Below are 144,179 nucleotides of genomic sequence, written 5' to 3' on the forward strand. Positions count from 1 at the left end.
TTGACACTAGGTGGTGAAGCAAATGGATTAGTAGTAGTTGAACTTCCAGAACCACCAGACGATCCATAATTTCCAGCAGAGTAAAAACATGCTTTTGGATCATTAAACATAGCTGATTCTTTTTCACTTGCAGCTTGAGTAAGGAAAGCTTGAGTAAGGAAAGCAGTTATTAAGAGATTGTTGAACTTAGAGGCATACTTCCACCATAGAAAGCAGGATCTTGACTTTCCTTGGAGGATTTTTGACACTTAAGATCATATTCACTGGCTTCAATCTTTTGTAAAAATTCAAGTACAGTCAAGTCTTCATTCAAGAAATAGTCATTCTCTTTCAAAACCATAAGGATTGTTGAGTAAGAACTTGGTAGCACACTCTTAATAGTGTCAATTTTATCAGTCTCAGAAATTTTCAGTTTCATTTTGTCCATCTCAGCAATTAAGTGATTGAACCTTGTAGTCATTTCTTCAATTGTTTCTCCCTTCAACAAATTAAAGTTCCGAAATTGAAACTTATGCATCACTTTCTTACTCTCAGCTGTATTTCCCATACTTCTCATACGCAGATGTTGAAATAAAGAAGCACATCTCTTTATGCTACCCACTTGGTGAAAGATATTTTCGGGTAATGCCATAGTAAGAGTAGAATAAGCTTTTATCTCGATCTCTAAAGCTTTCTTCTCTTCTTGTGAATATTGAGAAACAACTTTAGGAGTATACCCAATAGTGTCATCACCAACCATTGGTGCAACATATACCTCATCTAGACAATACCAGCAGTCAAGGTGAACGGAACCCAAGTGAGCACGAAAACGGGGTTCCCATTTAGCAAAATCGCTAAATTTCATCAACCTTGACATTTCGAATGTGAACCTATCTCGGTATCAAGTTGCAACATTTGTTGCATCAACATGTTTTGAGAATCTAGTGCGTACATACCAGACATTTTTGTAAAATTTTGAAACTTTAAGGATTAAAATTAAACTTAGTTAACGAATCTGTAAACAGTGTAACGAACTATGAACAGTAAACAACGAATCAAACCTTAACGAAGTTGAGGTTTATCAGGTAACGAATCAGATTTGAATTAAGTAACGAATCTGATGATTAACGAATTAAAAAGATAACGAATCAGTCAAACCATGAAACAGATGGTCAACGAATCAGTCAAACTAACGAATTCACTAATAAAATCACGAAGTGCAATCTTAACGAACTAGAGGGTTTCCTGTAACGAATCACGAAGAAATCCTTAGCGAATTAGATAACGAACAAGCTACAATTGATAGTGAATCGACCAATAGCGAATCAGGTTGTTACAACCGTTTGTAACAAACTTTGACACCTAATGCCACGTGGCACAGGTTGTTATAACACAAATCCCAAAGCAGACACGTGTCACACGAATCTATTTAACACGAATCAGATTAAGTAGCGAACTGATGAAACGAATCAATGATAACCTTTAGCGAATTGATGAAATATGTTAACGAATCAAGTTCATATTAACGAATCAAACTTGAATATTCATATATTCAAATCTTCAAAGAAGATTTCCAGAAATCTGGAAATGAAGAACATAAATCCAGAAAACTAGATCCGTAATACTATCTCAATTCGTAACCAAATCACACGAATAAACTACCAAATTACTCGCAAATCAATCGCGAATCCAAATCAACAGTACTCGTAACTCAATTCACAAACGACCATAACCAATTTGACCAAAAATCATACCCTATTTCTCGGCCAAACTCAGATCCAAACAAACCAATCCAAAACTCAACCAATATCCAATTCCAATTATCCGAACCTTACCAATACCTTAAAAACCTCAAATCCAATCCAAACATTCCATAATTCAACCAATTCAAGCTCAAATTGAAGCAAATTCAAACTGTATTCCAACTTAAACCAAAAACAACTTAATAATATCTATAATCAGTCAAATCAAGCATAATCAAGAGCATCGAAAGCTCTGATACCACTTGTTTGTTCCTTGATCAATCCTTAATCAATAACCAGATCTCAGATCTGTGTGAATACGGTTAATCCTAATTCGGATCTAGCTCATAGTTACGTTTGATTATATGTTATAGTATATTTTATCAGTATTAGTATGTGTATGTGTGAATAATATTAAGATGAAGATCGAGAGAGAGATTGAACAGAACTTCGTTAATTAACTCTCAAAACTTAACATTAATTGTGAACAGGGTTCACCTATAAATAGAAGATAGGTCTAGTTCGCTAACATTCCCTAGCGAACTAGACACTACTTCGTTACATACAAAAATAGATAAATAACATAACGAATCATCTCCTGATTCGTTAAACATCCTTAACGAATCAGGGAGATCTTAACTTAGAGCTAATTCGCTAAACATCCTTAGCGAACTAGACTCATACATTAGCGAACTAACTTAACAACTTAATATTTTATTACATTAAACAAAACGACAAATACGTTAAAGATAAATACAAAGACTCGAGACGCAAAACCATGCACTAACAACACGTAATTATCAAAGTCCTCGCATGGAAAACATAATAAGTACGGTTGTATGCAATAACTCAAAACTTGGGATGATTTTGGAAAAACGTAAAAAATGCAGTATGATAAGGGCATGGTGGATATGCCGCTGGTACATCCTATATATAAGTACACTTGCCATATTTCCCATTTGTGGCATCCTTCAGGCCATTCAAAGATCGACGTTGTTCCTTTTATTTAAATATGTATATATATAAAAATGGTAAATCTTTTAATAACACCATGTACTAGTTGTTTTCTTTTTATTTTAATTTTCATTTCAGGACGAAATTTCTAAAAGTTGAGAATCCTGTAACATTCGTTAATTTTCAAACCCGAAAATTCGACCCATTTTAAGTTTCCGGTTTTGTTTTTATTTTTATATATATTTTTATAATGTTATTAATTAAACTCAATTTTCGTTTCATGTATTTTATGTGATCATTTCTATGCAATTATATTTTTCACCACCCTTGTAGTATTGAATGCTTATTTAAAACATTGATAATCAAGATAATTCATACTTTTCCGATGCAAATCCTTAGAATTATTCTTGGACTATAATTATTACCATCTTTTTCATATGTTGTTTTTTTAACTAATCAAAAAAACCAATGAAAGTTTTAATTAAGTAAAATTTTATTAAAAGAATTAAACACGTTGAAAACCTTTTAAACCATTTTAATTTTTGTTTTCAATTATATTAAATATGATTAGTTTTCATAAATTTTATAAGACATAACAAGTCTATATTTTCACTATAAAGGAGAAATAATCCTCCATTATTTTCACACCTCAATACACTATTTTCTTAACATTGAAAGAACTAACAACTAAATCTTATGATTTCATGCACTTTATAGTTTTTGTTTTGATTTTATGTTAAATGTTTATAATTTGTTCATCATGATCATTATACTTTTATAATAAAAATCTTATATTTTGGTTTTAAAAATCACTATGATCGTGGATATCCAAGATAAATATTTTGATTTTTTTAAATATTATAATATACCTAATTATTTTGCAAGAACAAATATAAATCTTATCTAAATTTTATGATTTGTTGATCATCATAAACTTATACAGCTTTTCTTTTAAATATGATGATATACACAAAATGGTTTTATTTAATTATTTCTTATAATATAAACTAGTGTACTTGATTTCTCTAAATAATTAATTGACTAAATTAATTATTGTTTATTTTATTTTATTCAACATAAACTAATATCAATAATTTTTTTAAAAGTAATTCATGCAAAACATTTAATTTAATTAATTAGTAAATTAATTAAAAAACGTTTAATCATATATTGTTATTAATCTTGTTATTTAAGCTTATATTAATAAGTTATACTTATTCATCTACAAATAATTCTTCAACTAATAAACATCAAATGATTTATATAAACTTTAATTCATTTTTGTTAAACTTATGTTAATCATAAAACTCTAAGTCCCAATTTGTCGTAACTTCCTTTCCATTTAGACTCGTTAAATTCTAGCATACGTATTTACCTGTTTAGGATAATCCACCGTGATTCTCTGCTTCGTTTGTTCGACTCGTATAAACTATCATTTATCATTTCGAGGTGAGTTTCTCACACTCATTTTTTACGCTTTTACTTTTAGGGTAGCATATATATCCTAACAAAATACTTGGTTTTACTTCGCTTCGTATCAAACTACAATTCGTTATCATGCACTTATGTATTTACTTGCTTACTTGCTCAAAGATTACGTGCTCGTGGTTTCCTTCAAAAGTAGGATTATACGCCCCCCTGCACTCAGGACCTTGTTGTTATGAGTTGAAAATGCCCGATCCGAGTAGATTGTTTGTTACCAATTGGAAAAGACATTTCTTGCGCTATTAATACACTAATTTTAATGTAATTGTATTATTTTAATATTTTTATATCAAGCTTGTGTGAATTCACCAACTATTCAATTAGTTGACTTTATTTTACATGTATGCTACATGTACACTTATTAGAGGATGAATTGGTCAGGACACTAGGATTAGGATATTCAAATAATAGAAAAAGTTGATGTTTGTTTTATTTCCTACCATTGTATTTGTTTACTTGAACACTTGTGTATTTGTGATTTAAATGAATTAATGATAATAATGTCACTTAATAGTGTCCCATGTGTTTTGAGCAATCTTTACGTCACACTTGGGCGTGTCCGCTTAAGTCGAGGTGTTACTATTGAAAATGATGTTGGTGTCAATAATGATATTATTGGTGACAAATACCAAGAAAAACTAAAGCAGGTTTTTGTTGATTCGGAGAAGCCGTTATATGCTGGGTGTGGGAAATATTCTAAGCTTAGTGTTGTGCTGAAACTATTTAACATAAAGGCAAACTTCGGATGGAGCAATAAGAGCTTTACAACTCTATTAGTGTTTTTACATGATGCGCTCATGAATGACAATGAGTTGCCTGTAACAATATACCAAGCTAAAAAATTGGCGTGTCCAATGGGATTGATAGTCGAATTAATAAACGCATGTCGGAATGATTCTATGTTGTTTAGAAAGGAGTATGAAATATTTATAAATGTGTCATATGCGGTCCATCAAGGTAGAAGCAAGGAAGTGACCAAACCGATGATCAATACGGTGACAATTACGAGCCAAGATCTTGCCGCTAACATCGATACATCAATACGATACGATTACGAATACGTTAAATGAACACGGATACGTTAAATACTATTCTTAACATTAAAGGTGGAATATACATTTTGTGTATACAATAAGTTATGGAGAGAATCCGGCATGGTAGTGGTATGAAATAACTTAGGCTCGGATCTGTCATAAATTATGAACATGAGCTGCCTATTTATAGGCCAACAGCTCCCATTCGTTAAGTTGGTCTCCTTCGTTATGCCTCCATAATGAATGGGTAATAAGTTAACGAATAAGCTACCATTCGTAATATTACATAACGAATGGGCCTCCATTCGCTATACAGTCCATAGCGAATGGGCTTATACCTTAACGAATAACTAGAACAGCTCCCATTCGTTAAGTTGGTCTCCTTCGTTATGCCTCCATAATGAATGGGTAATAAGTTAACGAATAAGCTATCATTCGTAATATTACATAACGAATGGGCCTCCATTCGCTATACAGTCCATAGCGAATGGGCTTATACCTTAACGAATAACTAGTTTATAACGAATGGACCTCATTCGCTATACAATCCATAGCAAATGGGCCATTTTACATTAATTAAACAGACTAGACTATCTCTAACTTCTTCGATCGCTACGGACACCAAATCGTGCACTAACAACCGGCTAAATTTGTGTAACGATTCCGACGAAACCAGGTATACCCTAACCGGTAGACGTTAGTTACGTCATATACAATGTCGGGTACACGGGTTACCATGGTAATTATACGAGAATACATGGTTCATTGTATTGATTGTACGTGAATATATAATTCACCGTATTGATTATGCGATCAAACGATCGATAGTTATTGAAACCCGAATGAATCGAGGGTTCAATTATAGACGAGATATATGATATTTAGTGATGTTACGAAGTATTAAAGCTTCGGGATAAGTGGATTATAGCGCAGAAAAAGGATTTCGATTTAATAGTACGTCGGTACGTTAAACGAAACCTTTAATACCAAACCGAGCAAGAGACGATCGATCAAGCCGAAAAATATGCGTAATAACTAATAATATGACGTTTTAAGTTAATAAATGTCATGGTTTAAGTTTTTAAATCGGTTTTATATAATTTTATTTTTAGCCGAAAAACAACCGTTTTGGCCTCGTTTTAAGCCGAATTAAACGTTTAACCGAGAAACGAACTGAACCAGATTATCCAAAACATTATCCAGATCATGGAAATCCAAATGAGTGGACTAGATTGAACAAGTGGGTCCCACCCCACCCATCCAAAAGTTCCGATCGGAACACACACACTCACAAACCAATTTATTTTCTTTTTTCTCATTCAACCAAGTCCAAATCCTCTCAACCTTTCAAACCTTCATACAAAAACCCAAGTCTTTAATCAAGAAACCAAGGTAAAGATCGAGATATAATCATTTTCATAGTTCTTTCTTGAGTTTTCTTTCAAGAAAATGAGGTTTCAAATGAAAAATGGGTGGAAACCCGAGATGAAACCGATTCTTGCATGATCAAGTGATGTATACAAGTTATACAAGGGATCTTGGTCCAAGAAATGAGTTAAACGAGTCAAAAACGAATTTTTACGGTTAAATCTTTGTTTTTAGTATCATAACCGTAACCATGAAAGAAATGGCTTGATCGTGAGTGTAACTTGCTTGGTATTGTGGTATGTTGTTTGTAGATTCTGTATTTAGTGGTAGACAAGGCGGAAAGATGAGTTTGTAGATTGTAGTGGCGGAAAACGAAAGGTATATTCGGTTATGTTCGGTTATGAGTTTTTGGGACAGATTGTTGATGGTTTAGAGTTGGGTCATGAAATTTTACAGGGATGTTCTACACAAGAAAATAAGAGTTCTGTGAATTTTTGGTAATTTTTGGATAAAGGATGAATATTTGGTGAATTTAATGCTCGGTTTTGGCCAAAAATGGTGAAAAATAGCTAAACATCATGAAAAATTCTGGAAAGTTTAAGATAAGCTTTTTATATCATGTATAAGTCACACACAAAATTTGAGGTCCATTAGAGAAGTCTAAGTAGGCTTTTCGGTTTAACGAGTTCTAAGGATTTCTAGCTCGGTTTTGGTAAAAAGGGGATGTAAAAGAAGATTTTCGTTCTGGAAAAATTACAGGGGACTATGTGGATGGCAGGGGACATCCAGGAAAAATTTGGGATTTTTCTAAGATCGTTTGGTATTTACGACATATTTAGTGTTTAAATGGTGTTTAAAAATAGATAAATAAATTTTAAATATAAGAATTAATTCTGGAAATATTTTTATAAAATTACCCACTGTTAAAAAGTGATTTGGGCAAAATTTCAAGATCCGAGAGTAAACGGATAATTAATCGTGCTAATTATCAAACTTTTAAAGTTAAAACGCGTACACCGGTAAAGTTCGCATAAGCGAGCTGACTGGTGTATAAAAACCTTAAAAATGGACTAATTTCATATAATTGAGTTAAACAAGTAAAAATGAATCATCCGAAAATAAGTCGGATGATTTGGGTATTTTTAACCGATTTAACGGTTTCCGGTACGCCAAAGACGGAAACGAGTCCCGCGGCCAATCGGGACGTCTAAACCGAGCTGTAATTACACATTTTAAATCAAATTATCAGACAACCACTATTTTCGGGTCGTGTGTGACCAAACTCATTTTTGAAACATAAAAAAAAACGGATAACAGTGCTAGGCACGCAAAACGAGAAAAACGACTAATAGTAGTTGTGACCTTGGAACTCTAAACGACATCACAATCTGAGTCCGGAGAAGTGTTTCTGGGTTAACCTTGCCCCCAGAACGGGTACAGTGCTGGGTTGACAGTGTCCCCAGGTGTACCGATTGATAAGATTAAAGATTATATAACATTAATTGTATAATAATGATCGTAGGGATCATATTACAGATTGGACGAGTTAACTGATATTGATTGTTGTTACCTACTTGCATGTGCTAAGGTGAGTTTTCACGAGCCCCTTTTATTGAACTGTTTTAAATATTTTTCCTGGGGCGGAAAGCATGTTTTTTATCAAAATGATTAAGTACGTGCTGAACGCATGGAAATGAATGTATTTATATAATGTTTAATGTACGGGAATCGTACGGTAATGTATTGAAATGGTAATTGCTTGAGTTGTTAATATTGTAAGGTCCCGCAACAGTTTCTGGGGTAACAGAGTTCCCAGAGGTTATTGGAAGTATGTTTCTGGGGTAACAGAGTTCCCAGAGGTTATTAAATGTGTTTCTGGGGTAACAGAGTTCCCAGAGGTTATTGGAAGTATGTTTCTGGGGTAACAGAGTTCCCAGAGGTTATTGGAAGTATGTTTCTGGGGTAACAGAGTTCCCAGAGGTTATTGGAAGTATGTTTCTGGGGTAACAGAGTTCCCAGAGGTTATTAAATGTATTTATGGGTTGACAGTGTCCCCAGATAATATTATGTTATGATATGGATTTATCATGGTTTACTAAAATTGTGAAACTCACCAACTATTCGTAGTTGACCCGTTTTCTCACATGTTTTTCAGGTACAACTAAGATAAAGTGATTGATTACGTGCTAAGTGCTTGATGTGTGTAAGTTTTGCGTGCTGGACGTTAGGATACATTATGACAGATAGAATTATGAATCGTATTGTATGAAGTGTGTATCACCTAGACGATAATGAAAGACGAGACAATGTAATTTTGAAGTATATTAATACATTCGATTCTCTTTATAAACAATGTGGTTGATATCAGAGGCGTCTGTAGCATTCCGTTTACGTTTCCGCTACGGTTACGGGGTGTTACAGAACTTGGTATCAGAGCCATTGGTTATAAAAGAATTAGGATGTCTTTAAAAGATACCTAAAATATAACCAGTAGCTCAAGTGTTATAGGATCTGAATATCAACTAATAATTTATAGTGACGAGGTCTGGATGAACTTGGATGGACAAGTGAGTTATTATGGTCCGGAACATAATAACAGACCTGTCCGCACGAGGGAATTCAGGGGAAGTCACGGGGTACATTAATAGGTAAAAATGGCAACATATGTGTACTGTATATAATATTATTTATATGTGCTAATGTGTATATATATATACGTGTGCATATCTTGGGAGTTCATGTATTGGGAAATAAGACCCGGATAAGGAACCGGGGGATGTGATAATAAAAAAAAGTACCGAGGATGCTGAAATTTCTAGAGCATCGGTTGGTGATAAGTCGGACTTATCGGGTTATAGTTATGATGGTACCAAGTCAAATCTCCCGTTTGACATTAACAAGAAATGTCTAGTAACCGTCACTCCCAACCAAAATTTGATAAATCCCATACCCTACCAACATCGGTACCGCCTACTTTAATAACTTCCTATGTTATCCTTACATCCGTTAGATGTTTACACCCATGTAGGCTCGAATAGAATGATCACCTATACACAAAGAAGTGTTGGAATCATTATGGCATAGTTGGTTGCTCGTACGTAGGAGGTATACTGTGTATGCCGGATATACGAATAGACACGGATATTATAACTCCGTGGTACGTAATCGTTTGGTGCTCACGGTGAGCATGTATCGGTTCTGCTGACATGCAAAAGGATATGGAAATCAAGCATATTAAACATTGATCTTTGTTGAGAAAGGTCTATATGTCAGTTGGTGACAAGGGTTATGAAACATATTTAAACGTTAACCGATGTCAGGTTAAGTCCATATGTTATTATATTTGTGGGACATATATACTAGATGCTGGTATGTGTAATATATGTTATAATATTTGGTGTGTATGTGTACCTGTTGTTATGATTGAGCTGGTAACGAGTTATATGGTGAGATTAGTATTGATTACTGCGTACGGGATGAGTACGGCAGAATGACATAAAAAGAGTAACTCCAATGATGGAGATTGATTTGATTCAGATGATTGCTCAAAGATAGCAGATGATGATACCGGATGTCGTATCACAGATCACTGCTAGTGTTGATGCAAATGTGATCGCGGAATTATAGATCAAGCAATCACATGAATATGAATATTTAAATTCTTAGTGTTATTGCTAAGAGTGATAATGTTCCACCGAATAATAATATGACTACAAGTGTTAGTTATAAACTAAACATGAATAGTAGTCGTAATGAATTAGATCCGGTATGAAGGATATGTTTGTTGGTTGTGTTAAAGGGATTATTAATAGTTGACTGATGGTAAAGGATGGAATAGATTAGCGAATGGATAGAAAAGATCGAAATGGTTAAGGATATTGGTAAGAGTCTAGAACATTGTGTAATGAAATATGCTACAGGTATGTTGGTAGATTATGTTGTATCGTGATGGAACACGATGGTACAAATTTATAGTTGGAAAATTATTACTCAAATGATATGGTCAGGATTTAAAATTCTAGTACCGGAGCACTCTTATTCGAGTAATTGAGTTCAGAGATTTGAAACTGAGCTATGAAAGATAGAAATGTTGTGTGCTGATCACTTAGAACGCGCTAATCGTTTAAAGGAATTGTCATGTCTGGTAACATGACTAATTACTCCTGAAACTAAGCAAAGTAAGTGCAATATTGGGGACTAACTCCATCGATAAGGAGTATGGTCAAACCTGTAAAATATACAACCTTTGGAAGGGTTGTGTCGCAAGCCAGCATTGATATATTTGATTCTATGGGAAGGGGAATGAAAGGACGTTAGGTGAAACGTCGAGTGTTAAAGAAGGGAAATGGTAAAGGTATAGTGCAAGATAGACTTGCGAATAAGTAGGTACGTTCTACAACCCAGAATTATACTAAGACTAGTTCTGTTGCGAAAACATGAACCGCATAAAGGGTCCTTCCTTAAATGTGGAAAATATGGTTATCGGCAGGATGAAGAATGTCGGGTGATAGTAGGCCACAGGTGTGGTAGAGATAGACGTAATGTCCCAATTGTAGAACCAATTGAAGCCATGTGAACCGGCAACCCCAACTCATTCGTGTACAACCACTCCGAATCCAACAACTTCAATAACAATCCACCCAAAGAAATCAAATTATGCCAAACAGTTGTATTTGCTATGAATGTGGCAGTACAGAACGTTTCAAGAGAAATTGCCCAAAGTTGAACCAAGGTGTAGTTGGAAGACGAACCTCATGACAAGCATCAACCTCTGATCAAGCAAGGAGCCGTGCTTTTGTGAGTAATACGAATAAAGCACGTCATGATCCAAAGGTGGTATTAAGTATGTTGTAGTTTCAAATCAATAGGCTTCAGTGATACTTTTACGGTCGTCGATAGAAGTTAGTTCCTGCTAACCTCCTACCCTTTGGAAAGATACCGATTAGTGAAACTATAGAACCCTATACTGTAGAATCGCTAACGTAAAGCAAAGAAGTTTTGACGTAATAGTTAGCATGGATTGGCTAACTCAACATGAAGCAGAAATCAAATATGAAAAGAAGATGATTAGAAGTTCTCTTTCGGACGATGAAGCGATTAAATACAGAGAAAAGTGTACGGTATTATGTTGCCACTCAAATCTCATCTTGAGATGTTATAATATTTACGACAAGAAGACGTGGTGTATTTAACAAACGTGATTGCCAAAGTATTTTAAAAGAAAACATATAGAAAATATCCCGGTGGTACACAAATATCCACAAGTTTTCCCAGAAGAACTCCCTGGATTACCGCCAACCCGACAGGTCGAATTCAGAATCGATTTAATGTCTCAAGCTGGTCCTGTTGCTAAAGCACCCTACCGACTTGCACCGTTCGAGATGCAAGAATTATCCAATCAATTACAAGAATTGTTGGATAAGATTTTATACGACCTAGTTAGTCACCGTGGGGCGCACCAGTTTAATTGGGAAATGAAGGATGGAAGTGTTAGGATATGTGTTGGTTAGGGAGAATTGAATAAAGTGACGATCAAGAGTAGGTGCTCACTTCTTCGAAGTGAATGACCTGTTTAACCAACTGCAAGGGACGATTTATTTTTAGAAAGATTGATCTTAAATATAGTTATCACCAAATGAGAGATCCAAGAGGAAGACGATGCAACAACAGTGTTTCGGACTCGCTACGGCCATTATGAATTCTTAGTTATGCCTTTCGGGCTAACAAATGCGCCGGCAGCATTCATGGAACTCATGAACCGAGTCTGTAACTTTATTTTGACGAACTTGTCATAACATTCATTGATGATATTTTAATATATTCGCAACGTAAAGAAGAGCACGAACGACGGATAAGGAAAATTGTGGAAGTGTTAAAGCAAGAGGAGTTGTACGCGAAGTTTTCAAAATGTGATTTTGAATAAAGAATGCATTGTCCCTTGGTCAGGTTGTAAAACAACAAGGATTTCGCATAGAACCAAATAAGATAGAAACCCTTAAAACTGTGCCAAGCGCCGATGTTAAGTCTTCCCGATGGAGACGATGTTTTGTTGCGTATTGTGACGCATCGCGTAAAGGGTTAGAATGCGTGTTGACGCAGTAAATGAAGGTTATAACCTATGCTTCCCGACAGTTAAAAGTACACGAGTAAGATTACCCTACTCACGACTTAGAACTGGGAGCGTTTATCTATGCATTTAAAATGTGGAGACATTGTCTCTACGATACGAAGTGTACCATCTTCACCGATCATAAAAGTTTGCATCACAGATTCGATCAGAAAGAACTAAATATGAGGCAACGAAGATGGGTTGAGTTGTTAAACAATTACGACTGTGACATCCGTTACCACCCGGCAGGGCTAACGTCGTAACCGATGCCTTTAGTAGGAAAGATCGGGTTAAGCCATTGCGAATGAGGGCGTTGGGGATGATAGTCCAGTCGAACTTTTCGGATCTGATTCGAGTCGCTCAACGTGAGGCGTTGAAAGAGGGACAATTGGAAAAGGAGGAACTTTACGGCAATGAGAAGAATTTCGAACAACGCGTGCACGAAATTCTCTACTTCAAAAATCGGATTTGGATCCCGACCCTCCATGACCTTCGTGAATTAATCATTGACGAAGCGCATAGATCGAAATAATCCATACATTCGGGATCGGATTTGACTATTGATGATACAGATCTCTGAAAAGATTTTATTAATGACCGAGAGTGGAGAAAGATATGGTTACGTATGTTGGTGAAAATTTAAGTTATGCAAGAGATGAGACTGCATACCGAAAACCCTTGGAACGCCACAATAACAGAAAAGTCGCCAATGATAGTGGGAATAATTTACATTGGATTTCGGGACACAAATTCCTAAGGTATAGCAAAGGCATGATGTAAATTGGGTAATCGCGGATCGATTAACCAATCCTCACATTTCATCCCAATATATGACAATTACCACAATGAATTCTCGCCCAAATTCATGATGATGAAATGGTAACTCGTCGTGGAGTACCATTTTCAATGATCTCAGATCGAGATAGTCATCCTACTTCCATTATTGAAAGGAGGGGAAGGAAGCATCGAGAGCTGGAGGCTTTCTATGGGTGAAGTAGTTATCACCAATTTGTCAAATTGAAAATGGGCTTCAATCAAGCCATAAGATTTTAATTGATTCGAGAAACAAACAATCGGATTTATAATACTTAAGGTAAGTTGAAAGCAGCGCGAGATTGGCAAAGGATTTATGTCAACATGCAAAGGAAACCATTGTCGCCAGAAAGAGGTGACAAGGTACTTTAAGGTATCACCTTAGAGAGAGGTGATATGAGGTTTGGCAAAACCGAAATTAGCTCCTTAATATATTGGGCCTCATGTGATTATCTCCATGATTGGTCACTTAGTTTATTGATTAAAGTATTCCAGGGGCTAAGTACTATACATGATGTTCTGCCATGTATACGGATTGAAAAGTGCCTAAGCGATGAGGCAACGAAAGTACTAGTAATAGAGGTACTCATAGAAGACAAGTTTGATATCATAACTAATTCCGTAGTGATAGTAGACGGGAAAACTAAACAGTTTGGACATAACAAGCTTTATTAATTAAGATTAAGTGGAATTCACAGCGAGGACCAGATTATACTTGGTAACGCGAGGATGAATTCTGAAGGAAAAACCCCCCCAACTTTCTCTTTAAAGGAGATAGTGGGCGTGTAAAATTTCGGGGACGAAATTTCTTAACGGGGGGAGAATGTAACGATTCCGACGAAACCAGGTATACCCTAACCGGTAGACGTTAGTTACGTCATATACAATGTCGGGTACACGGGTTACCATGGTAATTATACGAGAATACATGGTTCATTGTATTGATTGTACGTGAATATATAATTCACCGTATTGATTATGCGATCAAACGATCGATAGTTATTGAAACCCGAATGAATCGAGGGTTCAATTATAGACGAGATATATGATATTTAGTGATGTTACGAAGTATTAAAGCTTCGGGATAAGTGGATTATAGCGCAGAAAAAGGATTTCGATTTAATAGTACGTCGGTACGTTAAACGAAACCTTTAATACCAAACCGAGCAAGAGACGATCGATCAAGCCGAAAAATATGCGTAATAACTAATAATATGACGTTTTAAGTTAATAAATGTCATGGTTTAAGTTTTTAAATCGGTTTTATATAAATTTTATTTTTAGCCGAAAAACAACCGTTTTGGCCTCGTTTTAAGCCGAATTAAACGTTTAACCGAGAAACGAACTGAACCAAATTATCCAAAACATTATCCAGATCATGGAAATCCAAATAAGTGGACTAGATTGAACAAGTGGGTCCCACCCCACCCATCCAAAAGTTCCGATCGGAACACACACACTCACAAACCAATTCATTTTCTTTTTTCTCATTCAACCAAGTCCAAATCCTCTCAACCTTTCAAACCTTCATACAAAAACCCAAGTCTTTAATCAAGAAACCAAGGTAAAGATCGAGATATAATCATTTTCATAGTTCTTTCTTGAGTTTTCTTTCAAGAAAATGAGGTTTCAAATGAAAAATGGGTGGAAACCCGAGATGAAACCGATTCTTGCATGATCAAGTGATGTATACAAGTTATACAAGGGATCTTGGTCCAAGAAATGAGTTAAACGAGTCAAAAACGAATTTTTACGGTTAAATCTTTGTTTTTAGTATCATAACCGTAACCATGAAAGAAATGGCTTGATCGTGAGTGTAACTTGCTTGGTATTGTGGTATGTTTTTTGTAGATTCTGTATTTAGTGGTAGACAAGGCGGAAAGATGAGTTTGTAGCTTGTAGTGGCGGAAAACGAAAGGTATATTCGGTTATGTTCGGTTATGAGTTTTTGGGACAGATTGTTGATGGTTTAGAGTTGGGTCATGAAATTTTACAGGGATGTTCTACACATGAAAATAAGAGTTCTGTGAATTGTTGGTAATTTTTGGATAAAGGATGAATATTTGGTGAATTTAATGCTCGGTTTTGGCCAAAAATGGTGAAAAATAGCTAAACATCATGAAAAATTCTGGAAAATTTAAGATAAGCTTTTTATATCATGTATAAGTCACACAAAAAATTTGAGGTCCATTAGAGAAGTCTAAGTAGGCTTTTCGGTTAAACGAGTTCTAGGGATTTCTAGCTCGGTTTTGGTAAAAAGGGGATGTAAAAGAAGATTTTGGTTCTGGAAAAATTACAGGGGACTATGTGGATGGCAGGGGACATCCAGGAAAAATTTGGGATTTTTCTAAGATCGTTTGGTATTTACGACATATTTAGTGTTTAAATGGTGTTTAAAAATAGATAAATAAATTTTAAATATAAGAATTAATTCTGGAAATATTTTTATAAAATTACCCACTGTTAAAAAGTGATTTGGGCAAAATTTCAAGATCCGAGAGTAAACGGATAATTAATCGTGCTAATTATCAAACTTTTAAAGTTAAAACGCGTAAACCGGTAAAGTTCGTATAAGCGAGCTGACTGGTGTATAAAAACCATAAAAATGGACTAATTTCATATAATTGAGTTATACAAGTAAAAACGAATCATCCGAAAATAAGTCGGATGATTTGGGTATTTTTAACCGATTTAACGGTTTCCGGTACGCCAAAGACGGAAACGAGTCCCGCGGCCAATCGGGACGTCTAAACCGAGCTGTAATTACACATTTTAAATCAAATTATCAGACAACCACTATTTTCGGGTCGTGTGTGACCAAACTCATTTTTGAAACATAAAAAAAACGGATAACAGTGCTAGGCACGCAAAACGAGAAAAACGACTAATAGTAGTTGTGACCTTGGAACTCTAAACGACATCACAATCTGAGTCCGGAGAAGTGTTTCTGGGTTAACCTTGCCCCCAGAACGGGTACAGTGCTGGGTTGACAGTGTCCTCAGGTGTACCGATTGATAAGATTAAAGATTATATAACATTAATTGTATAATAATGATCGTAGGGATCATATTACAGATTGGACGAGTTAACTGATATTGATTGTTGTTACCTACTTGCATGTGCTAAGGTGAGTTTTCACGAGCCCCTTTTATTGAACTGTTTTAAATATTTTTCCTGGGGCGGAAAGCATGTTTTTTATCAAAATGATTAAGTACGTGCTGAACGCATGGAAATGAATGTATTTATATAATGTTTAATGTACGGGAATCGTACGGTAATGTATTGAAATGGTAATTGCTTGAGTTGTTAATATTGTAAGGTCCCGCAACAGTTTCTGGGGTAACAGAGTTCCCAGAGGTTATTGGAAGTATGTTTCTGGGGTAACAGAGTTCCCAGAGGTTATTAAATGTGTTTCTGGGGTAACAGAGTTCCCAGAGGTTATTGGAAGTATGTTTCTGGGGTAACAGAGTTCCCAGAGGTTATTGGAAGTATGTTTCTGGGGTAACAGAGTTCCCAGAGGTTATTGGAAGTATGTTTCTGGGGTAACAGAGTTCCCAGAGGTTATTAAATGTATTTATGGGTTGACAGTGTCCCCAAATAATATTATGTTATGATATGGATTTATCATGGTTTACTAAAATTGTGAAACTCACCAACTATTCGTAGTTGACCCGTTTTCTCACATGTTTTTCAGGTACAACTAAGATAAAGTGATTGATTACGTGCTAAGTGCTTGATGTGTGTAAGTTTTGCGTGCTGGACGTTAGGATACATTATAACAGATAGAATTATGAATCGTATTGTATGAAGTGTGTATCACCTAGACGATAATGAAAGACGAGACAATGTAATTTTGAAGTATATTAATACATTCGATTCTCTTTATAAACAATGTGGTTGATATCAGAGGCGTCTGTAGCATTCCGTTTATGTTTTCGCTGCGGTTACGGGGTGTTACAATTTGTGTGGTATTTTCCCATAATATCGAGACTGAGACGTTTGTTTTCCAACCCTGATGATGCAAAATTGTTGCGTTGGCATTCCAAATAGTGTAAAGAAGATGGAAAGTTAAGATATTTGGCAGACCCATCTCAATAGAGAAATATTGATTAAAAGTATAAAGACTTTAGTAAAGAGATTAGGAATATATGATTTGGTCTAAGTTTAGATGGTATCAACTCGTCATAGTACTTGGCTGGTTTTGCTATGCATGTACAATAATCCTTCTTGGTTATGCATGAAAATAGAATACATAATGATGTCGTTGTTAATTCAGGGACCCAAACAACACGGTAATGACATTGACATTTATTTGCAACCTCTTATTGATGACATGAAAACACTATGGAGTGAAGGTGTGGATGTTTATGATGCTTAGAAACACTAGAACTTTAACTTGAAAGCCATGATCGTTTGCATAATTAATGATTTTCTAGCGTGTAACCTCTCAGGGTATACTACAAAAGGTAGAAAAGCTTGTCCTGTATGTAAAGAAAAAACAGATTCGATATGGTTTAATAATTGCAAAAAAATGGTGTACACGGGACATTGAAAATTTCTGCCTAAAAAACACCACTTTTGGAGACAAACCAAGGAGTTTAACGAAAAGACCGAGCACTAGGAGGTTAGGAAAGAATTTTATCGTTTTTTAGCAGTTCCAAACATAAAAACCGTGTTGGGAAAGCAACCACGTGTCGAGAATGTGGATGGCCCATGGAAGAAGAGTTCAATTTTTATGGAACTTACCTTACCGGAGATTTTTGAAGGTAAAACATTGCTTAGATATGATGCATATTGAAAAAAAACGTATGCGCTAGTTTGTTGGGTCTATTGTTAAACATTCCGTGGAAAACGAAAGATGGCATTAAGGTGCGTAATGATTTGCAAGAGATGAAAATTCAAAAGAGCTTCAACCTATTGAAAGTGAGGACTCGTTTTATTTGCCACATGTGTGCTACACGATGTCAAAAAAGGGAAAAAACACAGCTTTGTGAATTTTTACATGATATTAAGGTTCCATCATCATACTCTACAAACGTTAAGAAGTTGGTGTCGTTGAAATATTGTAAGCTGCTTGGCATGAAGTCTCATGATTGTCATGTTCTAATGACACATATGATTCTCATTGTAATTCGTAGTTTGTTCCCACCAAACCTCCGAGATACAATCATTCAACTCTGTTTGTTTTTTAACAACATTCACTCAAAGGTCATTGATGTTGAACAATTGGATATATGAGAAAAGGATGTTATTGTTACCCTATGTGAGCTAGAGATGTTTTTTTTCACCATCCTTGTTTGATACAATGGTTCACCTAGTGGTTCATATTGTACGGTAGATCAAGAGTTGTGGCCATGTGTTCCTACATTACATGTACCCCTTTGAAAGGTATATGGGTTTCTTAAAAGGTCATTTAAGAAATCGTAATCGGCCCGAAGGTAGCATCGTTGAAGGTTATACAATTGAAGAGGTGACTGAGTTCTGCACAAGTAATGATCAGTATACCATATTGATTAATACCAATTATCTTTATGATAATATATTAACTAATTTATTAACAGGTCATTTGGAAGGTCCAAAAGTATTCAGCCCACGTCCGGAGTTGCTACACTTGCAAATTTTGTTCTTTTGGAGCATACAACATGTATGACTCCGTATATTGAAGAACACATGAACGTATTACGGTAACATATTTAGGGAAGACAGATATAGAACACGAAAAGCAGCACAACAAAGAGTTTTGTCAGTGGATAATGGATAGAGTGGTGGAAGCTTATGGAAAGCCAAATGTTGATGACACTGTTGAAAGGTTGGTGCTAGATTTTAAAGTAATTTGTTGCCAATGCTATGATATTAACGATTATACGTTTTACACAAGAGATCAAGATACAAAAAGTGCAACGCAAAATAGCGGAATGACACTACTGCCCTCTAGTACCGAATTTGACTAATCGAATTATAATTCAAGATTAAGATTTGCCACAAACTCATATTATGGTGTCATAGAAGAATTTTTGGAGTTAAACTACGGAGAACAACTAATCATACCCTTGTTCAAATGTAATTGGGTCGATAATGGTACTGACGTTAAAGTTGACGCAGATGGATTTACGCTTGTTGACCTTAAAACAGACGGGTATAAATCGGAACCATTCATTCTCGTTGCTCAATACACACAAGTGTTATATGTCAAAGACCCAAGCTTAAAAAAATATCGCATCGTATTGCAAGGAAAACGACGTATTCTTGGAGTTGATTATGTTGTAGACGAGGAAGAGTACGACCAATTTGATGAGATCTCGCCATTTCTGTAAATGTTCAACCTAGAATAGAGTCTAGAACCGAGGGAACAAATAGTAGCATCGATCAAGTGTTTAGTTTATTTATAAGGAGTGTTAAGCTGTAGTTTGTTAATCAAGATAACTATGGTAATTTTTTTTGTTGTAGACGAATAAACTAATAAATTGTTATGTTGTAGACTAATGCAAATACTTAGAAAGTTATGAAATGCAATATTGATTCGTTACGAGCAATACTATAAGACAAAACATAAAAAAGTAAGAGTAATAAACTTATATAATACTATAAACAAATAAAATTGTATTAAAAAAGTTAGGATATCTTCAAATATACAGGTTATTGAAACAAACCATTTAACTTTTTAAAATATTTAATAATAAATGTAATCTTGTCAGTTACTGTTTTTTGCTTGTGCGATTGAATTTGAAATGTCACGTCCAATCAAAATTCATGACACAGATATACATGTAAAATGCATACACACACATACATACATACACACATACATACACACATACATACATACATACATACATACATAAATACATACATACATACGTAAATACACACACACATATACATGCATACATACATACATACATACTTTCATACATACATACATACATACACACATACACACACAAACTTACGTACATACATACATACATACATACATACATACATACATACATACATACATACATACATACATACATACATACATACATACATACATGCATGCATACATACATACAAACATACATATATACATATATACATACATACATATATACATACATACATACATACATGCATACATACATACATACATACATACATATATACATACATACATACATACATATATACATACATACATACATGCACACACATATACATACATACATACTTATATTGACACATGCATACATATATATATACGTACGTACAAACATACATACATACTGATGTGTGAAAATATATATGGAAATATTAAATATGATTCGAAACTAAGCTTTAAAAACTAAAAAACCTAACCTATTCACACAATCAGTAGGTATAATGGTCACGTGTTGCAAAGAAAAAGGAAGTCCAGGTATCGAACTCAAGGACACTAGTGGTGGCTCGGATACTAAACCATAACTAAGTCCTGCCCTAAAAGATTTTTAATTGTTTTTATTTTAAACTAATTTAATTTGCTAGACTACTAAGTGAACTAACTTAACCTAATGAAACTAATTGGAACAGTTAACGAAACTTAACGAGGTTTTAACGAATATGGAATCTGCCAATTCGTGTCAAATGCGATGGCTGGTGGAACCATGCTGGATCTCGCGCCCGCATTGACCGAGCGGGCCCAGTCTGCAACCATTCTTCTCTATGGTTCGTCGGCCATAATCCTATCCCTAACAACGGATTCAGAAAAAGTAGGAGAAAAGGATGTATTACCACCGAAGAAGAACTAGAAGACGGATCGGTACGGCGTCTCTCATACAACTCTATCTCTGGTTCAGGAAATCCTTCAGCTATCGGTGGTCCAAGGGATCGAGTGTGTCGCATACAACTATTAAAATTAACAAAATAAACTAAAATTAGCTAAACTAACTTAACTAACAAGCCAAGCAAAAGAAAAACAAGTAGCAAACAAGGTAGGTCCTAACTCGAGTCGTTCTCAATACGCCTCAAACCGCGTCACCGGCAACGGCGCCAAAAACTTGATGTGTGTCTAATTAGTATTTCTTTTAATGGGACTCGCAACTAAGCTTTAAATTTAAAACAAATATTCCTGATAACACCACACACAACCGGCAAGTGTACCGATCGCAAGTAGCATAGACCTAAGAAGTCCGAGTATCGAACACAAGGGTACGTGAAAACGTCTATGATCACTAAACCATAGATAAGACCTTCCTAAGAATAATATTTTTGCTAAATGATTTTTAATAATTAAACTACTTGACCTAAATTACTTCGACTAAATTAATTAACTGTACTAATGGAACTGACAGACAAAACTTTCCTAAATTGGAAACTTAACTGACTTTGACTAACAATGGAGAAAACGTCTACCTAGGTAAGAATCAAATTTACGATCTAACAAGTTAATGGATTGAATGATCTCACGACACCTGTATGTACAGATGACACAACTAAGGTTCGCTCAAGAAAACTAGATCACCTCTCGGTCTCACTAACAAACCCTAACTACCGTTAATTGAATATTAAAACAAACCGGAAAAATGAGTGCTAAGGTTTTCTAATGTTTACTCTCCTCTCAGACTCACCGACACACGACTCTAATGGAAATGAATACTACATAACCAAGGATAGAGGAACAATTTCTTTTAACACAAACTAGGACAACTAATCGCTTACAAACCCAAACCTGACAAGAATCAAACCCACTTTCGTGGAATCCTAATCTTAACATGCAAAAGCTATGAGAAGACTTTACTTCAAATCACCTCTTGGTCTTGGTCTAAGAAGGTGTTTACCCGCTGAATTATATCAATTAACAATCTCAACAAAACCCTACGGCTGTACCTACCGCAAACAAACTCTAAACACAAAGTAAAGACTTGAACATACAACTATCAATCAAAACCAATTCAATTAATCAAAGTATGAGATTATGAGATAGTATCAATAACATGGCCGCTATTTAACACATCCTAATTCATTATTAAACCAAACTTTCAATAGAAATTCAAGTCATATTAGCCATACAATCCATTCAACTCATCAAAACCGAACAATAATCATCACACCTAGGTAGAACTAAGTAAATTAGTCAAGCATGATTTTTGGAAAGCAACTATAACTCATAATAACCATCATATTTGTGTCATTCGTTAATTTCGGGTCCTATTTGTATTCGTTTGTGTATTCGTTTATGATGTTAACCGACCCGATCCATATCCTGAACATTTCAAATATATAAAATATTGGATTTTATCTTACTAAATCATTCTCACTTGTTCAATTTGAAAAACCCCTTTTACGGATTCGAAAACGCCTTTAAAACGATCAAATTACATCGAAAATGAACTTCTAGGACGCGTAACGAACCACACAAGACGAGCTTGGCCAACCGACCTCACCCTAGACACGCCGCGCTGCGCGGCCAGGGCAGGGGGTCAGGTCACACGGAGCCTAGGGGCCACTGATGCATAAAAACTCATTTTTGTTGTAATTTATCACATGTTTGACCCTCTTAACCAATCAAAATGCTTGGAAATCTCTAAAGAAACCTTATGGATAACCCTAACACCTTATCCTTCCTAAAACCATGCCACACCACTCATTTGAACCTGCTCATACTCATCAAACACTCTCAACCTAAGTTATAAGCTCCAATCTTCAAGTTCTTATTTGTTTGACTTTCAAGAGTCAAACAAGAGTTTCCTTTGTTTTCTACTAACTCCATATGATTCAAGTTTGTTGCAACATATATATAATATACACCCCTTGTTACCTTTGGTAGTTACTTATCCGACCCCGGTTGGTTAAGTTTCAGGCCTCGTAAGGCAAGGCTACATGGAGGACTTTCGTGGTCCTTGTTATATATTTTCCGCATCTAATCGTTTTACTTTGTTATTGCTTACTAGCTTCCGCTCATTTTAGTTTGTTTGTCATATTTAAAAGTTCCATGGTTAAGGGTTCTAAGAATTTAGCCTTGGTTTAACCGTAAATAATTCTAGACCGTAAACCGAACTTTGTTTACTAGTTTTTGTTAAACAGTTGTTTAAACATGCTTTATGTTAGATTTATGTCAGGTCCCCGATTTTTGCTGGATCTTACTCAAATCATGTCATAACTCACACAAATAAATGTGTCGACAAGGGAGTTAATGACGGGTTGCTATATTTAGAAAGATTACTATTTATTAAAGGTGGAATCAATAATAAACAGGGTAGTTGATCAATAATCATAGGTAACTAACACACACAAGATTCACTCAAAAGATTTCCATTCATACAAAGTTACTCATACAAAAGATTAATTGATTTAGGGTTTCTTGTAGGAAAACGGCAGTGGCTCAATTAATATTCTCACGTATTCAGCCGCCTATTTTTCCATGTTTTTTTAGGTGTGCCCTAATTATTCCATTTATAGGCCTGACACCTTTGGACAGCTGTCATTCTTTCTAGAAACCCTAAATGCTAAAACATATTCAAATTACATATTCAGAAATAATCCTAAGTGTAAAACAAGTCTTCCGTGTAGGCTTTGCATCAATTTTGTCTTTCCGAGTATGCTCTGCCATCCTTCATAACTTGGTAACATAGAAGTGTGCTCGGGATCAGTTTCCGGGTAGACTTTACTTGAAGAGTATTTTACCAAGTAAAATACTCACCGGGTAGACTTCAATCTTCTTGACTTTGCCAGACTTTGCCGACAAACCCTTACGAGCAACCTTGTTCTTCAATGGTCCCTTCAACCATTTGCTAGTGAATAGCTTATTAAGCAAAGTGTGCTTGGTAGCACTGTTCCTTGTTTGAGTTGAACCTTGCCCGATGATTCTTAAGATATTCCATCAAGACATCAAGCATACTTGGACCATACTTATTAATGAATACCTTGCCCGGTCTTCCAATCACTTGGCTTCATGAGCTTGGTTAGCCAAAAGCTTACTCGGAAGTGAACTTTACTTGGCTATGAAGAACGGACTTGCTTGATAAAGTGATCCTTGCCCGGACTCGTATAAACTAGTGAACCATGCCCAGTAATACACTAATTTACAAACCCTGCCCGGATATCCACAAAAGAAGACTTCTAGAAGATAACCCTGCCCGATAGACAAAATATCATACCCGGCTAAGTAAAAGCTTGCTCGGAAGTCTAAGGTGTGCCCGGTTCCATACTTAGTCATTTCTGAGGAGGTTGAGAAGATTCCAATCTTCCATCTGATCAGTTTTGCGTCTAATCTTGACTCAACAATCTCCCCCTAGATTGGAACACCTCAGCTGTCCCAAAACACATTTATAGTTACTTATACATGATTAAAAATACATATCAAATTCAAAGTCAAATTACATAAACAAAAACACAATCAAATTACATAATCAAATGCTGTCCGAAGACATTACAAAATAAATCTTAAGCTAAAAACTCTTCATTTTAGCCTGGGGTGCTTGTTTAGGCATGGAAAGTCCAACTTTTCTTGCTCTCTCAAGAACCTTAACAGTTCTGATTGCTTAGCACTTGTAGGCCTTTGCCTTTCTTTATAATCTGAGAGATGCAATGTTGCAATCACATACAATTGCCATAGATTGAATTTTCTGAAGTTATTTTTATAGAAGATCTTCACAATCTCTCAATTTTCCATCATAACATTCAGATGTTCAGTCATGGAGTCATAGAGTACCCCATTTGGCATAACATTGTAGTTGACTGAAAGATTTTTGGCTTTTACTCCAGCCTTGATGAAAGGTTTATCCATCTTCAATTGTATCTGCTTTGTTTTCTCTTGAGAAGTTTCAGACATTTTCCTTTTCTTTGTTAAGTTCTGTTTCGAAATAAAGGATGCTGTCTTGTTGCAGATTGGCTTTTCTTTGGATTTCCCTTTCAATGTCATTTCAGAAAGATCCATCATCTTTCTGGATAATCCCTTGTTCTTTGCTTCTAGAGACTGAGCAGCTTCTTTCTTCTAGTTTATCTGTAGTCCTTTCATTTTCTTGAAGTTGCTCAAATCTCTTTTCTTGTCATGCCTTTTACTGAGTCAAAGGGAATTCCATTTTTCACCAAAAATTTTGGTTTTCCACCATACTTGCTCAAGAACTTTTGAATTTTTATTTCTTGATCCATTTCATCTTCCAGTTTCAAACCTTTCAATTCATTGTCTTGAGCAGTCTTCTCTTTACTCAAAGCCTTTGAAATCTTGTCAATGACAATGTCTAATTTCCCCTTTACCTCTTTCTCTGGTTCTTCTTGCTTAATCAATTTGAGTAGAGAGACTAACACTCCACTTGGAATTTCTGGATCATTTAAGCAAATTTCAATCAGTTCTTGTGGTACTTCCTTCTGATGATCATTCTTCACTTCATCCCTTAACTTTTTCTCATCTTCAGACAGTTTTAACAAGCTTACTTGTTCTTCAAAATCTTTATCAGTCAATGTTTGGCTTAGAAATTGTCTGTCTTGAATTTCTGTCATTCTTTGCACATAGACCCTTTTGGCTTCTACTTCAGCCTCATCAATTTCTAAGATTGTTAACTTTTCTTTTGATGAATTGACACCTGAATTTCATCACCTTCTATAGCAATTTCCTTCCCTTTTAGTTTCTTTCTTTCTTCAAGATGTTTCCTTTCATCTTCTGGAACTTTGTCAGTTTCAGCATCTGAACTATCTTCTTCATAGATTGAGAGCAACTTCAATGAATTCTCCCCCTGATTTAGTGATTTCTCCTCCTTTTTTGGGGCAGCTGAGGTCTTCTCAACCTCATTCATTAGGGTTTGAATTCTTTGTAATATCTTCTTTAGGTCTTCAGAAAGATGATGCTTGTAGGAATTGGAATTGCCTAGAGTTGGAGCCATTTCTGATTTTCTGTTAACAGATGAACACACAATTGTCAGTTAGATATGAAATAATGCATGTAATAATGAGAAGAATAAAAAAAATTAAGAGATAAAGAAAATTTCAATTCAAACCATTGTCTTGAATGATATTGAAACCTACACACAAAGCAAATGTAAGTAATAGGAAGTTTCAAAACTGAAATATATAAAGTCAATCTTTATATTATTTTGCAAACTTTAAGTTCATATTTGCATTAAAAAAATGTGGAGAAACTTCTGTAAAGTTTGCTTTTCTTTGGTATGTCAGATAAAGAGAGAATCTTGAAAAGTGTTTTGTCTTTAAGCTTATAAATTCCTTATCTATTTAAGGAATGGGTTCTTTATCTATTTAAAGGTGAGTCCGAAAATGGTAATGTATGTAAAGATAAAGTTACTTAAAAATAAATTTAAGTAAAATGAAGACAGCTTATTTGAAATACCAGATTTCTTGAGAACTTAATCACAAGATAAATAATCAAGTATAAAATATCAAATAAGCATCCTTGCTAGGAATCAATTAAGATACCCAAATAAATTTCTGAAATATAAATTAAGTAACTCAAACTAGCATAGACCCTATCAAAAACACATTCAATCAAACATACTTTAATGTATAGTATACGCGAGCAACCTTCATAAGATAGTGTGCCCGAACAACCTTCTTTACAAAGTATACCCGAATAAACTTTCATAGAGTAACAAGTGTGCCTGAAATGATATATAGCAGACAGTGTACTCGGAAAGTTAAATTTTGAAATTACCAAGTATATTGAGGGAACAAAAGTGTACCCGGAATATAAAGTGTGCCCGGAAGACAAAGTCTGCTCGAAAAACACTTGAAATTTCAAAGCAATCATAATCACAAATAATACATAGCATGCTCGGAGTGAAATTAAACATAAAACACCTAAGTGTGCTATAGTCTTAAATTTCAAAGAGCTTGCTCGACAATCCTATGTTAGAACTAAGCTTGCTAGGACAATCATATTCAAACATCAGGTATGCTTGGGAACTAATTTAAACAGTTTAGTCTACCCGAGAAACTTCAAATCAATAAATCATACCCGAAAAACATATTCAAACATAAACAGTCAAGCTTGCCCGGAAAGTGACTAAAATAGTAACTCTACCCGAAAAGTATCAAATACTTCAAAGCATGCCCGGAAATAGTAAACTTAGATAAAAACATCTAAGTGTGCTCGGAAAGGTTATAAAGCAGTAAACCTTACCTGAAAATACATATTCAAACATATTCAACTGTTTTGTGCCCGGAAAGGTTTGAGAACATCAAGCCTTACCCGAACTTACATATTCAACCTGTTAAAGGCAAAAATGCAACACTTTTTGACTTAAACCAATTGTCAAAGACATTTGTTAGTTATGTACTATTACAGATCACAGTTTAAGAGCAAATGGTGAATTTAGAGATCAAATTTCAGTTATGTTTCACTTCAAAACAATTTCTTTGGTAAACTGAAAAGATCTCAGGAATAGGATTATATTGACTAAGTAGCTTTCTCAATATTTCATTCTCAGCATTATTATGACTACATAAGACAGGTCAACAGCAGGTCTAGACTTAACATGATTTTCATTTCTTTGGTGATATGATTAATTTTCAATTAAGTTGCAGAAAATTTAATGTATAACACATGTTGTGTTTTGATGCTCCTTATCTATCCTCAAGGCTTATTTGCCTTTCTCCAGATCACCCCAATTTGACTCTGACCCCCTGGTTTTGGTTAAAAACTTTTAATGACAGAACATATTTTTGAAAATTTATAAGATATTTCCTTTCAAATTTACAAACATATATGAGGTTGAACGTTGGACTTACATGCCACGCAAATCGGACTTACAGGCCTTTCATTCAGGATGTTTAAAGGACTTATATTATTGCCTCCACCATTGTAGTTCTGGAATTAACCCTCATGTTTGTATTTTCTTAATTAAATTAGTGAACATTTATCAACTTTTGGTTGATTAAATATTTGAAATTAAAGTAGTTCACAGCTGTTCTTTGTCATTCTTTTAAAGGATGTTTCTTTTTTGGGTAACCAAAAACCAACAGGCTTGTGTATGACTGGATAATCACTTTTCTGCCTATCATTTTAAAAGATTTATCTAGGAACATGCATAGACAGCAATGTAACTCCACATAAATCTTAGCATTTTCTTTATGTTTATATCACCGTAGATTTTACATATCAAGAGAAAGCAACCATACATGTTAATGACTGTACTAAGAGTCCTTTTAGCCTAATAAATCCATATGATTGGCTAAGTAGTCAATGTACTATCATTTCCCATTATATTAAGTTTAATATTCAATCACCCCAATGTCTCTTAATTGGCAGGTAAATGGCTATTCTGTTTGACCACAAGTGGTCAACATGACCAAACATACATTCTGAATATATGTCATTTCAAAGTCAGAGCTATTGACATAGTTTTAAGTGAAGGAATAGAAAACAATTTATAATTGCCCCAAATGCTTTCAGTTTTCTGGTTAATGGCTATCCTTTTAATCTTTGCAGATTACAGGACCAAACACACACAAGTGTATGTCCTTCCAACTGGGCAAATGACATAATTTTCAGCAAAAATAACTTCTTGAGACTTTTCATTGAAAAATCATTCTTTTAAGCTTCTATAAAGCTTGAATTGAATAGTATTATCATATCTCTGTACCACTAACAACTTGCTCATGTTTTGACCAAAACAAGGTGTGTATGCAAAATTTCATTAGAAAATTCATTTTATCATTTAATTTTGACATAAAATTAATTTTGACACAAACAGTTGGAACATATTCAAATCTTAATCATTCTTAACATCATCAAAACAAGCAGACATTTCTAACATTCATAGTCTATCCTATCCTAATAATATCCAGATGATCAAATAACACACATATTCAAGCACTCATAATCAAGTGATTACTCATGACATCAGATAAGCATTTAATTCACATAGACAGATCAAACTACTTATCATAACATCAAATCAGTTAACTGATAAACAAACTTTAGCATCAATGACACATAAAAATCACAGATAATCACTTAAGAAATAATCAGTTAACCTCAAATAAGTAACATATTCAAGACATATTCATTCAACATTCAAAGTATGTGTCCTCTATCAAGAATAATCAATTAGCACATAGAGACACACACTAAGCACATATCCTAAATCAGACCTCATCTGAGTTGATCATACCCAGAGCTTTCAAAAGAAAGTTGAATCTTGTTCTATCAAGTGGCTTGGTGAATAGGTCAGCCAAGTTGTCACTTGTGTCAACTCTCTGCATTTCAATCAAACATTTTTCACTGCAGTCTCTTATGAAGTGCTGTTTGATTTCAATATGCTTAGTCTTTGAATGTTGGATAGGATTCTAAATAGTAAAATATGCAACAGTATTATCTATGAAAATAGGGGTATTAAGAAAATTCAAACCATAATCCAGCATCTGGTTCTGAATCCATAGAACTTGTGCACAGCAAGCAGATGCAGCAATGTATTCAGCTTCAGCAGTTGAGATTGAGACAGTAGTCTGCTTCTTGCATTGCCATGACACTAGCCTTTCACCCAAAAATTGACATCCACCTGAGGTTGACTTCCTGCTCATGTTACAGCCATCATAATCACTGTCTGTGTAGGCAATAAGGTCAAAAGATTGGTTCTATGGATACCAAATTCCTAAGTCTGGTCTACCCTTCAAATATCTAAAAATTCTCTTAACATCATTCATGTGGGAGACTTTTGGACTTGCTTGAAATCTTGCACAGACACATATAGAAAACATGATATCTGGTCTTGAAGCAGTAAGATACATCAGAGACCCAATCTTTGCTCTGTATTCATGTTCATCTACTGGCTCCCCCTTTTTATCAGCTACCATCTTTTCCTTTGTATCCATAGGAGTTGAAGCAGTCTTCAAATCATTGCATTTGAATTTGTCTAGGATGTCCTGCACATACTTAGACTGGTAGATGAAAATCCCATTAGCTTTCGGTTAAACTTGCAATCCAAGAAAGAAGTTCATTTCCCCCATTGAACTCATGCTGTATTTGGATTTCATTACCCCTTCAAACTCCATGCACATTTGTTCATTTGTTGAACCAAAGATGATATCATCAACATAGACTTGTAATAGCAGCAAGTCTGATCCCTTTCTTTTGTAGAAGAGTGTCTTGTCAATGGCTCTTCTTTTGAAACCATTTTCAAGAAGATGATTTAACATCTCATCATACCATGCTCTAGAAGCCTGATGTAGTCCATAAAGGGCTTTATTTAGTTTATACACCCTGTTTGGATATACTGGATCTTCAAAACCTGGTGGTTGAGCAACATACACCTCTTCATCAATCTTTCCATTTAGGAATTCAGACTTTACATCAAGCTGGAACACCTTAATGTTCTTTGAGGCAACATATGCAAGAAAGATCCTGATTGCCTCAAGTCTTGCAACTGGTGCAAAGACTTCCTCAAAGTGTATTCCTTCCTTTTGAAGGCATCCCAATGCCACAAGTCTATCCTTGTTCTTAATCACAATACCCCTCTCATCCCTTTTGTTTCTGAAAACCCATTTTGTGTCAATTACAGATCTGTTCCTTGGCCTATCAACAAGATCCCAAACATGTAGATCTCTGAATTGTGCCAGTTCCTCTTGCATTGCCTCCACCCAACTACTGTCCCTTAGTGCTTGAACAATGTTCTTTGGTTCTATTTGGGATAGAAATCAGGAGTATAAACAGATGTTTGCAGATTCAGAATGACTTCTAGTAACTCTTTCATTTATATCTCCAATGATGTTTTTAGAGGGATGATTCTTTTCAACATAAGGGGTTTGAACTATCATATATGCAGACATATTTGTGTCAAGATTTGATTCATTGAGATCTGGTTCTTCAACGATCAATTCTGTTTCAGCATCATGAAACTCTGGTGCTTCTTCAATGTTCTGTCTTGAGGTAGATGCACCATTGTTTCCAATATTCAAGCTTTCAAACAAATGTTGAAATCTTGCAATCGTCACATCTTCTTCAGTTGTTTGGTTTCTTGGGTTCTCCTCTGTCTGAACTCGATCATTCTCTACTTCTTGATTGTCTTGATTAAGCTCTACTTGATCTTGTTCTTGGTCAACAATGTCATTTGAGATACCCTTGATAAATGTATACTCCTTTACTTTGCTAGCAACCTTCTTCCATAACCCTTCTAAGTCCAATGTTTTCATCTTTTTCTCTTCAAGTACACTGGTCTTGTAGAATGAGTCATCAAAGTCTTCAGTATAAATCTTGAAAGACCTTATCAATTTTTCATGATCAAACAGCCATGCTGCACCATCAACTGTATTGAACTGATTCTCATTAAAGACGATGTCAGATGATTCAATAACACTCATATGGTCTTTCACATATACTCTGTAAGCTTTTGAGTGTGTTGAATATCCAACAAAGAAGCAATCCAAGGACTTCTTTTGAAACTTGTTCAAGTAATCCCTGGTGTTCAGAACAAAACATTTGCATCCAAAGGGCTTGAAAAACTTGATATAAGGCTTCCTATTGTTGAAAATTTCATATGGTGTCTTGTTATGCCTTTTGTTGACAAGTACCCTATTCTGAACATAGCAGGCAGTATTGATGGCTTCAGCCCAAAATGTCACTGGTAAATTTGCATCTGCTATCTTGGTTCTTGCAGCTTCAATAAGTGTTCTGTTTCTTCTCTCTGCAACACCATTTTGTTCAGGAGTTCTAGGAGCTGAGAACTGCTGAAATATTCCCTTTTCTATGCAGAATTCTTCCATGACTCCATTTTGAACTCTGTACCATTTTCACTTCACATTGTTTTAACTTTCTTATTCAGTTTGTTCTCAATCATTGCCACACATCCCTTAATTAACTCTGCAGTCTCATCTTTTGTACTCGAGAAATAAACCCATGTATATCTTGAATAATCATCAATGATCACAAGACAATATCTTTTCTTCCCTATACTTGGCACACTCACCTGACCAAAAAGATCCATGTGTAGTAATTCAAGTACTTGATCAATTGAACTGATGAGTTTTGACTTATGAGTTGACTTGTGCTGTTTGCCCTTTTGACATGAACTGCAATGTTCTTCCAGTTTGAACTCTCTTGTAGGTAAGCCAATGACATGCTCACCCTTAACAAGTTTGTTCATATTCTTCAGATTCATATGACATAGTTTCCTGTGCCACAATTTTGACTCATTTTCAGTGGCTTTGGAAACAAAACATGTACCACCCCTTGAAACAGCTTCCTTCATGTTGAGCTCATATAGGATGCCATTTCTAGGTGCCATCATCATAATCATTTCAGGTGGGATTACAAATTCAGGTTTTAAGATGAAACAATGTGAGTCATCAAAGCCAACTTTGTATCCCTTATCACACATTTATGATATACTTAGCAAATTGTATTGTAACCCTACAACATGAAACACATTATCAAATGAAACTTTTCCATTTGTTAAAATTCCTTTCCCAACTATCTTCCACCATTTTCATCACTTCCAAATGCCACATGACCTTCAAACTTTTCGTCAAAATTAACCAGTGACCTCTTGTCACAAGTCATGTGCCTAGAACATTCACTATCCATGTACCATATGTCATTCAGTGGAGTGGATTGTTCCTGCACAAAAGAAGAAATTTGATTAGTTAGGTGATGAAGTTCAAGTCATTTCAACTTGCAACTCATCAATTTCAATTTCAGTGGCTGCACTAGAAGTGAGTGTTGTTGGTTCAGGATCTTCATGAGTCAACTCAAGGTTATCTGAGTTATCTGAGTTATCTGTTTCATATCTACACTCTCTTGGAGTTTTTACAATTGAGGTTGTGACTAGAGACTCTTCTGATGCATTGTTATATTCTTGGATTACATAATCATTCTTTTCTGAGTATTCTCTTACATCAGTAGTTCTTTCTACTTTAGTCTCAGCCTTAGGTTTCCAAAGAAATCCTTCTGGTTCATATCCATGCTTTAACAAGAACTTCTCATCACCTGTCAGTTCTGTTGATTTCTTTCTTGAAAAGACACCTTTGTTTCTTGTCTTTCTACTGGTAGGTGAACCTTGAGAGCTATCAGACTTGATTGATTGTGTATCTTGTTTGGAGCTGATTCTCAAAGGTTGAAAGTTCTTCTTGACAGCTTTATCATGCTTCTTAGGAGACATACGTTTTCTTACTGATTTAGTCACTTGTTTCTTTGATTTGACTTCAGTTTTCTTCTCACTTCTTGTCTCTTCAGCTGAGTTCAATTCATCTTTCTTTGTGGTTTCCTTTTCACAAATCTTTCCTTTTCCCAGGTATGCTTAATATTTTTGCTTGTATTGAACAAAGTCTTGGTCATACTTTGTTTCATCTGGGACATGAAAAGGTTTGAATTTGAATCTTTCATTCATGAATTTGTGTGGTGACCATATTCATCACACCTTTTGCACCATACCTTTCCTTTGAATCCTTCATGCTCTTTTGGTTTCTTAAAACTTTCACTTGGCTTAGGTGACTTGACTCCAAGAGTCTTCTGAGTCTTTAGACTATCAAAATCAATAGAGAAGGGAACAAACTCCTCAATTTTGATGTCTTGTCTTTCAACTTTGCTTTTAACAAAGACAATTTTCTCCATAATCATAGGTTTCTCATCACTGCTTTCTCTATGCCTTGACTGTCTTTTCTCATGTTCTTCCATGGTTCCACTTCTCCAACATCAAGCACTTCATGACTGGAAAAGATTGGATAAACAGGGAAAAAATTTTCTGCATCAATTTCTTCAGTTACTCTCTTCTTTTTGTTTTATTTTATCCTTTCCAACACAGCCTTGCTTGGTGGCTTGACTGCATTGTAGCTTACCTTTTTCTTTTCACACCTGTCATAAGACACATGCTCTCTTCTTATTTTCTCATTCTATTTCTTCATTCTAGGTGTTACAGGTGGATACATAGGAAGTTTGTCAATAGATTCTGGTTTCTTGTATCTTCCTCCTCTTTCAGCTTCTTTGATATGTTCATATGTGATCTAATCACTCAAATCACTCAAATCACCTTGATTGAGATCATCAGAATCAAAGTCATCCTCAGAGACTTGAACTCCAATTGACTTATCTTCTTTCACTTCTTCTTTCATAACAAATTCACCTTCTTCATTTACTTCAACATTTTTGTACAAATCAACAAAATCTTCTTTATCTTGGAAGACATCTCTGAACTGTTGCAGGTATGCATCTCTTTTCTCTTTATCAACTTTGGGCATAAAATTGTTGTTGAATGGAGGTGGAACTGCTCTGTATTTGTCTTTCTCACTTACTTGGTTTACAATACCACAGATGTTTCCTTTAGAGACCAAGTTCTTAATGAATTCAATTTCAACTTGCAGTTTTGTGTTCTGCACCTTTTCTTCAACTAACATCTTCTTTAGTCCATCTATCTTAGTGATATATCTGGTTTGAGTTCTATAACTGATCATGCAACCATCTTCCAGACTTTTAATCTTTTCTTCACTGATCAGTTCACTAGACTCATACCCATTGATGATACTTTGTTTTCTAAAACACTCACTTTCCAGCTTGCCTACTTTTGTTTTCAATTCATTGATAATTTCATTTAAATTAACAGTAGGAGCAGAGTGTACCTGAGATGATGATCTGACTTCTTTTTCAATCAATGCCATGAAAGCCACATTTGCCCTCTTGATGTCATCTGCAATGTCTTCTTCATGATTACTCCAATCAAAATTACCCTCATGCTGTGAAGTTACAGCCACATTTCCTTGATTTCTAGGTTGATTTTGGTTGGTTGGAACTGAATTGTTTGGAACACTTTGAAGATTCTGATTGTTGTTCCTTTGAAATCCTTGATTCTGTGGCACAACTTGTTGATTATTGTTCATTAGAGGCTGTTGGAAGTTGTTGAAGTTGGGGTTATAATTGTTGGAGTTGTTGTTGTTGAAATTGTTGTTCCTTGAAGTCTGTTGAAAATGTTGATATTGATGCTGCTGATTTCTTGGTTGATTCTAGTATTGGTTCATCTGAAAGTTTCTTGGCATGTTGCATTCTCTGGCAAAGTGACCAAGTTGTTGGCAGTTATAGCAAATGGCTTTAGACTTATCAAAACCAATTCTTTCATTAGGTCCTGATAGAAGAGATCTACCAGTCCTGTTATATAGCCTTTTCCTTCTGAGTGCCAACATAGCTGCTTGCCATTTCAAATCCAGGTCTTCCAAATCATCTGCATCAATTTGCTCCAAATCATCTTGAACAATGCTTGTATGAACCATGTTCTTTGCAACAAAAGCATTATAAGATTCAGTAAACATTGAGAGCAAACCATGATAATCTGATCCATGACTTCCATTGCTACCAATAAAAGGTATATGTCCACTATCCATTGAGGCTGAATCAAGTTCCTCCAAGAGTTGGACATTAAACCTCTGCTGGTTTTGTAAGTTGCTTGAACTACCACCAACAAAAGGTTTAGGTGTATCAACACCATGCTCATTTGGTTCTTCAATGATGGGTATCTGTTGTTGGTTTTTGGTTGACAAGTTTCCCATAGGTGTAATGAGAGTATTGGTTACTTGAAAACATGGCTTCTCTTCTTTGATCATTTCATTCCCAATCATTTCTATCTCTGTAGCCTGAAGGAAGCATACCACATCATCCACATTCAAATCATTGAAATTTGGTTTCTGAAGGATGAACTTTCATGCAGTATACCATTCTTTGGGCATTAAATTGAGCAATTTAGTATTCAGATCAAAATCAGTAATGACATAATCATTTGTCCTCAACTCATTCACAATAGCTAGAAATCGTTCTAGAATTGATTTCAATCTTTCTCCCTCCTTATACTTGAACCTTTCCAACTGTTGCTTCAATCTTTGCTTCTTTATGTTCTTCAGCTCAGTATTCCCCTCATACATCTCAAGAATGGCATCATACATTGCCTTGGCAGTTGTATGATGTGCCACCTTGGTTAAAATTTCCCAAGACAGTTCTAGCTTTATCATAGCTAAGGCCCTGTCATCTATGTTTCTCAATCTTTCTCTTACAACAATGGTTGCATTTGCATTTGCACCTTCATTGTTGTCCCGTGGTCCATTCTTGATTGAATTCCACATATCAACATCATTGTAGCAAACGGCTGCTTCAAAGAGTACTTTCCATTTGGTAAAGTTTTCCTGTCCATATAATCTTAGAATCTTGTTAGTAGACACTTCTTGTTCCTCATATCCAGACATTTTTGAAAGAATCAAAATCAGTTACTTTGTAAAAGCAGAGTTTCAAAATAATCAGATCTGTAACCAGGTTGTTCAGATCTGATGTGTCTGATATGATTAGAGCAAGATTTATAGATAAAGATTAAAGCTTTAATTGAAATAAGGAAGAGAAAACACCAATAGATTGTAGATCTAGAAGAAAAATGAAAAACATAGCTGCTGACGTCACTTTTCAATAGAACAGTTGTCTGCTTACGTCATCTTTCTTCAAATCTTCAATCAGCAACAAGAATCTTAATAAAATAGCAGCAACAAGCTCTGATACCACTTCTCAGGTCCCCGATTTCAGCTGGATCTTACTCAAATCATGTCATAACTCACACAAATAAATGTGTCGACAAGGGAGTTAATGACGGGTTGCGATATTTAGAAAGATTACTGTTTATTAAAGGTGGAATCAATAATAAACAAAGTAGTTGCAATCAGTAATCATAGGTAACTAACACACACAAGATTCACTCAAAAGATTTCCATTCATACAAAGTTACTCATACAAAAGGATAATCGATTTCGGTTTTCTTGTAGGAAAACCGCAGTGGCTCAATTAATATTATCACGTATTCAGCCGCCTATTTTTCCGTTTTTTCAGGTGTGCCCTAACTATTCCTTTTATAGGCCTGAAACCTTTGGACAGCTGTCATTCCTTCTAGAAACCCTAAATGCTAAAACATATTCACATTACATATTCAGAAATAATCCTAAGTGTAAAACAAGTCTTCCGGGTAGGCTTTGCATCAATTTTGTCTTTCCGAGTATGCTCTGCCATCCTTCATAACTTGGTAACATAGAAGTGTGCTCGAGATCAGTTTCCGAGTAGACTTTACTTGAAGAGTATTTTACCAAGTAAAATACTCACCGGGTAGACTTCAATCTTCTTGACTTTGCCCGACAAACCCTTACAAGCAACCTTGTTCTTCAATGGTCCCATCAACCCTTTGCTAGTGAATAGCTTATTAGCAAAGTGTGCTTGGTAGCACTGTTCCTTGTTTGAGTTGAACCTTGCCTGATGATTCTTAAGATATTCCATCAAGACATTAAGCATACTTGGACCATACCTATTAATGAATACCTTGCCCAGTCTTCCAATCACTTGGCTTCATGAGCTTGGTTAGCCAAAAGCTTACTCGGAAGTAAACTTTACTTGGCTATGAAGAACAGACTTGCTTGATAAAGTGATCCTTGCCCGGACTTGCATAAACTTGTGAACCATGCCCGGTAATACACTAATTTACAAACCCTGCCCTGATATCCACTAAAGAAGACTTCAAGAAGATAACCCTGCCCGATAGACAAATTATTGTACCCGGCTAAGTAAAAGCTTGCTCGGAAGTCTAAGGTGTGCCCGGTTCCATACTTAGTCATTTCTGAGGAGGTTGAGAAGATTCCAATCTTCCATCTGATCAGTTTTGGGTCAAATCTTGACTCAACAGTTTAAGTTTCAAAAATCATTATTTTACAAGTTCTTAGATATTGGGCATGTGGAAACCATCTATGAACTTATTATGAGATGGAAACCGAACCAAACCGAACTTTCATTTAAAGACTTTATTGTTAACTTTTTGGTTGTAAAACTTAAGTTTCTTCATTTATAAATTATTATACAAGTTCTTTGATATTTGGGCATGTGGAAACCATCTATGAACTTATTGTGAGATGGAAACCGAACCAAACCGAACTAAACTGATTTTCACTCGCTTAAGACACACAAGTGTGTTTTTAGCTATCAAGACTTGTACAAATCTTTTAAAATACTTTATAAACTGATTTTAATTATCTTCTTAAGTACTTGGAAATGTTGGATCCAACTTGATCTCATAACAAAGTTTGGACCGACAAAACCGAACACTCGTTTAACGGACGGTGTTAGTTCTAAAACAATAGAACTACATACTTGGTTAAGTCTTATTAATTTTATTGAGTTATCTCATAACATCTATTATTTTGGAAAGTTGACTTTGGGTTTGACCAATTATCAAGACCCGAACCAACAACCCGAAACATTCGTTAAAACCCGTTTAGTATCTATATTACAAAGGGACTTGCATTCTCACATTTTTACTCATCTTATTACTTAACATAGGTTGAGTAAATATTAAGGGCTAGATACTTTAGCCCGGTTTCGAGCAAAGTTATATTTTTAAAGGACTATTGTTACAATTTATTAAATATTTACATTTTTAAACCTTAAACTTTAAATGGTTTGCATTTATTATCATTTATTATATTTAAAGACTTCCTAGACGACCATTATAACTCAAGACTTATTTTAATCTAGACTTTGCTCGTTAAACCTCATCCTTCCGTTTAGTCATCATTCTTATCGAATCAAGTTTGTTACTTGAATGTGAGTACTTTCATCCGCCGTTTTCCATGTTCCGTTTTGGGGGTGATATTGCATACTTATTCAAACCAAATGTTTTATACTTGAGTCTTAAACCACAAACTTTATTATATACTTTACTTAAATAAATGCTCGATTTGGTGTTCTTTGCTTTCATGCTTATATGCTTATGTGTTTACCGCTTTTGGTTGGTTGATTCATAAATTCGTGACCTATCTGGTATTCTCTTATAGCACGGCGCCGTTAATGTATTCTTATTAACGATCTCATGAAATCCAAATCTATTTGGTATTCTCTTATAGAAGGTGCCGCTAATGTATTCTTATTAGAGCGACTTCATTTTATCTAAATTATTGCTTTTATTTATTGTTTCGTATACAAGTTGTGGCATTTCTTATTATATACATATTGTTCAAAAACTATGAAATTGCTCACTAACCTTTGTGTTGACAAACTTTATTTTATGCAATGTTACAGGTTTGACTTTTGTTGACTCGAGGACTTGACGAAAAACGTTATCAAGACTTTTAGGATATTAGCAAAACGAACAATATATATTTGTTTAGTTGTATTCGCTTTGTTTCGTATGAACAAGATGTGTTGTTTGTTGATTTTATGAAATAAAATGAGTTGATTAAATATTGTCACTTTAATAGTGTCTTGTGTATTTGTCCAATCACGTTGCACCCCGGCATGTTCCGTCGCTTTCGGTCGGGGTGTGAAAGATTGGTATCAGAGCCACAAACATTAATCTTAAACCGAATGTTTTATACTTGAGTCTTAAACCACAAACTTTATTGTATACTTTACTTAAATAAATGCTCGATTTGGTGTTCTTTGTTTACATGCTTATATGCTTATGTGTTTACCGCTTTTGGTTGTTTAATTCATAAATTCGCGACCTATCTGGTATTCTCTTATAGCACGGTGCCGTTAATGTATTCTTATTAACGACCTCATGAAATCCAAATCTATTTGGTATTCTCTTATAGAAGGTGCCACTAATGTATTCTTATTAGCTACCTCATTTTAACCAAATTATTGCTTTTATTTATTGTTTCGTATACAAGTTGTGGCATTTCTTATTGTATACATATTGTTCAAAAACTATGAAATTACTCACCAACCTTTGTGTTAACAAACTTTATTTTATGCAATGTTACATGTTTGACTTTTGTTGACTCGAGGACTTGACGAAAAACGTTATCAAGACTTTTTCGATATTAGCAGAACGAACAATATATATTTGTTTACTTGTATTCGCTTTGTTTTGTATGAACAAGATGTGTTGTTTGTTGATTTTATGAAATAAAATGAGTTGATTAAATATTGTCACTTTAATGGTGTCTTGTGTATTTGTCCAATCACGTTGCACCCCGGCATGTTCCGCCGCCTTTGTCGGGTGTGACAGATTGGTATCAGAGCCACAAGACTATAGGATAGGTGGTTAGACGTAACGGCCTAGTATAGTCTTTGCTTTAGGGTCCTTATACGTGTTGCCTATACGTGTTTACCCTACTTGATTGTTCATTACACTTATATACTCATTTATCTCATTTATATCGTAAATAAACGTAAACACTCAAGAACATTCTAAGGTATTCATACCTTACTTTTGTTTAATTTTATATTTACACATACATGCACTTTCATAATAATCTAAGGTATCCTTACCTTACCGCAAAAAAAAACATTAGTTTTTATTATGTTTTATGGATCACAAGCTTAACTTGGATCCCATTGTTTCAAATCTCCTTAAAGATTGTCCCATATGAGGCAACCACTTTATGTCGTCGAATGCGAGCGTTCCGGTCGCCATCCTAACTTTCGGTGCTAAAACAATGGAACTAGTGTGGTTCGTGGACTAGTGTTTGACATGACGTTGTATTCCGATTTATTATATTTGTTACAATCGTTATTTGAGTCGAAAACATGAAAAAGACACGGTGGTACGTGCACATGTTTAGACTCCAACAAGGTATTTTTGTAAAAAAGTTTTTAGTGTCGGAATATCAAGTCATGATGGCTATTGTGAGATTTTTCCGCCTTTAAATCTTAAGACATTATTTACAAATTTCAAGGATTTAAACAATTTTTCCTTTTATTTCGCCGTATTGATTCTCATCACAAGTCCTTAGTTATAAAATTTATTTTTCATAGTAAATAATTCTAATATGTTTTGATTTCACATTGTAAGGTTTTTATATAAATTTTCACCTCTTGAATTGACACCGCGATTTTATTACAAATTTCGTTTATTGTCATCTATTCAATATAAGTAAAAAAAATACATATTTTGAGCTATTTATAGTGATTTTTATTATATATGTCACCCTTGTTCATTAAAACTATTTATAAACCCAACTTTTATCATATGAATTTCATCATATTAAAAAGGTTTATGATAAATTTTATCTTAAACTTTCAAGTAAATTCCCATTATATTGATTTTAAAATGTCTTTAAAGTTTTCATATAAGATTTCATAAAAAAACTTTATTATTTCAAACTATCGTTTCACAATATCGATTATATAAATTTTAAGACGTTTTAAATTTCACTATATTATATAATACACATGGTAGAATTTTTATTACCCAAATCTATTTTCATAACAAATTCCATTATGCAATTTATGGTTCGTTATAAATTTTCACAAATAAAATTCTACATTCATGTGCTAAAAACAGTCAATTAAATATTAATTAATTAAACAAGTAATAAAAACTAGACTTAAGCCTCAACTACACAAAACACCGACAAGTGAACCGATCAATTGTACTAAAGCTAAGTAAGTCCGGAATATCGAACCCACATGACTCTATAAATTACGTTAATTAACCTAATTAAACTCAATTGCAAAGTACAGCTATTTATTAAATAAGATTAACGGGGGTTTTTATTAAACTATTATTAAACTAAGAAAGTAAATAAACAAGTAAACTAGAAAACAAGTAATCAAACACAAGATCGAAATTAATAAGAGAAGGAATCTACCTAGGTAAGAATCCCATGCATCAACAATCGTTAAGCAATGGACAACTAACGTGATATGGAAACTGATTCCTAAACATATTCATCTAACAAACCCTAGAGGACCCTCGATCACATCAAGTAAAATCCTAAAGAATAAATATTAGATTATTAAGCAATCAGTTGGATGGATTTCCTCACAGTCATCAATTAGGGTTAATTAATAGTATCTAAAGCAAGCAATCTCACGAAACACTAAACCCTAGATAACTTGATAAGCTAAAACATGACATCATGAACAAGGATCAACACAATAACCAAGAAAGAATATTGTCACGAAAAACCTAACTTAGTATGCGATTGACCAAGACACATGAACAGCTCCTCACCTCACAGCTATTGGAATTAGCCCTATAACCTTAATCAACTTTCAACAAGCTTCTATGATCTAATAGGCCTATTCAATCACGATAATCAAAACACCAAGTAATGATTAAACGTAAACCCTAAATCTAAAGAACAAAATCAAGAGATAAAAGATCTATGTGAAGCAATAGTTAACAAATCAATCAAGATAATAAACATTCATATGCATCATGAAAGCAGTAACAAGTCTTAACTATTAATATAATGAAACCAAAATCAAAACAATCATCCAAAGCAAGAATCAAGTCAATACATGTTCATCAAACCTAGGTAGACATGAAGTGTAGCCTAGAATCATTATTAAAAACGAATCCAAACCAAAGAAAACAAAAGAGAATCATGATAAATAACAAGAACGAAGAAAGTAGAGCGATAAAACCCTTAAAACTTCTTCCTTGATTGATTGAATGAAAGCTTCTTGATCTCTAATGTAATCAACCTCCAAAGAACCTTCAATCTCTTGGCTTCTCTCTCTAAAAACGGCTGCAATTAGTGAAATTTTCGGCTAGGTTTATAACATTATGTTTATATAGTGCATAATGGGCTTGTTTGCGAAAATTGGCTGGACAGAAGCTGTAGGCGCCGCACGACCAGGCTAGCCCTCCCTGGCCGCGCGGCGCGGCTTGCTATGGAGGGTGCTACGAATTTTTCTTTTTATTTTATTCTTAAATCATGCAAGATATCCTCCTTAGCTTCCAAGCAACCATGAGAAACTTCTAGGCCTTCTTTTTCCTTGACTCACAAGCCACCATCTATATGAAAACAAATCAAAACACTAAGTGAACTAATCATGTAACCAATGATGAGCAAAAACGAACTTAAACCTCACTTGAAATGATAGAAAGAATTAGAGTTTAACATGCAAGACACCAAATGATTTAAAACATGATAAATATATAATAAACTTGACTCAAAACCTAAATTAATAAAAGATCAACAAAACACGAACTAAAACGAACTCAAAAATCTTAAAAATAAATAACATTACAAGGGAATCGAGATGTATAAATAGATTTATATCAAATATCCAACACTTACTCTTTTTTCGTCCCTGAAAAATTCTGATACAGTTGGATCAGAATCGGAAAATACAGTCTTAAAATCACATAGGTTAATTTAAAGCTCAGATAAACGTAAAAACCCCGATCACCGATATTGTTGTCCACTTAAACCATGCCTTAATCTTTACCGGAACAAATAAGATCCAACAATAATATTACTCAGTGGTTTACACAATTAAGACACACGTATTTTCAGCTTTTACCATACCAGACCACCCCAACTTGACTTAAACCTCAAAATTAGAAGATTTAAAACTTTTGTTGCTCTATTTTTTATTGAATAGTTAAGACGATCAAGGGTATTGTTTATCCACCTAAGCTTAAGCATCAAAGTCTACGAAGCAGCATTAGATACGATTAAGGTACAATTAATTAATAGCTAGTGTTCTCTACAACAAGACATACCCCCGTTATCAAGAAATACCCGAACCCATCACCATAGGTGAGAATGCAAAATTTCATCTGTAGGGATTACATGTAGCGTGTCCCATGTGGCCCGTTTCTTAATGGTAAAGAGATGCGAGCAAGGGGACCCCACATGACTAACAGCGTGGATGATCAAGTTAGTAGTGTATTTGTACTTTTGTACGTAGTGATCATGGTTTATTGACTTATAAGGGTTTGCTCTTTTTAGCTTTATTTAAATATCCACAACCCCACTTAGGAATTGTGAATACCCAGATGAATTGATTGCATACAGACCCATGGTCTCCGGACCCGAAGCATCCCATCAATACAAGATTTAAGGTTATAAAACCGTACGAAAATGAGGTGTAAAACACTAAAACTAAGCAGTTAAGATTTATATCACAGGCTACACGGCATACTATAACGTTAAACCTACCCAAGCATCATATGATAACGTATTTAGATTTTTAAAATTTTATAATATTTCCACTCTTCATACAAATAATTGAGGCTTGAGTATGGCCCTACCTTTAATTACTTATCTTCCACGGGCAAAACGCTTTACCCACAAAAGATTTCCGTTTTAACCATTTTATAAAATTTGCCCTTTCATTTTCAAGGCTGAGCCTACCGACACATCTCAAGCTAAGTGCGTTTTCTTTATTTATCTCATAGTATTAGTAGTTTGAAAAACCGATTTTCGATAAATATCATCATCTCCCACTTTAACGCAAAAGAAAACTAAATTGAAGGGACGTTTTTTTAAAATTTTTAATTTTTTTTATTATTATTTTTAGTTAGAATTAACTTATAACTCAAACGTGCTCAGCAATTGTTAACTCTTTCTCTCACACACGAACGAAAACGACAAATATAAAACCAAAATATCTAATAATATATCGTATCAAATTGATAGATATTATGCATTCAAAGTATTTCACAGCACCCGACAAATAAAACATGAATAATTAGCAGCAGATAATAATAAAACATAAAGTATAAAGCTCGCCTGCTCCATCCCCACACTTATCTTTTTCAATATACTCGTCCTTGGGGATCATCTCTCTAGCTCATACAATTTTTAAACTAGCAAAACTTAAAAACACAAAACAAAGAACTACAAAAAACTACGTTAGTGACTCGATTAACTATACAAGACTTGAACAACTAGACCCTAAAACATGACTCAAAATACCAAACTAAACACAAGAAATCACACCTAAATGAAACCACTCCTAACCGCGCGGCGCGGCGCCCTCTTTTGCCTCATACCCCAGCGTCGCGCGGGGGGGGGGGGGGGGTCTAAGTAACCCGTCGCGCGGCGCGACGGGGGTGTTTAACAGAATGTTTTGACGATTTTTGCCTCTATTTTCCTTAGAAAAATTTCAAGAAAATTACCAAGTCTTTTTTATGCCCATTTTATGTCATTTTTACATGTGAAACTTACCTAGCATCTCTTGAATTCCCGTCAAATCCTCTCGTCATGATGGTGATGATTTTTTGGAACGACTCAATGACGCAAACAAAAACTACAAAAACTATTGTTAGTGACTCAAAGAAAAAGAAAATAGAAATAAAAATAAAATAAAAAATACAAACTCTACACTTGAGTTTTCACTCAAGAACCCATGCTATGCGAATCACGTAGCGGACCGAGTGGAGCTTCCTCCACCTCGGTAAAACTCCAATGCCCTCACGGATACCGAATCACAATCCGACCATTCATCAATCTTGGTCTTCTTCTTTCTAACTCTACGAACCTTCTCAAACTTGCGCTTTCCACCACCACGTTCTCTAACACACTTTACCATTACTCGAGAACTAGAAACGTCTCGCTCCTTCTCCACACAAATTCTCACCAAATGGGAATCGTCAAATTGTGGATCCATGCCCGAGATAAATGACTCTATCGAGTAAACTGGATGACATGGATCAATAAGACCTTCTTGACTACTCGGTTGTCTCATGGATTTAGCCTTATAAGTAGCACTATCATCGTCGGCTTTAAGAGTGATCTTGCCTTCAAATACATCAATGATTGCCCTAGCATTACGTAAAAACGGACGACCCAAAATGATAGGAACTCTCTCGTCGGCCTCCTTATCCAAAACAACAAAATCTACGGGGAAAACCAAATTGTCAACCTTAACGAGCATATTCTCCATGACACCCCTCGCATACTTAACGAAACGATTGGCTAAAGACAACGTCATACGTGTAGGGGTGATCTTTCCTAGGCCTAGCTTATCATATAAAGAATACGGCATGAGGTTTATGCTAACTTCAAAATCGGCCAATGCTTGACACGTCGTGTCACTTCCGAAAAGGCATGGAATGGTAAAAACGCCGGGGTTGGGTAATTTCTCTAGTACTTTATTAAGAACCACCGCATAACACTCTCCATTTAGTGAAACAGTCGAAAGCTCCTCCAACTTATCCTTTCTTTCAAAAAGATCTTTCAAAAACTTGGTATATTTAGGCATATGTTGGAGGACTTCAATGAACGGAAGATTGATATTCAATTGGCTAAATATATTGAGAACATGCCCGTAATCTTTGGTATACTTATGATGTTTTAGACGAGAGGGATACGGGACATAGGCAAGGTCAATGATGTGTGGTGGCCGACTTCAACCGGCTTCTTTTTGATGCTTTTCTCTACTTGCGGCTCAATAATTGGTGTGTTACCTTGTGTTTTTCCTGGAACCTCCATCTCTATCTCCTCATCCACTAACTCGTCTACCCCATCTCTCTCAGCTTCTCTAGTAACTTTTTCCGGACCAAAAACCCTACCACTACGAGTGGAGATGGCTTTCAATTGAGAAGCCGGATTAGTTTGAGGAATTCCCGAAAAAATGACTCGGAGGCCTCTCTTCTAAACGACGAGCAATATCACCAATGGACCTTTGAATATCAAGAATAGCATATTGCTGATTCTTGAAGAGTAAGTCATGCTCCGCGAACTTCTTCTGTGTAGCTTGGTCTCTCTCCAGGATTTGCTTCATCATCTCTTTTAAACGTCCAATTCCACCATTCGAATCCTGCACATTATTTTGAACATTAATGGTATTATTATTATTAATATACTGACCTTGTCCTTGATTATAAGAAGTTTGAAATCCGGGTGGTGCGCCCGACGGACGCCAAGTAGAATTATTTTGATTCGGGTTCTTGTAGGTGTTCCAACTCGAATTGTTGCTACTATTAAAAGCATTTGGAACCTGTTTTGACCAGCAATAAAATCGACCTCTTGATTCATCAACGGGCACTCCAAAGTGCCATGTCCACCCCTACCAACCACACACTTATCAACCTTTTCCTTCAGCTCCTTAACCTCTCTAGTTAGGGATTCCAAAGCAGCAACCACACTAGTATCCAGGTTAATCTGGTGTACACCTCGAGCGGATGAGGATGTACTAGTGACGGGTGTGGAATTTCTGCGATGTGGCCCTTTGGAATAACATTGAGCAAAGCTTTCAAACATCTCGTTGCATTCGGTGACATTCTTCTTTGCCATTAGATTTCCTCCCGCAGCCGTGTCTAAAGGAACTTGGGTTTTGTAGTTTAGCCCATTGCAAAATTTCTCCACGAGAGCCCATGGTGTGAGAACATTTTGTGAGCAACGAGCTAGCATGTTCTGGAAACGCTCCCAAGCATGACAATACTGTTTATCCGGCTCCATGTGAAACGAGTGAATCTGATCACGAAGAATAACCGCTTTAGCAGGTGGGAAGCATCTTTTGATAAAAGCTGAGCGCAGTGCTTCCCAAGTAGTGACCATGCCAGGTGGCTGAGTGTCAAGCCAACGAGCCGCTTTCCCTGCAAGTGAAAAAGGAAAAAGATGTAAGAAAATGGCATCGTTAGTTGCACCTTGTATAATTAAAAGTATTCAAAACGCGGTAAAGCGGGTTAATGTGTGACAGTGCATTCTCGTCATCACGCCCATGAAACTGATTAGTTTGAACGATATTGTTCATGATGTATGACGGAATCTGCCACGAGTTGGGATTTTCGATTTCGGGGATGACGATGCATGGTCGGCTTCCGGTTAAGCCAATGAAGGCTTGAGCAGCAAATGTTCTATCGTCGGCCATTTGGTCGTCTGGTTGACTTCTTGGACTTTCTGGTAGGGAACTGTTTGGTGATGACTTTGGTGTCGAATCAACTTCTGACGGTTCTTTCTATGCTGACGAGCTAGCCTCGGTCTTCAACGGGGAAAATTCTAGATTCTCCAGCAGTGGTCCTTGTGAACGAAGATGTGGCATAAACCTGAAAAACGCAACGGACCAAGTGAGTAGACTAAAAATAAAAACTAAAACAAAAATAAACTAAAATTTAATTAGACTCCTACGACTAAAAAAACAAAACAAATAGCACGTATGTAGCAAATAAGTCCAAGTAAAGCTAATAACGCAATCGCAAATAATACCCGGCAACGGCGCCAAAAACTTGATGTGCTAAAAACAGTCAATTCAATATTAACTAAATTAAAAAAATAATAAAAACTAGACTTAAGACTCAACTACACAAAACACCGGCAAGTGAACCGATCAATTGTACTAAAGCTAAGTAAGTTCGGAATATCGAACCCACATGACTCTATAAATTACGTTAATTAACCTAATTAAACTCAATTGCAAAGTACAGCTATTTATTAAATAAGATTAACGGGGGTTTTTATTAAACTATTATTAAACTAAGAAAGTAAATAAACAAGTAAACTAGAAAACAAGCAATCAAACACAAGATCGAAATTAATAAGAGAAGGAATCTACCTAGGTAAGAATCCCATGCATCAACAATCGTTAAGCAATGGACAACTAACGTGATATGGAAACTGATTCCTAAACATATTCATCTAACAAACCCTAGAGGACCCTCGATCTCATCAACTAAAATCCTAAAGAATAAATATTAGATTATTAAGCAATCAGTTGGATGGATTTCCTCACAGTCATCAATTAGGGTTAATTAATAGTATCTAAAGCAAGCAATCTCACGAAACACTAAACCCTAGATAACTTGATAAGCTAAAACATGACATCATGAACAAGGATCAACACAATAACCAAGCAAGAATATTGTCACGAAAAACCTAACTTAGTATGCGATTGACCAAGACACATGAACAGCTCCTCACCTCACAGCTATTGGAATTAGCCCTATAACCTTAATCAACTTTCAACAAGCTTCTATGATCTAATTGGCCTATTTCAATCACAATAATCAAAACACCAAGTAATGATTGAACATAAACCCTAAATCTAAAGAACAAAATCAAGAGATAAAAGATCTATGTGAAGCAATAGTTAACAAATCAATCAAGATAATAAACACTCATATGCATCATGAAAGCAATAACAAGTCTTTACTATTAATATAACGAAACCAAAATCAAAACAATCATCCAAAGCAAGAATCAATTCAATACATGTTCATCAAACCTAGGTAGACATGAAGTGTAGCCTAGAATCATTATTAAAAACAAATCCAAACAAAGAAAACAAAAGAAAATCATGATAAATAACAAGAACTAAGAAAGTAGAGCGATAAAACCCTTAAAACTTCTTCCTTGATTAATTGAATGAAAGCTTCTTGATCTCTAATGTAATCAACCTCCAAAGAACCTTCAATCTCTTGGCTTCTCTCTCTAAAAATGGCTGCAATTAGTGATATGTTTGGCTAGGTTTACAACATTATGTTTATATAGTGCATAATGGGCTTGTTTGCGAAAAATGGCTGGACAGAAGCTGGAGGCGCCGCACGACCAGGCTACCCCTCCCTGGCAGCGCGGCGCGGCGTGCTTCGGAGGGGGCTACGAATTTTTCTTTTTATTTTATTCTTAAATCATGCTAGATATCCTCCTTAGCTTCCATGAAACCATGAGAAACTTCTAGGCCTTATTTTTCCTTGACTCACAAGCCACCATCTATATGAAAACAAATCAAAACACTACGTGAACTAATCATGTAACCAATGATGAACAAAAACGAACTTAAACCTCACATGAAATGATAGATAGAATTAGAGTTTAACATGCAAGACACTAAAAGATTTAAAACATGATAAATATATAATAAACTTGACTCAAAACCTAAATTAATAAAAGATCAAAAAAACATGAACTAAAACGAACTCAAAAACCTTAAAAATACATAACTTTACAAGGGAATCGAGATGTATAAATAGTTGTAAATCATACATCATACGATCTTCCTAGTTTTAAATTTCTTATGGTAGTTTCGCTTTGATTTTTCAAGAAATTCACAAACTTATAGCTTGTAACTTTCTTGAAATCCTCATGCAAAACTTCATAGAAATTCTATTCTAAAGACATAAATCGTTTATGTCAATTTCTCGATTCACAATGCCGGTCATTTTAATTTACCACGATATTTTCGTTATATGATATTAAATAATGAACTTGGTAAAAGTTTTCATTACGCAAATTTTTATACTCAAAGCAGACTTTCATCATTCATATTAATACCTCACAACAAATTTTGACATTCAAATTCACTTGTTCTTTTTATACTTATTACCTCATAGGCAAGGAATTTTGTTTGACCCTTATAAAACTTATTTCGCTTCCTCATGACAATCGGCCCTAGTTTTTGCAATAAACTTCAAATGCAAACTCTATTAACTTAGTTTCCTATAATAATTTCCACTACTTAATTTTAAGCATTTCAAGGAAAAAGTTTACGTTACACGGGTTGGTTTATTTCAATTTTTCTCGTAAATTATTTTTCAAATTAAGCCGACCCGACTTGTCGTAACTACTCTCATCTTAGTGGAAAATTTTTTAGCAACAAAATTTTTGCGATTTACAAGCTTGAATCTTAATTTATTTATTTTATACATAATAACTTGTAATTTTAATTATCAAAATTTCATGAATGTTTCAATCAGTATTTATAAATTATGATATTTTCAATTTGATACTTATTATTATTCAAAATTTCCCGAAACACAACCAAGCTTCTAAACACCCATATTCCATCTCAGACTACCACCATAAATCAAACCATCCTCCCACTTCAAAAGTCTTACCACACAATCAAATCTTTCCCCAAGGTGAACGAAACCTAATCTACCAAAGTTATACCCTCACACACTCGAACCCCATGCAAAGCCAAGATATACAAAATCAACCCGACAAAAAGCCCCAAATACCGACACCTTTACCTATCAACTCACCATCCTAATACTTCAAAGACACTGACTAACACATCTATGACTCAATCCTTCGACCTACGCTATGTCAAATCGCAAACCATGTCACCACACCGTTCCTATTCAACCCTAGAGTTTGATATCAAAATAATAAAAAATAGCAACCCCAAATACTCCTTACAGATTACGTGTACAAACCGAATCTCAACCCAAGCTAGTCAAGATTGACTTATCCAACCCATAAACTTAACCCGAACTCAAATAAGCAAACCCCATCTAAATAGCCCAACCACTACTCACACAAGTCATCTAAGCCTAACCCACTCAAGTGACCTAAACTCAACAAACCCCATCAACCCAACTCAAGAAAACCCAACTACGCAAGCCAACCGAAGCACACTCACTCTTCACCAAATTTCCCAAACCATCCACCATTCGAAGCCTAAAACCTCTCCATACACATGCAAGCCTCATTTTTCCCTTAATTTTTTTTATTATGTATATACAACTAAGATATATATAATGACCTCATGCGTTCAAATAATCAGTTTTAAATTATAAGCTCTTACAAAAAAAAATAATGGTTTACATATTATGCTCATATTTTATAAATCATCTTTGAAAAAATATAATATTGTCATGACAACAAAATTCGATTATGAGGATTTGCTTTCAAAGATTATTAAACGATAATATGGGTGATTTCAAGAATTATAAATATTGTCACTAAGGTGATAATCTTATAATAACTTGATAAATACGAGGTTTCATTATTTGATTGATTCTTAAGTACTTGGAAATGTTGGATCCAACTTTATCTCATAACAAAGTTTGGACCGACAAAACCGAACACTCGCTTAACGAACGTTGTTAGTTCTAAAACAATAGAAATACATACTTGGTTAAGTCTTATTAATTTTATTGAGTTATCTCATAACATCTTTTCAATTGATGAGATGTTTCGATGGTAATTTTATACACATGAGATTTTATTTTGTGTTTTGATTATTTATGACCGAATTCAAGTTATTGAATAACAATTGGTGTACTACTTTCAAAGCCTCATTATCGCCAAAAAAAATCTCGTTTACATTTTAAACGATATTTTCATGACTACTTTGTTCATGTTTGAGCATTTACGCTTTTCAAGCAAGACACGATTCTATGCATTATTCTACATCATTTCATTTACTCAATCAACGGCCTATGTGTGTCTGTCCGCAAGTTTTGGCGCTATTGGAAACCGTTACCATAATGACGATTATGTAAATGATTTCATAATAGAGGCCGTATTCACATTTTATCACGTTTCATCGATTGGTTTATTAATCAAAATTCTAATTATTTTAAGTTTGATACATGTGTGCGCCACCCCATGAAACTCACCTCATTCTATCACATTTCACGCAATCATAGTTTCAAATACTTATAACCTCAAGATTGTTCATGCATGAAACTCATCGTACGATATTATTGTTAATGGTATCGTTGTTTATCCCAATCGTATGTACTCACTTATTTAAGTGAATTTTTCTCATTTTTCACTTATCGGATTTTATACTAATTTAGTGTCCTGACTCAACCATGGATTTTATTTATTTATTTATTCTTTCACTTTGATGACTTTCGGCTCCAAATCTCATTTCATATTGTTTACCCTAAATTTTTTTTTATTTATTCGATCGTCTCTACTTATTTTAAGCCGAATTGTTATTTTCATCTTGGTTTATATCTTAAGATATTTAGTTGCCATAATTATTTATCCCATTTTCCTATTTATTTAAAAGCCAAAATAGGAATAAGACTTGATATTATCAGAAGCGCCAAAAAAATATCATACTAGCTTGGCTCATTATTGCCGAGATAATGGCCTACTTCTTCACATCCACCGTGCAATGCATGCAGTTATTGATAGACAGAAGAATCACGGTATGCACTTCCGTGTACTAGCTAAAGCGTTACCAGAAAGAGGTTCACGAATACCATCAATATCTACTGGAGGAGCAGGAAACGTTTTTCACACAAGAGGTCTCTTAACAATATTTCCAACCACAAAATGTTCAACCACTAGTATCAGTTTGTCGACATTGGTAACATTTAACAGATTTTATTTACGCTTCTATTGTTTAAGATTTCAAAATAAATATGTCTTTTAAACCTCACAATGAACGAACCATGTGGACTATACGACGATCTAAATAATAATGGGTGCACACTTAATTATCGAAACCCTCGTATGGAAGCCATAGTAAGTATGCTTGTGTGCGATAACTCAGACCGGAGAATGATAGCGGAAAAACGGTAGAAATGCGAGTTACGATAAGGGCATGGTGGATACGCCGCTGATACATCCTATATATAAGTTCCTTTATTATGTTCCTCATTTGTGGCGTTTTTTTCGAGTCATGTAGGATTTGACGTTATTCTTTTGCTTAAAATTTTTCATGCAATTATTTTACTAAAATAAAAATTCGTTAGTAATTACGTTTTCTTTAAGTTTATTTTAATTTCATGACGAAATTTCCAAAAGTTTGGGGATACTGTGACATTCGTCAATTCCGGGTCCTATTTGTATTCGTTTGTGTATTCGTTTATCATGTAAACCAACCCGATCTATATCTCGAACACTTGAAATACGTTACTAAATCATTCCCACTTGTTGATGCAGCGGTATAAACAAAAACAAAGATCGAATCACGTTGATTCAGTGAATACCCGTGATGCACTTCAAAACTCCCCAACCCACCCAACGGTCAAGGGAAAATGAAGAGAAATTGAAAATTAATAATATTCAAGTCTGTGGATTCATATTACATAAGCAGCATATAAATAAAGTTTCTTATACGAAATGGGCCCAAAAAAGTCCATGGGCCAAACACAAAACAAAAAAAAAACATAAGAAAATGCTGAAAAAACATAAAAAGGCCCAACAGTCGTAGGTGTTTGCCACAATGTGCTCCTCGTCTCAAACTTCGATTTGACTGGTAATGGGGCTGAAACGGAGCTTCGTGGGCCAAGTTATGCCCATTTTCGTGCGGTCCCTTTTATAGCGCGATCTTGGGCCTCCGGAAACATAACGGACCGGTCTTCTACACTTGGGCCCACATCACTTGTTCAATTTGAAAAACCCCTTTTACGGATTCGAAAACGCCTTTAAAGCGATCAAATTACATCGAAAGCGAACTTCCGGGACGCGTAATGAACCACACAAGATGAGCTGGGCCAAACCACCCCACCCTAGACACGCCGCGCTGCGCGGCCAGGGCAGGGGATCAGGTCGCGCGACGCTTAGGGGCCACTGATGCATAAAAACTCGTTTTTGTTGTTATTTATCACATGTTTGACCCTCTTAACCAATCAAAATGCTTGGGAATCTCTAAAGCAACCTTATGGATAACCCTAACACTTTATCCTTCCTAAAACCAAGCCACACCACTCACTTGAACCTGCCCATACTCATCAAACACTCTCAACCTAAGTTCTAAGCTCCAATCTTCATGTTCTTATTTGTTTGACTTTCAAGAGTCAAACAAGAGTTTCCTTTGTTTTCTACTAACTCCATATGATTCAAGTTTGTTGTTGCAACATATATATAATATACACCCCTTGTTACCTTTGGTAGTTACTTATCCGACCCTGGTTGGTTAAGTTTCAGGCCTCGTAAGGCAAGGCTACATGGAGGACTTTTGTGGTCCTTGTTATATATTTTCTGCATCTAATCGTTTTACTTTATTATTGCTTACTAACTTCCACTCATTTTAGTTTGTTTGTCATATTTAAAAGTTCCATGGTTAAGGGTTCTAAGAGTTTAGCCTCGGTTTAACCGTAAATAGCTCTAGACCGTAAACCGAACTTTGTTTACTAGTTTTTGTTAAACAATTGTTTAAACATGCTTTATGTTAGATTTAAGTTTCAAAAATCATTATTTTACAAGTTCTTAGATATTAGGCATATGAAAACCATCTATGAACTTATTGTGAGATGGAAACCGAACCAAACAGAACATTCGTTTAAAGACTTTATTGTTAACTTTTTGGTTGTAAAACTTAAGTTTTCTTCATTTATAAATTGTTATACAAGTTCTTTGATATTTGGGCATGTGGAAACCATCTATGAACTTATTGTGAGATGGAAACTGAACCAAACCGAACTAAACCGATTTTCACTCGCTTAAGACACACAAGTGTGTTTTTAGCTATCAAGACTTGTATAAATCTTTAAAAATACTTTATAAACTAATTTTAATTATCTTCTTAAGTACTTGGAAATATTGGATCCAACTTGATCTCATAACAAAGTTTGGACCGACAAAACCGATCACTCGCTTAACGAACGTTGTTAGTTCTAAAACAATAGAACTACATACTTGGTTAAGTCTTATTAATTTGATTGAGTTATCTCATAACATCTATTATTTTGGAAAGTTGACTTTGGGTTTGACCAATTATCAAGACCCGAACCAACAACTCGAAACACTCGTTAAAACCAATTTTAGTATCTATATCACAAAGGGACTTGCATTCTCGCATTTTTACCCACCTTATTACTTATCATAGGTTGAGTAAATATTAAGGGCTAGATACTTTAACCCGGTTTCGAGCAAAGTTATATTTTTAAAGGACTATTGTTACAATTTATTAAATATTTACATTTTTAAACCTTAAACTTTTAATGGTTTGCATTTATTATCATTTGTTTTATTTAAAGACTTCCTAGACAACCATTATCATTTGCTCGTTAAACCTCATCCTTCCGGTTACTCGTCATTCTTACCGAATCTAGTTTGTTACTTGAATGTGAGTACTTTCATCCCCCGTTTTCCATCTTCCGTTTTGGGGGTAATATTGCATACTTAATAAAACCAAATGTTTTATACTTGAGTCTTAAATCACAAACTTTATTGTATACTTTACTTAAATAAATGCTCAATTTGGTGTTCTTTGCTTACATGCTTATGTGTTTACCGTTTTTGGTTGGTTAATTCATAAATCCGTGAACTATCTGGTATTCTCTTATAGCACGGTGCCGTTAATGTATTCTTATTAACGACCTCATGAAATCCGAATCTATTTGGTATTCACTTATAGACGATGCTGCTAATGTATTCTTATAAGCGACCTCATTTTATCCAAATTATTGCTTTTATTTATTGTTTCATATACAAGTTGTGGCATTTCTTATTTTATACATATTGTTCAAAAACTATGAAATTTCTCACCAACCTTTGTGTTGACAAACTTTATTCTATGCAATGTTACAGGTTTGACTTTTGTTGACTCGAGGACTTGACGGAAAACGTTGTCAAGACTTTTAGGATATTAGCAAAACGAACAATATATGTGTTACTTTTATTCGCTTTGTTTTGTATGAACAAGATGTGTTGTTTGCTGATTTTATGAAATAAAATGAGTTGATTAAATATTTTCACTTTAATAGTGTCTTGTGTATTTGTCCAATCACGTTGCACCCCGGCATGTTCCGCCGCATTTGGTCGGGGTGTGAAAATATTAATCACTAAAAACATAATCAAAATCATCCGACAATCAATTATGATCATACACAATTCAATTCTCAATTCAATTGTAAGACGATTCACTTTCAAGAGCAAAATCAAGATAGTTATGAATATAAACAAAAAAAACAAAGTAATGAGATGATATACTATCAAAAGGGGTTTAGATATATGATGAGAAATGCTCCCTGGCTGCTTTTCCGAGTCACCTTGGCTGCCCTTCTTCTTCTTCTTCTGCTGGTCTTAAGAACCCCAAATTATTATTATTTTTTTCTCTTGATGAAGTTGCCGATGGAAACTTCAATGGGGTAAGCACTTATATATTTTTTTCTTCTTCCTTTGCTCCTTGCCGTGATCTTTGACTCCAAAGAACAAAATTATATTATATTCTTCTTGATGTTTTGTTCTAGCCGTAAACTTTGACCAAAACCACAAAAAATTATAAGATTTTCTTTTTTTTTTTTGTTCAACAATGCCGATCGGAACTTTTAGGGGCTAGGGTTTTTTCATTTTCTTTTATGTTATTATATATAACAACACATGAAAGGCTTCCACAAGTGGGCTTAGGTCGGGCATAAATTGAGCATAAAGGCCCTTTAAGTCTTAAAAAGCTCGGATCTTTTTTCTCTTTAAAACCGGCAACCTACGAAAGAAATATAACTTTGTAAGATCATGTCAAAACAAGTTAAAAATCATTATTTATTAGATAATTAAGCGATTTAAATGATGATAAATGGTGCGGAAAACAAGTATGTTTTACAACACATCAAAGACCAAGAGATTGTAAAACACCATAATAATATCATTTCCTGTATAACGCAGATTTCCAAAAACACGAGACATTTCAAAACTTTTATTAATATTATTATTATTATTATTATTATTATTATTATTATTATTATTTTTTATTCTTCAAATTTTTTATTATATTCTTATTTTTGACCTACAACTAAGTAAAATAAACTCTCATACCCACACTTGAACGAAAACATCGTCCTCAATGAGAACAAGAAAAAAATGATAATAAAACTAATCTAGAAATTAAAAATACAAAAGAAAAGAACTAATACTCCACTAGTAAATAGTTGTGTCTTCTAATGTGATAATCATGTTCAAGTTACATAATGTCGTTAGAGCTAGCACAGGAATAAATACCATTTGAATTAAACCACACTTGTTCGCATATAGCGGCGTACAAAACAAAAGAAAATATAAGAAAAAATATCTATATGTATTTTTGCATTTTATGATTTTTTTTTGTTTTTTCTTTTTTTTTTGGCTTTTTGTGTTTTTTTACTTTTTATTGTTTTTAATAATATAGAAGACTCTAAAATCGACCGACTCGAATGGAGATTGAGTATGAGTAGTCATTAATAGAGAAATATCTTTAACAAAAATAAACGAACAAAATAACTACAACCTGTGACTGTTTACCTTGAACTTCCCACTCTCATCTTCCATCTCGATTGTGCACTACGACATTACCTCAGTAATCATCAACGGACCTGACCATCGGGAATTCAACTTTCCCGGAAATAACTGTAACCGGGAATTGTATAGCAAAACCCAATCCCAACACTTGAAATGCTTATTGCCCTTCAACTTACGATCGTGCAGTTCCATCGGCCGCTGCTAGTAACTATATTAATACGCATATGTGTGGTCCCGTAGATCCTCTACCTCATGCAAATGATGGAAACGATTTTTACCCGTAGTAGATATGTTAAGATTAACTGTCGGTAAGGCCCAAGAAGCACGGTGTTCCAACTCAACAGGCAGATGACAGGTTTTACCATAAATAATCCGAAACGGTGTAGAACCAGTCAGAGTTTTATACGCTGTACGAAAAGCCCACATAATGTCGTCTAGCTTGTGGGATCAATCCTTTCGGTTTAGCCCAACCGTCTTCGCAAGAATGCGCTTCATGCCCCGATTACTCACTTCCACCTACCAACAAATCTTTGGGTGGTAGGCAGTCGTAAGCCGATGGGTCACCCCACAGCGTTGCAACGCCTTACCCATCTGCTCGTTGCAGTAGTGATTACCTTGATCAATGATTACTGATTTTTGAACACCAAACCGAGAGAATAGAGCCTTAAGAAATCTCACAACAACCCTGGATTCATTCGTGGGCAAGGCTTCGGCCTCAACCCACTTTGATGCATATAGCGGCGTACAAAACAAAAGAAAATATAAGAAAAAATATCTGTATGTATTTTTGCATTTTATGAGTTTTTTTTTTCTTTTTTCTTTTTTTTTGGATTTCTGTGTTTATTTTAATTTTTATTGTTTTTAATAATATAGAATACTCCTAATTTCGACCGACTCGAATGGAGATTGAGTATGAGTAGTCATTAATAGAGAAATATCTTTTACAAAAATAAACGAACAAAATAACTACAACCTGTGACCGTTTACCTTGAACTTCCCACTCTCATCTTCCATCTCAATTGTGCACTACGGGATTACCTCAGTAATTCGTCAACGGACCTGACCATCAGGAATTCAACTTTTCCAGAAATAACTGTAACCGGGAATTGTATAGCAAAACCCAATCCCAACACTTGAAATGCTTATTTCCCTTCAACTTACGATCGTGCAGTTCCATCGGCCGCTGCTAGTAACTATATTAATACGCATATGTGTGGTCCCATAGCTCCTCTACCTCATGCAAATGATGGAAACGATTTTTTCCCGTAGTAGATATGTTAAGATTAACTGTCGGTAAGGCCCAGGATGCACGGTGTTCCAACTCAACTGGCAGATGACAGGTTTTACCATAAATAATCCGAAACGGTGTAGAACCAGTCAGAGTTTTATACGCTGTACGAAAAGCCCACATAATGTCGTCTAGCTTGTGGGACCAATCCTTTCGGTTTAGCCCAACCGTCTTCGCAAGAATGCGCTTCATGCCCCGGTTACTCACTTCCACCTACCAAAAAATCTTTGGGTGGTAGGCAGTCGCAAGCCGATGGGTCACCCCACAGCGTTGCAACGCCTTACCCATCTGCTCGTTGTAGTAGTGATTACCTTGATCACTGATCACTGATTTTGGAACACCAAACCGAGAGAATAGAGCCATAAGAAATCTCACGACAACCCTGGATTCATTCGTGGGCAAGGCTTCGACCTCAACCCACTTTGATGCATATAGGGGCGTACAAACCAAAAGAAAATATAAGAAAAAATATCTGTTTGTATTTTTGCATTTTATGAGTTTTTTTTTTCTTTTTTCTTTTTTTTTTGGATTTTTGTGTTTTTTTTACTTTTTATTGTTTTTAATAATATAGAATACTCCTAAAATCGACCGACTCGAATGGAGATTGAGTATTAGTAGTCATTAATAGAGAAATATCTTTAACAAAAATAAACGAACAAAATAACTACAACATGTGACCGTTTACCTTGAACTTCCCACTCTCATCTTCCATCTCAATTGTGCACTACGGGATTACCTCGGTAATCGTCAACGGACCTGACCATCGGGAATTCAACTTTTCCGGAAATAACTGTAACCGGGAATTGTATAGCAAAACCCAATCCCAACAATTGAAATGCTTATTGCCCTTCAACTTACGATCGTGCAGTTCCATCGGCCGCTGCTAGTAACTATATTAATACGCATATGTGTGGTCTCGTAGCTCCTCTACCTCATGCAAATGATGGAAACGATTTTTTCCCGTAGTAGATATGTTAAGATTAACTGTCTGTAAGGCCCAAGATGCACGGTGTTCCAACTCAACAGGCAGATGACAGGTTTTACCATAAATAATCCGAAACGGTGTAGAACCAGTCAGAGTTTTATACGCTGTACGAAAAGCGCACATAATGTCGTCTAGCTTGTGGGACCAATCCTTTCGGTTTAGCCCAACCTTCTTCGCAAGAATGCGCTTCATGCCCCAGTTACTCACTTCCACCTACCGAAAAATCTTTGGGTGGTAGGCAGTCGCAAGCCGATGGGTCACCCCACAGCCTTGCAACGCCTTACCCATCTGCTCGTTGTAGTAGTGATTACCTTGATCACTGATCACTGATTTTGGAACACCAAACCGAGAGAATAGAGCCATAAGAAATCTCACGACAACCCTGGATTCATTCGTGGGCAAGGCTTCGGCCTCAACCCACTTTGATGCATATAGCGGCGTACAAACCAAAAGAAAATATAAGAAAAAATATCTGTATGTATTTTTGCATTTTATGAGTTTTTTTTTCTTTTTTCTTTTTTTTTTGGATTTTTGTGTTTTTTTTTACTTTTTATTGTTTTTAATAATATAGAATACTCCTAAAATCTACCGACTCGAATGGAGATTGAGTATTAGTAGTCATTAATAGAGAAATATCTTTAACAAAAATAAACGAACAAAATAACTACAACCTGTGACCGTTTACCTTGAACTTCCCACTCTCATCTTCCATCTCAATTGTGCACTACGGGATTACCTCAGTAATCGTCAACGGACCTGACCATCGGGAATTCAACTTTTCCGGAAATAACTATAACCGGGAATTGTATAGCAAAACCCAATCCCAACACTTGAAATGCTTATTGCCCTTCAACTTACGATCGTGCAGTTCCATCGGCCGCTGCTAGTAACTATATTAATACGCATATGTGTGGTCCCGTAGCTCCTCTACTGTAACACCCCGTAACCGCAGCGGAAACGTAAACGGGATGCAACAGACGCCTCTGATATCAACCACATTGTTTATAAAGAAAACTGAATGCATTAATATACTTCAAAATTACATTATCTCGTATATCATTACCGTCTAGGTGATACACACATCATACAATACGATACATAATTCTATTTATTATAATGTATCCTAACATCCAGCACGCAAATCTTACACACATCAAGCACTTAGCACGTAAGCAATCACTTCATCTTAGTTGTACCTGAAAAGCATGTGAGAAAACGGGTCAACTACGAATAGTTGGTGAGTTTCACAATTCGAGTAAACCATGATAAATCATTATCATAAAATAATATGCTGAGCCCACAAGTGAAACCTCTGACTATCACACACAACCCCCGTGGCATATCCCCCGCCCACGGACCCGTGGCATATCCCCCGCCCACGGAACTGCCCCAAACCGCTATGTCTAACATTACATAGCAAAATATATATAACACCCAAAATAGACATGTGCAACTGGCTGGGAAACATCAGCAAATTCATGCCGGACCAGTTGGGTTTGTCAGACCAATAGTACTATCCACACTTTACCGGCTTTCAGTTAATCACTCGTGTTCCGGGGCCTTAGAATGTTAGCAACTCAGACAATTACCATCTTAGTACATTTCCGTACGATTCCCGTACAATAAAATATATATAAATCCACGAAAATCCATGCTTTCAGTATGTACTTAAACATTTCAGTAAAAACATGCTTCCGCCCCGAGAAAATATTCGAAAACAGTTCAGAAAAAGGGGCTCGTGAAACTCACCTTAGCACATGCAAGCAGGTAACAACAATCATTATCAATTAACACGTCCAATCTGTAATATGATCCCTACGATCGTTATTATACACTCATTATTAATATAACTTTAACCAAGTTAACCGGTACATCTGGGGACACTGTCCACCCAGTACCGCCGGGGGCAAGGTTAACCCAGAAACACTTCTCCGGACTCAGATTGTGATGTCGTTTAGAGTTCAACAGTCAAATTTTCTAATAGCTTGTTTTCCCCGTTTTGCGTGCCTAACACGGTTACCCGTTTTTATGTTTCAAAAAAATTGAGTTTGGTCACACACGACCCGAAAATAGTGGTTGACTGATAATTTAGATTAAGTTGTGAAATTAGAACTTAGTTTAGACGCCCCGATTGGCCGCGGGACCCGTTTCCGTATTTGGCGTACCGGAAACTGTTAAATCGGTTAAAAATACCCAAATCATCCGAATTATTTTCGGATGATTCATTTTTACTTGTTTAACTCATTTATATGAAAATAGTTCATTTTTAGGGTTTTTATACACCAGTCAGTTCGTTTAGACGAACTTTACCGGTTTACGCGTTTTAACTTTAAAAGTTTGATAATTAGCACAAATAATTATCCGTTTAATCTCGGATCTTGAAATTTTGCACAAACCACTTTTTGACAGTGGGGAATTTTATAAAAATATTTCCATAATTAATTTTTATATTTAAAATTTATTTATCTATTTTTAAACACCATTTAAACACTAAATATGTCGTAAATACCAAACGATCTTAGAAAAATCCCAAATTTTTCCTGGATGTCCCCTGCCATCCACATAGTCCCCTGTAATTTTTTTCCAGAACCAAAATCTTCTTTTACATTCCATTTTCACTAAAACCGAGCTAGAAAACCCTAGAACTCGTTTAACCGAAAAGCCTACTTAGACTTCTCCAACTGACCTCAAATTTTGTGTGTGACTTATACATGATATAAAAAGCTTATCTGCAAGTTTCCAGAATTTTTCATGATATTTAACTATTTTTCACCATTTTTGGCCAAAACCGAGCATTAAATTCACCAAATATTCATCATTTGTCCAAATATTACCAACAATTCACAGAACTCTTATTTTCATGTGTAGAACACCTCTGTAAAATTTCATGACCTAACTCTAAAGCATCAACAATCTGTCCAACTTTCCCAAAACCGAACATAACCGAATATACCTTTCGTTTTCCGCCACTACAAGCTACAAACTCGTCTTTCCGCCTTATCTACCACTAAATACAGAACCTACAACCAACATACCAGAATACCAAGCAAGTCACACTCACGATCAAGCCATTTCTTTCATGGTTACGGTTATGATACAAAAACAAAGATTTAACCCGTAAAAATTCGTTTTTGATTCGTTTAACTCCTTTCTTGGACCAAGATCCCTTGTATAACCCGTATACATCACTTGATCACGCAAGAATCGGTTTTCATCTTAGAAACCTCATTTTCTTGCAAACAAACTCAAGAAACGAAGATGAACACGTGATTAACTCGATTCTTTACCTTGTTTTATTGCTAAAAAGTCTCCGTTTTGGATCATGATCTTGAGAGGAGATGAAGAATGTTGGTTAGCTTGATGAAAAAAAGAAAATGAAATAATGGGGAAGACCCCTTGGGCCGATCGGACTATGTGGGGGGTGGGGTGGGACCCACCTCTCCATTATAGGCCACACAATTGGATTCCCGTAATCCGGATAATGTTTTGGATAATCTGGTTCAGTTCGTTTTTCGGTTAAATGTTTAATTCGGCTTAAAACGGGGTTAAAACGGTCGTTTTTCGGCTTAAAAATGAAATTTATATAAAACCGATTTAAAAACTTTAAAAACTTAAATCTTGACATTTATTAACTTAAAACGTCATATTACTAATTATTACGCATCTTTTTCGGCTTGATCGATCGTCTCTTGCTCGGTTTGGTATTAAAGGTTTCGTTTAACGTACCGACGTACTATTAAATCGAAATCCTTTTTCTGTGCTTTAATCCACTTATCCCGAAGCTTTAATACTTCGTAACATCACTAAATATCATATATCTCGTCTATAATTGAACCCTAGATTCGTTCGGGTTTCAATAACTATCGATCGATTGATCGCATATTCAATACGATGAATTATATATTCACGTACAATCCATACAGTGAACCCTATATTCTCGTATAATTACTATGGTAATTCATGTACCCGACATTAAATATGCCGTAACTATTGTCTACCGGTTAGGGTATACCGGGTTTCGTCGTAATCGTTACATCTACCTCATGCAAATGATGGAAACGATTTTTTCCCGTAGTATATATGTTAAGATTAACTGTCTGTAAGGCCCAAGATGCACGGTGTTCCAACTCAACAGGCAGATGACAGGTTTTACCATAAATAATCCGAAACGGTGTAGAACCAGTCAGAGTTTTATACGCTGTACGAAAAGCCCACATAATGTTGTCTAGCTTGTGGGACCAATCCTTTCGGTTTAGCCCAACCGTCTTCGCAAGAATGCGCTTCATGCCCCGGTTACTCACTTCCACCTACCAAAAAATCTTTGGGTGGTAGGCAGTCGCAAGCCGATGGGTCACACCACAGCGTTGCAACGCCTTACCCATATGCTCGTTGTAGTAGTGATTACCTTGATCACTGATCACTGATTTTGGAACACCAAACCGAGAGAATAGAGCCATAAGAAATCTCACGACAACCATGGATTCATTCGTGGGCAAGGCTTCGGCCTCAACCCACTTTGATGCATATAGCGGCGTACAAACCAAAAGAAAATATAAGAAAAAATATCTGTATGTATTTTTGAATTTTATGAGTTTTTTTTTTCTTTTTTCTTTTTTTTTTGGATTTTTGTGTTTTTTTTACTTTTTATTGTTTTTAATAATATAGAATACTCCTAAAATCGACCGACTCGAATGGAGATTGAGTATTAGTAGTCATTAATAGAGAAATATCTTTAACAAAAATAAACGAACAAAATAACTACAACCTGTGACCGTTTACCTTGAACTTCCCACTCTCATCTTCCATCTCAATTGTGCACTACGGGATTAACTCAGTAATCGTCAACGGACCTGACCATCAGGAATTCAACTTTTCCGGAAATAACTGTAAACGGGAATTGTATAGCAAAACCCAATCCCAACACTTGAAATGCTTATTGCCCTTCAACTTACGATCGTGCAGTTCCATCGGCCGCTGCTAGTAACTATATTAATACGCATATGTGTGGTCCCGTAGCTCCTCTACCTCATGCAAATGATGGAAACGATTTTTTCCCGTAGTAGATATGTTAAGATTAACTGTCTGTAAGGCCCAAGATGCACGGTGTTCCAACTCAACAGGCAGATGACAGGTTTTACCATAAATAATCCGAAACGGTGTAGAACCAGTCCGAGTTTTATACGCTGTACGAAAAGCCCACATAATGTCGTCTAGCTTGTGGGACCAATACTTTCGGTTTAGCCCAACCGTCTTCGCAAGAATGCGCTTCATGCCCCGGTTACTCACTTCCAACTACCAAAAAATCTTTGGGTGGTAGGCAGTCGCAAGCCGATGGGTCACCCCACAGCGTTGCAACGCCTTACCCATCTGCTCGTTGTAGTAGTGATTACCTTGATCACTGATTTTGGAACACCAAACCAAGAGAATAGAGCCTTAAGAAATCTCACGACAACCCTGGATTCATTCGTGGGCAAGGCTTCGGCCTCAACCCACTTTGATGCATATAGCGGCATACAAATCAAAAGAAAATATAAGAAAAAATATCTGTATGTATTTTTGCATTTTATGACTTTTTTTTCTTTTTTCTTTTTTTTTTTGGATTTTTGTGTTTTTTTTACTTTTTATTTTTTTTAATAATATAGAATACTCCTAAAATCGACCGACTCGGATGGAGATTAAGTATGAGTAGTCATTAATAGCGAAATATCTTTAACAAAAATAAACGAACAAAATAACTACAACCTGTGACCGTTTACCTTGAACTTCCCACTCTCATCTTCCATCTCAATTATGCACTACGGGATTACCTCAGTAATCGTCAACGGACCTGACCATCGGGAATTCAACTTTTCCGGAAATAACTGTAACCGGGAATTGTATAGCAAAACCCAATCCCAACACTTGAAATGCTTATTGCCCTTCAACTTACGATCGTGCAGTTCCATCGGCCGCTGCTAGTAACTATATTAATACGCATATGTGTGGTCGCGTAGCTCCTCTACCTCATGCAAATGATGGAAACGATTGTTGCCCGTAGTAGATTTGTTGAGATTAACTGTCTGTAAGGCCCAAGAAGCACGGTGTTCCAACTCAACAGGCAGATGATAGGTTTTACCATAAATAATCCGAAATGGTGTAGAACCAGTCAGAGTTTTATACGCTGTACGAAAAGCCCACATAATGTCGTTTAGCTTGTGGGACCAATCCTTTCGGTTTAGCCCAACCGTCTTCTCAAGAATGCGCTTAATGCCCCGGTTACTCACTTCCACCTACCAACAAATCTTTGGGTGGTAGGCAGTCGCAAGCCGATGGGTCACCCCACAGCGTTGCAACGCCTTACCCATCTGCTCGTTGTAGTAGTGATTACCTTGATCACTGATCACGGATTTTGGAAAACCAAACCAAGAGAATAGAGCCTTGAGAAATCTCACGACAACCCTGGATTCATTCGTGGGCAAGGCTTCGGCCTCAACCCATTTTGATGCATTTAGCGGCGTACAAAACAAAAGAAAATATAAGAAAAAATATCTATATGTATTTTTGCATTTTATGATTTTTTTTCTTTTTTCTTTTTTCATTTTTTTTGGATTTTTGTGTTTTTTTACTTTTTATTGTTTTTAATAATATAGAATACTCCTAAAATCGACCGACTCGAATGGAGATTGAGTATGAGTAGTCATTAATAGAGAAATATCTTTAATAAAACCAAATGAACAAAATAACTACAGCCTGTGACCGTTTACCTTGAACTTCCCACTCTCATCTTCCATCTCAATTTTGCACTACGGGATTACCTCAGTAATCTTCAACGGACCAGACCATCGGGAATTCAACTTTCCCGGAAATAACTGTTACCGGGAATTTTATAGAAAAACCCAATCCCAACACTTGAAATGCTTATTGCCCTTCAACTTACGATCGTGCAGTTCCATCGGCCGCTGCTAGTAACTATATTAATACGCATATGTGTGGTCCCGTAGCTCCTCTACCTCATGCAAATGATGGAAACGATTTTTGCCCGCAGTAGATATGTTAAGATTAACTGTCTGTAAAGCCCAAGTAGCACGGTGTTCCAACTCAACAGGTAGATGATAGGCTTTACCATAAATAATCCTAAACGGTGTAGAACTAGTCAGAGTTTTATACGCTGTATGAAAAGCCCACATAATGTCGTCTAGCTTGTGGGACCAATACTTTCGGTTTAGCCCAACTGTCTTCTCAAGAATGCGCTTAATGCCCCGGTTACTCACTTCCACCTACCAACAAATCTTTGGGTGGTAGGTAGTCGCAAGCCGATGGGTCACCCCACAACGTTGCAACGCCTTACCCATCTGCTCGTTGTAGTAGTGTTTACCTTGATCACCGATCACGGATTTTGGAACACCAAACCGAGTGAATACAGCCTTAAGAAATCTCACGACAACCCTGGATACATTCGTGGGCAAGGCTTCGGGCTCAACCCACTTTGATACATAATCAACGGCCATGAGTATGTACTTGTTCCCACCGAAGATGGCAATGGGCCCATGAAATCAATACTTCATATATCTGTTGGTACATGTTTGTCAGTAGTTCATAGTCTTGTAATTGTAATCGAGTCTGTATTGTAATTGTGTATTTGATTATGTTTTTGTTTGTGTAACTAGCGAAGTTGTCAACAAGTTCGCTCAGGCGAACTTGTTGAACAAGCGAAGTTGTCAACAAGTTCGCTCAGGCGAACTTGTTGAATATGCGAAGTTACAGACAACTTCGCCTGTGGCGAAGTTGTCGTGTATATATTGATTGTTACAGCCGAATCGTCGAGGTAAAGCAGTTTAGGGTTTCAGTCAAGTGTTCGAGTTTAAGCAGACGTGTTTGCTAGTTCCAGTGTCTGTAATAGTGACTACGAGTCACGTGTTTGGTTAATAATATAACGTGTTTGATTCATTGCTTGTGTTATTCTATATCTACACTCGTAACCTACCTACGCAGGGATTCCGCACCTGCGTTGTTAGAGAACATCCCGTGTACGATCCGTCCGGGAACCTTCAATTGGTATCAGAGCAAATCGGCTCGATTGTGAGGTTCGGGATTTCACGCGGGTGTAGTTTCGTCTCGTTTGACCTATTCGCGAGACGTATTTTTGTTGGGATTGTGTTCTACTAGTGCTTGACAGTCATTTTCAAGCCTTAGCATTGATCGGGAGCTTCTGGTTTGAAGAAAACAGATCTGGAAAAACTTCCAGGTTCATCGGGCGAACTTGCTGATCTTCAGGCGAAGTTGTTGAATTCAGGCGAAGTTGCCGTCACTGGAATTAGGGTTTTTGGCGAAGATATAAGGTTTGGCGAAGTTAACCACAACTTCGCTCAACTCATAAGTTCGCCTTAGCGAAGTTATCCGCAACTTCGCTTCACACTTAAGTTCGCAGATTTCATAAGTTCGCCTTAGCGAAGTTATCCACAACTTCGCTTACTACCCAAGTTCGCTCAACTCATAAGTTCGCCAGAGCTAAGCGAAGTTAACTTTAACTTCGCCAATTCAAGCGAATTAAAGACCTCAGCGAAGTTCTCTGTTCAGCGAAGTTGACCTTCAAGCGAAGTTATCCTTAACTTCGCTTACTGAGCTGTTTTAATATTTTCTTGTTTTTTTCAGGTTTTTCAGGTTTTACAAGGATGTCGTCTATCAACATCTCCGATTTGGTCAAGATGGAAGTTGAGGCAGGGTCAGCCACTAAGGCCCCGAGGTTGATGAAGGGAACAGACTTCGTGGCATGGAAGGATAGATTCATCCAGTACATTAAATATCAGGATGCCAAAATGTGGGTGTGCATTCAAGATGGATACGTTCCTCCAACCATGCAATACGAAGGACGTGACGTGGTGAAGAAGTACAGTAAAATGGAGGACGAAGAAAAGAAAATGTATGAGGCCGAGAGCAAGGCCCATGCAGCGATAACAATGGCACTTCCTCAAGAAGTTCTCCATACGTTTCGAAAGTACACTTCTGCAAGAGAGCTTTGGGATGCTCTGGAAAACAGATTCGAGGGGAACGTAGGTATCCGTGCCTCAAAGATTAAACTCTTGAAGACCCAGTTCTCCGTCTTCAAATATTTGAAGAATGAATCTTTGGATGATATTATCACCAGATACTATCATCTAATGACAGAGCTTAGCAATTATTCGATTGCCTACCGAGAAGAAGAGATCGTCGAAAAGCTTCTCGATGCTCTCCCACCGAAGTGGGAAATGTACACCGTCCTTATGAGGGAAGACAGAGACTTTCCTAACGTTGATTTGGAAACTGCAGTAAACAAGCTCAGAACTTATGAGCTCAATATGGTTCGAAAAGAAACACCAACAGACCAGATACAAGACCCTGGTATGTATGGTGCAAAGATTAACTCAGGCTCAAGTTCGAGACCTGAATCTGCAGCTTTTTACTCAAAAGGGGAGTCAGGTCCCGACTTTCCTCATGATGGAAACGTTTCTGTAAACACGAATGGTGATGTATGTTTCGTTGCTGGAGGATCTAGTACTTCAAAGCCTCAAGCATCCACAAGTAGTTTTTCTGTAAATGCATCAAGCAATAATTATACCAAGATGCCTATGAGTGTAAAATCTGCTGAAGAGCAGTTTGCAGTCTATGCTTCATTTATTGCTTCCTACGAAAACTACATCCAGGGGAAGATTGTGGACCCTGCTGTTCTGGATGAGGATTATGACCAGATCGATGCTGATGATCTGGAGGAGATGGACTTGCAATGGCAAATGGCCATGATAGTGAGGCGAGTCAAGCGTTTCATGAATAAAACGGGGAGAAAGTTCGTTGGTGGTCGGCCCGGGTTCGACAAGTCCAAGGTAAGGTGCTACAATTGTCAACAGTACGGGCACTTTGCCAAGGAATGCAGAGATGAGAGGGTTGAACGTGGACAAGGTCGACCTACACAACACTCAGGAGTTAACAGAGAGATAAATGCCATGTTGACCAGAGAGGCAGGAGAGTACAACTGGAATCAACGCCCAAGTGGTTCTGGTGAACAGGCTAACATGGCTGAGACTGAAGCTGAAGAATGTGAGAAGGTTGAAGAAACAGAGAAAGCGAATGAAGAAGAAACCGCTTTCATGGCAAATGACAAGGATAATCGCTCCGAGGTAAGTCTTAAGACTGTTTGTACTAGTTGTGAGAATTTGTCTGAGCAACTCACAACGATAACTGATCAGTATGTCAAATTGGATGCTGAATTTAAAACGATTAAAGAAGATCACCATTTTACTAAAGCCAGAGAAAACAGTTATAAAATTAAAATTAAGGCTTGTGAAAAAGACATTCAAAGTTTAAAAACCAAACTTGCTGAGAAAGTAGAAATTATTGATCTTAGTTATGAAGTTTTGGAAGAAAAAACTAAAGTGATTGCTGATCGGGATAAACAGATTGCTGACCACCAGGTAAAGGTGGTGGAACTGAACCGCAAACTTGAGCAGTTCAGGAATTCCTCGGCCATCCTTGATCACCTCGTGAGTGATCCAGGTACCTCTGCAAAGAGGGGAGGAATCGGATATCACGAAGTTCCACCACCCTTTAACCACAATTATACTTATAATCCAAGTGTTCAGAAATCTGTCGATTTCGAAGTTCCTCAGACAACTCCAATCAAGATTACAAAACCAAGTGTTAGCTGTGGAGAAACAAGCTCGAATGTTTCTAGTGTGAATATTTCTGTATCAAGTCCAGTCTCATCAGATTCGGATATGTTGTCCGAATCTGGTCAGACAAAAGAGAAGGTAGGTTTACCCACCGATGGAGATAAAAATGAAGTAGCTAAAAAGAATACTCCACTCAATCCGTACGTCCCACCTTATGTGAGACAAACGGATAGTAAAACTGCCTCTACATCCAAATCAACATTTGACAAGAAAGTGGAGAGACGATGTTGCTTTAGATGTAACAAATTAGGGCATTTAGTTGCAGACTGCCCTCTGAAGCCGAGATTCAGAGGTGTGAGGCCTAACAAAACTGAGAATAAGCGTAATTTTGTAAATGCTAAAATTGGAAACTTTTCAAATGTCAAAAATGTACCTAATTCAAGTTTTCATAAATACAAACCTCAGTTTTTCAACCAAACCACAAGATATAACTCTTTCAATTCTCATAGGTTTGGAAGGCATTACACTCAATCTGCAGGGAGATTCCCTAACAGGACGTACAGAAATTATCCTGATGCTAACTTGAGAAAGCCAGGATACGGGATGTATCGATCCAAGACCAATTGGTCTTGGGTCCCAAGATTCTAACTCTTTGTTTTATGGTGCAGGAACAGTTGAACAGGGCTGCAAACAATCTTTGGATTGTAGATAGCGGCTGTTCCAGGCACATGACAGGCAACAAACACTTGTTGCAAGACTTAAAACCTGTTCAGGGAGCTAGAGTTAGTTTTGCTGGTGAAAGCGGTGGAAGGATTACCGGAAGAGGAACTGTGTCGAATGGGAGAATGACACTTGAAAATGTAAACTTTGTGGAGGAATTAAAGCACAATCTGCTGAGTGTGTCGCAGATCTGTGATAAAGAATACACTGTCCATTTCACTAAGAATGAAGCGATTGTATTGAAGCCTGGTTTTCATATACCAGAAGAATGGATAGTAATGAAAGCTCCACGTGAAACGAATACATACGTGATGGATATGAGGTCTACTGAAATGGCCACCAGAGAATCCTGTTTAATGACAAAGGCAAGCGAATCAGAATCAGAATTATGGCACAGGAGAATGGGACATATTCATCTTCGTAAGATGAACTTCATTGTCAAAAATGGGCTTGTGATGGGCGTTCCCTTAAAGAGTTTTAACTTTGAAGATAAATGCATAGCGTGCAAGAAGGGAAAACAACACAAGAAAAGCCATCTCACCAAGACGATCAACTCAATTGCTGGTACTCTAGAACTACTTCATATGGATCTCTTCGGTCCGGTGAATGTACAAAGTCTAGGCGGTACTTCTTACTGCTTGGTGATAACTGATGATTACTCGCGATACTCGTGGGTATATTTTCTGAAAACGAAAGACGAGACGACTCAGATGGTAAAGAATCTCATTACAAAAGTCGAGAATGTCATGAGTAAATCAGTTAAATTCATCAGAAGCGACAATGGGACAGAGTTCAAGAACTTTGAGATGGAAATCTTTTGTCTACAGAAGGGTATTGAGCATCAATACAGCGCTCCGTATACGCCACAACAGAACGGAGTAGCTGAAAGGAAGAACCGAACGTTGATTGAAGGAGCCAGAACTATGCTGGCAGACTCAAAGCTTCCTGTGATGTTCTGGGCTGAAGCAGTGGCTACAGCCTGCTATGTTCTGAATCGGGTGTTAACAGTTAAGAGACTTGGAAAAACTTGTTACGAGCTTATGCACGGTAGGAAGCCCAACTTGTGCGGTCTTGAACCATTTGGTTCTCCTTGTTCGATTTTGAAGACTAACTCGAAATTTGGTGAAGTAGCCGATGAGGGAATCCTAGTCGGTTATGTTGTTGGGACTCCCAACAGACGGGTCTTCAATACGACAACTTGCAAGGTGGAGGTGGTTTGTAACACCGACATTACTAGTTACCAACCGCCAAAACCAAGCAATGGACCTGCTGAGCTGTTTGACTATGTTAAACTTTTTAAGTCGTTTAACGTAACTAATTTGGAAATTGCTGAAGAAGACGAAAGAGTTGTGACGAAGATGATATTTGATGAGGAAGAGGAGCTAGTACAACATCAGATGACAGAAAAATCTCAGCCTTCCACATCAAACTCTATTGATACCCCTGCGGCCTCAACTGAAGATGAGTTTATTAATCCTTTTCACTCTCAGCCTGAAACTACCATAGATGAGATCTCTTCAAACTTGGAAGAAAATTTACATGTCGGTGCTGTTCCGACCACGAGAATTCACAAAGATCACCCTTTGGAGAATGTTTTAGGTGACGTGTCCTCGGGTGTACAAACCAGAAGTAGCCTGAATGAGCACACCTGTGTTTATTCAAGCATTAAAGATACAGGTATTATGAATGAATGTTTGTACTCTTGCTTCATAAGCCAAATTGAACCGAAGAATTATCAAATGGCTTTGAAGGACAGCTCGTGGGTCGAAGCTATGCAAGAAGAGTTGGCTCAGTTCGAGAAAATGGAAGTTTGGTCTTTGGTTGAAAAACCAAAGAATGTGCATGCTATAGGCACGAAATGGGTGTTCAAGTGCAAGAGAGATGATAAGGGAATTATTGTGAGAAATAAGGCGAGGCTGGTTGTTAAAGGTTTTAATCAGCAAGAGGGTATTGACTACAATGAGGTTTTCGCTCCTGTTGCCCGGTTAGAAGCGATTCGATTGTTTTTGGCGTTTGCTGCTTTCAAAAAGATGAAGGTGTTTCAGTTGGATGTAAAGAGTGCGTTTCTTAACGGGAAAGTTGACGAGGTTGTGTATGTTGAGCAACCACCGGGTTTTCCTGACCCAGACTTTCCTGATCATGTATACAGGTTGAGCAAGGCGTTATATGGTTTACATCAGGCACCTCGTGCCTGGTATTCAACGTTATCGGACTACTTGCTGGAAAATGGTTTTGAAAGGGGTTTGATCGACAGTACGCTGTTTGTGAAGAGAGAAGGATGTGACTTCTTACTGGTTCAAGTCTACGTGGATGACATCATTTTTGCTGCATCAAGAGTATCCATGTGTCAAGATTTTGAGGCTGTCATGAAGAAACGATTCGAGATGAGTGCTATGGGTGAACTAACTTTCTTTCTAGGATTGCAGGTTGATCAGAAGAAAGATGGGATGTTCATTCATCAAACAAAGTATGTTCATGATGTGCTGAAAAGATTCAAGATGGAGGACAGTTCTCCATATGACACTCCAATCTGCGTCAATCACAAATTGGGAGCTGAATCAGATGGTGACGCAGATGTGGACCCTACTCTGTATCGGGCGATAATAGGTTCTTTAATGTATTTAACTGCTTCTAGGCCTGATATAATGTTTTCTGTTTGTCTTTGTGCTCGCTTTCAGGCAAACCCAAAGGAATCTCACATGAAAGGTGTGAAGAGGATTTTGCGGTATCTCAAGGGCAAGCCGAAACTAGGATTGTGGTACCCAAAGGGAGGAGACGTTGAACTGGTGGCATATACTGATTCTGATTATGGAGGTTGTAATCAGAGTCGGAAGTCAACAACAGGAGGCTGTCAGTTTCTTGGAGGAAGATTAGTTTCCTGGCAGTGCAAGAAACAGACATCAGTTGCAATTTCAACTTGCGAAGCTGAATACATGGCAGCATCCAACTGCTGCTCTCAGGTTTTATGGATTCAGCAACAATTGCGCGACTATGGTCTGAATTTCTTACTCACTCCTATTTTAATTGATAACACTGCCGCCATCTCAGTAATTAACAATCCCGTGAAGCACAGTAAAACTAAGCATATTGACATTCGTCATCACTTCATACGGGATTGTGCTGAGAAGAAACTGATCAAGATCGAAAAAGTTGATACACTTGAAAATTTTGCTGACTTGTTTACAAAAGCGTTTGATAAATTCAGATTTCAAAACCTAATTGAGCTAAATGGGATGATCAATCCCGAGTAACCATGTCTTTGTTTTTAATTAAAAAAAAAAAAAAAAAAAAAAAAAAAAAAAAAATGTGTCTTTATTGCTTAAAATTAGTCGGTTACCTCAGTTTGATGGACATCTCCTCGGATATGTTTTGGTCCTTGCTTTCGACTTAGGAAATGAGGATAGCCATTAACCGGAAGACTGAAAGTAACTGGGGCAGTGTTGACATGTTTTTCTTTCAGTTGCTGAAAATTAGTCGGTCATTCTTAGTAAGAAGGACACATACTTGTATGTGGTCGGTCCAGCTGATCCAATGGATCTTCAGGATAGCCGTTTACCTGATGACTTTGACATGATTGGGGCAATTGAATTCAAAATTTTTTTAGGGAAATGAAATTACTTTTCAAGTCTATTACTTCGTAAGAAGTTCTTTGCTGTGTTTAAAAGAAAATTGATCCAACCTTGGAAAATGATATATATATACTGACTATGTGTGCCTAACTAGTGAAGTTATTAAGCTTAAAAGGCTTTAGAACAGTCATTGTATGTCATGGTAATTTTAATGGTGCGTAAAAGTAGATGTGATACTAACTTAAATTTACTCGAATTTACGTGGAAACTCCTTAAGAGTTTTGTATGTCTTCATACATATCTTTTCGAAGGATAGGCAGAAAAGCGACTACCCAGCATACACGAGCCCGTGAGTGTTCTGATTCCCGTGAAGAAAGCATTTCAAGATACTGCAGTGATCCAGATTCGGGACTTGCAGTGATTTAGTACTCCGATGAAAATTCTTATGTTTGATTAAAAAAAAAAAAAAAAAAAAAAAAAAAAAAAAAAAAAAAAATGTATAATTTTTGTACTTATGAGAAATAGTGACAATAAACACGAGAACCGAAACGTCTCAAGATTTCTCAAGTTTGGAGTAAGAAGAAAACGGGAAGCAGACAACGAGTATCTACAAGTTAATCAGACACTATGGGTCGAAGTCAATTCGGGGTGACTTGGGTATAGCCAAATACGCTTTGAGAATAGATAGAAGGCATCATTACCTCTGAGTTGTTGCCAACTTAAATTTTTGAGCTTAACTGAACCTTAATCCGTATCACAGAAACAATGAAAACCATTTAAGTTATTACATGCTTACAACCTGTTTCTCTATGTCATAATACAGCCAAACACGGATCCAAGTGACAGTCACATAGTTAGTATGATTCCTATTCGGATCTTTTCTAAAACGTAGTGGTCCCTGACTAGACTGAAATTTGATCCCTTATTTCGTTAAAATTTTATAAGTATTTTCTGTTTTTGTAGTTATATTTTTATTGTTGGTTACTGGGTCTTGATCATTTTTGTTTAACTCTTTTTGGTAACTTATAAGGATATATTCAAGATTTTTCAAACTGAAAGGGCTGTTTTTGTAAATAACGGGCGAAGTTGTTGAATCGGCGAAGTTGTACTTAACTTCGCTTAGGCGAAGTTAAGAATAACTTCGCCTGAACCAACTCAGCCCTATAAAAGGGGTTTTCAACAGTAAAATTTTTTCTTATTAACTTTTTCCGGCGAACTTAACCATAATTCCGGTTAACCTTTCTTATATACACTTTCGATTTCGATCTTTTGTTCCTTGTTTCTACTATACTGAGTGGTATGTGTTGTCGATTTCATCCTTTCATTCACTTTATACTTTTACCCGGTTAGAGACCTCGGGTCGTCTAACCCTCGAAACCAAGTTTTTTTTCGACCTCTCGTTACGTGTTCATGGACGATCTTTTCATCCATTCACCTTTGAAATATGTTGTTCTTCATGTTTCTATCGTTTAATCGGTCCGAAAACATCGGATTTCGACCTCCGAATCCGAACAGTCGCCGATTCTGTTTCAGGCGAAGTTATGGTTTTGGCGAAGTTAATCTCAACTTCGCCAGACGCTTAAATTCGCCTAGGGCGAAGTTATCCACAACTTCGCCTGGGCGAAGTTAACCACAACTTCGCCGTGGCGAAGTTATCATCAACTTCGCCTTGGCAAAGTTATCCACAACTTCGCCCTGGCGAACTTAACTGTAACTTCGCCGTGGCGAAGTTATCCTTATCTTCGCCTATATCCTTTTCTTTTAACTGTTTTTTAGACGAATTTACTGATGATGCGAAGTTGTCCCCAACTTCGCCTCAACTTTAATTTCGCCTGTGTATCTTACATCACAACTTCGCACTTGCTACACTGCGAACTTGTGAGTTACGTAAAACGTCTCTAACTTGATTTGTTTTGTGCAGATATGGCTGCAGTTGGAGGAACTGGTGGTGATGATGGTGATGAGCAACGACAATTCTTTCCAGCTCATAACCAATACATTACTTTGGATCCAGACGCACGAGGCGTTGAAGACTATAGGGAGATTATCACATTTCTCCAACGATCACGAGTTTTTCACGCGATCACTAATACACTACCCATATCTCTGCCCAACATTCAAGACTTCTGGCAGACGGTGTATTATGATTGCAGACCTGAGCCTCCAGTGATGCGAGCAACTGTCAATGGTCACAACATACAGTTTTCTTCGGAAGACATTCGGTTGGCTCTGCAGTTCGGCGATGAGACACGAGACGACCCAACGGAGTTCGTAGCTCCTTTCCGTGATGGAGCATACTTGAGAATGGGTTATTCGGGTCCGCTGGGGGACTCGCAGAGGAGGAAAGGCTTTCTGCTGGACCAATGGCGCTTTCTGATGCACGTGTTAATTGTGTGCATGTCCGGCAGGAAAGCAGGAACAGACGGGATGGGTGCGACGATGCAATCTGCCATGACGGCCCTGACTTACAATCGTCGTTACTCTTTTAGTCAGATGATTTTCTATGAGATTGATCGTCAGAGACGGGCGACGGCGCGAGAACGATTTATCATGTATCCGCGATTTCTTCAAATGATTATTAATCATGTCGCTCCGTCTCTACCGCAACGGCGCCCTATTCGATATGTTGAGTGTGTAACAAAGCGTATTTTTGCTCAATGTAGGACGTCGAGCACTCGTAGCAACCCTGAACGCCGTCCAAGGCATACTCCACTTTTCGGGTATCTCATCAACCCGGAGTATGTTCCTGCAGGAGGGGACGAGTTCAGGGATCCGCAACCACATCAGGCGGCAGCACCTCATGCTGTATCAGCTGCGCCTGTTGTATCTTCTGCTGCTGTGCCAGCTACTATTGCACAGACTATGTCCACGGCTGAAAACGTTGATCTGGATGCTGCTTTCAGTGGACACGGTTTGTTTGATATGGATATCTCGGGTCCTCAAGTTATGGATGCTTCTACAGCAGCTACTTCGGTAGCTGAATCCGAGTTAGATGAAACGTTTGCTGAGGCCAGACGGCTAATGGTGACTCGTGAAAGGATTTCGGGTAAGAGGCCGAGAGTTGAGGAAGAGGAGGGAGATGAGGAAGAAGCGGTACAACTTGTGATGAGACGTTCGCGACGAGAACGACTGGGTATGGCTACTGGAGCGGGGGAGACTTCAAGGCATGTACGTTTTGCTCCGCCTGTCTTGTCAGGTATGTCACTTCTTCCTACTACTGCACAGGTTACGACTGTCGAAGCGTCAGCTCCAGCAGTGGTGTCTCTACCACCACAACCGTTTGATCCACCGGTGGTAGTCGCACGCTTCGTTGATTCGACTATCACAACAACTGCAGGGTTACCAAGTGTACCACCTGCGGTCACTTCTGCTACTGATGTTCCACCAACTCCACTGCCTACTTCAGATGCTGAACGGATTACATCACTAGAGCGTATTGTTGCCGAACAGTCTAAGACTATTGAACGCCTAGTGGAATCCAATCGACTACAAGCTGCCCTCCTGGTTGAACACGGAAGAATAATTGATGCCTTCAAGGAATACTTGGCATCTCAGGGGGAGAAGACGTGTAGGGGCGATGAGTTGAGAACGAAAAGACGAGAAGATCATGACGATGATCCCAATGCACCTTCGGGTGCAGGTGGTGAGCTGCCAAGAACCTCTCAGGCTCTTGGGGCTTCCACAACTGAGGGGGAGTCTACAGATGTAGCTGGTGATGTTGTTGTTGGTATGGGTGATGATGCTGATGTTGAGGACGTTATCGATGCTTTAAAGGAGTTGGATGATGAGGAAGACGATGAGTTTATGGATGATGACGACGTGTTGCCCGTGGATGAGATTGAGAGGATTGGGGAAAAGATTAATGTGGAAAATGTGTTAGAAGAAGGTGAGATAATGGATGATGATGTTGAGCATGACATTCCCGAAGTGGAAAAGTCGGGTGTTGGTGATGAAACGGTGATGGATGAGACGATGTGGGAAGAGCAGCCTAGATGGAAGGAAGAATATGCTCATTGGTTTGTCAAGACCAAGAAGCCTGCTGTTCCAACCATGTTCAGAAAGAGCTACAACATTAAAGGGTATGCAGAGGCGAAAAAAGGGGATTATTTGTTGGATCTATGATGAACAGCTCAAGTTGTTTGTGGTGAAGCGTTATGATGGCGTTCAGTATTTCAAGAGAATGTTGAGATCGTTCAACACATTGCCTGAATGCGAAGTAAAAGATTTGGCCAGGTTGGGCCTGATAAACCGAAACAACGACAATATGGCTAGAATGATTGAGAAGATAATGTGGAAAGAAGGAGTAAAAGAAAAGAAGTTTGAGTTGCTAAAGCCACAAAAGGGAAAATTAGTGAAGGATACAGAGAGAGGTATGAGAGCAGATGGTAAACCGTGGATGGTGATGAAGTACAAACCAGTCCGATGTATCAAGGAGGTACCCATGAAAGCTATGCCTCGAGATGTGCTGAAAGATTTGAAATGGTGGTTTGTGGACTGTGAGACTGCAGAGGCAGTAATGGAGGACGAGGATGAACAAGAACTGCTTCGGGTTTACGACCCGATGCATCTTGTTAACCTGTCGCAAGCTGATCTGGAAGTACTCAACAACAAGAAGATCTTCTACATTCCTGCTTGGAAGGATCAAGCTAGGAGATATCAAAGTGTAGTGTCAGTATGTGTGAAAGAAGGGGCGCACGCTTAGAGATGCAGATTACAAGACTCGAGTTTTGAAGAATCAAGATATGAAGCTACTGCCAAGGGGGAGTCTGTTGGTACATGTTTGTCAGTAGTTCATAGTCTTGTAATTGTAATCGAGTCTGTATTGTAATTGTGTATTTGATTATGTTTTTGTTTGTGTAACTAGCGAAGTTGTCAACAAGTTCGCTCAGGCGAACTTGTTGAACAAGCGAAGTTGTCAACAAGTTCGCTCAGGCGAACTTGTTGAATATGCGAAGTTACAGACAACTTCGCCTGTGGCGAAGTTGTCGTGTATATATTGATTGTTACAGCCGAATCGTCGAGGTAAAGCAGTTTAGGGTTTCAGTCAAGTGTTCGAGTTTAAGCAGACGTGTTTGCTAGTTCCAGTGTCTGTAATAGTGACTACGAGTCACGTGTTTGGTTAATAATATTACGTGTTTGATTCATTGCTTGTGTTATTCTATATCTACACTCGTAACCTACCTACGCAGGGATTCCGCACCTGCGTTGTTAGAGAACATCCCGTGTACGATCCGTCCGGGAACCTTCAATATCCAAGACTTCGCACACCTAGATGGCATGTTTGGGCATATCATTACCAGATGAGATATTACAGACACGCTGACAATGATCATTACATTTTACAAACGCATGTGCATCCTTAAACACTGAAGGCCAATAAAATCAAGCGTAGAATACCTTCTTAACGGTGACGCTTGCACCATGATGCCCTACTACCGGTCCCTCGTGACAATGGCTCAAAATCTGTCATCCCTCCTTCGCATCCACGCATCTCCTAACAAGCTGATCGGCATCAAGACGAAAAAGATATGGATTGTCCCAGATGTAGAACTTAACGTCAACAAAGAATTTCTTCTTTTACTAAAGAGACATATTTTTCAGGATATACCCATCAACGAGAAAACTTGTGATTTCAGCGAACCAAGGGTAACTGGCATTTTGTGCCTTAAACATAAAACACTCGGTAGGAAAACGATCATCGAGCTCAACACATTCATCGTCAACTCAGCTCTCTCCAGGCATGACAAATGATCGGCCAACACATTCTCGGCCCCTTTTATCACAGATCTATATATCAAACTCTTACAGCAGTAGAATCCAACAGATAAGCCGAGGTTTAGTATCCTGCTTGCTGAAGAGATAACGAATAACAACATGATTCTTGTAAACAACAGTCTTGGACATAACAAGATATGACCTAAACTTGTCGAATGCAAACACCAGAGCTAACAACTCTTTCTCGATGGTGGTGTAGTTTGTTAGAGCGTCTTTTAGGGTCTGGCTCGCATAGTTGATCGAATGGAAGTGTCACTCCTTCCGCTGTCTAAGAACGGCACCGACTGCATAATCGCCTGCGCCACACATCAAATCGAATGGTAACATCCACTTAAGAGCAACCATGATCGGGGTGTTAGCAACTTTGTCTTTTAAAAGATCTAACGCCTCGATACACTGCTCAAAGAAAAAAAAATGGAGCATCTTACTTAAGAAGCTTGGCCATGGGTCTCGAGATTTTAGAAAAATATTTGATGAAACGACAGTAGAATCCACCGAAAAAACTTCGAAAGAAGCTGTGGGGGGGGGGGGTTTAGAGATTGTTTCGATCTTGGCTCGATCTGTCTCAAACCCCGCACTCAAGATTTGATGCCCCAAAGCAATGCCCTAACGCACATTGAAATGACACTTCTCCAAGTTAAGGACTAGGTTGGTATCAACGCAACGGGGCATCATCGTTTTAAGATTGGAGAGACAACGATCGAAGGAACTCTCGAACACCGAAAAGTCATCCATGAAAACCTCCACGGAGTTCTCGATCATGTCATGAAAGATAGCCTGAAATACCCGTAAATTAAAGTTTAATAATAATAATAATAATAATAAAAGATGTAAAGTAAAAGTAAAATAAATAAATAACTACATCCTTTTAATAATGGATAATTCATATGTATGCATCTTATCACAAACATTTGACCTTATCTTTTAGTTACCTTCTCTGCGAAGGAAAAATAGTAATAACAATAAGTAAATAGTAAAGTAAATGCAATACCACTATAAAAGGTCTACATCCCATATTATATCCTCACTGTATTTCCATCAAATTATATGTAAAATACCAAATTTTCTTGAACACTAAACCGATAGAGATCGGCACCCTCGTCAGTTGTAACCAACCACAAAATCACGAACCAAAAACCATGCCCGTGTATGTTTCGGATAACCTCCTAAATTAACACTAATTAACTTTCTTAAATCCTGCCGAACAAACCGAAACAAATTTCCAGCAAACAATAATACTGAAGGAGTCCGTCTTCCGGCTAAACTTGGTAGCATCAACCGAACTCATTTTACTTCATAAAGGTATAAAATAATTAACTGCATGCATATACTCTATATATATATATATATACATATATATATATATGTAACTGTTGTGAAACCAACCACCGACGATCTTGCAAGTTGCATGCCACCTTTTACACATTTGTCAAATATATAGACACATGAACACTCAAAGTAAATCCAATAATTTGAGTTTGTCGGTAATTTTTACTTTTGTGTAGTATAAATAATACTATGATGTAAACGAAAGATCATCCCCAGAAAACATTCTCATATATTTACTTCTTTCTTTCTTCATATCCAATATTCTCAAAATTACGGTAACATTCTAACACGTTATCAGCACGAACCGCTTATATCCTAACCAAGAAAGGTAATAGACACAAAGGTATCTACATAAGCATCATAAACACTTCTTTAATTATGTACATTAGATATATATCTATGCATATACATATACTAACTAATATACTGAGTAATAGCAATAATGTGTATAAACATTGTTATTAAAATTTGATAACTATTCTAACTTTTATTTATATATGCACACTAATATCTCATTTAGAAGTTAGATTTATTTACACTAACAATTCTATTCTTATTATTGTGCATACTAATTATATATATTTTATAAAATAAACTGTATTTAATATCTTAATTATTATCTTACTTTAAAATAATTAATATTATATATTATATATATACACACACACAAACGGTAATATTACCGTTATAAACGGTAATATAACCGTTATAAATGGGTTATAAACTTCCGCTATAAATAACCAATCATTAACCCCATTTCATTTACAACAAACATTCTTCTTATTAAATTTATCCAAGATAAAATTCTCAAAATGATTCACCCGGTTTTGATATTGGTCACTATAATGCTTATACTACTTCTCATTCTAATTTTTAATCTCCCATCTGAAGAGTTCGGCATGTTCTTTTTCTTTTATATGTATATAGCTCTACCAATGTATTGTATCTCATTGTTGATTGATATATATGGATTCTAATATTTATCTTATTATTTGCTCTATTATGTTTAGCAACAAAATGTCAAATATAGCAAAACTCGAATTCCCAGCACTCAACATTTCTGGAGAAAATTATATGTCTTGGACAGCAAATGTCAAAAGACATTTAAAATCTATGGATGTGTTAGACGCAATCCAAGAATACAATGATTGCTCTGACCAGGATAAAGCAAGAGCTGATGTTTTCATCCATAAACATATTGATGAATTGCTACAGCATGAGTATTTTAATTATGATAACCCATATATGATATGGGAAGATTTGAAAAGCAGATTCGGTCATCTAAAGGAAGTTTTACTTCCTACTTCTAGAGATGAATGGAACAGTCTTAGGTTCCAAGATTTTAAGAGGGTAAATGATTACACCTCTGCTTTATACCGAATTTGTTCAAAGCTAGAATTTTGTGGGTATCCCGTAACAGAGGAAGAAAAGTTAGAGAAAACTTTCTCCACGTTTCATGCATCAAATATAAACTTGCAAACACATTATCGTTTGTAGAATTTTAAGAGATACTCTGATCTAAATGCATTACTCCTTGTAGCCGAGAAAAATAATGAATTATTGATGAAAAATCATCAATCTCGTCCCACGGGTTCATTAGCAATACCAGAAGCACATGTTGCTCACAAAAGTTCTCATAAAAATTCTGATCATAAATGGGAACAAAGTCGAGAACGAGGCCGTGGACGTGGACGTGGTCATTTTGACAAAAGGCATTTTAATGATCGTAAGCATCCATTCAAATGGAACAATAACTCTTACGGTCGTGGTCGTGGCCGTGGTCGTGGTCGTAACCATAGAGCCAATAATTATCATGTCCCACACAATACCAATTCCAACCACCAAAATAAATGGAATGAAGCTGGTAGGTCCGAAAACAATGGCACTTCATGTTTTAGATGTGGAAGTACAAACCACTGGGCAAAGGCTTGTCGCACAGCTCCACATCTGTGTGAACAGTACCAAGCCTCTCTAAAAGGAAAAGAGAAAGAAGTGAACCATGTTGATAACTTTAATAATATCAATGCTGAGCTGAGCATTGAAGACTTTGGGATGGAACTTTGAAACAAAGTTGCTTGACTACTATAATTAGATGCAATTATTAAGTGTGTTCTCATTATCTTTAATTATGTAGTTTCTCTTCCATGTACTACTTGTGTTTCAATTAAAGTTCTTATTAAAATATCATATGTCTTCGTTATACACTTATTTTTTCTCTTAATATTTTTCAAGATTTAAAATGAAAATCACCGGAGCACAAGATCAAACAAATGAAGAAGATATATGTATAGCGGATAGTGGAGCCACGCATACTATACTTAGATCTAAAAAATATTTTTATGAACTGAAACCAACAAAAGGGATCATCAATACAATATCAGGTCCTACAAACTTGATAGAAGGAGTGGGAAAAGCTAATTTAGCATTGCCAAATGGTACAAAGCTCAAAATAGAAAATGCTTTATTTTCCCCAAAATCAACAAGAAATTTGTTGAGTTTCAGAAACATATATCATAATGGATATGATACTCAGTCAAGGACTGTTAGTAATGAAAAATATTTGCATATCATAAGCAAAGATCAAATATTGGAAAAATTGCCAATGCTCCATTCTGGTTTGCATTATACATATATAAATGTGCCTCAAGCACATATGGCAGTCAAAGAAAATTGTTGCGATTCTGGTATCATAAACTTATGGCATGACAGATTAGGCCATCCAGGATCCACAATGATGAAAAGGATCATTGAAAATACACATGGGCATCCACTGAAAGGTCAAAAGATCCATAAAATAGATAAAATGCCTCAATGTACATCTTGTTCTCTTGGAAAATTAATTACAAGGCCTTCGCCATTAAAAGTCGATAAAGAAACACCAATGTTTCTTGAAAGAATTCAAGGTGACATATGTGGACCAATTCATCCACCATGTGGACCATTTAGATACTTCATGGTCTTAATAGACGCATCCAGCAGATGGTCTAATATCTCTTTATTATCGACTCGTAATGTTGCTTTTGCAAAATTTCTTGCTCAAATTATCAAATTACGTGCACATTTTCCGGATTATACCATTAAAAGACTAAGGCTTGATAATGCGGGAGAATTTACATCACATGCTTTTGATGATTATTGCATGTCTGTGGGAATTGTTGTAGAACACCCTGTTGCTCATGTACACACACAAAATGGCTTAGCCGAGTCGTTGATCAAACGCCTTCAGCTAATAGCTAGACCATTAATAATGAGGACAAAACTCCCTGTTTCTATTTGGGGTCATGCAATTATACATGCTGGATCATTAATCCGCATGAGACCAAGTGCAAATCATAAATACTCTCCCACACAACTTGTTTCTGGAAATGAGCCAAATATCTCTTATCTTAAAATTTTTGGTTGTGCTGTGTATGTTCCTATTGCACCACCACAACGCACAAAAATGGGTCCCCAAAGAAGGTTGGGAATATATGTTGGATATGAAACATCTTCCATCATAAGATACCTTGAACCTTTAACAGGTGATGTATTTACAGCACGTTTTGCTGATTGTCATTTTAACGAGACAATGTTCCCAGCATTAGGGGGAGAAATGAAAAAGCAAGAAAGAGATATATCATGGTGTGTGCCATCATTAATACACCTAGACCCAAGATCAAAACAAAGTGAGACAGAGGTTCAAAAAATAATACATCTACAAGAAATTGCAAATCAGTTACCTGATGCATTTACTGATATAAACAGGGTCACTAAATCTCATATACCAGCTGCTAATGCTCCAGCTCGAGTTGAGATTCCAAGCAAGCAAAACCATAATAATGCGCCTCATGAATCTCAAAAACGTTTAAAACGTGGAAGGCCAATCGGTTCAAAGGATAAAAATCCTCGAAAAAGAAAGGGTTCTGAGAAGGATACTGACCCTAAGGAAGGAATGATTGACAAAACATTTCCTCAGGAAGAAATAAATGATTCCAATAAAGAATTGTCAATAAACTATGGTAAATCACATATAATGTGGGATCGAGATGAAATGGAAAATATTGATGATATATTTTCTTATTCTGTGGCAAGCGATATCATGGAAGAAAATGATGACCCTGAACCAAAATCTGTAGATGATTGTAAAAATCGACAAGATTGGAACAAATGGAAAGATGCTATGCAAGCTGAATTAAACTCACTAAACAATCAAAAGGTTTTTGGACCTATTGTCATTACACCAAAGTCAATGAAACCTGTAGGATATAAATGGGTTTTTGTGAGAAAACGAAATGAGAAAAATGAAGTTACAAGATATAAAGCAAGACTTGTAGCTCAAGGTTTTTCTCAGAGGCCAGGAATTGACTATGAAGAAACGTATTCTCCTGTCATGGATGCTATTATGTTTAGATATTTAATCAGCTTAGCAGTCTCTAAAAAGTTAGAGATGCGTCTTATGGATGTTGTCACAACTTACTTGTATGGATCACTAGATAGTGACATCTATATGAAAATTCCCGAAGGATTTAAACTCCCCGATGCAATAAGCTCAAAGCCTAAGGAAATGTATTCCATCAAATTACAAAGATCCTTGTATGGACTGAAACAATCTGGAAGGATGTGGTACAATCGTTTGAGTGATTATTTGATAAGCAAAGGATACACAAATAATCTTATTTGTCCATGTGTCTTCATCAAGAAGACAACATCAGGATATGTGATCATAGCTGTGTATGTTGACGATCTAAATTTAATTGGGACACAAAAAGAAATTAATGAAGCAATTGCTCTTTTAAAGAAAGAATTCGAAATGAAAGATCTTGGAAAAACCAAATATTGTCTTGGTTTACAAATTGAGCATATGCATAATGGGATACTTGTGCATCAGTCAACTTATACTGAGAAACTCTTAAAACGTTTCAATATGGACAAAGCAAATCCTTTAAGCACACCGATGGTTATTAGATCACTCAATGTTGACAATGATCCATTTCGTCCTTGCGAAAATAATGAAGAGATTCTTGGTCCCGAAGTACCATACCTCAGTGCAATTGGAGCATTTATGTATCTTACTAACTGTACAAGACCTGACATTTCTTTTGCAGTTAATTTATTGGCAAGATTCAGTTCATCCCCTACTAAAAGACATTGGAATGGCATTAAACATATTTTTCGGTATTTAAAAGGAACTGTTGATTTAGGTTTATTTTATCCTAACGATTCAAAAGAAGGGTTAGTTGGTTATGCAGATGCAGGTTATTTATCTGATCCCCATAAAGCAAAATCTCAAACTGGATATGTATTTAAGAATGGAGGAAGTGCGATTTCATGGCGTTCTCAGAAACAAACACTCATTGCAACATCTTCAAATCATGCTGAAGTCATTGCATTGCATGAAGCTTCAAGAGAATGTGTATGGTTAAGATCTATGTCACGACACATATTGATTTCTTGTGGACTAGAAAAAGATCGAATTCCAACTCCTATCTATGAAGATAATGCAGCTTGTGTCTCGCAAATGAAGGAAGGATATATCAAAAGTGACAGAACAAAGCATATACCACCAAGATACTTTGAGTATACTCGAGACCTTATTAAAGACAATCAGGTTGAAATGAGATATGTCCAGTCCAGCAACAACTCAGCTGATCTTTTCACAAAAGCACTTCCCACAGCAACATTCAGGAAACATGTTCATGATATTGGCATGCGCCATGTACGAACAATGTAACGACCTGCAATTTGAGGGGGAGCTATATACTGCACTCTTTTTCCCTTAGCTAAAGTTTTTTCCCATTGGGTTTTCCTTTAGCAAGGTTTTTAATGAGGCAGTAATTCAATATCCCGAAGTTTTGAAAAGGTGTCATCCAAGGGGGAGTGTTGTGAAACCAACCACCGACGATCTTGCAAGTTGCATGCCACCTTTTACACATTTGTCAAATATATAGACACATGAACACTCAAAGTAAATCCAATAATTTGAGTTTGTCGGTAATTTTTACTTTTGTGTAGTATAAATAATACTATGATGTAAACGAAAGATCATCCCCAGAAAACATTCTCATATATTTACTTCTTTCTTTCTTCATATCCAATATTCTCAAAATTACGGTAATATTCTAACAGTAACTTCTTGTATATTATAGAAAATACCTTTAGTAGAATAACTTTCCAACCAACTGGTTGAAAAGAACAAATATGAAGCACCACATATGATCAAATATAATTATATAAATAATAAATAAATAAATAAATAACTAACTAATTAATTCAAGTAGGATAGTGGGTCACTAAATTGCTATAAGAAATCAGTATATGAAATTTTATTTTCGATAAAAATTTTAAGTCATAATTTGCTTTATGTTATTATTAAAATACTATTATGAAAAACCATATATGTTAAAAGGAACCAACATATATTTTCTTATACAAGAGATTTTAAAAAATTTATATATACATAGTTATGTACATATGAGTCCAAATAATAAACGAAAGCCGGATAATTTATATGGAATAAATTATAAATGCATAATAATCTTGGAATAAATTATAAATGCATAATAATCATTGGAATCCAACTAAATATATAGGTCATTACGAACACTCATAAACAAGTGGATATCAATTTCGGACATCACAGTCAATAAAGGTGCGGATATCTTCCTTTACTATTTGCATAGTATAGATTTTTAACTTCATTCGTTAATCCTCTTTTGTAAATTATTGTCTCATATCATATACTAGTTGGTGTCATATTCTTATTCGGACATTTGTCGGTCTTTACCAGTTTGACTTTGAAAATAAATTTAGAAACCACATTATATGCGATATTATTTTAAGTTAAATTGTATTCATTATAGCATTCCAGTATCCTGAAACATTGAACTGTGTCTGTTAATATATTTAAGAAATATATCTATATTAATAGTTTTTACCCCTGTACTCCAATACCCTAGCACGCCCCTACTTATGGGGGTGACCACAAGCATGTCATTGCGGCATCGATGGCGTGGCACCGACTGTGACAGTGAGCCTAAATCACAGCGTCTCGCCTGTTTAATTTAAACTCTACGGAGTGCCGGTTATATATTTCGAGGCATATGGATCGATCCTATGATATTATTATTTTCTGGTGGATGGTTTGTATGTATGCCCATACACCATCGCACATAGGTTCTGGGCTAGCTACCTGGTTCCTCCTGTTCTGTTATATTATTTACAGACTCAATGGGTATTTCGTATAAAATAATAAGATTATTTAATTATGTCAAGAAATTATAAATATGTTATTTTTTTATTATTAATATCCGCTCGTGGCATTTTGCTTCCTCGCATTTCTTTCTTTTCAGCAGGTTATCAGGGATGAAGGGATCATGTGAAGAGAGATAATAAATAAATAAGATGGAAGCATACTATTAGTGTTTAATAGTGTATGAACCGCGAACTTCTGTGTATTTCTAGTTACTTATCGTGTCAATTACCATTAGTAAAGAATAGGATCAGACCAAGTGCGAGATTGGATCAAAAATAACGTACAGAAAGGATTTGCATAAATGACTAGAAAATAATTTTGTAACAAAGTTCTGTTGTTATATTAAAATGTGTACTTTTGTATCTGATTCTATAATAGTGACACGTCAGCCCAGAACCGGGCTGGGGTGTTACAGTTATGGTATCAGAGCTACGGCTCTTTCCAGTAGAAAACTTAAACTAAAAACAAACCTGTGAGTTAATGGGTGGATACTGGGATAGGAGATCTAATCTTTGTCTCTTCGATATATATATACTTATATTAATTCCTTCCAGATGCCTCCTCTAAGACCCACTCGTCGGAAATCAAGTCACTCAAAACGACGTAACTTTGATAACGCGGTGCAACGTGCTTTCGAAAGAATAATGCCTAAAATTCTCCAAACTTTCAACCAACATGTAAATGCAGTAGAAAATAACACGAATCCTCCACCACCTTCTTCGTCTCCACCTAGAAATGAGAAAGTAGAAAACAATGATACTAAACAGGCTGAAGGGATTCATATTTGGAACGAGAGATTCCAAAAGCAAAAACCACGAACATTTAGCAATGCAACTACACCAGTGGATGCTAGCAACTGGATAGCACACATAGAGAAGATATTTGAATTCCTAGAAGTAGATGATGTCTTTAAAACGAGGTTAGCATCATACAAGTTGGAAGATGACGCTCATATTTGGTGGGAAGGAATTAAACTTGCTAACGGGGGAAATGGTTATGCTGCTAATGTTCCTTGGACCGGTTTTCGCACAATTTTTTCAAGCAGTATTTCCCCGAAGTAGAGGAAAACGAGTACGCTCGAGAATATGCTTCTATAGAGCAAAGCGATAACGTACCATGGTGTGAATTCATGGCTAGATTCTGTAGACTGGCTAGTTTTCTCGTACCAGGTGTTGGAACACCAGAAGTTCAGGCAGAAAAGATGAAATGGGCAGTTTGTGAAAAGAACAGAAGATGGTTAATCACGCAGAAATTCAACAACATTACAGAGGTTGCAGATGCGGTAAAAACACTAGAGATTGAAAATAAGAAAAGATTAGCTAAATCTGAAGAAAACCGCAAGAGAAACCGAGACGACAACAACATGCCTATAGGGAAATCATCCAACCAAAACCACTATACTAGAGAACGAATAAATCAATTTAGACGTAACAATAACCACCAGAATAATCAATGGCAACAGAGAAACCAAACTCAAACTTTCACTCCTTTCCGACAACACACTCAACCATATCTAGCTCCTAACAGAAATCCTTCTGTCAATCGTCAAGCTAACCAAATCCAAAATCAAATCCCAGTTTGCAATATATGTGGTAAACATCATGAGGGCGTATGCCGTCGAGCATTGGGAGCTTGCTTCAGATGTGGAGCGACTGATCACATGCTTAAAGATTGTCCGAAGCCTGGTCCTAAGCGAACCAATATTGGGAATGTTGCCCGACTCACTCCTGGAGGACGAGTGTTTGCTTTGAATTCTCCTGATTATTTCACAGACACTGTGAGTTGGCACTCTTCGTTTGGGCTTACATGATGTTGACGTTTTATTTGATACGGGAGCAACTCATTCTGTCGCGATTTCTCATGTCTATGAAAACTGCCCTATACAAGTTAAATCTCTTATACGTAAAGCTAATCTATTCCCCATGAAAATGGAAGACTTTGATATCATATTTGGACTAGATTGGTTATCTGAACACAATGTCACTATCGAATGTCGAACTCGACGTGTAATTGTCGGAAACCCTCAATCTCCCGAACTTGTTTATCAGGGTACTCAACCTCGAAAAGTCCTCAAAATTATCTCTGCTCTTAAAGCCCATAAAATGCTATTGCATGGTTGTGCGGGGTTTTTGGCATCTGTAAAATCTATTTTTCCTGAAGAACCAACCATTGATGGTCATCCGGTTGTCTGCAAGTATCCAGATGTATTTTCGAAAGAATTACCTGGACTTCCTCCTGATCGTGAAGTAGAGTTCACCATTGATCTTATTCCTGGGGCAGAACCAATTTCCAAAGCACCATATCGTATAACTCCCTTGGAACTGAAAGAACTCAAAGAAAATTTGCAAGAGTTGCTAAATCTAGGATTCATTCGACCGAGTGTCTCACCTTGGGGCGCACCAGTCTTGTTTGTAAAAAAAAGGATGGGACTATGAGATTATGCATAGACTATCGAGAATAAAACAAGATTACAATCCGAAATCGTTATCCTTTACCTAGAATCGATGATCTTTTTGACCAACTTCAAGGAGCCAAATTATTCTCGAAAATAAATCTAAGATCCGGTTATCACTAACTAAAAATCAAAGATTATGATGTTTCTAAAACAGCTTTTCGAACTCGATACGACCATTATGAATTTTTAGTTATGCCATTCGGGCTAACCAATGCTCCAACCATTTTCATGGATCTAATGAATCGTGTCTTTCATAAATTCCGAGATAAATCTGTCATAGTTTTTATCGACGATATTCTAGTGTACTCTAAAAGCAAAGAAGAACACGGGACGCATCTACGTGCAGTTTTGGAAACCCTAAGACAGAAGAAACTATACGCAAAGTTTTCCAAGTATGACTTTTGGTTAAACCAAGTTGCATTTTAGGTCACGTTATATCTGCAGATGGTATAATGATGGACCCTGCAAAAGTCGAAGCTATTACAAAATGTCCTAGACCTAAGTCGGTTACCGAGATTCGAAGCTTTCTAGGTCTAGCAGGCTATTATAGACGCTTTGTTGAAGGATTCTCTATAATCGCTTTACCTCTTACACAACTTCTAAGAAAAGGGGTAAAATATACTTGGAACGATGAGCGGCAAAAGAGCTTTGAAGAATTAAAGAAACGATTTGTATCTGCTCCTATACTCATTCTTCCATCAGGCTCTGGCGGTTACCAAATTTATAGTGACGCCTCAAAGAAGGGCCTCGGATGTGTTCTCATGCAACATGGGAAAGTTATCACGACAACTTAAGCCCTATGAAGTTAACTATCCAAAACATGATCTTGAATTAGCAGCTGTAGTTTTTGCTCTTAAGATCTGGAGGCAATACTTATATGGAGAAACATGTGATATTTTTACCGACCATAAAAGTCTCAAGTATATTTTTACTCAGAAGGAGATTAACATGAGACAAAGAAGATAGTTAGAACTTCTAAAAGACTATGATCTCCACATTTAATATCACCCTGGCAAGGCGAATGTTGTAGCAGATGCATTGAGTAGAAAAAGTTCAGGAGCGGTTGCATGCCTCACTATTCAACCTGAGATTGTCAAAGATCTAGATAGGATGGGGATTGACATTCTAGTTGGGAAATCCAATGGTTACTTGGCAAGAATGAATATCGAGCCTAATCTTATCTCAAAAATTAAGGATGCCCAGAAGGAAGATGGAGAAATATGGGCAATATCACAAAATCTGGAAATAGGCAAGAAATCAGAATTTCGTGTTGACAAATAAGGTGTCATAGGGTGTGGAAAGCGATTGTGTGTTCCGGCTGACTCCGCCCTTCGTGAATCATTATTATCAGAGGCACACAGTTCACCTTTCTCTATTCATCCAGGATCAACAAAAATGTATCATGATTTGAAGCAAAACTTTTGGTGGAATGGCATGAAAGAAGATGTTGCTCAATTTGTGGCCAAATGTCTTACCTGCCAACAGATGAAAATCGAACATCAAAGGGCTAGTGGTTTATTACCGCCTCTTGATATTCCTATTTGGAAGTGGGATGAAATTACTATGGATTTCGTTATAGGCCTACCAAAGACCTTTAAAAAGAATGATGCTATATGGGTCGTCGTTGATAGATTAACCAAGTCAGCCCATTTCATACCTATTCAACTAGGTTACTCTATTAGTAAGTTGTCAGAAATATTTATTCAAGAAATTATTCGTTTACATGGCACACCATCATCCATTGTGTCAGATCGAGACACAAGGTTTACGTCACAATTTTGGAAAGGTTTTCAAAATGCTTGGGGTACGCGTCTAAAGTTCAGTACTGCTTTTCACCCTCAGACAGATGGCCAATCCGAAAGGACCATTCAGACGTTAGAAGATATGCTTAGAGCATGCGCATTAGACTGGAGTGGTAATTGGGATGAATACTTGTGTCTTGTTGAATTCGCATACAACAACAGTTGGCAAGCGAGTATTGGTATGCCTCCATTCGAATTGTTATACGGGCGTAAATGTCGAGCACCAATATGTTGGGAAGAAGTCGGGCAAAAGATTATTGAAGGGCCAGAACTCGTTCAGATCACAAATGAGTAAGTCACTACTGCTCGAGAACGACTGAAACAAGCTCAGAGCCGACAGAAAAGTTACGCAGACCAACACCGACGCTCGTTAGAATTTAAAATAGGAGATCACGTCTTTCTTAAAGTATCACCTTGTCGCGGTATTCATAGATTCGGAATCAAAGGAAAACTTTGTCCTCGTTATATTGGGCCATTTGAAATCCTTGAAAGAATCGGTGAAGTTTCTTATCGTCTTGCTTTACCGCCAAAACTTTCTCATGTCCATAATGTATTCCATGTATCCTTATTGCGTGGATACAACTATCACCCCATTCATGTTATCAATTACCCGTTGGACATGATTCAAGAAGATCTGACCTATGAAGAAGAACCTGAGGCAATCCTTGATCGTCAGGAACGCGTAACGAGGCGAACAATGATACCTTTCGTTAAAATCCTGTGGAAGAATCACTCTGAACAAGAGGCGACATGGGAAACTGAGGAGTCAATCCGCTCTTAATATTCTAATATATTTAAAAGTTAGTATTCTAAAACTCTTGACTACGTATTCTGTTCAGTTCAACGTAAATATGAAAGTATCTTTTATCAGTACTCCTAATCAGGTCCCTAGTTAGTTGCCTTAGAAATTTCGAGGACGAAATTTATTTAAGGGGGGGAAGAATTGAAATACCCGTAAATTAAAGTTTAATAATAATAATAATAAAAGATGTAAAGTAAAAGTAAAATAAATAATAACTAAATCCTTTTAATAATGGATAATTCATACGTATGCATCCTATCACAAACATTTGACCTTATCTTTTAGTTACCTTCTCTGCGAAGGAACAATAATAATAACAATAAGTAAATAGTAAAATCATTTGACCTTATCTTTTAGTTACCTTCTCTGCGAAGGAAAAATAATAATAACAATAAGTAAATAGTAAAATAAATGCAATACCACTATAAAAGGTCTACATCTCATATTATATCCTCAATGCATTTCCATCAAATTATATGTAAAATACCAAATTTTCCTGAACACTAAACCGATAGCGATCGGCACCCTCGTCAGTCGAACCAACCTCAAAATCACGAACCAAAAACCATGCCCATGTATGTTTCGGATAATCTCCTAAATTAACACTAATTAACTTTCTTAAATCCTGTCGAACAAACCGAAACAAATTTCCGGCAAACAATAATACTGAAGGAATCCGTCTTCCGGCTAAACTTGGTAGCATCAACCGAACTCATTTTACTTCATAAAGGTATAAAATAATTAACTGCACGCATTTATTACATATATATATATATAACTTCTTGTATATTGTAGAAAATACCTTTAGTAGAATAACTTTCCAACCAACTGGTTGAAAAGAACAAATATGAAGCACTGCATATGATCAAATGTAATTATATAAATAATAAATAAATAAATAACTAATTAATTCAAGTAGGGTAGTGGGTCACTAAATTTCTATAAGAAATCAGTATATAAAATTTTATTTTTGATAAAAAATTTAAGTCATAATTTGCTTTATGTTATTATTAAAATACTTTTATGAAAAACCATATCTGTTAAAACGAACCAACATATATTTTCTTATACAAGAGATTTTAAAAAAATTATATATACATAGTTATGTACATATGAGTCCAAATAATAAACGAAAGCCGGATAATTTATTTGGAATAAATTATAAATGCATAATAATCTTGAAATATTATTTTCATTGGAATCCAACTAAATATATAGGTCGTTACGAACACTCATAAAACAAGTGGATATCAATTTCGGACATCACAGTCAATAAATGTGCGGATATCTTCCTTTACTATTTGCATAGTATAGGCTTTTAACTTCATTCGTTAATCCTCTTTTGCAAATTATTGTCTCATATCATATAATCGTTGGTGTCATATTCTTATTCGGACATTTGTCGGTCTCTACCAGTTTGACTCTGAAAATAAATTTAGAAACCACATTATATGCGATATTATTTTAAATTAAATTGTATTCATTATAGCATTCTAGTATCCTGAAATATTGAATTGTGTCTGTTAATATATTTAAGAAATATATCTATATGAATAGTTTTTACCCCTGTACTACAATACCCGAGCACGCCCCTACTTGTGGGGGTGACCACAAGCATGTCATTGCGGCATCGATGGCGTGGCACCGACTGTGACGGTGAGCCAAAATCACAGCGTCTCGCCTTTTTAATTTAAACTCTACGGAGTGCCGGTTATATATTTCGAGGCGTATGGATCGATCCTAGGATGTTATTATTTTCTGGTGGATGGTTTGTTTGTATGCCCGTACACCATCGCACATAGGTTCTGGGCTAGCTACCTGGTTCCTCCTGTTCTGTTATATTATGTATCGGACTCAATGTGTATTTCGTATAAAATAATAAGATTATTTAAATATGTCAAGAAATTATAAATATGTTATTTTTTATTATTATTATCCCCTCGTGGCATTTTGCTTCCTCGCATTTCTTTCTTTTCAGCACGTTATCAGGGATGAAAGAATCGTGTGAAGAGAGATAAATAAATAGGATGGAAGTATACTATTAATAATGTATGAAATAAATGATTAGAAAATAATTTTGTAAATATGTATCTGATTCTGTAATAGTGACACGTCAGCCCAGAACCAGGCTGGGGTGTTACACTGCCACCAAGCATCTCTGAAATTGGCTGGAGCATTGCAAAGTCCGAATGGCATACGTTTATAGGAAATGTGCTATAAGGACAAGTGAATGTGATTTCTCCTGGTTATCTGGATCTATGGGGATCTGAAAATACCCAGCAAAACCATCAAGGAAGCAATATTATTGCTGACTTGCCAAACGCTCCAGCATCTGGTCAATGAATGGTAAAGGAAAGTGGTCTTTCCTAGTGGCATCATTCAATCTATGATAGTCGATGCAGACTCTCCTACTAGTCACAGTTTGAGTGGGAATGAATTCGTTCCTCTCATTGGTGACAAAAGTCATGCCACCCTTCTTAGAAACCACTTGAACTGGACTAACCCAGGCGCTATCAGAAATGGGAAAGATGATCCCTGTATCAAGGAGTTTGATAATCTCTTTCTTCACCAACTCTTGCATATTCAGATTTAGCCTTCTATGAGGCTGAATGATGGTTTTGAAATCTTTATCCATGAGGATTTTATGAGTGCAAAATGCGGGGTTTATACCTCTGATGTCAATAATATTCTAAGCAATGGGCTCCTGGTGTGCCCTGAGCACCTTCAATAACTTCTTCTTATCGCCCTCAATTAATGCAGAAGCAATAATCACTGGAAGCTTTCTCTTATCATCCAATAGCGTGTATTCCAAGTGAGTGGGTAGATCTTTAAGTTCTAAGGAGGAAGGAGGACTCTTGACGGAAGGTCGGTCCTTCGGATCAACTCGCACGATCTCGTTCGATATGATCAAAGGAGGATGACTCGGCGTCAGTATCAGAGGGTTGTTCGATCATGGCGACCATCTCAACCTATGGAATCTCCCTATCTAGAATTTGTGTGTCTGAGGCAGAGCCTCCACAGATGTCACTAAAAAAATCCCCCACATGAGTCATGATTGTATCAATGAAGTAAAGGGATTCGTCAGCCGATTTGGGATGTTTGAGAGACTGTCGTACATCAAAGGTGACGTTCTCATCCCCAACTCAAAGAATCAGTTTACCATCACGAACGTCGATCAATGCTTACATGGTGGGAAGAAAAGTTATGCCTAGAATGAGCTAAACACTATTATCCCTATTCATATCAAGAATAACGAAGTCCACCGGGAAGATGAACTTACCAATGCGAACCAGCATGTTCTCAACAATCCCACGTGGATATTTCATGGATCTGTCCGCGAGTTGAATGATCATCCTAGTGGGTCTTGGTTTTCCTAGACCTAGTCTACTGAAAACTAAATACCGCATAAGATTAATGTTAGCCCCAAGATCGGCCAACGCATGACCAACCATATCATCGCCTAGGATGCAAGGAATCGTGAACCTCCCAGAATCGGCCATCTTTCATGAAACTTGCTCTGAAAAATGGCAGAGCATCCAACACTAAGAAGAATGGAAGAGAATTCGGCTAACTTCTGCTTATTGGTGAGAACGTCCTTCAGGAACTTGACGTATTTAGGCATTTAAGTCAGTGCCTGAAGGAACAGAATGTTTAGATGAAGATGCTTAAGAAGTTCTAGGAATTTAGAGTTCTTCTCCTCGACTCTGTCCATTTGAAGTCTCCCAGGATATGGCAATTTAGGCTTGTAAACTCTCGGTGGTGGTTTGGATTGTGTTGTACTTTTTGCGTTGCGCCTCTAGTGCACCTTGGCCGGTGGAGACTCCGTCTGAATCTCCTCGTCTACCAGCTCTTCTCCATCAACCACAGGGTCCTCCACGCCTCCTTATGTGGTCACCTTCTGGATCACGGGCTCGTCACGTGCCCCTGCACCACTCCTAGTCATCACAGCTTTCTCGAATCCTTTCGGATTTATCACGGTATTTCTCGGAAGTGTATTCGGCGGCCTCACATGCAAGCGACTAACTATCTCCCCCATCTGCTTCTCTAGATTCTAAATTGATGTTCCGTGATTTTTCATGAAGGTTTCATGCTCACGGAGTTTCTCTTGGGTTTCTTTATGATGGAAATCATCAGTTGCAGTATTCTCTATGCCTGCGTGGTAGCGAATATCATAGTCATAATCATTAAAAAGTTTGCTCGATGGAGCGACAATAAGCTGAAGATTCTTATGATAAGTGTAGACCTTACACTTCATACCATAAAGATATTGTGTTCAGATTTTTAGAGCAAAAGTAACAACTCCTAGCTCCAAATAATGAATGTATACTTTTTGTTATGCACTTTGAGTCATCGGGTATGTACGCTATGATGGAGTCTAAGTTATATATTATATCTATTTCATACACTTATTAATACTTTTGAGATGTTTCATACACTTTTTAAAACCATATAATCATTTGAAAAAACGTATATCATGATCTAGAATTAAAGATATTCATATTTTAGTTTGAAGGAAACATATAAATGTCTACAAGAAATAATTACAATGTTTTTTTTTTGTAGCATACTCCATCAGATTTTCAAGTTCGGGTTTTGGTCGACAAAAATAGTTTCCACATGGCCCACAAGAGAATGAATTACAAGAGAGTTAAATTGCCCAATGAAGTGGAATTCCCCCCCCCCCCTAATTACATCTCCTCCCCTCTAATTATGTCTCCTAGCCCAAGGGAACCACAACTCCAACCGACATTAATAAGATAAGATATATTATAACCTAAAGAGATTCATGCGTCGGTAGATGTAATACCTGTACTTTCCAATTCATTGTATTACTAATTTAATCCCTTGTAATTGTCAAATCTTTCATTTTGAATCCTTGTAATCTTAATTTCGTGACTAATGGAATTATATTTTGAATCAAACATTGCTTGTTAATACATGATTCACGTTTAGTCTATTAAACGCATACTATTATTCAAAAATATAAAGGAATGAAAATTATATTTAATCTATCACATTAAAATACTCGATTTTTAACGCAGTCTAGCCGATCAAATAGTGCACAAAATTGAGCTAAGTCGCAGTGGGAATCACAAAAAAACGTTTGAGAACATAACCCTCGACATCCATCAAAATTCAAAGTTTAAACCCAACTCTCGACACCATAAATGTTGAATTACTTTCATGCATATCATAGTACTCTAAAAATAGTGAACGTAGGCGAAAACCGCAAGCAAAACGGAGTTATAAGGAAGCCGGAATTGCGAAAACAAGTTTTGTGTTTATTGTTGATTTTTCAATACGAAAATTATTGTTGCTTTGGCTCCAAAACCGGATTCTACATCTTTTCCCCCTCTTATTACCTTTTTAATACCTCTTACACTCCCCAAAATCCAACTCCATTCCCTTTTTATCCATTACCTTTCTATTTAACTTATTACATCTTCCCCATAACTCCATTTCACCTCCCAAATCATCAAACTTCACCATCAAATTCTCCAATATTCAACCTAAATCTTCTTGGTAAGAACTCATGTTCTAAACCAAAACTCTTGAAGTTTCATCTTATTTCTTATAAATCACCTAGTTAATCCTCTTGGATCTTACCCCAAGATTCACAAAGGTGAACTTTAGTGGAAGAATCCATATAGATATTTCAAGGTGTGATTTTAGCAAAACTCATTTGTGATCTTGATTTTCTTTCAAACTATCTTGTGTTTTGGTAACAATAGACTAAGCTATTAACTATATTCATGTTATTTTGCTTAAGTTCTCATATTGTTCAAAAGTTATAAATGTTCAAAAGTTATAAATGTTTTTCAACCTTGGGTTTTGTTTATCAAAGAATTCCATCTTGGTTGTGAGTGAAATATTATATGGTGAAGTTGCGAACAATAGTTCTACAACCATAGACCCACCAAGCCTTAGACAAGAAAATGGATTAATATAGTTTCTAAAATCTTCCATTAATAAATTCTTAAAATACTTAACTCTTGTTCATGACCCTCCAAATCAGATTTTGGTTTGTAGAAGTGGTATTCCATGACAATACTTGGTAAACTAACATAGTTTGTGGCTTATACCCAAACTCTCTTGATAACTAACAAAATTTGTGGTTTATACCCACACTCTCTTGATTCTAACATAACTAACAAAGTTTGTGGTTTATATCCAAACTCTCTTGATTCTAACATAACTAACAAGTTTGCGGTTTATACCCAAACTCTCTTGATTCTTAATGTCATGACCCCCCAAGTTATCTTTTGATGAGTTGTTGAAGTGGTAAACCTATGACAAATTCTTGACTAAATTATTATGACTCATGTATATATAAATAAATATATATATATACCATTCGTGCTTACACACTTCCGTTTACCTTTTAGGGTGACGTCGGTGTTCAAACTTCCAAGACTTTAATCCTTCCTTTCATAACTTAAATCACCAAACCGTGAGTTATACTCGATCCCTTTTAAACTTTTCACACCTTTGGGATGTAACATTGTTATTAAAAAATCACATAAATTCAAACACTATATTTTCACTCAAGCAAACCCAATTCTAATACATGCTAAATCTATATGTTTATTTATTCAATCTACATGCTAGAATAAGTTGACAAGCTACTTTCATTAACTTCGCAAGCCTCCCTTGACATGTATAACATTATAGGATTCGCACACCGCCTTTTTTTATAAGGTCATTGTCAAGTATTCTATTACGGCCTTGTTATGTTGATAATAAGAATATGCTAGTGCTTAATCTATGGTTTGAAATGTAGTCATGCATGCTAGTATGAATTCTAAAACTAAACATAATTTAGTCATGTTGATTTGAGATTTATTCTATATTATTCTATTTAAATTCAAACTTGTATGCTCACCAACATTTTTGTGTTGACGGATATTTTTACAATGTTCCAGGAAATGCTTGAAGAATTGTTGCAAGAAAACTATTTAAGGTGGATTTAGATACACGCCAAACTCTAAAATCAAGATTATGCGCGCTCTATTATTTTGTTGTTATATGTTTCATTATGGACAAGTTGAGTTTTCATTAGTAATGTAAAACAATATTATTTAATCTATTGAAATCTAATTATGTCAATGAATTTCTTTGGAATCAATCTATCACATTGCACCCTAATGTTTCTGCTATCGGTCAGGGTGTGAAAAATTGGTATCCGAGAATTGGCTATAGGGAATTAGGAAAATAAATAAATATTTTTTTTGCCTAGTCTATAGCTAGGAGTCCCGTACGAGTTTAACTTGTGCAAAATTTAACCAATTTAATATCTTGAAAAAAATTAAAGATAAAAAAATAATGCTAAATTGATTCTTCTTACCTCGCCTTTTATGCTCAAAATATGCATCCTTCTCATGTAGACGTTCACGCTACACACAAAGACACTAGCGTAACACAAAAGAAACGAACTCACCGAACTAGGAGTGATTCCCTCATTTCGGTGATAAGTCTCAATCCGCCTAAACTAAAAATTTTAACCATCAAGATTGGCGTGAAACCCTCACCTTGATGGAAAATTCATTCATCCCACTCTTGTGGAACCTTACCTTCAAGATATGAGTGATTTACTTACCTTGAACGATTAAGCTTGAATCCATTACTAAAGGGAAACAAAATACCAAAATAGGAGTGAAATCCACAATTTGGTGACTAGTTCCATTCCTTGATTTTATTTTTATATCTTCAAGGACTCATTCTTTTTTAATGATAAAGGATGTGTCGTAACTGGAAGGGTGAATACCGTTAACCAAAATTTCGGTGAGAGTAATTTACCTATTAGGCCAGATCCCGAACTCAATAGGAAATTTGACCACTTTGGTTAGTCAACGCTTTCATTAGTTCAAGAGCCGAGCTAGCGGGGCAATCAAAATTTTATTAAGCCTCTCATTTATGTCAATATCGGATTTTTGGATATATATATATATATATATATACGGATTACTATCGTGCCATTCTTCCTTAAGACCCTCATAATTGTTTCCCATCAAGCAAACATCAAACGCTAATTAATTCGAGGATAAACTAAATTTATAATCTTCCCACACAATATAAAAAATTGTGATCATGTTACATATGTGCAAAATCTTTGTGAAATTATATGTTATTCCATGCAAATACTTGAAATTTATGTGCTTATTTATATTAATACACGAATACTACATGCAAATGTGACAAAAATCAAACTATCAATACTTATACCATTGATCCGACTCACACCATCTCATAATTCTTGTAGATGTCTTCCAAAGTCCCTGACACCCCTGCTCCAGAAAGAGCTCGAAGCAAAGTTCCAACAAGAAAATGCTATCATTTATGGAAAAGCAAATTGCCCAAATCGTACCCGAAATCGTCAATAAAATCCAAGCAGCCTCTGCCAGCACAAAAACCTCAGTTGATTCAAAACCTGACACCCCTAAGCCTACCACATTCAACTATAAGTTTTTCCTTGCTTGCCACCCGAGCCTTTTACGGGTGAGGATGGTGCGACTCGCATGCTCTAGTGGTTCGAGCATCGAGCTCACCTTCATCAACTCTGAGTGTCCTACTCACCTTCGCTCCCGCAATGCCACTAGCGTCTTCAAGAAGACGGCTCTCACCTGATGGGACAGCGGGCGGAGCACCCGTGGCGATGTGGAAGCCATGGCTTTATCATGGGGCGAACTCAAGCAACTGATAATGGACGAATTCTGTCCACCTCATGAACTCCAACAGCTTGAGGACGAGTTCTAGAACCTCAAGCAAACTGATGGTGACAATCCCGCCTACACCAAACGGTTCAAACAACCGAAAACCCTGGTTCCCCACTTTTTAGACACCCCCCAAGAAAGCCATAGCCAAGTACATTAGGGCCTGCCCAAACTCATCAAGGACTCGGTTACAGTTCGTTCCCCCACTACTCTAGAGGACGCTTACCAGACTGCGACAGAGCTATCTCATAACCGCATCTTGAGCGGGTCCCTAGCCATGCCAAATGACAAAAAGACTGCAGCCCAAGCCATCACCGAACCACCAAAGGAAACTAAATCTGCAACCACTCCCAACCACAATGGTAAGAAACACAAGTTTCAAAACCGTAACTACGCCATGGTTACCTCGTTGAACCAAGTCCCTACAACCCAGAACCTAGCTCCCGCAACCCAAAACCAACCACCAGCCAATAAACCTTACACCGGACCATATCCCAAGTGCGACATTTGCCCATTCCACCATCCTACTACATCCGCTTGCTGCCAGTGTAACACTTACGGTCGGTATGGACACCTCGCCACTGCTTGTCGAAGTGGTCCAAGGTTGCAAGGTAATCAAGCATAGAACCCAACTTGTAACTATCAACCACCCGCCATAAAAATGGACGAGCCTGCTATGCATGTGGCGATCCTAACCACATGCGCATCCAGTGCCCCCGCATCAACAACCAAGCTCAAGCTCCGCAACAACAACAACAACAACAACAACAGTAGCTAGCCCGCGGTCGTGCATTCAATATTAATTTGGCCCAAGCTCAAGACGAGAATGATGTGGTAAATGGTACATTTCTTGTTAATGGAATTTATGCTTCGATACTCTTTATTACTGGAGTGGATAAACGCTTTGTGTCATTAGACTTTGAACCTTTACTTGCGCGTACTCGATCTAAGCTAACAAAAACCTTCACCGTCGAAGTCGCAGAAGGAAAACCAATTGTCTTCAATTCTATCATTCACGATTGCTACTTAATCTTAACGACCATAAATTCTCAATCAATCTCACACCCATGAAAGTTGGTAGTTTCGAAATCCAGTAGGCATGGATTGGCTTGCCAAGAACCGTGCCGAAGTTGTTTGCTTCGAAAAGTTCATTCGTATTCCTCTTCCGTCCGGTGATATTCTACAAATCTATGGTGAAAAGCCATCTAGTGGTCTCAAACTCATGTCTTGTACTCAAGCTCAGAAATACATGCGAAAGAAATATACGGCCTTCTAAGCTCATGTAGTAGAAAAGAAAGAAAAAGTCAAGAGTATAAAAGGCATTCCAATCATTTGGGATTTCCCCAAAGTTTTTCCCCGATTACCTACCCGGTCTTCCACCTCTCCGATCTGTTGAATTTAAAATCGACCTCATTCTCGATGCAACTCCAGTCGCCAAAGCTCCTTACCGTCTAGCACCTTCCGAAATGAAAGAACTTGCCAGCCAACTTCAAGAATTGGCCGACAAGGGTTTCATTCGTCCGAGTTCATCTCCTGGGGTGCTCCTATCCTATTTGTTAAAAAAAAGATGGATCCTTCTGAATGTGCATTAACTATCATGAACTCAACAAACTCACAATAAAGAAACGTTATCCTTTGCCTCACATCGCTGATCTCTTCGATCAATTCCAAGGTGCAACCTGCTTTTCAAAAATTGACCTTTGTTTCGGATATCATCAACTTCGTGTACATGAAGACGACATTCCCAAAACCTTAATTCGAACTCGTTACGGGCACTACGAGTTCATGGTTATGCCTTTCGGGTTGACCAATGCGCCCACGGTTTTCATAGACGTCATGAACCGAGTTTGTAAACCATACTTGGACAAATGCGTCATTGTATTCATTGAAGATATACTCATTTATTCTAAGTCCAAATTCGACCATGAAGAGCACCTTCGTCTCATATTAGACCTGCTAAGAAAGGAACAACTTTACACAAAATTCTCCAAATGTGAATTTTGGCTAAAAGAGGTTCGATTCTTAGGTCATATTGTCAACGGCAAAGGCATTCATGTGGATCCAGCCAAAATCGAAGCAGTCAATAATTGGATTGCTCCGAAGTCCCCTACCGAAGTCCGCTCATTCCTTGGATTAGCGGGCTATTACCGTCGCTTCATTTCTAACTTTTCAAAAATCGTCGTTCCTCTCACTTCTTTGACACAAAAGGGTACACCCTACGTTTGGGGCCCTAAGCAAGAGGAAGCTTTTCAAACTCTCAAGAATAAGCTTTGTAACGCTCCAATCCTTTCTCTTCCCGATGGTAACGATGATTTCATTGTATATTGCAAGGCATCTAATCTTGGTCTCGGTTGTGATCTCATGCAAAGAGGCAATGTTATCAAATATGCATCCTGGCAACTTAAGGTCAATAAGAAGAATTATACAACTCATGATCTTGAACTTGGTGTTGTTGTCTTTGCCTTGAAAATTTGGAGACATTACCTATACGGTACCAAGTTTGTTGTCTTTACTGATCATAAAAGTCGCCAACACATCCTCAATCAAAAAGAACTCAGCATGCGCCAGCGCCGATGGGTTGAACTAATCAACGATTATAACTGCGAAATTCGGTACCATCCCGGTAAACCGAACTTGGTAGCTGATGCCCTAAGTCGTAAGGTGCATGTATATCTCTTTTGTGCGCAACTCCAAACTGACGTCCAATATTGTATCTTCGAAGCTCAACATATGTGACATTTTTTAGTTTTTCGTATTGTATTCGTATTCATTGAACCGACCCGTTTTATCATTTCAATGTATTTGTTTTTGAAAGTTATCAGCTTATGTCAATCTTAATGATTAAAGTTTGTATCCGTTCATTATCTATTCGTATTGTCCATCTCCGAGCCTTAAAAGTTTATAAAATAATCAAGTTCAAATTTTTCGGGTATAAAACGTAAACAATCTAAAGATATTAAAGATATTAAAGATATATCAAGTTTTAACCATGTTATGTATAGTTATAAAATTCAGGGTGCAAAGTGTAATTAAAGTTAACAACAATATATAAACTCATTCAAAGTTAAAGGTTCAAAAGATAAATTAAAACTTAAAAACAAGATATAAATGTTTTATTAGTTGAAGGGCCAAGATGTAAATTATTCAAAATATTATAATAATAAAAAAAACCCAGCCCAGGTCCCGTCCCCACCCCTACCTCGTTTTTTCGACCAAGCAAGTTCGGTCGTGATGTGTTGTAAAACACACTTACTTTCCTTATCGTTTTATCAAGTTTTAGTTGCTTATTAGTATAATTATTAAGAGTTTTAGCTTGTTTTTGCTTAATTTTACAAAGATGGATGATTACTTGTAGGTTTTGATGTTTTAAAGAAGAAAAGTGTTAAGTTTGAAGAGTTTAGGGACCTTTTTGAGCAACTTTGAAGACTACAACTCAAGGCCCGACCCAAGCCCACAAGTTAGAAGCCTTACATGGATATTATATCAAGCAAAATAAAAATAACAAAAACCCTAACTTCTGCCATAAAAACCGATCGGATATTGCAAGGGAAAAATAGAAGTTGGTTGTTTTGAATTTTGTGGCAAGGAATATATAATTTTGTTGTCTCCTTAAAAGAGAACATTAATTTCTTCTTTCTTGGTCCATACTTCACGTGGACAGCAGCTAAACAACAAAGCAACAACATCAATTTTAATGTAAAGACTTGAACCAATAAACCTACTGCTACCTCCGATCGGGACAGCAAGAGGACCAAGGGAAAATCAGTTTTTGCTTTTTGTTGAGCCAAGGAAAGAAGAAGAAAGCCAAAGGTGATTTGGGACAGCAGCTCGGGGTGTTTTTCATCATATAACTCAGCCATAATATTAAGTAATACATCCATAAACTTTGTGTTTTTGTTCAAGATACTTAACTAGTTGATTTGATCTTTTACTTTGAATTGTTTTGCAAGTAACTTGAAGATTGACTTGTGCTTGGTTGAGATTGATTCTTGAATGATTTTAATTATGTTTATGTTTAATTATGTTTATGTTGAGTTTTATGATATTTAAATCAGTTGTTTGTTGTTGTTCAAAATTAATGTTAGGCTAAACTAGTTAGTTCAACCTAGGTTAGATGAATATTGTTAGGTTTTAATGAGTAAATTGGACTGTTGATGATCATGACTTGAATTGTTAATGAAAAGTTTGGTTTAGCATTGAATTAGGTTGTGTTTATTGGCTGTGTTTTTATTAATTATACTCAATTACCTCTTGCTTTGATTGATTGAATCGGTTTTGGTTTATTTTAGCTTGTTTGAACTCTTTACTTTGTGTTTAGAGATTGTTTGCGAGGTGATCAACCGTAGGTTTTAAGTGGGTATATTAATTAGTTAAAATCAGCAGGTAGGCACCTTCTTAGAGACCGAGAGGTGAAAGGAAGTAGGGTCGTCTCATAGCTTTTACTTGTTAGGATTAGGATCGCGCGAGAGCGGGTTCGATTATTGTCGCCTTTGGGGTTGTGAGCGATTGGTTGACCTAGTTTAAGTGTAACATCCTGTTTTATGGTAAATATAAAAATATATGAAACTCATAATTTATTTATAGTAAAGGAGTAATGAAGAGTAAAATGACTATTTGAAACATGAGGTGTCTAGATGAGTACTTAGTGCTATGAGATAACTGTTTAATAATACCACTAAATATGTTATATTTGACCTTGTTCCGTTTTCAATGAAACTTAAGTCGAAACGTAGAGAAAAATGAGATCACCCTAACGATATATTTGTAATTTTATAAAACCTTGTATTTTAAAATTTTATGAAGAAAAAACAAGCTTTAAATAATTATAATAGTAATATGATAATAATAATAAGAGTTAATAGCCATTTTCGTCCCTGTGGTTTGCTACTTTCGCCACTTCAGTCCAAAATTTGTATTTTTGTCAATTTAGTCCTCATAGTTTTAAATATTAGCCAATTACGTCCTATCCGTCTAACGGCATCCAGCTATGCCGTTAGTTCAAGGGTATTTTTGTCTTTCTCCTTTTTATTTTGAGTTATTGGTCATTTTCGTCCCTGTGGTTTGATACTTTTGCCAATTCAGTCCAAAGTTTGAAATTTTGTCAATTTAAGTCAGTTTTTTTTCTATAACCCTAGAGAGCATTATCCAAGCCCAAAACAAGTCTGCATTTACTCTGTCGACAATAGTAATCATACCCCCTCCTCTCGTATTTAGTTTCTAGACGGTTCCTAAACTCTCCCCCATGGTGGAATTCAATGGTAAAGTGGTCAAAGCAATTCTGTGAAACCGAATTGTACGGAAAAAACTAAAAAACGTTTCTTTGATGAATGCATAATATTTAGGGTTTAGAGATTAACATATCATAACGAAAATCTGGGTCGTAATCAACTATTATACATTAATCAACAAAACAATTTTTAGTTTTTTCTGTATAATTCGGTTTCAGGGAATTACCTTGACCACTTTACCATTGAATTCCACCATGAAGAAGATTTTAGGAAATGTCTAGAAACTAAATATAAGGGGGGGTATGATTACTGTTGTCAACAGAGTAAATGCATACCATTATTTGAGGTTGCTCGATGGTTTTGGGCTTGAATTATGCTCTTCAGGGTTATAAACATAAAAAATAAAAAAAACTGAATTAAATTGAACATTAAATTGACAAATTTTTAAACTTTGGACTGAATTGGCAAAGATATCAAACCACAGGGACTAAAATGACCATTAACTCAAAATTAAAAGGAGAAAGACAAAAATACCCTTAAACTAACGGCATAGCTGGATGCCGTTAGACGGATGGGACGTAATTGGCTAATATTTAAAACTATGAGGACTAAATTGACAAAATTAAAAATTTTGGACTGAAGTGGCGAAAGTAGTAAACCACAGGGACGAAAATGGCCATTAACTCTAATAATAATAAGTAATGTAATAAGTTTTGTGGTGAACTGCAGGCCACACTTTTCCATCAGATTATTGTCGTCATATATTATTTTAATTTATTTTTGTAAATTAATAAGGGAGGCGGTTTACTATGATATAAATTATTGGACTCAGCTTCATATTATTATTACGTACAATGTTTCAGTTTTTTTTTCACTACAACCAGTAAGTATCCTTCCTTTTATTCTCTTTTTTTTATTTAATATTTTTGTTCATCACTTCATGTTAATAATAAAATTAATATTTATATATTTTGATACTAGAAGTAAATAGGATATCAGATGTAACTCGTAGGTAGAGATTAAACCTATTTTAATAATAAATTACACGGAAACTTAAGTGTAGCAACCCATTATTGCAGGGCGTGTGACCTTAGCATAACATGTCTTGTACGTGCACAATTGACCTTGTGGTATGGTGTGACCACTTTGGCCATAAATGGTTCAGATGAACCATGAACTGTAAACTAGTGGGTATGGTTGTTAACCATAACACTATTTTCGACTTGAATAATTGTGCATGATAATGACAGTGTTGTGTGAAGGCATTTGACTATTAGAATATTACTTTACGGGCATGGATAAGTAAACTTGTATATTAAATCATAGATTCATCTTGAATTGGGAAGAGCTAAAGTAACTGAAGAAAGTCTGTTCAGGTGAGTTACTCATAAATTATTTGGACCTTGAATGATTTTGTATTTGCTTGGCACATATGGTGTGGCACCCAAGGTATTATATATATATTATAATGATCATTATATTTTCCCGAGGGGACATGCACTTTATACAGCAGCAGACGTGCGTAAAGTCTGTATGTGCGAATATATGATGCTGACCCAGCTTTAGCGTGAGGCCGGCGGGTTATAATTATGGTATGACATGCAATGAGCTCATAATTGATCAATAAAATTTTTTTAGTACCATTTTATTAAATTTGTCGGTCTATGTGACTCACCAGCTTTGTGCTGACCTATTTTTACCTGAGCATGTATTACAGGTTGATAAACAAGGACAAGGAGATTAGCTGCTATGAATTGGAAGAGTTTAGATGTTTTTTTCCTGTTACCATTAAATTTTCTAGTAAGTGTAATAGTAAGACACGTAACTAATATTTTAGTTCTTATACAAGATTACGGTTCCGCTGTAAGTCTGTACTGACTGGTCACTGTAAGTACCTCATCCTGGGAGGGGTGTGACAAGTTGGTATCAGAGCCATAGGTTTTAGCGAATTAGGTATTTAATGAGAATACCTAGGCTTTTAACCAGAATACCTTAGAGACAAAAATCTAGACTTGATTATCCTTAGGTAAGAATAATGAAACCTATAGTGAAGTCAAACTATGGTTATCCAAATAAAGAATGTTAAAGGTGTGGGAACTCTTTATGATAGAGGCACAATATGGTATTTGGGAGTATCATGGTGTGTATCATAGATTGCTTTCATGCCTGGCCAGTATGAAGGTTAATGAATTACACCGCTATGATTTCACAAAAAATTGTATTGTACTGAAATCAAGAGCTAGTGTGCAGGAAAAAGGAAAATGCATAGATGAATATGCATATATAATTTCCCTAGTTGAAATCCCAGAGTACTTTAAATAGTAGAACGGTATAAGGCATAAATTGAATATCCTAGGCATTTGATTCGGGTAACCATGTGAGAAAAATAAATGTATTCGGTACCTAAGAAAGGATCATGGTAGGGAGACATCATGCGGAGATTCGATGTGAAGGCAACCATCTAAGGTCGGCGCCTACACATAACCACGAGAACAATATAAAATAAGTCTCGGAGTTGATTTGGATACAAATTGTAGTAGAAGTTTGTAAGACGTTCGAAGCCAACATTCCCTTTCTCGCTGGGCTATAGAACTCTCTTAGGAGTTTGGATTTTATCGAGAGGCAGATAGATGTATAAGTGAAAAAATAATAATAAATAAAATAAAAAAAACCTTTGGGAAAGGTCAATGATACATCAAGAGTTGACATTGGATCAACCAAGCGCGCATACGGGGACTTTACGCCAAGCAAACCATTGCGATGTAAGGGAGAAATGGACTCCTTAGAAGATCAGAGGTAGATTGACATAATGGAGACTATTTTTGATATGCGCCTTTGCGATGAAATGATAAAGTGATATTTGCAACTAATAAGTTCTGTGATAGAGCTAAATTTTGGTGGAAGGTCTAGAAACAACTCCAACCTAAGGAAATAATTTAGGAAACGTAATGCCTATAAAAAAACAATTGGGAAAATGTTCATATCGGACTTTCATGTATGTGAAGTTAGAAAGACCAGACATATGGTACCACAATATACAAGTCTAGTAAGATGTTGCTACAGCTGTTAAAGACTGGGATAGGTGAATAAGGAATGTTTATAGTTGAGCACGCAAGGTGAGAAAGTTGCTTAAGGATTCAAGGACACGAGGAAGTTAAGTGTATCTAGGCTTCAAAACCATGAGGTTTGGATTTCTAAGATAATAATCGAGGAAGCTAAATAAATACTTGACATTGCATCGGGTACCTTTTTTTCTTAAGCTTTCTACCAGCTTGTGTTTTACTTGATTCTAGAAACTAGTAAATCCTTCAAAGCCGTAGATTTTTCATGAATTCTTCGGTAAAAGTAAATTAGCAAGAGAAGCCGAGGTTGTTAGTGTTAGAAATTTCATACTAACTGAGATATGTCGAAATTGTCGACTACTCACTAAAGGAGAAACAAATTCCGTTCTTTAGGTCCCAATTATGATGTGAGAATTTGGCGTAATACTTTGATGGAAGAATTGATCTTCTATCACATGAAAATCATCTTCTACTAGAAGATCGTGAAAATTTCATTGTCCACTAGAAAGAAGACTTGTGATTATAGAGTGAGGAAGAACCAGATCATTCGTTACTCAATGATAAAGTAAATAAATCATGTTCCTGTGTTGAGATAATTCTCTGGTTTGTTCTCTGTCGTTATCCTAGGCGTTCCATTCGAGAGAAAGATCAAGTTTAAGATTGACTTGATTCCAAGAGCTTATTTGGTGGCTAAGACTGTATACTGTTTGGCATCAATGAATATTAAGGACTTAATGTCATAACTTCAAGAGATGTTAGGTAAAGGTTTATATGCCCAAATGTATCCTCGGAGTATCCTATTTGTTAAGAATAAAAATAGTAGTATACGAATACGGATGACTACTGAGAGTTCAACAAGATGACCATCAAGAATAAGTATCCTTCACCTAAATTTGATATTTATTTGCCAAATTGCAAGAATCTAGTTGATTTTCTAAAACCGACTTGAGAGTAGGACACCATCAAGTATAGGTACAAGAAGAGGATGTACCTGAGAGGACTTTTCAAACTCGCTAGGGACATTATGAATTTGTTATAGTGTGTTTTAGTATGACCAATTCCCTAGTTATCTTCATGGACCTCATGAACCGAGCGTGTCGACCAACACTGAATAGGGTTTTCATTGACTCTATCAGTGAATTCTGATCTATTTACCTACAAGAAAGATCATGTTCAACGTCTTCATGAAATTTTTATTGCATTGCAAAAAGGAGAAGTTATACGCATCATATTTCCAAAAGTACGTTTTGGCTTCTACAAATATAGTTTTAGGACATGTTATGAATGTAGAAGGCATTTTAAACATTAAAAGGAAGACTGACAAAGACTAGTTCTAGCATCAAGGAGTATAAGACCTTGTGGTATATTATGATGCCTCACAACTTGGGTTAGGAGGTGTCCTAAGCAAAGGGGATTGCCATTAGCCTATGGTGCATGTCATATAAAGACATATGAGCTGAATTGTTAACCTATGACCTAAAGTTAGTCACAACATCTTCATGCTAAAGAATCTAAAACACAAGGTGATAATGAAACAAGTTAAACTATTGAACTAGAATGACTAAGTAATTAAGAATTACGCTCGATGAATATGGATTTTAAGGACTTGTGAAGTCAAGAAAGATTCTTCAAAAGACACCTAAGTCAAGGTATTTCGTTTATTTAAGTGCTACGAAAATGTGTAACATGACCTATAGAATAATTATTGGTGATCTGGCATGAAGAGACACATCACAAAGTATGTGGAAAGCGTCATACATGCCTACAAGTAAAGGTTGAACATCAAGGACCATCTAAAAGAAAATACTAGATGGACAATAATTAATAGATTGAAAAATAATGTAAATTTTAGCAATTAAGGAAATGTGTTCCTTAAAGAAGATGGATGAGTTATTTATGAAAGAGATTGTCTCAAAACATATGGTGCATGTGTATAATATCGAAATACTAAAGTCACCTAAAGATTTGAGAGGAAGTTTCAAGAAATATATATAAACTAAAATAAGAGAATGATTCAAACGCTCGCAAATGCTAAAGGCATATATTATTGACTTAGGGAGTAGCATTCCTATTTGCCGTTGGTAGAATTTTATATAAGAATGTCAGCGTTAGGATACCACCATATGAAATGCTATATGAACGGAAACATAAAACATCCATATGTTGTGATGGGATTCGTTCGAAAGAACTCGGTAGTAACAATATTATTAAAATTACTATAATAGAGATCAAATAGATAAGGGCTCGAGTAGAACAAACCACTTGGGATATACTTAAGTAGTACGCTAAATTTTAAGTGGGAGATTCCATGTTGTTAAAGATGTCTCCATCAAAAGGCATAATTATTAGATTCATAAAGCAAAACAACTTAAACTCAGGATTCATTAACCCATATTAAAAAGCTTACTTGAGTAGTAAATGTAGCATATTGTTAGACCTACTAGACGAATTAAAGTTTTACAAGCCTGAAATTGTCTAGAAGGACAAGATAGGAGAACTAGAATTTGATGACGTTTAGTATTTTAGTAAACAAGAAATTTCGAGGATGAAATTTTTATAAGGTGGAGAGATATGTAACATCCTGTTTTATGGTAAATATAAAAATATATGAAACTCATATTTTATTTATAGTAAAGGAGTAACTAACGAGTAAAATGACTATTTGAAACATGAGGTGTCTAGATGAGTACTTAGTGCTATGAGATAACCGTTTAATAATACCACTAAATATGTTATATTTGACCTTGTTCCTTTTTCAATGAAACTTAAGTCAAAACGTAGAGAAAAATGAGATCACCCTAACGATATATTTGTAATTTTATAAAACCTTCTATTTTAAAAGTTTAAGAAGAAAAAACAAAATTTGAATAATTATAATAGTAATATGATAATAATAAGTAATGTAATAAGTTTTGTGGTGAACTGCAGGCCACGCTTTTCCATCAGATTATTATCGTCATATATTATTTTAATTTATTGAAGTAAATTATTAAGGGAGGCGGTTTACTATGATATAAATTATTGGACTCAGCTTCATATTATTATTACGTACAATGTTTCAGTTTTTATCACTACAACCAGTAAGTATCCTTCCTTTTATTCTCTTTTCTTTTTATTTAATGTTTTAGTTCATCACTTCATGTTAATAATAAAATTAATATTTATATATTTTGATACTAGAAGTAAATAGGATATCAGATGTAACTCGTAGGTAGAGATTATACCTATTGTAATAATAAATTACACGGAAACTTAAGTGTAGCAACCCATTATTGCAGGGTGTTTGACCTTTGCATAACATGTCTTGTACGTGCACAATTAACTTTGTGGTATCGTGTGACCACTTTGGCCATTAATGGTTCAGATGAACCATGAACTGTAAACTAGTGGGTATGGTTGTTAACCATAACACTATTTTGGACTTGCATAATTGTGCATGATAATGACAGTGTTGTGTGAAGGCATGTGACTATTAGAATATTACTTTACGGGCATGGAAAAGTAAACTTGTATATTAAATCATAGATTCTTGTTGAATTGGGAAGAGCTAAAGTAACTGAAGAATGTCTGTTCAGGTGAGTTACTTAAATTATTTTCAAAATCTGATACATGCTCATAACTTATTTGGACTGTGAATGATCTTGTATTTGCATGGCACGTATGGTGTGGCACCCAAGGTGTTATATATATTATAATGATCATTATATTTTACCGATGGGACATGCACTTTATACAGTAGCAGACGTGCGTAAAGTCTGTATGTGCGAATATATGATGCTGACCCAGCTTTAACGTGAAGCGGGCGGGTTATAATTATGGCATGACATGCAATGAGCTCATACTTGATCAATAAAATTGTTTTAGTACCATTTTATTAAATTTGTCGGTTTTTATGACTCACCAGCTTTGTGCTGACGTATTTTTACCCGAGCATGTATTACAGGTTGATAAACAAGGACATAGTGATTAGCTGCTATGAATTGGAAAAGTTTAGATGTTTTTTTCCTGTTACCATTAAATTTTCTAGTAAGTGTAATATTAAGACACGTAACTAATATTTTAGCTCTTATATAAGATTACGGTTCCGCTGTAAGTCTTTACTGACTGGTCACTGTAAGTTCCTCATCCTGGGAGGGGTGTGACATTAAGTTAAACTAAATTGTTCCTCTATCATTGGTTTCGTAGTATTCGTCTCCATTAGGGTAGTGTGTCGGTGAGACCGAGAGGAGAGTCGACATTAGAACACTTTAGCAATTCGTCACCCGGTTTTGTTCTTAAAATCAATTAAGTGTAGGTTAGGGTTTTTTAGTGAGACTGAGAGGTAATCTAGCTTTCTTGAGTGAACCTTAGTTGTGTCATCCTTAGATACCGGTGTCGTGAGATTCTACAATCCATTAGTTTATTATACCTTCAATAGGATTCTTACCTAGGTAGACGTTTTCTCCATTGATAAATCTTATTCTCAAAGTTTCATCTAGTTTTCTTAAGTTAAGTCTTTTAAGTTAGTTAAAGTAAGTTAGATTAAATAGTTAATAATAAAAAAAATCATTTAAAAAATATTATTCTTAGGTGAGTCTTAGTTAGGGTTAAGTACTAAATACGTTTTCAAGGGTCCTTGTGTTCGATACTCGGACTTCCTTAGATTTATACTATTAGTGATCGGTACACTTGCCGGTTGTGTGTGGATTCGTTAGGATTTTCGTTTTATAAATGTAAAGCTTAGTTGTGAGTTATTTAAAAAGGGCCTTCATTAAACACACCTCAAATTTTTAGCGCCGTTGCCGGGGACACGGTTAGAGGCGTATTCAGAACGACTCGAGTTAGGACTTACCTTCTTTGCTACTTGTTTTTTTTTTATTTGCTTTGTTAGTTTAAAAATAGTTTAGCTAATTTTAGTTTACTTTTTTTATTTTAATAGTTGTATGCGACGTACTCGATCTCTAGGACCACCAGAAACCGAAGGATTTTCTGAACCAGAGAGAGAGCTCCGTGAGAGACGTCGTACCAGACCGTCTTCTAGTTCTTCTATGTTCGTCGGTAATACATCCTCTTCTCCTACCTTTTATGAACCCGTCATTAGGGATAAGATTATGGGCACGCGAATCCACCATCGAGGAGGACAGTTGCAGACCGGGCCCGTCCGGTCGATGCAGGCTTGAGATCCAACATTGCTCCACCAGCCATCGGAGTTCTCAGGACTTGGCAGATTCCATCTAATATTCTGAACACGATTTCTCATTCTGCTCAATTTCACGGGTTACTCCACGAGAACCCACATGCTCATCTCACTCACGTTACACGTATCTGCGACACTTTTCATCTTGCCGGCATATCCGAAGACACCATCAAACTTCGTATTTTTCCGTTCTCACTCGTTGATCATGCGAGTCTGTGGCTTGAGTCCCTCCCACAGGGATCCATTGCTACTTGGGCCGCCATGCAGACCCAGTTTCTTGAGAAATACGATCCTCCGGCTAAGGCCGCTCGTTTGCGTAACCAGATTCACTCTTTCCAGATGGAGGACACCGAGAGCTTCTACAAGGCGTGGGAGAGATTCAAAAATCTACTTGCTTTATATCCGAACCACAGCCTATAAGACTGGGCAGTTGTTGAAAAGTACTATAACGGAGTGACGTACGCGACTCAGAGTATGCTTGACACTGCTGCTGGAGGCAACTTATTGACGACGAAGGATACTTATGAGTGCATTGATTTGTTTAACGGGTTAGCCATGAGTGGATACCAGCGACCACCCGCTAAGAGCTAAAAAATTGTCGACTCCTTATCACGCGGCATTCATTCGGTAGACACGAGCACCGCACTTGCGGCACATGTTGAGGCGTTGGCAAAGATCGTGAAGGACCTGCAGGTGAAAAGTAAGTTATGCGAGATCTGTAGAGGAGGGCATGATACCGTTCAATGCCCCGCAGGTTTCCAGGAGGAGGCAGTCGACTTTGTTAATAATCCAAACCGAAATCAAAACTCTTTCAATTCTTATAATTCGGGGTGGAGAGGTAACTAAAATTCCAACTGGAGGAACGGAAATCAGTCCGGCTTCCAGCAGCGTCAGAGTCTTTTCCAGGATTCCAGTGAGGGAACGAGTAGTGGGGAGAAGAAGCTCACGTTAGAGGATATGATGGCATAGCAGACACAGATGTTGTCGCAGCTTATGACTCGGGAGGAATCCTGTCACAAAGAGACTCAAGAGAAATTTCAAGAGCACGAGTCATTCATGAGAAATCAAGGAGCATCAATTCAAAATCTTGAGCAGCAGATGGGAGAGATAGCAAGTCGTCTGAATGAGAGGTCGCCAGGTACACTTCCGAGTAACACTGAGCAAAATTCGAATGCATTCGCGAAGGCTGTGACGACTAGGAGTGGTGCAGGAGCACGTAGAGAGCCCGTGAGTCAGGAGGAGCCTGCAGTAGATGTAGAGGATCAGGTAGACGAGGAGATTCAGTTGGAGTCTCCACCGGCCAAGGTGCATTAGAGGCGCAGCCCAGGAAGTACAGCACAGGCCGAGAACCAGCCATTACCCAGCGCACCACTGAGAGTCTACAAACCTAGACTTCCATATCCCGGGAGAGTCCGTAGGGATAGAGACGAGGAGCAGAACACCAAATTTCTTGATCTTTTAAAGCAGCTTCACCTTAACATTCCATTCCATGAGGCACTCACGCAAATGCCGAAATATGCAAAGTTCCTTAAGGATATCCTTTCGAATAAAGAGAAGTTGGCTGAAGTCTCTTCCATCCCACTGAGTGATGGTTGCTCTGCAGTCTTGCGGAGAAAGTTACCAGAAAAGATGCCCGATCCTGGAGTTTCACGATTCCCTGCATCTTGAGTGATAATACGGTTGTTCATGCACTGGCGGATCTTGGTGCTAGTATTAATCTCATGCCGTATTCCGTGTATCGCAAGTTGGGTCTAGGCGAGCCGAGGCCTACCCATATGAGTATCCAGCTTGCTGATCGTTCTGTGAAATACCCCCGAGGGGTGGTCGAGAACATGCTTGTTCGTGTCGACAAGTTCATCTTCCCGGTGGACTTTGTCATCTTGGACATGAACAATGATGATATTGTCCCACTTATCTTGGGCCGACCATTCCTTGCGACTGCACAGGCGTTAATCGACGTCTACGAGGGTAAGTTAAACTTAAGAGTTGGGGATGAGAACATGATCTTTGACGTTCGACAGTCACTGAAACATCCCAAGTCTGCAGATGACTCCTTATACTTCATCGATACCATCATGGAATATGTTGGGGAGTTTTTCAGCGAAATCTGTGGAGGATCTGCCTCCGACACCCAGATTCACGATAGGGAGATTCCAGAGATTAAGATGGTTGCCATGACAAATCAGTCCTTAGATGACGACACCGAGTCGCGTATCCCTGAATCTGGCGTGTCTGCTGAGATCATACGAGACGATCCTATGGATCGACCTTCGGTCGAGAGTCCTCCTTCTTCCTTAGAGCTTAAGGATTTTCCTTCCCACTTTGAGTATGCGTTTTTAGATGAAGAGAGGAAGTTGTCGGTTATCATTGCATCTGCTTTGATGGAGGTTGATAGGAGAAGTTGTTCAGGGTGCTACGAGAGCACAAAGAGGCGATTGCATGGAAGATTATCGACATTAAGGGTATCAACCCTTCGTTTTGCACTCATAAAATCCTTATGGAGGAAAATTTCAAAACTTTCGTTCAGCCGCAACGGCGGCTTAATCCGAAAATGCAAGAGGTCATTAAACTCCTTGATGCGGGGATCATTTTCCCCATTTCTGATAGTGCTTGGGTGAGTCCAGTCCAAGTGGTTCCTAAAAAAGGTGGCATGACTGTCGTCACCAATGAGAGGAACGAGCGTATTCCCACTAGGACTGTGACGGGATGGCGAGTCTGCATCGACTATTGCAGACTAAATGATGCCACCAGGAAAGATCACTTTCCTCTGCCCTTCATTGATCAAATATTGGAGCGTTTAGCAGGTCAGCGGTACTACTGCTTCTTAGATGGTTTCTCCGAGTACTTCCAGGTTCCTATAGCTCCCGACGACCAGGAGAAAACCACTTTCACTTTTCCTTACGGAACGTTTGCCTATAAACGTATGCCGTTCGGACTTTGTAACGTTCCGGCCACATTCCAGAGGTGTATGGTGGCCATTTTCCATGATATGATCGAGGACTCCATGGAGGTGTTCATGGACGATTTTTCCGTATTTCGGAGTTCCTTCGATCATTGTTTGTCTAATCTTGAGAAGATGATGTCCCGCTGTGTCGACACCAACCTAGTCCTTAACTAGGAGAAGTGTCATTTTATGGTTCGAGAGGGCATTGTTCTGGGGCATCGGATTTCAAGTGCGGGGATAGAGGTTGACCGCGCAAAGGTCTAGACCATCTCTAATCTTCCCTCGCCCACTTCTGTGAGATCCATTCGTAGCTTTCTAGGTCATGCCGGGTTCTACTGCCGGTTCATCAAAGATTTTTCAAAAATCGCGAAGCCCATGACCAAACTTCTGGAGAAGGATGCTCCATTTGTTTTTTCTGAGCAGTGTATCGAGGCGTTTGATCTTTTAAAAGACAAACTCGTTAAAGCCCCGATCATGGTTGCTCCCGATTGGTCGTTACCATTCGAGTTGATGTGTGATGCGAGCGACTTCGCAGTCGGAGCGGTTCTTGGACAACGGAAGGATAAACACTTCCATACGATCTACTACACTAGCCGGACCTTAAATGGGGCATAGTAAAGCTATACCACCACCGAAAAAGAGCTTTTAGCTGTGGTGTTCGCTTTCGATAAATTTAGGTCCTATCTGGTTCTGTCCAAGACGATTGTTTACACGGATCATTCCGTTATTCGATATCTTTTCAGCAAGTAGGATGCAAAGCTTCTTCTTATCCGATGGATCCTATTTCTTCAAGAGTTTGATATAGAGATCCGTGATAAAAAGGGGGCCGAGAATGTGGCGGCCAATCATCTTTCACGTCTAGAGGGAGTTGAGTTAGGAGATTCGAGGCGTCAGGATCGACAATTGTTTCCGACGGAGAGTCTCATGTTTGTTATGGCTCAAGAGGAAGGTTTTCCATGGTTCGCCGACTTCGCGAACTATTTTGCTGATGGGTACCTCCAGAAGATGCCTTACCAGCAAAAGAAGAAATTCTTTGCTGATGTTAAGTTCTACTTGTGGGACGACCCATATCTTTTCCGTATCGGTGTTGATCAGCTGATTAGGAGGTGTGTAGATGTTAAGGAAAGATGGCAGATTCTGAGCCATTGTCATGTGGGACCGACAGGAGGTCACCACGGTGTGAGTTCTACGGCGAAGAAAGTCTTTGATTCTCGTTTTTACTGGCCGTCTATCTTTAAGGATGCTCATCTGTTCGTTAAAAGTTGTGACCGATGTCAGCGTGTCGGCAACATTTCTTCGCGAAAAGAAATGCCCCAGAATGCTATTCAAGTTTGTGAGGTTTTCGATGTGTGGGGCATTGATTTCATGGGACCGTTTCCATCTTCGCGTGGGAACAAGTACATACTCGTGGCTGTTGATTACGTGTCTAAGTGGGTTGAGGCCAAAGCTCTACCCACCAATGATGCCCGAGTGGTAGTCCATTTTCTAAAAAGTCTATTTGCTCGTTTTGGAGTCCCGAAAGCCTTGATCAGTAATCGAGGTACTCACTTTTGCAACTCGCAGATGGATAAGGCGTTATAGCGCTATGGGTCACCCATCGGCTTGCAACCGCCTACCACCCACAGACTAGTGGGCAAGTGGAAGCGAGTAATCGGGGAATCAAACTTATCCTCGAGAAAACGATTAGTTCAAATCGTCGGGATTGGTCCGACAAATTAGATGACGCTTTGTGGGCCTTCCGTATAGCCTACAAGACTCCGACTGGTTCCACACCATTTCGGATGATTTATGGAAAGGCCTGTCATCTTCCTGTTGAGTTGTAACACCGCGCTTCATGGGCCCTTCAGAGGGTTAATCTTGATTTATCCACCGCAGAGGGCAATCGTTCCATCAGTTTCACGAGCTAGAGGAGCTCCGTGATCATGCATATGCACAGTCATTTAAGTATAAGGAGCGGACAAAGGAACTGCATAATAGAAAGCTGAAGGGTAATAAGCAGTTCAAGTGTGGGGATAAGGTCTTATTGTATAACTCCCGATTGAGGTTATTCCCGGGTAAGTTGAAATCCCGATGGTCGGGACCGTTCACAGTCACTGAAGTATTCCCGTATGGCACCATTGAGTTACAAGATTCGAGCGGGAAGTTTAAGGTGAACGGTCACAGGTTGAAGCACTACATAGACGAGCTGGTTACTGATCAGACAGTCGAGGTATTCTACCTTGACTCATTCACCGAGGTGTAGACGTGTTGGATGCATCACTCGGGAGACAGCCCGAGTTGTATAGTTTGTATTATGATTTTCTTTATTATCTATTTTATATATTTTTGTTAGTTAAAAAATAAAAAAAATACAAAAATTATAAAAATAAAAAAAAATCAAAAACACAAAAGTATGTTTATTTCTTATATTTTTGTGTTGTACGCCGCTACATGTGAGCGAGTATGAGTTATTGCAGGTATTATTATGCGCATGGTAGCTCTGATGGCGTTTTGGAACTGGTTTTCCCGAGGTTGTAGCCGCGAATGAAATGCTATACGGTCGTTCGATTGATACACAGCTGCTGAAGAATCTGCATATAAATCAGGGGAGTAACCCGTTCTCTGTTTTACTTTTTGCTATTTTTATTTTTATTTTATTTTATTTTATTTCTTTTCCTTGTTCTCATCGAGGACGATTTCGTTCTAAGTGTGGGGATGAGAATTTATTTTACTTAGTTGTAGAAAAAAAAAGTTTTAAAGAAAAATGTCCCTTGAATTTAGTTTTTTTTGCGTTAAAGTGGGAGATAATAATATTTATCGAAAATCGGTTTTTCAAACTACTAATAATATGAGATAAATAAAAGAAAACGCACTTAACTTGGGATGTGTCGGTAGGCTCAGCCTTGAAAATGAAAGGGCAAATTTGATAAAATGGTTAAAACGGAAATCTTTTGTGGGTAAAGCGTTTTGTTCGTGGAAGATAAGCAATGAAAGGTCGGGTCATACTCAAGTATCAAATTTTGGTATAAAAAGTGGAAATATCATGAGTTTTAAAATTTTGAATACGTTTCATATGATGCTTCGGTAGGTTTAACGTTGAGTATGTCGTGTGGCCTGTGATATAAATCTTAAACTGCTAGTTTAGTGTTTTACACCTCATTGGCTTATGATTTTATAACCTTAAATCTTGTATTGATGGGATGCTTCGGGTCCGGAGACCATCGGTCTGTATGCAATCTATTCATCTGGGTATTCACATTTCCTAAGTGGGGTTGTGGATATTTAAAATAAAGCCAAAAAGAGAAAACCCTTATAAGTCTATAAACATGATCATAAAACTACAAAAGTACAAATACACTACAGACTTGTTCATCCACGTTGTTAACCATGTGGGGTCCCCTTGCTCGCGTCTCATTACCATTAAGAAACGGACCACGAGGGACACGCTACATGTAAGCCCTACAGATGAAATTTTGAATACTCACCTATGGTGATGGTTTCGGTGTATTGCTTGATAACTGGGGTATGTCATGTTGTGGGGAACAATAGCTATTAATTAATTGAAGCTTAATCGTATCTAATGCTGCTTGATAGACTTTGATACTTAAGCTTAGGTGGATAAACAATACCCTTGATCGTCTTAACTGTTCATGAAAAATAGAGCAACAAAAGTTTTAATTCTGCTAATTTTGAGATTTAAGTCAATTTGGGGTGGTCTGGTCCGGTAAAAGTTGAAAATAAGCGGGTCTTAATTGTGTAAACCACTGAGTAATATTATTGTCGGATCTTATTTGTCCCGGTAAAGATTAAGGCATCGGTTTAAGTGGATAACAATATCGGTGATCGCGGTTTTTGCGTTCTTCTAAGCTTTAAAAAATTAACCTATATGTTTTTAAGACTGTGTTTTCCAATTCTTATCCAACTGCATTAGACTTTTTCTGGAACGAAAACGACTTAAGTGTGGGGATGTTTGATGTGTTGTAAAAACACTTACTTTCATTATCGTTTTGTCATGTTTTAGTTGCTTATTAATTAATTATTAAGAGTTTTAGCTTGTTTTTGCTTAATTCTACAAAGATGGATGATTACTTGTAGGTTTTGATGTTTTAAAGAAGAAAAGTGTTAAGTTTGAAGAGTTTAGGGACCTTTTTGAGCAACTTTGAAGACTACAACTCAAGGCACGACCCAAGCCCACAAGTTAGAATCCTTACATGGTTATACAAGTAAAATAAAAAAAAACAAAAACCCTAACTTCTGCCATAAAAGCCGATCGAAAATTGCAAGGGAAAAAAAGAAGTTGGTTGTTTTGAATTTTGTGGCAAGGAATATATATTTTTGTTTACTCCTTAAAAGAGACAACATTAATTTCTTCTTTCTTGGTCCTTACTTCACGTGGAAAGCAGCTAAACAACAAAGCAACAACATCAATTTTAATATAAAGACTTGAACCAATAAACCTACTACTACCTCTGATCGGGACAGCAAGAGGACCAAGGGAAAATCAATTTTTGCTTTTTGTTGAGCCAAGGAAAGAAGAAGAAAGCCAAAGGTGATTCGGGACAGCAGCTCGGTGTGTTTTTCATCATATAACTCAGCCATAATATTGAGTAATACATCTATAAACTTTTTGTTTTTGTTCAAGATACTTAACTAGTTGATTTGATCTTTTACTTTGAATTGTTTTACAAGTAACTTGAAGATTGACTTGTGCTTGAATTGAGATTGATTCTTGAATGATTTTAATTATGTTTATGTTGAGTTTTATGATGCTTAAATCAATTGTTTGTTTCTGTCCAAAATTAATGTTAGGCTAAACTAGTTAGTTCTACCTAGGTTAGATGAATATTGTTAGGTTTTAATGAGTAAATTGGATTGTTGATGATCATGACTTGAATTGTTAATGAAAAGTTTGGTTTAGTATTGAATTAGGTTGTGTTTATTGGCTGTGTTTTTATTAATTATACTCAATGACCTCTTGCTTTGATTGATTGAATCGTTTTTGGTTAATCTTAGCTTGTTTGAACTCTTTACTTTGTGTTTAGAGATTGTTTGCGGGGTGATCAACCGTAGGGTTTAAGTGGGTATATTAATTAGGTAAAATCAACTGGTAGGCACCTTCTTAGAGACCGAGAGGTGATAGGAAGTAGGGTCGTTTCATAGCTTTTACTTGTTAGGATTAGGATCGCGCGAGAGCGGGTTCGGTTCTTGTCGGGTTTGGGTTTGTGAGCGATTAGTTGACCTAGTTTAAGTTAAACTAAATTGTTCCTCTATCATTGGTTGCGTAGTATTCGTCTCCATTAAGGTAGTGTGTCGGTGAGACCGAGAGGAGAGTTTGACATTAGAACACTTTAGCAATTCGTCACCCGGTTTTGTTCTTAAAATCAACAAAGTGTAGGTTAGGGTTTGTTAGTGAGACCGAGAGGTAATCTAGCTTTCTTGAGTGAACCTTAGTTGTGTAATCCTTAGATACCGGTTTCGTGAGATTCTACAATCCATTAGCTTATTATACCTTCAATAGGATTTTTACCTAGGTAGACGTTTTCTCCATTGATAAATCTTATTCTCAAAGTTTCATCTAGTTTTCTTAAGTTATGTCTTTTAAGTTAGTTAAAGTAAGTTAGATTAAATAGTTAATAATATAAAAAAAATCATTTAAAAAATATTATTCTTAGGTGAGTCTTAGTTAGGGTTAAGTACTAAATACGTTTTCAAGTGTCCTTGTGTTCGATACTCGGACTTCCTTATATCTATACTATTAGTGATCGGTACACTTGCTGGTTGTGTGTGGATCCGTTAGGATTTTCATTTTATAAATTTAAAGCTTAGTTGTGAGTTATTTAAAAAGGGCATTCACTAAACACACATCAGGTCGCCAGTTCCGGCGCCGGCAACCCTTAAAACAGTTCGTTTATACCTCGTTTTGATCTGTTAATTAGCCCAAACGACGTCTCCACAACTCCTAAACATTATTACACGATTTATTTTACCATTTATCACCTAATTAACACCCATTAATCACCCACTCGCCGGATTATAATAAAGATCTTATTAACTTGAATTAAACACCAAAACATCCAATTGAAAGTATAAATAGGATTCTAATCATCGTCTAAACCTACTACAAACATAATATGTCACAAACAAACTGTTAGTAATCTTGAATTCGTTCTTATTATCTCGGTTCCGGTCAAGCTCCGACCACCATCTTTCCAGCACCATCCAAGGTAATTTTTAGATGGTTTTGATTAGTTTCAACCCGACTAATTAAAACCCTAACTCTAATTCAACAAACATTGAATGGTTTGGAGAATTGAACATTTAGAGTTAATGGAAGAAGATGAACTTGAGCTTGTGTATATAAATTATTTTGTTTAGTATGTTAACAACAAAGTTGTTTGGTCTAATGGTTATGTATGTTGGCTGTTGTCATGAAGACCCCTTTTTGAACCCGGGTCACTGCACAATTTTTTATATATTATTTTTGAAACATGTTTATTAATTATAATAAATTATATATATGTTTATAAATATTATAAAAAACTAAAAATCATTTTAAGTTAAATATCAATTGTTTTAGAATGTTTTTTAAGCTTTTCAACCAAGAACCCAACTATTAAAAACTCAAACCGTTCGTTAAAACTCGTAAAATATTTATATATATAATATTCTGGTAACTTTATAAATTCTCAAATCGACAAATGTTTATAACAAATAAATATACCGGTAACGCTAAAATTCTTTAAACATTATTATATTCATTATTCATCTTATAAGTAATATTATATTAATAACTTGTTAAAATCCGTTAGACCTAATTACTAAAATATGTTAACATGTGTAAAGGTATGTATACAAACAATAATATATGAACTTTAAAACCGATATATTATTCCAATAATTAGTTAGTAATTCTCGTGTTTTTATTATTTTAGCTTATGAGATTCGATCGTTCGGTTTCATATAACGCGCTTAACATTTATTTTTAAGTTATCATCCAATTGCAAAGGTGAGTTTCTCACACCCCCTTTTACCCCTTTTAACTATTTTGAGGGTAGCATATATATTCTATCAACAATTCAATTTCATTTATTTATTATTACAAACTACAATTCGTTACATGGACTTGTGTGCTTATTGGTTTACTTGCTCAAAGACTACTTACTCATGGTTTCCTCAATAAGTATGTGTCATACCCCAACCTAAGGCGGAAATGTCGGGGCGTGAGCTGATTGTCCCAACTCTTAAGGTACCATCATGAAATTATAAAGAGATAATATCTAATTAATTAATTTATTATCAAACAACGTTTAAATACAACAAAAATAAAGAAAATTACAAATACAAAACCAACTATTCTTGTATATGTTTATTATCCTAAAGTCATCTCTACGTGAGCTTCAGTTCAATAAGCAATCCAATCTATAACCTGCAAATGCGTACAAAATAAATATTTGTCAACAACACATGTTGAGTGAGTAGATCACAATTTTTGACACAAAAAAAATGGTAATATATAATGATATAAATGAATGAATAAAAATAGGCAAAACTGTTATCTGTGAGTATAAACAATGAAATCGTTAAGCAAGTAATGAGATGTCGGTGAAACCATTGCCAATGAGATCGGGCTCCGGCCATTACGACGGTCGTATGATCATACTATAATGTGAATATGTTGTACCTCCCCGAATGCGATTCAAGTAAGCAAGTAAGCAAATAACAAGTAACAGGCAGTCATTCAATAGATATACACAACACAAAAATCACATTTTGCGTTTGAGAAATAATACAATAAATAATTTGATAAATGGTACGCAAGTGTCCCCAAAACATTTGAAAACAAGTAAAATATGGGAGTGATTACTCACCTAATCGGATGAACGAAATATAAGTGATGATGTGAGAGAGATGAACCTTTCGGGATACACCGACAATGATTCCTAGTTAAATATAAGTAATAAGAATTAATTATAAAAGATATAACATGATTTAATAAATTAGGACTTTGATGTGATTTGAGTTAGGTTTGGATTAGAATGTTATTGATTGAACAATTTATTTTCTATATGGATTATTTTTGTAAGGGTTAATATTATGGTTTCACATTTGTTTATTAAAGTCGTTGTTTTTAATATTTATAGAATTACCATTTTTCACTTGATATGATAAATATATACTCAAAATTGTAAACTAATAATTTAGATAACTAAATATGATATATAAAATATACTTTTAATTTATCCAAAAATAATAAAATACAAGTATATAATAATTATGGGTAGTTATTTAGTTATAATATGTCCTAATATATAAATAAATATTTTGTTTAAATCTTTTTAGGAAAATCTACTTAATACGTTTATATAATATGTATATAAAATTAGTGTAAACAATTTTACAAAGACGTTCAATGATGAGAAAACACCAATATTGGTGTCGGGTTATAATAATGTAACGTTAATTTAATATTGTTAAAAATATACTTATAATATATATATATATATGTATGTATGTATATGTATATATATGTAAACGAAATCTTTTACGAGATTTGACAAAAAGATATACGAGTTTAGTAAAATAAAGTTTATTTAATAATTGGTATTAATTTATCATTTATTAAAATTAATTAGAATAATTTACAATAACTAAAAAAGAAAATAAAACCTAAAAATTCGGCTGGTCGGGTTCGAACCGCGACCACAATGATCACAACACACAGACCAACCATCTGTTCTAGCTTGCCAGATTGTTATGAATTGGAGACAAAGAAAATAAGTATGATAACTGATTTTTAACCCAATTAGATTATAAACCCTAGAAATCCCAATTGATTAATCCGTTGTTTGTTACTTAATTCATTATAGGGTTATTGAATTACAGACATAAACGAACTATAAACATGTATTAATTACCATATTACGACACAAATTGATTGTGGACGGCTCAACAACAGCGACGGCCTTAAATGGCTCAAGAATTCCCATCAGACGATCGTTATAACGTACTTCAGTTTTGGGGTTTTTTCTTGCGAGGTTGAGAGGGTGCTTCAGAGGAGTTTAATTGCGTTATAATCATCGATAGGTAGTATACCTATATTTGATGCAAGACGGTTCGAGAAATGAATTAAACCATATCTAATTGATTACGTTTTCCTAATTCAAAGAGTCGGTGAGTTCGTTACAACCATATATACGATTGACAATAATCAATTACGAGTTTAAATGCGAAGATTAAGCAACAAGATATGATACGGGTCAATTGGATACGGGCAAACGGTCTGGGTAATTGGGTTGGATCCAGATAATTGAATTATATATTATATTTATATATAATATTTGCATTTTAGTCCCTAAAGATTAAAGGTGGAAACATAAGGTGGTAATTGTTTTAGTTTGAGTACTTTTTGCCAAAATTTGAAAGTTATACATATATATAAAATAAACAATAATAATATAACAATTAGATTACTCGATAGACGTGATAATTTTAAATGATAAAATTTTCCCAAACATATAAATGGGACGGGTAATTTAAATTTGGCAAAACCGAGTTGTTACAGTATGATCATAGCCCCCCTATGCACTCAGGACCTCGATGTTATGAGTGGAATAGGGACCCCCGATCCGAGTACATTTGGTTTTTACCGAATGGAATGACATTTCTTGCGCTATTACTACACTAAGTTTCATGGAATTGTATGGTTTTTATGTACTCGTATCAAACTTGTGTGAACTCACCAACTATTCATTTAGTTGACTTTATTTTATATATATGCTACATGTACTTACATTAGATGGATGAAATGGCCAAAGACACTAAAAGTTAGTTTATTTCAATAATAAACAAAGAAGTCATGTGTTTTATTTCTTCCTTTGTATTTGTTTTATTGAACAACCTGTGTACTTGAGATTTGAATGAATTAATGATATTGTTGTCACTTAATAATCTCACATGTGTTTTGGGCAATCTGTACATCACACCCAGGCATATTCCGCTAAAGCCAGGGTGTTACAACATATCTCTGTCACCGAAGGCAACATGTATGACGAAATGTCTTGTGGTACTGAACTACTACTACTCAAAACCAAACTCAACGGGTTGCTTTATTTCATGAACCGACTATGGATTCCCAATCGCGATGATCTCCGTTCTTCTATCATGCTCGAGTGTCATAAAACTCGGTATTCTGTTCACCCCGGTGCAGATAAAATGTACCAGGATCTGTGTTCCGTGTATTGGTGGCCCGGTGTGAAAAAGGACATTTCACAATACGTGTCTAAATGTCACACTTGCGCTAGATTGAAGGCCGAACACAAACTTCCATATGGTTTGCTTGTGCAACCAGAAATCCCGATGTGGAAGTGGGAGGGAATAGCCATGGATTTCATCACCAAACTCCCATTAACACCTTCTCGTCACGATATTGTCTGGGTAGTTGATGACCATCGTTCAAGTCATGCAAAAACCCAATTAAACTAAATAGTTAGAGCAAGTAGGGTATCGTATCCACGAGGAGCATGTGGTCAGTATTACGTTTTTTTGTTTTATAATATATTCTAATATTATTCGTCTAAGTGGACAAACGATGTCAAGCGATATTTGAAAGATTAATTTTAAAAACAATATAATGAAAACACAACCTGTAACACCCCGTAACCGCAGCGGAAACGTAAACGGGATGCAACAGACGCATCTGATATCAACAGCATTGCTTATAAAGAAAACACCACTACATTAATTTATAACGTATTACATTGTTCCGAGTTTCGTTACCGTCTAGGCGTTAACACATAAGTTTTACCGATAGTACATTAACATATTTAATGCAAAATAAAGATCCTTAAGCTTCCACAAAATAGCACACATCATCAAACACGTATCACTCATTCCAATTTGGGTGTACCTAGAAAGCATGTAAAGAAAACGGGTCAACTACGAATAGTTGGTGAGTTTCACTAATTTAAATAAACCATGACAAATCATTATAGTAATCATATATTAGCGATGAAATTATGCTGAGCCCACAAGTGAAACCTCTGTTAACCCAGAGACACATCCAATAACCTCTGGGGACACTGTTAACCCAGAAACACATTTAATAACCTCTGGGGACACTGTTAACCCAGAAACCCATTTAATAACCTCTGGGGACACTGTTAACCCAGAACACTGTTTCGGGCCTTACACTATTTGCAACTCAGACAATTACCATCTTAATACATTACCGTACGATTCCCGTACAATAAACATTATATAAATACATTCATTTCCATGCGATCAGCATGTACTTAAACATTTTGATAGAAACATGCTTTCCGCCCCGGGAAAATATTTAAAAACAGTTCAGTAAAAAGGGGCTCGTGAAACTCACCTTTTCGTGAGCAAATTTGTAACACTGTGCACGGCTACCGGTCCGGATCTGTAATACGATCCCTAAGTCGTTACTATACAATTTCTATTAATATAACTTAAATTCGTGTTAACCGGTACGTCTGGGGACACTGTTAACCCAGTACCGTACACGATCCGGGGACAATGTTAACCCCGAAACACTTCTCAGGACTTAGATTGTGATATCACTTAGAGTTCTTTAGTCAAAACTACCTTTAGTTTGTTTTCCCGTTTTGCGTGCCTAGCACGGTTATCCGTTTTTATGTTTTCAAAAAAAAAATGAGTTTTGGTCACACACGACCCGAAAATAGTGTTTGACTGATATTTTAGCTAAAACCGTGAATTTAGAGCTCGGTTTAGACGCCCCGTTTGGCCGCGGGACCCGTTTCCGTCTTTAGGGTGCCGGAAACTGTTATTTCGGATAAAAATACCCAAATCATCCGAATTATTTTCGGATGATTTATTTTTACTTGATTAACTTAGTTTCATGAAAATGGTTCATTTTTAAGGTTTTTATACACCAGTCAGCTCGCTTAGGCGAACTTTGTCGGTTTACGCGTTTTAAGCTTTAAAAGTTTGTTTTTATGTTCTTTTTAGCACAAATAATTATCCGTTTAGTCTCGGATCTTGAAATTTTGCACAAATCACTTTTTGACAGTAAGGAATTTTATAAAAATATTTCCAGAATTAATTTTTATATTTAACATTTATTTATCTATTTTTAAACGTCATTTAAACACCAAATATATCGAAAATACCAAACGACCTTAGAAAAATCCCAAATTTTTCTGGGATGGCCCCTGCCATCCACATAGTTCCCTGTAATTTTTCCAGAACCAAAATCTCATTTTTCATGCCATTTTCACCAAAACCGAGCTAGAAAACCCTAGAACTCGTTTTACCGAAAAGCCTACTTAGACTTCTCCAACGGATCTGAAATTTTGTGTGTGACTTTTATATGTTATAAAAAGCTTATCTGGAATTTTCCAGAATTGTTCATGATGTTTAACTATTTTTCATCATTTTTAGCCAAAACCGAGCATTAGATTCACCAAATATTCATCCTTTGTCCAAAAATTACCAAATTTTCATAGATCTCATATTTTCATGTGTAGATCATCTCTGTGAAATTTCATGACCCAACTCTAAGTCTATCACAATCTGTCCAAATCATATAAATCATACGAAAAACCGAACTACCTTGTGTTTCTAGCTTTAAACCGCAAAGATCTTGCTTTCTAGCCTTTGCTAGCAACTAGATATAACACCTACAAGCACAACAACACCACACCAAGCAAGTTACACCCACAATCAAGCCATTTCTTTCATGGTTTCGGTTATGATAAAGAAACAAAGATTTTAACCGTAAAAATTCGTTTTTGACTCTTTTAACTCCCTTCTTAGACCAAGATCCTTTGTATAACTTGTATATTTCACTTGGTCATGCAAGAATCGGTTCCATCTCGGGTTTTCACCCATTTTTCACTTGGAACCTCATTTTCTTGAAAATAACTCGAGAAAGGAAGGTGAACACGCATATAACTCGGTCTTTACCTCGTTTTCTTGCTTAAAGACTTGGGTTTTTGTTCAAGGAATTGAGAGAAAGTGATGAAGATGGTGGTTTGTGATCTAAAAAAAATAACAAAGGAATGGGGTATTAATCCCCAATTCCGATCGGTCCACTAAAGGGTGTGGGGTGGGGCCCACACCTTCATTCTTGGCCACACATTCGGATTGTGTAATCCGGATAATGTTGTGGATAATCTGGTTCAGTTCGTTTTTCGTTTAAACGTTTAATTCCGCTCAAAACGAGGCCTAAACGGTCGTTTTTCGGCTTAAAAATAAAATTTATATAAAACCGATTTAAAAACTTTAAAAACTTAAACCATGACATTTATTAACTTGAAACATCATATTATTAATAATTGTGCATCTTTTTCGGCTTGATCGATCATCTCTTGCTTGGTTTGGTATAAAAGATTTCGTTTAACGTACCAACGAACCATTAAATCGAAATTCTTTTATGTGCTTTATTTCACTTATCCCGAAGCTTTAATACTTCGTAAACATCACTAAATATCATATATTTCGTCTAAATGTAATCCCCGATTCGTTCGGGTTTCAATAATTGTTCATCGGTTAATCGTAATTCCAATACGATTCACTGTATAATCGAGTATAATTCGTACTGTGAATCATATATACTCGTATAAATGCATTATAATTCATATATTCAATATTTAATAACACGTAAATAGTATATACCGGCTAGGGTATACCTGAATTTGCCGAAATCGTTACACAACCTCCTCCGGGTTTCAGGTTCTAGGTTTCACACAATACTCGTTTGATTAGTTGGACACCACATAAACATGGTGTTGGAAAGTTGGATAATGTAGGTGGTAATCAAAAATAGGTGTTTGTCATAAGATATTTTATATTTCAGTTACCCTATTTACTAGTGTGAATTAACCTACTCTATGTCACCCAACAAGCTACTAGGTTTTGTCATCAACCGAACAAGTTGTAAGTAAGGATTACTAACACATGAAAATAGTTTAAATAAACCAACACATCAATGTGTTCATACAACGTTGTCAATGTCAAAAACAAATCCAAACTTGAATAAAACAAAGTTTAACAATTAACCTAAACGAATTCACCCGGAGAAAGTTATAACGAGATTAGCCTTGCCTCATGATGATTATGGCTTCTTAATTTGCGTCCTTAATCAGCGTGCACTACAGCAAAAAAAAATCAAAGAGTGGTTGCTGCTTCCGTGGCTACTGCCAGCATCATCCCCAAAGCTGTCGTGTAACTATTCTCTTGTGTGCCCTACTTTTCTCGTGTCTTTCAAGCAATGACCCAATATAACATTTAACTAGCCCAAAAAGAAATATCAATTTGCAGCCCACTTGTTCTAATCATTTTATGTGTGTATTATAAAATCACATTATGAGACCACATGTGGTCATCCACAATTGCGTCAAATGTTATGTGCTCAAATAAATCAATGAAATAATGAATTCATCTGCACCAATAATTAATCAAACTAGATTCAAATTCAATTCAACGAGAGTTTCATTATTATAATTCTCATTATCACAACCTTTTAATATATTTTATTTGAATAACTGATAAGTACCAATAAACAATAGTGAGTAACTTTTAAGTATCATTTTAGATCATTTACTCTATAGCCTATGAAATATAAAAACCACTCGGACAAAGATTATTTTAACATAAAGTTATGAATAAAAACATTCTATATATATATTTAGCATGTGTTAAACAACCACTCATCACATCCCCACACAGATCATTTGCTTACCCTCATGCAAACTCTCATGCAACACATACACCTCGATCAATGGTTCATCAATTATCAGTATTAATACTAGTGAGGTATAAGGTCATACCCAATTCCCAAGAACTGACACTGTCAAGGTTGATAACCCACAAAAAAATTTAATGATATGTTTTTAAAACTATGAAACCGCCTAAACGAGTGTACTTTGCTTCCGGTTAAGGCACACATGTCCATATCCCTCATAATACAACATCTCTCCTCTCAGTTTAATATCTGGACCAGCAAAAAATATGCTAGTATCTCTCTGCCTTCAATACCAAGTATGAACACAATGTAATAATCTTGGAAGCAAGTCATATCTCCACCCATTACCCACCGGTTGCATAGAGAATAGAACTAAGGGTTTTGATGTGGCTTAGGTTAGGGCGTGGAAGTGGATTTATTTAGTGACTAATGGCGGATGAAACCCAATTTATTCAAACAAACAACCAACTCACTGGCTGTTATTTATAAACGATACTAACTCAAACATCGACTCTTTTTGAGCTTTTCTTTGATTTTCCAACTTTTTTTCTTTTTTTCTCTTTTTTTTACTCTTTTTCAAATACTAACATCAATATTTACAAACAACTAACCCGAGACATACGTACATTGTGTACTATGCTAGACAAACAACTTATATACAACTCTAACATACCAGTTTTTCATCCACGGGATTAAAATAATAAAAGACCAAGGCTAACACGGCTTATGTAGGTTTAAACAAATGAAAAGGAAAAGGCACAAACTTGGCTCCTAAGTGATAATGTAGGGTAGGGAATTTTTTATTTTTTTTAATTTATGTAAAGGCCATTATAATATGGGGTTTCTACAGTTCTATTTCTCCATACAGGTTGTGGTATTAAGATCTTGAAATGCATGAGACAACCAAGTTTTAGATATCATGGGCATATGGGTTACTCTCGTTAATGGCACTCATATGACATGTGTATATACTATATATTATATGTGTATTATATATAAAGCAAATCTCACACACGTACAAGAGGAATTAGGCTGTTGACATGAAACATGTGTACCCGTTCCCATGACTTGTTATCCCCATCTAAACGTTCCATTTAAATTTTCTTTTTGAAAAACATTTTCATGGGAAGACTTTCGAGAAGCTTAAAAACTGACCATGACCAAAGACCTCTACTTGGCATTAATACTAACGATTAACAAGTTACAATTCCGGCTTTTGCACACAATTTTCTTTTTGAAAAACATTTGCATGGGAATACTTTTGAGAAGCTTAAAAACTGACCATGACCAAGGACCTCTACTTGGCATTAATACTAACAATTAACAAGTTACAATTCCGGCTTTTGCGCACAGTCAAGCTACTCTAAGGCCAAAAAATTCAATTTTCCCCAATCCTGACACTTGAGGTTGACATTGTCCTCAATGTTTAAAAATATAACTTTTAAAAGAACATTAATGAGGACGGGGTTGAAATTTAATTCTTATTAATTTTAAAACCAGGCTTAATGTGATGGGAATATCAAATTATACAATTACACATTTAACAACGTAACTAATAAAACAAAGAAAATTATGAAAACGAAATCACCTGATATAGGTAACTCGTGTGCACTCGTGCTTGCTCCAGGTGAACCTGTCTCCTCAACTCACTCAACAATATCTGCAAACTCTCACACGTGTAGAAGCATGCTTCTCACAACTGTTAGGATAGGTCTTTAAAACCGTTTGCAAAACCATTAATTTTAATTACCAAACCAAGTTAAATAAACTTCATAATAAAATTTGTTAAACTAGTAAAATTGTTAAAAGACCTAACTCACTTTCGTAGGAATCACGATTGCATTCAGCGTATGCAACAAGCCCTTTAAACCCCCTGGTAGCCCGGGTAGACGAGGGAGGTCTCGTGAGGGTTAATAGTGAACTACACTCACAAAGTTCGAATACAACATAATATACACGTACCTGAATACAAGGTCGGGTTGCCTCCCGTTAGCGCTAATTTTGTTAAGGTCTTCAGCCAGACCATACCTTATGTGCCGTTCATGGTGGTCTCGTAGGGTGCTTGCCTCCTTCCGCCCCTAAACTTGTTCTACTCTCATCATTAGTTTTTTCCTAGACCTGATCATAAAATTTACACATTTCTGGGTAATATTTAAACTCCACTTTTTTCTTCTTCTTCTTCTTCTTCTTCTTCTCCTTCTTTGCTTCTTCTTTACCTTCTCTTCATTTAACCTTTCAATCATAAAATAATCTTTCTTTTCTGTTCGATTCTCCTCCTCAGGAGATCCACACTTGTCAGTTTTACGATTAAACAAATTAGAAAACACCTTTAAACTCATATTTTTCCCCGAACCTCATTCTAACCGTTCCCTCGGCACAATTAATAATAGACTTTGTTGTAGTTAAAAGGGGTCTACCCATAATAACAGTCGGTTGTGTATTCTTTACACAATCCAGCACGAGGAAATCCACAGGATAATAGAATTCACCAAATTTTACAATCACATCCTTTACAATTCCCCTAGGACACTTAGTAGTTTGATCAGCCAACACCACTGTTGTTTTAACTTTTTGCAATGGCCCAAAATCATACTTATCATATAAACTCCCTGGTAAAATACTTACACAAGCTCCAAGATTCAACAAAGCCTTGTCTAATTTAAAATCACCTATTTGTATTCAAATAATAGGTGTACCTAGATCTTGAAGTTTCTGGGGAAGGGTACCCATCAAAACTTCATTCACACTAGCAGTAAAAGTAAGTTGTTTAGGAAACATGTGACATCGTTTGCGGGTACTTAACTCTTCTAAACACTCAACATGATCATGGGACTCTCTTTAACTTGTTCAAGAAACGGTTTATTTATTTTCACTTTTTCAAAACTTTCCCACCTTTCACTCTTAAGTTGTTCCCGTTTACTTAAAACTTTTGGTGCTAGTAAAGCCATTGGAAATGGAACTTTCACATTCCAATTACTAATTTCAGAAAACATGTTGTTTGAATCATTTTTAGACTTTGTAAAACTTTTAACTTCTTGATCATGTTCACTCTTACCCTTAAAATCAATTACATCATTCACCCCACCCTCAATAAATTCTGGTGAATGAATTTCAACAACAGAAATTTCAGAAAAAGGACGAGTACATACCTCATTTATGTGGACACTCGTTGTGTTAGAGGATTTTTGAGCTAGACATATTTGAGTATCACTACAAAGCTTATCTTGATCTCTTATGATGATTGCCACTTCTTCAGTTAATTGTCCAACCTGCTGTGATAATGCCTTGATTTCCTTATCTCTGTTCGAGTTGCCTTTCTGAATACCCATCATTAACTCAATAATTGTATCCATTTATTCATTGATGGAGTTATCATTCGACCCATGTTGACTCTCTTTCCTATTCCCTTGATTCTGCAAGTTGCTTTGATAGTTACTTTGACTTCCTTCATAGCAATTCTGAATTGGTGTCTTAAAAAATCTTGCGTTCTGATGTGGTGGTGCGAACAATGAGGTATTCTTTGGTACTATAGGCACAAAATGACTGGCAACTCTTCTAACTGTGGCTCTGTGATTCGCCCTAAGCACTCAATCCATATACTCATCCTAACCATGTTGTCCTCCATGATCATTATGTTGATCACCATTATACCTTTGCCGCCCCAACTTAACCCGATTCTGACCTCTTTGATTAAATGGTGGCACTGAAGGCACAATCTCATCAAACTTATCATCTTCATATTGGTTTTGGGTTTGAGGATGTGGGAGGTCAAAGTTTGAAAATTGTTGTTCTTGTGAAGATGGTGGGTACAATGGGCTACCTGATGAACTTTAATTACTGTAATAACTCATAACCGAACTACACGTATGCTGCCAACAAGATAATAAGTTCATGCACAAGCAAAGACAAGCAATACCACGCGTAATACCAAACTTAAATAAGAAGAAATAAAAATAAAAATATCTTTGTTTTTTTAAATATATATATATCTTTTATTTTTAATCAAACAAGTAACGCAACACTAAGCGCACTAGCTCCTCGGCAACGGCGCCATTTTAATGACCGTCGTTCAAGTCATGCAAAAACCCAATTAAACTAAATAGTTAGAGCAAGTAGGGTATCATATCCACGAGGAGCATGTGGCCAGTATTTCGTTTTTTTTTTTGTTTTATAATATATTCTAATATTAGTCTAAGTGGGAAAACGATGTTAAGCGATATTTGAAAGATTGATTTTAAAAACAATATAATGAAAACGCAACCTCCTCCTGGTTTCAGGTTCTAGGTTTCATACAATACTCGTTTGATTAATTGGACACCACATAGACATGGTGTTGGAAAGTTGGATAATTTAGGTGGTAATCAAAAACAGGTGTTTGTCATAAGATCTTTTATATTTCAGTTACCTTATTTACTAGTGTGAATCAACCTACTCTATGTCACCCAACAAGCTGCTAGGTTTTGTCATCAACCGAACAAGTTGTAAGTAAGGATTACTAACACATGCAAATAGTTTAAATAAACCAACACATCAATAGGTTCATACAACGTTGTCAATGTCAAAAACAAATCCAAACTTGAATAAAACAAAGTTTAATAATTAACATAAACGAAGCGTTCACCTGGAGAAAGTTACAACGAGATTAGCCTTGCCTCATGATGATTATGGATTCTTAATTTGCGTCCTCAATCAGCGTGCAATACAGACAAAAAAAATAAAGAGTGGTTGTTGCCTCCGTGGCTACTGCCAAAATCGTCCCTAAAACCGCCTTGGGGACACAACTTCATCTTAGTACGGCCTACCATCCTCAAACCGATGGTCAACCGAACGTACAATCTAAACACTTGAGGATATGCTTCGATCGTGAGTCTTGGATTTCGGTGGTAACCGGGATCTACATCTGCCATTTATTGAATTCTCATACAACAACAATTATCATTCTAGCATCAATATGTCTACATTCGATGCCCTTTATGGTCGAAAATGTCGGTCTCCTGTTTGTTGGACCGATGTTGGAGAATCTCAAATCACTGGTCCCGAGTTAATCCAAGAAACAATTGACAAGATTCATAAAATCCAAGACAATCTTCGTGCCGCTCGAAATCGACAAAACTGTTATGCCGACCGAAAGTGTACTTTCGTGGTATTAGAAGAAGGAGACCTAGTTTACCTCAAAGATTCTCTTTGGAAGGGAGTTTTCCGATTTGGCAAGCGAGGAAAGTTAGCTCCACGCTATGTTGGACCATTCAAAAATATAAAAAGGATTGGTCATGTAGCTTATAAACTTGATATGCTTGAAGAACTTAGCAACATTCATCCGACATTTCATGTTTCAAATCTAAAGAGGTGCGTCTCCAACGAAGATCTCTGAGTTCCACTCGAAGACGTTCAAATCGACCCAACTATGAATTTTGTAGAGAAACCAGTCAAGATCATGGATCGAGAAATCAAGAAACTCAAGCGAAGTCGAATTCCAATTGTCAAAGTACGTTGGGCAGCAAAGCGCGGAGCTGAATTCACTTGGGAACACGAAGACCAAATAAAAGCCAAATACCCACATCTCTTCCCAAAGTCCTCGAATGAAGAAATTTTAGGACGCAATTTTCTAAAGTATGGGAGACTGTAATACCTGTACTTTCTAGTTTGTTGTATTACTAATGTAATTATCAAATCTTTCATCATGAATCCTTGTAATTTTAATTTCGTGACTAATGGAATTATAATTTGAATCAAACATTGCTTGTTAATACATGATTTACGTTTAGTCTATTAAACGCATACTATTATTCAAACCTATAAAGGAACGAAAATTATATTTAATATATCACATTAATATACTCATTTTTTAACACATTCTAGTCGATCAAATAGTGCACGAAACCGAGCTAAGCCGCAGTGGGAATCAAAAACAAAAGTTTGAGAACATAACCCTCAACATGCATCAAAATTCAAAGTTTAAACCCAACTATCAACACCATGAATATTTAATTACTCTCTTGCATATCATAGTACTCTGAAAATAATGAACGTAGGCGAAAACCGCGTGCGAAACGGAGTTATAACGAAGCGGGAATCGCGAAAACAAGTTTGACGTTTATTGTTGATTTTTCAATACGAAAATTATGTTTTGCTTTGGCTCCAAAACCGGATTCTACCTCTTTTCCCTCTCTTATTACCTTTTTAATACCTCCTACACTCCCCAAAATCCAACTCCATTCCCTTTATATCCATTACCTTTCTATTTAACTTATTACATCTTCCCCATAACTCCATTTCACTTCCCAAATCATCAAACTTCACCATCAAATGCTCCAATATTCAACCTTCATGTTCTTGGTAAGAACTCATGTTCTAAACTAAAACTCTTGAAGTTTCATCTTATTTTTAAAAAATCACCTTGTTAATCCTCTAGGATCTTACCCCAAGTTTCACAAAGATGAACTTTAGTGGAAGAATCCATATAGCGATTTCAAGGTGTGATTTTTGCAAAACTCATTGTTGTTCTTCATTTTCTTTCAAACTATCTTGTGTTTTGGTAACAATAGACTAAGCTATTAACTATATTCATGTTATTTCAACCTTGTGTTTTGTTCAAAAGTTATAAATGTTTTTCAACCTTGTATTTTGTTTATCAAAGAATTCCATCTTGGTTGTGAGTGAAAGATTATATGGTGAAGTTGCGAACAATAGTTCTACAACCATAAACCCACCATGCCTTACACAAGAAAAGGATTAATATAGTTTCTAAAATCTTCCATTAATAAATTCTAAAAATACTTAACTCTTGTTCATGACCCTCCAGATCATATTTTGGGTAGTAGAAGTGGTATTCCATGACAATACTTGATAAATTAACATAGTTTGTGGCTTATACCTAAACTCTCTTGATAACTAACAAAGTTTGTGGTTTATACCCAAACTCTCTTGATTCTAACATAACTAACAAAGTTTGTGATTTATATCCAAACTCTCTTGATTCTAACATAACAAGTTTGTGGTTTATACCCAAACTCTCTTGATTCTTATTGTCACGACCCTCAAAGTTATCTTTTGATGAGTTGTTGAAGTGGTAAACCTATGACAAATTCTTGACTAAATTATTATGACTCATGTATAAATATATATATATATATATATATATATGAATATACATATTTTACCATTTGTGCTTACACACTTCCGTTTACCTTTTAGGGTGACGTCGGTGTTCAAACTTCCAAGACTTTAATCCTTCTTTTCGTAACTTAAATCGCCAAACCGTGAGTTATACTCGATACCTTGTAAACTTTTCACACCTTTGGGATGTAACACTGTTATTAAAAAATCACATAAACTCAAACACACTATATTTTCACTCAAGCAAACTCAATTCTAATACATGCTAAATCTGTTTATTTATTCAGTCTGCATGGTAGAATAAGTTGACATGCTACTTTCATTAACTTCGCAAGCCTCCCTTGACATGTATAACGTTATAGGATTCGCACACCGCCTTTTTGTATGAGGTCATTGTCAAGTATTCTATTACGGCCTTGTTATGTTGATAATAAGGATATGACAGTGCCTAATTTATGGATTGAAATTTATTCTATATTATGCTATGTAAATTCAAACTTGTATGCTCACCAACATTTTTGTGTTGACGGATATTTTTGCAATGTTGCAGGAAATGCTTGAAGAATTGTTGCAAGAAAACTATTTAGGGTGGATTTGGATACATGCCAAATTCTAAAATCAAGACTATGCGCGCTCTATTATTTTGTTGTTATATGTTTCATTATGGATAAGTTGTATTTTCATAATTAATGTAAAACAATATTCTTTAATCTATTGAAATCTAGTTATGTCAAGGAATTTCTTTGGAATCAATATATCACATTGCACCTTGATGTTTCCGCTATCGGTCGGCGTGTTACAGCAGAAACGTTTTGAGTAAGGCCCCGATCCCGGTGCCTCACTTTGGATGTTGGATTTACTCATAAACACAGTTCTAAATATCAAAGTTAATTAAAACTTTCGCGGAAACGTTTAAAATCATTCGTTACAAAACATTTAATCTTTTTTTTGAAACCATAACATAAAGCATCATATTTAAAACATCATTTCTTCCATCTCCAGATGCCAGCCGTTCAATCCATGCCATGTGCTCTCCTCATGCTAGCTCATTAAAAATATTCACATGCGTGCATACTAAAAGTCGGCTACGCTGAGTGAGTTCTAGTTAATTGGGAGACATACAATACATACACATATCGTACATACATACATATCTTAACCTTGTATAAATATCCATAAGAGGAATGTTACGTAATATCTATTAAATGAACTATTACTATTGCCCATGCTATATATTCTCCATAGAAGGAACACTCTATATATATTATCCATAGAAGGAACACTCTATATATATTATCCATAGAAGGAACACTCTATATACTTTCCATAGAAGGAACACCCTATATACTTTCCATAGAAGGAACACTATGCTATCCATAGAAGGAACATTATACATTATCCATAGAAGGAACTCTATATATTATCCGTAGGAGGAACACTGTATATAAGATATTATTAAATTTCCATGTAAGGAGCTAATCACTTCCCTCGGCAATACGTGCAATATCCGAAGATCGTTCATGTACCGACAAACCTTCATCCTTACATTACATACAATATTCATATCTTTAGTTATAACCTGACAGTACGTGCGATATTCGAAGATCGTTCACGTACCGACAATCCTTCATCCTTACATTACATACAATATTCATATATTTATTTATAAGCTGACAATACGTGCAATATCCGAAGATCGTTCACGTACCGACAAGCCTTCATCCTTACATTACATACGATATTCATATCTTTATATATAACCTGACAGTACGTGCAATATCCGAAGATCATTCACGTACCGACAAGCAATCATTCGTATCTATCACATATATCATACATGGCATACACTTACCATTTAAAGTAAGTGTATTAACTGTCACATCGAGTATTCACACAGCCCCAAAAACATAACAAGGAATGGGGCTAGAAACTCACCTGAACTTGGTTACATTCACCGTTTATAGTTATTCCCTTCTTTAGCTGTGCGCGACTAACTATATAACAATTACACATATCAATTAACTATCACTACCCATATCGTGTTTCTAGTCTAATTATAACCCTCAACGAATGGGGGTCCGGGGGCAGCGCCCCTGGCAGCAAGGTTCTAGGGGCGGCAGCCCCTAGCAGGGTCCAAGGAGGAGAGCCCCTGGCTGGGGTTAACTGTCTTAACACATTTTTCATTAGAATTCTTAATTATTATTCTATTCTCTAACTCATTCGTTATAGTGAATTGCCTCTGATTCGTTATGAGATCTTCCTTAATTCGTTACCTGGTTCATTAAGTGTCTTATCAAATTTTCCATTAGGATATTAAATTATTATCTAATTCACCATCTCAATCGCTATAACGAATTAAGCCTAATTCGTTATCAAAACACAGCCTAATTCGTTATATGCACATGATCTGATTCGTTATCCTGCTTCGTTTTCCTAATTCGTTAGCTTAATTCGTTACCTTTCCTGATCTGATTCGTCATGTAATCTTCCACCATTCGTCATCATCTGGTTCGATATATTTAACATAGCGAATTGGGTAAGTAACGAATCACTTGATTCGTTATCTTAACATAACGAACTGGGTGAGCTAATTCGTTATCTTGACAACACGAACTGGGTGAGCTAATTCGTTATCTTAACATAACGAACTGGGTGAGCTAATTCCAACAACGACGATACAGGTGAA

Source organism: Bidens hawaiensis, unplaced genomic scaffold (assembly GCF_021521415.1).
Source record: "Bidens hawaiensis isolate Kalapana, Puna unplaced genomic scaffold, B.hawaiensis_p1.1 tig00013005_1, whole genome shotgun sequence".
NCBI lineage: Eukaryota > Viridiplantae > Streptophyta > Magnoliopsida > Asterales > Asteraceae > Bidens > Bidens hawaiensis.